This window comes from Danio rerio, chromosome 3 (assembly GCF_052040795.2).
Source record: "Danio rerio strain M-AB ecotype USA chromosome 3, GRCz13ab, whole genome shotgun sequence".
Taxonomy (NCBI): domain Eukaryota; kingdom Metazoa; phylum Chordata; class Actinopteri; order Cypriniformes; family Danionidae; genus Danio; species Danio rerio.
Genome location: NC_141023.1, coordinates 19,210,001 through 19,333,768, shown reverse-complemented (window position 1 = coordinate 19,333,768; position 123,768 = coordinate 19,210,001). Strand labels below are relative to the sequence as shown.

At 35.5% G+C, this 123,768-nt stretch overlaps 1 protein-coding gene across 1 annotated transcript; it reads right to left on the bottom strand.

The window, feature by feature from the left end:
• Positions 1-32,531: 32,531 nt before the first annotated feature.
• On the bottom strand, positions 32,532-118,254 carry mrc2 (mannose receptor, C-type 2). Its single transcript, XM_087244207.1, has 28 exons — positions 117,992-118,254; positions 93,136-93,558; positions 81,261-81,434; positions 78,908-79,072; positions 78,626-78,739; positions 76,024-76,167; positions 73,809-74,000; positions 72,931-73,085; positions 70,055-70,159; positions 62,896-63,011; positions 62,645-62,793; positions 60,232-60,449; positions 58,410-58,552; positions 58,116-58,203; positions 56,349-56,511; positions 56,053-56,216; positions 53,641-53,809; positions 51,669-51,811; positions 50,622-50,736; positions 50,256-50,413; positions 50,031-50,139; positions 46,158-46,396; positions 42,918-43,083; positions 42,036-42,185; positions 39,972-40,091; positions 39,706-39,885; positions 37,095-37,121; positions 32,532-36,964 (listed from the first exon to the last, which is right to left on the bottom strand). Exons 1-28 carry the CDS (start codon positions 118,101-118,103, stop codon positions 36,744-36,746), a joined length of 4,422 nt encoding a protein of 1,473 aa, XP_087100333.1. The 5' UTR covers positions 118,104-118,254; the 3' UTR covers positions 32,532-36,743.
• Positions 118,255-123,768: the final 5,514 nt, after the last annotated feature.

The following is a 123,768-nucleotide window of genomic DNA, read 5'->3' as shown; positions in this document are numbered from 1 at the left end:
AGTATTGGGAAACATCCATACATTCATTCACACACTCATACACTACGACCAATTTAGTTTATTCAATTCACCTATAGCGCATGTCTTTGGACTATGAGGGAAACTGGAGGAAACCCATGCCAACATGAAAAGAACATGCAAACTTCACAAAGAAATGCCAATTGGCTGACCCGGGACTCAAACCAGCGAACTTCTTGCTGTGCGGCGACAGTGCTAACCACTGAGCCACCCCTGTTTCAGCTACTTCCAGAAATATATTCGGACAAGAAATGATTTAATAACTGGGGATGTACTGATGGGGAACGTGTCAGATGATGTGAATGACGCCAATCAAAACCCCCATGGCTAACTTCTGAAGTGGTTCAGTGAGCAGTAATTTGATTTCTTATCTGGCTAATATAATTATCTGCCCAAATATTTACTCATGTTGTTCCAAACCTCCTCACTGGCCACTTTATTAGGTACACCTTACTAGTACCGGGTTAGACCCCCTTTTGCTTTCAGAACTGCCTTAATCCTTCATGGCATAGATTCAACAATCACGCAGTTGCTGCAGATTTGTCATCTGCACATCCATGATGCAAATCTCCCATTCCACCACATCCCAAAGATGCTCTATTGGATTGAGTTCTGGTGACTGTGGAGGCCGTTTGAGTACAGTCGGAGATGATTCCCGCTTCATGAATTATGCTGCTTGAAGTAGCCATCAGAAGATGGGTACACTGTGGTCATGAAAACTGCTTGATAATAGACACTTTATACTCTATTTTTAAACAAAATTAATTTTGTGTGAACTACCAATTTCAGCTATACTGAATTTTCATTGTGCCAAAACACTATTTTGATCACAGCTAGCGGTATGTTAGCTCTGTGGTTAGCACTGTCGCCTCACAGCAAGAAGGTTGCTGGTTTGAGTGCCGGCTGGGCCAGTTGGCATTTCTGTATGGAATTTACATGTCGTCCCCCATGTTCACCTTAGTTTCCTCCAGGTGCTCCGGTTTACCCCACAATCCAAAGAGTGAACTGGGTAAACTAAATTTCCTGTAGTGTATGAACGTGTGTGTGTGAACGTGAGAGTGTATGGGTGTTTCCCAGTACTGGTTTGCGGCTCAAAGGACATCCGCTGTGTAAAACATATGCTGGAATAGTTGATGGTTCATTTCCCTGTGACTACAACTGAAAAATAAGGGACCAAGTTGAAGAAAAGATGAATGAATGAATGATTATGACTATGGTCCAGTATTTCAGCAATTTTTCAAACATGTAATAAGATAATAACATCAATGTTTATGTGCAGTTAAAAGGTTTTGAATTAATGAGAATTTTAAAAATGACATAATGTTAAGATTTTCATATTCAAAAGATCTTCGTACATGGATTACTCAATTAGCTGGATATGGTTATTGAAGATTTGACACGATCCAGATTTGTGTCAGTTTTCAGAACACATCCAAAAGTTGTTGACATAGCAACAGTTCTGGTAGCTTAAACCTGTTTGGGAGCAGGCTTTTTTCATATAAACAGGATTAGATCGGGTCTTTTCAAATTAAGGAAAATACTGAAAGTAGATACCAAATTCTGATATTACAGTAGTAGTTATATACACTTGGGAAAATAGAAATAAAAAAATACAAATTTAAAAAATATGTAAAAGTTGCAAGTTTAAAGTTTAAAAAAGTATACAAATAAAACTTATGCAAACTTCACTTCGAAACAAAAGTAGAAAGACTGTCATGGGGTGGTTCTCCCCAAGGGGTTCAAAGAGAACATATATTAATATGGAATTTTTGGATAGAAACATGTACTTTTTTAAGGTACCGACTCAGCTTTAGTACAATTTGTGTATGATAATAGACGTCCAATATTCAACAGTTTTTTTTTTTAAAGGAATAATGTTTTATGCAGTCGTGCATGTTTTTTGACGGCTAATATGACAGTGATTTGATGCTTCACAAAAGTTGCAGATGCCTTTACTAATATCAAAATGTTTTTTGATGAAAAATTTATTTAAACAGCCAGTTATTCCTTACGCAGATTACGACACTTAAATAGGCCAAGGCTACTATAATAAAGAAAATCTGCTCTGAGTGTAAAACTAAATCAATTGCTAAATACTCTCGACACATGAAATTGTAAAGCCTGCAGCCCACAGCAAAGGTGGAAAGGTGTTGCGTATCATATTTAACAAACTGTTTACTATGAATTTGATGTAATTTTGCTCACATGGATGAGTGAACATTAATCAGATGATGTCATTATGCTGCTGTGCTGTCAGCCATTTGTTGCATTGCTGATCATGGATTTGAGGATCGATAGATCAGTCCTTCACAACACACGCAGCAATCTCAGATCAGTTCATCCAGACATTTTAATCTGATTTTGAAGAACCAAAATAGCCAGAGATCAGTCAAGATTAAAATATCCAGGATCTGTCAAATCATCTTACATCATTTGAGCAAGCAAGGAAGAACGGAACCCTGATCAAAATGTGTCATTGTTTTAACAAAAACCATATCACCACATAATTGTTTTCAGCATTGATTCACTTTTTCTCATTCTAATGTATTTTGATATATATTTGAAGTTGATCAAAACCATTAATCAAACATATTAAACAACAACAATTCTGGTCTAACTTTGATCAGCTTTCATGATCCATTTCAAACGTCGACTATTGTACGCAGTAAAAAATGAAGCCTGGGTGAACAAGACTTTAAAATGCATTTGAACTGCTTTTAAACTCTCACAATGCCTCGATGCGTAGATTTCCCTTCTAAGTTCACAAAATGTAATCAAAAACAAACAACTGTTCCTAGTGGGCTTTACAAAAGTACACGGTAACAATTATAATTTAGCTTCAAAGTCATTTCACTCGTATTTAAAGTGTAAATGCCAGGAGAATGGGGAGTACTGTGTGCTTTATATGTCTCTTCCAATTTAGAATAAAACCATAATCCAACCTCAAAGAGAAGCAACTCAAGAAATCCGGCTTTGTGCAGCATTACAACGTTGTGGATGCAGCAAACAGTGGTTATTTCTGTATGCAAATTCTCAGAGAGCCAGTTAGATGCACGAAAGAGGAAAAAACCCACTAGGGCTTCATATCAGAAATATGCAGTCATTGCCAAGGCAACTGTGTACAGCCCTTTGTGACATCACAACAGAGCCGAGCATGAGGGGAATGCTGTTGCTGTGGTTTCTGAAGAAGTCCATCCATCTGAACAAACAGGGAAATATATTTAAACTGGTGTTCACACACACACACACACACACACACACACACACACACACACACACACACACACACACACACACACACACACACACACACACACACACACACACACACACACACACACACACACACACACACACACACACTGCTCATCAAAGCACAAATGAAGGACGTGCTCCAACTAATCCTGTTTGAGTTCAAATCGTATTGGGTGTTAAGCTGCATGTTTGTATGTTCTTTTTTATTGGATACTGCATATAAGCACGTTCACATACTGACTCATACTGTCACAAACACACAAACACACACACACAAACACACAGAACACACCTACAAGCATGACCACAGAATCACACCCTAAAACACGTCATGCCCTCACACAGACACGTTCATGCAAACAGACACACAAAATACATGCATGCACACACACTGTGCACACACACACACACCAAAAACACACATACAGTAAGTGCACCATGGCGCGCACACACACAACACACACACACGCAGATACACATTTTAAACACAAACACACACACATAGATACACATAAACAGGAGCACACTCATACAAAAACACATGTACACACACACAGGCACAAACTACATGCATATATGCACAAATACACACACACAGACTTGCATACAGATACACACTCTAAACAGAAAATCAAACACATGCACACACATGTGCATGTGCACACACAACCACACACACACTACACATACTGTATGCACCCACAAGCTCACACAGACAGACACACACACTGCACATACTGAACCCAGACACTAAACCCAAAAACACACTACACAAAAATGCATAGACACAAATTTCAAACAAAGCACACACACACAAACACACACACACACACACACACACACACACACACACACACACACACACACACACACACACACACAGACACAATCTAAACACAAAAAACACTGTCATGCCTGCACACAAACACACCCTACACATACACACAAGTGCACACAGACAGACACTCACACAAACTAAACAAGCACATGCATACAGACAAACTTGAAACACAAAAACGCACGCAGATTTACGCACACACACTACATGCACACACACAGATACACACTCATTGCACATATTGAACACACACAAACATAAAAGCACAAAAAGCTCTCTAAACGCTCTATAAACACAAAACACACATGTATGCAGACACACATATATAAACATGCACACAGACATACATACATTCTAAGAAACACAAACATGCAAACACAAGTGCACACAGACAGACTCTCACACACTAAACATGTAGATACAGTCACACATTCTATCTCTCATGCACACAGACACAGACACAGACACACACACACACACACACACACACACACACACACACACACACACACACACACACACACACACACACACACACACACACAGATGCACGCACGCACGCATACACACACACACAAAGATGTGGATTGATGAGCTTCTGACAGCAGCAGGTACGAGTCTGCCAGCAACAGTCATGACCAGCCGAGCCCTGCAGCTCAGACCGAGTGTAAGAGGATTAGTGTGTGTGAGTGTGTGTGTTTCTGACAGTTACTCATCATGTGCTTTCTGAATATTCAAAGACAAATTCTTCCCTTCAAAGTCCTAACCACTGTTTTAACTCTGGAATGTCAAATTGTTCATTTGCCATGCAGGCAAGGCAGATATGACAAAGAGAAAGGAAACACAAAAATAATTCACTGACAAAAGGACGGTCGAGTATGTCTCTAGTGTGTTTATGAGACAAGGCTCCATTTTTTAACTAAATAAAAGACCTAAAATTAACTATCGGGTCAACTTTTAATCAGTAATTTGTTTCCTGGATGCCTCAGTGAACCAAATATGTACACTTATCGGCCACTTTATTAGGTACACCTGTTTAACTGCACGTTAACGCAAATTTTTAATCAGCCAATCACATGGCTGCAACTCAATGCATTTAGGCATGTAGACATGGTCAAGATGATCTGCTGCAGTTCAAAGCGAGCTTCAGAATGGGAAAGAAAGGTGATTTAAGTGACTTTGAATGGTTTTTACTGGCAGACGGGCTGGTCTGTGTATTTCAGAAACTGATGATCTACTGGGATTTTCACGGACAACCATCTTTAGGGTTTACAGAGAATATCAGAGAAAGAGCAAATATCCAGTGAGTGGCAGTTCTGTGGGCGTAAGTGACTTGTTTATACCAGAGGTCAGAGAAGAATGGCCAGACTGGTTCCAGCTAAAAGAAAGGAAACAGTAACTCAAATAACCACCATTACAACCGATGTATGCAGAAGAGCATCTCTGAACGCACACCGCGTCCAACCTTGAGGCAGATGGGCTACAGCAGCAGAAGACCACACCGAGTGCCACTCCTGTCAATTAAGAACAGGAAACTGAGGCCCCGTTTACACTAGTGCGTTTTAGTTTTAAAACGGCGTTTTAGAATGAAAACGATCCGCGTCCACACTAGCGTTTTACCCAGCGTTTCTGAACTGCTCTCCGTCTACACCAAAACGCTGAAAACGCACTTCACGTGACCACACACACACTCTCGGGCAAGCACTGCAGCCCATCTACCCAGACTTTTATAATGGCCATTATCGATGATTAAAACTGATATTCAGCAAAAGAGAGGGTATGTTTTGTATTTTCACTGAAAATGAAAGGAGGCAGTTGTTATCGGCTCCGTTTTGTTATAAATATCCACACAGTGAAGATGACGCTCATATATGCAGCACAACGCCTCAACATTTCTGCTGTCTGTTAAGTTGCTAATATTAAAATGAAAATAGGTAGTCTGTTTTCCATATCAAACTGAGAAGAAGAGACTGCAGCCTTGATCAAACTTGCGAAGTCTGAACTTACAAGGAGAGGATGCAGGACTGAACTGTGTGTGTAGGCTACTTAATATTGAGGAAAAGCCTCAATCAGAGAGGCGAATGTCTGCAGCCCTGCCTCCGTTTTCAGATATCTCCGTTTTCCATCATCCACACTGAGACGGAGCAGCAGCGTTTCAGAATGAAAACGGCCTCTCCAGCGTTTTCGAAACGCTCCGTTTTCGGCGCTCGAGAACTCCGGCTAAACTAAAACGCATTAGTGTAAACGGGGCCTGAGGCTACAATTCGCACAGGCTCACCAAAATTGGACAATAAAAGATTGGAATAACGTTTCCTGGTCTGAGGAGTCTCGATTTCTGCTGCGACATTTGGATGGTTGGGTCAGAATATGTCATCAACAACATGAAAGCATGGATCCATCCTGCCTTGTATCAACAGTTGAGGCTGCTGATGGTGGTGGTGTAACACTGTGGGATATTTTCTTGGCACACTTTGGGTCCATTAGCACCAATTTAGAGTCGTGTCAACACCACAGCAACACCACAGCATAGTATTGTTGCTGACCATTTCCTTTCTCTTTATGACCACAGTGTACCCATTTTAAAGCCAAATCATCTCAGACTGGTTTCTAGAACGAGTTCACTGTACTCAAAAAAGTGTGTCTCAAGAGTGTTTATAAATGTATTCATCATTTGGTTACAAATGTGTACCAGAATAAATTGAGCAACTGGGGTCACATCCAGTCTTAAATAAATGTTACCAACAATAAATAAATGCAGATAGGTTAGTTAGAAGATAGCTATCAGAGAACAGCTAGCTCAGTCAAGAACCTATATGATACAAAAAACGAGTGTTTACCGATCTTTTTGAATGGCAAAATGCCCTTTTTTCTGTGGGTAACCAACTGAACAGACAGCAGGAGTGAATAGCATTTACATTAGTATTCTGGTCTCATGATCTCTTTGCAATTGAGAGTTCACAGGTGTTACTACAGGCAAAACAAACACAAAGCTAAATATGAAATCCTCTGAGACAAACGTTTCCGTTGGTCTGTCGTGCTCTGATTGCTTATGAACGCGTGTACGTGCATTTGTAATTCTGTACATGACAACACCAAATCACCTTAACCATTGTTGTAAAAACAACAGTTACACAGAGTTGTCCTACGACTGACAAAAATCAGTCATGCAATTCAGATAAGCCATTCAGAACGAGGTAAAATAATTAATAACTTGCAAACAAGAATACACTGTTCAATACCAACTTGTTAACATTGAGAATGTTTTTAATAAATTACCAATGCCATTGTGCTCCGCCAGCGGAAATACTCTCAAACAATTCAAGAATCTTCGAACAAGTCCTGTTTTTACATTGAATGAATCAAAGTGGGGATAAATGAATCGGTTGAGCGAATGATTGAATTCGCTTGGACTCATTACTTAAATGCTCACCACTCATCTTCTACTGTAAGAAAGAATTGTGATCACCTCGATTTGGTGTCTTACTTGAAATAACATTATCATTGTGAAATGTAAATTCAGCTTGAAACAAGATATATTGGTGACTGATCAGGACTGGCAACAAAGATTTCAGTTTTCTGCATGATTTTGGGTGGTTTGCCTGCCTGGTCAAACTGTTAGCCAGCTGGTCAGGCATAAAGACCAGCTGGCTACCATCTAAACACCAGCTTGTGCCTAACTCCCCCCTATAAAAACAGCAAAACAGACAATCGCACCACTGTAGGCTGGTCTGAGCTGCTTTTTTCAGCAGAGATTGTGCGTGTTGTTCACTCGTGACAGATTTTGTGACTGATGTTGTCAGCACAGTCTGCTTGCGCTTTGGTTGACTGACACATAAACACAGATCTTGCAGAACTCTTGCTGGCCAGATTGAGCTTCATTGACACTAAGTGAGTTTCGAGGCGCACTTTGCTCTCTGCGTGTGTCCAAAAAAACCACACACACAAACACACTCTGGGAGTAAGTAAATACTGATGAAACACTTGCTTTGGTGTTGCCTAGGAAACTTTTCTTCTGTAGTAGTGTGTGTGTGTGTGTGTGTGTGTGTGTGTGTGTGTGTGTGTGTGTGTGTGTGTGTGTGTGTGTGTGTGTGTGTGTGTGTGGCTTGACATTGGAGTTCAAACGCTGAATGATGGATGAGAATGTTGATGCATTTTCCAGAGGTATTTTGCTGCTTCTGCTTTTTAAATATGCAAAGGTTTATTGGTGTCGTCCAGGCAAGAGGCCAAACCTGGTGTAGAAGGAGACAAAACAAAAGGAAAAAGCGAGAGAAGGAGAGAGAGAGAGAGAGAGAGAGAAAGTGACTTTAACTTTTAGGTATTGGTTTCGGAAGAGGGGGGGGGCGTTGTTTTCAAATATGTGCCTGTAGTTTTTGATTGTGAACAGCGGAACAAAATTGACCCATAAGGCAACCATTAAACCCTAACCCTAGCCAACAAAAATAATGTCAAGAATCTTGGTGTGATTCTGGAGTCAGATATGAGTAGCCATGTCAAAGCCGCAAGTAAATCAGCATACTATCATCTCAAAAACATTTCAAGAATTAGATGCTTTGTTTCCAGTGAAGTCTTAGAGAAACTTGTTCATGTTTTTATCAGCAGTAGGTTAGATTACTGTAACGGACCTTCTGACTGGCCTTCCCAAAAAGACATCCAGTTGCTGCTCATCCAGAACCAGAAAATCAGAGCACATCACACATGTCTTTGCACTGGCTCTCAGTTATATTCAGATTAGATTTTAAAGTATAATTACTTGTCTATAAATCACTAAATGGCCTAGGACCTCAGTACATTACAGATATGCTTACTGAATACAAACCCAACAAATCACTCAGATCTTTAGGACCATATAAAAATCTAGAAATTCCAAGAGTTCAGTCAAAGCAGGGTGAATCAGCCTTCAGTCACTTTGCTTTACTGAATGAGCACATGTGCTAAGTCCGATAGATCCCACTATTATGTCTTTCTTTTCTTTTTCCTTCTTTTATAACCTATTTTGAGACATTTTAATCTGTTTTTAATCATTGCTATTTTTTTTCCTAATATTTGTTTTTTTTATTCTTGTTTATGTAAAGCACTTTGAATCGCCACAGTGTATAAAATGTATTACAGTAGATAAATAAACTTGCCTGGCCTTGCCTTTATAAAAATATGTAAATAGAATTATTTTTTCTAAAGTTGGGGTCATTTTTAGAAAAAGACATCAAACTTCAAAGACTTTGTCATTTAGTTTTTTTTTTTATGCTGTTAAGTAGTTCACAGGTAATTTTTGACCCATAAGTCAACAGGAGGGTTAATAAATCAATAATAATAAAAGAACTATATGTTTATGTTTAAACAATTAAAACATGTTTATTGTACATATCACTGTCAATTTTACATTGTCCTGTTTTTTTTGGGAGTATGCTGTTGTATTTTGAACTGTCGTTGTATTTGCACTGTCTGTATGTTGCACTGTCTGTATTTTGCACTGTCATTTTTATTTGCACTGTCTGGAGCCAGCACCTAAGCTTTTCACTCATCATAGCTCACATGCTGCTGATGATGTGACAATAAAAGTAATTTGATTTGATCAGAAATATATCTATAATTTATCATACAAATAAAAAACTTTTAAACCTCAAAAAATGTAACACAAATTTACCATACCTTAAAAAAAATGACTTAATATAATTTATGTGCCGGCGCGGTGTCGCAGCAGGTAGTGCTGTGGGCTCACAGAAAGAAGGTCGTGGGTTCCAGCCCAGGCCGGGTGAGTTAGCACGTTTGTGTGGAGTTTGCATGTTCACTTAGTGTTCGTATGGGTTTTCTCCAGGTGCTCTGGTTTCCCCCACAGTAGATAAATTGGATTAACTAAATTGTCTGTAGTCTATGTGTGTACTGTATGTCCTGGTCCTCCAGGTTGGGGGTTGAGCACTGGACTATGGAACAACCTCGTAAAAATGAAACGTTTTGAAACACCAACAAGGTGCAGCTAACTATCAACTTAGATATAAACAGCCCTGGGAGTAAGTGTGTTATCATTTATGAGATTATAATGCTCAAACTGCATCAATAATCTCTTCTTCATAAAGCCTCTAATCATCAAACTAACATTCACATGTCCCCTTTCCTACAATTCCTCTTTTTTTCTAGTACACTAAATAGGTAGCGTTGCTTCACCAAACAAAAACAAAAAAAGTCATTAAACCATTGTAGATGTGCAGGAGTTGAAAAATAAAATGGGAGCTCCACAGGGTCAATATGGGCCGGGCTACTATAGCCAAACCTTTGGTCACTCGTGCCAATGCCAAACATTGGTTTCAGCAGTGATAATCTTGTGTATCAGGATGACAATGCACCAATACACACAGCAGAACTGGTAACAAAGTGGTTTGATGAACATGAAAGTAACGTTGAACATCTTCCATGGCCTGCACAGTCACCAGAACTAAATATAATTGAGCCACTTTGGGCTGTTTTGGAGGAGCAAGACAGAAAACGTTTCCATCAGCATCACACAGTAGCTTAATCACTGTTCTGCTAGATAGAAGAAAGGCTCAAAATACCTCTGGAGACTGTGCAGGACTTGTCTTTGTCATTCCCAAAATGAATTGATGATGTATTGGCCACAAAAGAAGGCCCTACACCATACTAAAACCAGGCATTTCCGTTCCATTGTTCAACCCATATTATGTTGAGTATTTTGGACTATGAATCAACAATTCTTGATAAAGCTTTCTCTAAAAGCTGAAAAATCTTTCTAATAGATTTCAAACATTCTATCGGACACAAAATTTGCTCCAACCATGGATATAAAAAATAGATAAGACACTGTTTCAGAAACCTGACATTCAGGAGTGCTTCCTGTCTGTGCGAGAGAGCGAGAGAAGAAAACAAAGTCTTTGATAAGTGACACGCACACTTGACCTGCGCAAACACTGTCAACATGCACAAACATTCACAAGCAAATATTTAGACGTCCTCTTTCTCTCTCTCTCAGCCGTAAGCGGATTGGTTCACAGATGCTGTGTGTGTCTGTCTCTGTGGCGCGAGCGGTTAAAGGTGAAGGCTCAGTGAGATTCTTTCTGCTCTGTCACCAGTCTGTCTGACTCCTGAGCCCACTCAGAGTCAGGGTTAAATGTTGCTTCATTTTGTTTGTTTGTCAGACAAAACTCAAGAGGTTTATAATACCTGGGGGACGTAATGTATATATCTCAAAGGCAGCTGCTCTGACTGCTGCGAATATATCATCTTTGCCATCTGCGTTTGGTTCTGGATTGCTTTTTTTTGCCAATCAAGCCAAGCCATATGTCATGTGACTAATTACTGTTGTGAAAATACAGACTGGCAAAGCATGGAGACTTGTACTGGGTTCCAAAAGGAATAAATCTGTGTCCGAAGTGCACTTATAAGTAGGAAAAAAATCACAGTTGCCAATGATGAAGGGTCATTTCAAAGCTAAGTGGCAAAAACTGGCGACTAAAGGGCCCTTTACACATACAAGTGATGAATACTTTTTGCTCTGAGATGTAATTGTGGCTGCTTCTTTTGTCATGCAGAAGTATGTTCCAAGAAACATACATTTTCTGGTCTCATCCACCCTTTGAAACTCTTACTTTGGAGAGTATATGAGGAATTAGCGCACAGTGATAGGCCCTTCAGTATAAAACACAGCCATATGCTGGGTTCCACACAATTCCTTCCTGCTCTCCAACACAATTCATTCACAAGTCAATTTACAAATGTAGGTGGATTAAACCAAACAAAGGCTCATTCGGAAAACATAGCCCTATTTACAGTTCTGGAGATCGTGAAATATAAAGCCAGAACTACATATGGCTGCATTTTATTTTTAAAACGAATGCTACTGTGTTGTATGATGCCGTTCCTCTTTGTGCTTACCAGCTGACTGCTTACCTTCATATGGGCGGCTTTCTTGCTGTTGCCAGTTTGTCCAGTGGCTCGCCATGTACATCAGCAGACTTGAGATGCTGACAAGGATGGCAGGGTTAGAGTCCAGTAAAGAATGGTTCCAGAAAGGAGGGAAGACAAAAACAAAAGGCAAAAGATAAAACAGACAAGTAAATAACGGTGAGAATTAAGTAAATCTGAAAATGTGGTCAAAATCAGGGGTGTATTCTTTTTATGGATTGCTTTTCGAAGCACTGTCACTATGAGTTTTATTCCAGGGGTGTTCTAGATTGTACTAAAAATCTGAGGATCAAGCAAAGGGGGTAAAATTACAGTTTTTGTTTTTAAATTACAAAATGGGAGATGGGTCTGTAATACGGGAGACTCCCGGGAAAACCAGGAGTGTTGGCAGGTATGGTTTAGCGAAGGGGATAGGTGGGGATATTGGTTGGTCAGTCAGTCGACAGCGATCTTTGGTGGATTTACGTGAGAACAGGAGGCAAGTGGCTCTCACAAGAGAAATTTAAGATGTCAAAAGCAAACACAGTGACTGCTGGTGGATTTGCGAAAACAAAAACTTAAAAAAACATAGCTGTATACCTAGAAATGCAACCCAGGCTCTTTCTGAAAACGTAGTCCCGTGGACGTTTCGGGAGACTGCGAAATAAGTCCCAGGAGGTACAAATGGCTGCATTTAATTTTTTTAAGCGAACGCTATGGGGCGGTATGAGGCTGTCCCTTTCGCGCTTACCGGCTGACCGCTTACGTCTGTGTGGAGGGCTTTCCTGCTGCAACCAGTTTGTCCAGTCAGCTCATCGTGTACATCAGCAGACTTGAGATGCAGAGAGGACTTGTCCACGATGACCAGATACAAGTCCGGGGAAGAGCGGTTCCAGAAATCAGGTAAGACAAAAACACAATTCAAAAAATAAAGTGAACGAGTTCATGACAGGGTGAGAATGTGGTGAAATCCAAAAACGTGGTAAAAAATCAGACGAGGGCTTTTCTTTTTCTGGACAGCTTTTGTAAATTGTTGGTTGGGTTTAGAGAAGTAAGTGGGTGGGCGGGTCAATCGGTAAAATTGATTGAATTTAGGGAAGGAGGAGGGTGGTTCAGCCGATTGGTCAGTCGCACAGTCAATCATTCTGCTAGTCAGACAGCAGCCTCTGGTGGGTTTACGCGAGAACAGCGCGGGTGTGAACGGCACTTATGAGAGACATTTGAGATACGAAAAAGCGCACACAGCGGCCTCTCGTGGACAAAAACTCCAAGAATACGTACCTTTTGGGACGTATTTCCCGGTCTCTAGAAACATCTATGGGACTACGTTTTCAGAATGAGCATGGGTTTGATTGAACATGAAACAATTAAGTTGGCCTCCAAAAAACTCAAGAATGGTGTTGTTTTAGCTCATTTTAAATAAGTAGTTTAAACAAGCAGCAAAAATCTTATGAGTGTAGAAAAATACACATATGCAGGTTCACAGTGATGTCAATGAAGAATCATTTTGGGAAGAACTTTTTTTTTGGTCACACTTTAATGTACAATTGACACTTTATTAACAAACCATTAACTAAGACTTTTGGCTCAATAAACTATTAATTAGCTGCTTACTAATATTTAGAAAGGTTGTGGTTGGGTATTTGGTAGGATAAGAAAAGTAAAATAAGATCATGCTTTGATCATAAGTGCTAATAAACAGTTATTATCTTAATCAGAGTTGTATCATTTTTTTTGTAATCATTTTTAGGGAAAGCAGTAATGTAACAAATTCAACTTTGAATTTGTGTAATTTGATTACAGTTACTGAAGTCTATGCAATTGTGCTACTTCCGTTACAAAAATTAGAAGAAAAAAAAACATCTTTTAAATCATATTTTCAGCTGCAACATCAGTTAATTAGCATTCGCTTTTTAACTGCTGGGGAACGCAAGCTGAAATGGCTGCTGATGAGAGTGGTTGCTTTTTCAAGTGGAAATACAGACAGTATTTCCTTGAGTATAATTTTTTTTTTTATGAAACACAGTCTATGTCCAGCCTCTAAAGAACTTTCGACTGCTTTAAACTTGACCAGCAACTTGTTCAAGCACTTGAACAGAAAGCATACAAGACAATACTCGTCAACACGGTGGTCCAACTCAGCCTAAACAGACTAAATTGATTTTTTGTGCAGAATCGGGAGTGAATGTGTCTTCTGAATGCGAAGAGAAGCGTACATCCTTATAGGGTCATTGACAAATAGCGACTTTTGCGTGCGTAAGTTTGTTATTTCCAATCGAGACGCACAGCTTATTTTGCACTTGCATCTTCTAGATGCACCAATTGAAATCCGCAAGTCACCTGACAAGAACTGACCAAATCATGATGACGAATGGAGACTCGTGGAGCTGTAAATGCAGTAAATGAGTATAAATGAAAATATAAGATTTCACAAGCCCTCCATTATTTCCATTGGTAAAATAACATATACATACACTGTAGTAGTACACCATATAATTCAATATTTATAATTATAATTATCAATTGATGTGGTTTTTCAATTGGCGACTGGTGGGTTTTGAAACAGAGACGCACTAAATTGTGACAAAATTGTAGTTGTATTATGATGATGTATGATCATTTATGATTAGTATGATCCTCTAAAGAAAATGACACAAAGCAAGACAATATAATTTTCCTCACCATTACATGAATCCATCTATTTTGTTGTGTGTAATGCCATCTGCCATTTAAAGTGCCATTTACTAAAACGATTCCCTTATGACACTTTGGATTATTTATTTTTCAAGAGTAACTGTTTCTTCAAGGCTGTAAAAGATGTTGGTGCTTCCTGTTTTGGCTACAAGAAAATATTTTAAATTCATAATGAATATAATATCTATGAAACAAAGGTCAAAATATCCAAAACTGCTAACAAATCAATACATAATTCGTCATATTAGCAATAAAGTCTGACCACGCATCATATGTCTTCCTTCTTTAGCACAAATCAGATTAAAGGGCACCTATGATGAACATCAACGTTTGTAAGCTGTTTGGACTGAACTGTGTGTATGTATAGTGTGTCCACTGTCATACTGCAGTGATATAAAACAGCAAGTCTCTTTTTTTTAAGTTTTCTGACATTAAAATAGGACACAAATCCCAGTTTTGAGGCCCACTGCATTGTGACGTTTGTGTGTAGTTTTTCCTGCCCACCAATTTGATTGACAGGCGCCATGTTTTTATAATAACATACACATGTCCACAGAACATTTTTTTTTAACTGTGATAAAAAGTATTTCAAACCATCGGTAGGCATGCTCTCGATGCAGGTGATGGTTAGTATCTGTTGAATTAAAAAAATGAGCAAAATACATGTTCCAAATGAGACCATTTTATATGCAGTAAACAAAGTATATTCTGTAATAAACAGTCTGTTATAATATAAAATGTGACTTACTGTGCAAATGAACACTGGGTTAGGGGTTTTGCTTCCACCTGACTGGATTTAATAAATTATTTTAGCTTGGTTCAAAATACATTTAATTGACTTAAAATGAATTAAAACATATACATTAAAATCAACAGCTAAATTAAATAGTTTTAAATGAAGAAAATGTAATTATTAAAATTTTAAAATTTATTTAATAGAGGCCTTAATCACTTTTTTCAGTACACTATAATCACCACAGCCACATCGTTTCATTGATTATGCATATATGTGTGTGTGTGTGTGTGTGTGTGTGCGTACTGCAAATGGCATTTGTGTGACTCATCATTTCAGAAAGGCTTGAATAAACTCCACCCCAAATACATCAGATAAACTTGAGCTGTATTTCAGCTTCATCTGAGTCTGCCTCTATCACTGACTGCTGTTTATTTGACGTAACGCATGGTGGAAAGCAAACTTGCATGTCGGAAAGGTCAGTGGGGAAGCAGCTCATTTGCATTTAAAGCCACAGCCAGGCTACAAAAACCGCTACAATGTATTCAGACACCAAAATAGGCAGATTCTGGAGCCTATATTACATTATCTGATGGGTATTTTGAGCTGATACTTTACAGACACCAAAGGCTTATCTTACATCTTGTAAAAAATACACTGATAAATACGCTTTTTAAAAGGTGTAATTTGATTAAAAAGCTTCCATTCATTTTCTATTAGCATTGTCTATTTCTTCAAACACTGTAGGCAATGCAAAACACATCCTCCCTCCCTCAACACATTACAGCAAAAAAATGACTGCGCACATTGTTGACTATATAATTATTGGGGGCTGATGCTAATGTTAGTACTAATTAACATTTTGCATTTAATTACTGCTGCCGTGCGCTTTTGCTGACATGTCAGGAACAGTTCATACAGAAGCAAAAAAAAATAAATAAAAAATACATATATAAAAGCAGGGATGTTCAGTATTTGTGATACATGTATCTTAAATCAATTGTAATCGATTGTTTTGGTTCAATTTGGAATTTCCCCAACCAGTGCAGGGCCCAGGGGACCAGAGTAAGTGCTCCAACTTGGCCAACCCTGGTCCCAAATACAAATTTTAAATACAAAATAGTATTTTTTAAATTGTTCTGAGTTTATGAAAATGGGTTTATATTTCGTAATAAAGTAGTTTAGTGTCTTATATTTTTAAAATACTGTAAAATACTTTGAAAGGAATCTAGATAATGACATAATAATGCAGCCTCAAACTGATGCTTTGTCGGTTTTGTCTAGGCTTGGGATCAAAACAGAACATTGATAAAGAAGGTGGTCAATGATTGGAGTATGGATGGAAATTATGCAACAGACATAAAGAAAATAAGAGATAAACGGCAACAATAGTTGACAATCATTGAAAAGAGTAAACTAAGACAGTAGTATATAATGCCAGTATAGTGTACAATTCAGCATCAGCACCTTTGCTTAAGAAATTAGATGGAATAAAATATCAGTCATTAAGAACAGGATCAGGAGCTTTCAGAACAAAAGCTTTCAGTCTTAATGCTACAGGTGGAAATGCAGAGGATGCTTAGAAATATAATAGACTGTGTACTGGTGTTCACAAAGAGGGCAAACTGAGACTCTTCCAGTTAAAGAAGAACTGGACAAATCTTAGGAGAATGAGTAAACTGCACAAATAATAGTAGTTTTGGATGGATTGCTGATGTAGATGCCAAGAAAATAAGACAAAGATTAGAGATTATAGTAGTTTTCATGTTTTACATTAAGTAAATTGCATAAAAGTAAATTTATTTAAAAAAAATTACATATATACATATAAAAAACAAAAAAATTAAATAGCCTCTTCATATATCACCCTTTTAAAATATACACGTAACACTATTAGATGGTGGCAATTTAACCAAATGGAAACACAATGAAGAGATCTAGTACTATATTCCAACTCTTTATCTGCATTACATCCTTTTTACAGATATTAATCATCTCCAAGACACTTTCTGTATGAAATTAGTACAAAATTTATTCTAAAATGAAAGAATGAATACCTCCTCTTGTACAGGAGTAAGGTGAGTAAGATGCCAGAGAAGCTGTATTAAACTTGCCCAGAGAAACGCTGTTGCTGTCAAACATTGTTTACTTTACTAAATCAGTTAAACAGTGAAGAGATTGATCCAATAGACCTATTGAAGGTTTGTGAAGACCCATGCTCCCTTCTAAAAGTATTTTGCAGTATTTTCAAAATATTGATACAATTGATACACGTAAAACTGAGGTTTTTGGTATTTTATTTTAAAATACATTACAATGTATTTTGCCCGTTATGGGTAAAAGAGCCTTTTAGGAAAAAGTACAAAAAGGAAACATTTATAAATATATATATATTTTTTTTTCCTGGAAAGCTAACCAGTTGATAATTATCATGATCTATGTAACAAAAAGATATTTTTGATCATTGCTGTTGTTAGAACTATTATGTATTAACTATTTAATTATATTTGATATTTATTTTCTTATGTATACCATAGTCTTATCAATAATGGTAAAGTATAATATGAATAATAATATTAATTATATTAATATTAATTATATTAATATTTAATATAGTAATTTAACAAATTATTAATGTAATAATATAAATCATAATTATATAATGAGTTATATATTGTACAATAAATAATTATTTATTTGAAAATTATATAATTCTAAAAAAAAAAAAAAAAAAAATTGAACAAATTAAACTAAAAATGCTGCTGCTGAATGAGGAGATTTCCCCCAAAAAATTGTATAGGAATTTGAGTGCACAATATAAAAGCACAATGGACCAATAACACATAATTAAAAACAACACATAACAAACTTAAACACTAATAATAATATTACCAACAGCTTAATGTTAAGTTGATTCGGGTGAAAGTGTTTGTATGCAAGACTGCGGCAGGTTGAATGTATTTTGGCAGGCTGCCCCGCCCATCTTGGCTCTCGGCCAATTAGATTCCCCCTGCTAGGTGATTGACGCAGCAGGAGCAAACACAGTCTCACATCGACTGACACCTGCTGCTTTACAATATGCCATCCTGTTCCTCTGAGAGCACATGAAAAACAACACTCATTCACACATCAGACCTTCCTCTCATTTTATGTTCACTCCACACTGTTTTCTCACCTCTCTCCACCACGCACACACAGACACACACATTTGCCCATAAACCACACCGTGTGGTGAAACACCAGGGAAATTAAAGCAAATCAGTCAGCCTTCACACCTAGGCTCCAACGCAACCTAAATCATCACCCGTATCACCGTCTTTCTAAACAGATTCTCCTAACCTGCACACGCTATCAGATTTAGCCTCTAATTCAATCACTGAGCCTCATTTGTGTTTGCCGTAGATTACACCCTTGAGACAAACAGCAGGGCTTCGGGCTTCAGGCTTGAGTTGACAAGCACAACTGCAGCTGCTGTAATACAAATGTACGTTTATCTGCCTTGGCTGGAGGAAAAAAACATGATATCAGCGTGAGAAAAGCTGAACAGCTCATTTTCTCTTTTTCCTCCCCTCAGTCGTCTTTGCGGATACTCAGGAGAAGATGTGCTCAGTGAAATGCAGTGGTCTGGTAAGAAAGCTTATGTTGCCAGAGCAAAGAATCTATAGCTTTACTCTTTACTCATACACTTGACTTCTCACGCTGTGATGTATAAGCTGAATAAATAATATTTCTATTGTATGCTTTGCTAGGATGGAAATTATTTGGCTTCTATTTAAAAATCTAAATCTGACCATCAAAATATCGAGAAAATTGCCTGTAAAGTATTTAGCAAAGCATATTACTAATCAAAAATTGGGCTAAAAAGGAAATGTTCAAAATAAATTTATAGAACGTGATCTTTTCTTCCCAGCGAGCACCAAAGGTCTTCTGTAAAATCTGGTACCATAATGTCCAGTTAGAAATCAAAGTTTTCCACATTTCCAAATCCAAGATGAACCGAAACAGAAATTCATCTGCCTGTTCCCTGTATCATTCTAGACAATTCTGGTAGTCTGTAATGGTGCATAGTGCAATGAATGGGTGCACTTTGTCTGCAATGATATTCAGACACCTGTCAGGGATTGTTTAGATTATGATAACATTACTCATTGTGTCTAAAGAAAACATTGCCCATAGCAAAAAACCACTGCCGTGGACTTGTATCTTCCATCTAGATAAAATAGCCACAGTTGGTAATCACTCTATCTGCTTAAGGCCATTAACATGCTGCACTAAAAAATCAAGGCACTTTCTTTCAATCATCCACAGTCAAATTTTGAAGATCTTGGGCTCATTTCATGCATTATTGGCAATGGTGTACAGTTCTCCCATCTGGGTAATAATACACCCTATATTTATATACTATATACATTTCTGAAGATTGTGAATTATTAAGCTAGAAGTACGTATGGCTGCATTTCATTTTTTAAATGAATGCTATAGGGTGATATGACGCTGTCTCTTACCAGCGCTTACCAGCTGACCGCTTATCTCCGTATGGACGTTTTTTCCGGCTGTTACCAGTTTGTCCAGTTAGCTTGCCATGTACGTCGGTGGACTTGAGAGGCAGAGAGGTGATTACCACAATGACGGGGTTCGAGTTCAGTGAAGAACGGTTCCAGTAGGCAGGTAAGACAAAAACGGAACCCAAAAATTTAACAAACAAGTGAATAACAGGGTGAGAATGTGGTAAAAATCAGTCGAGGGCTATTCTTTTTCTGAATTGCTTTTTAAATTTGTTGGTTGGGTTTAGCGAAGTGGGTGGGCGGGTCAGTCTGGGCTTTTTAAAATACTTTCGGTTGGGTTTAGGGAAGTCAGTCAATCGTTTAATCGGTCAGTCAGACAGTCAGTTAGTTGACAGCTGTCTCTGGTGGATTTACAAGAGAACAACAGGCACAAATGGCACTTACAAGTGAAAATTGAAATCTCAAAAAGCGTACACAGCGGGTTCTCCTGGATTTGTGAAAACAAAAACTGCAAAAAATGTATGTTTGTATTTGACACTCTCCAGAAATGTATATAATGGTACATTTTCAGAATGAGCCTGGTTGTAATATACACAGACTTTTACACAGTCTGTGATGAATTGTGTGCTGTGACACTTTGTCCTGGTCACCACTGTTGTAACTGCCTAGGGCTCCAGTCTGCTCAATAATGGGGGTCCGGAATCATGTAGGTCTCAAGAGCTCCCCCTGATAAAAGGAGGAAAAGGAGGAGCTGGGGTGGAAGTGGGGACTTTCAAAATAAAGATAAGGCAGTAAGGCGAAATCTGTGTATTTATTGTAGGCTTGGATCAATCTGATTGGATTATTGCTGATTACAGATGAGTGACCTGCCGTGCTCAATCATATTACGTGCTCCTCTTAAAATGAGTTTGTAAAACTTTACAAAGAAATGACTTTAACAACTTATTCAGCATAACATTATGGCAGCGACAGAGGAATCTACACTGCCCTAACAGTCATAACTCATTCTAGTCTCCTAAAAGGGCTTATTGCCCACAAAAGACAAATGCACAAGAGAACAGGACAATGCATTGAATCTTAATGGCGCTTACATTTCAAAACTGTTGCTGTACTTGTTCACTAGTTTAGCACAAAATAGAGTAAAGATCACCTCTGCAAGTTTCTCAATATTTAAGAGAATTTGGATCAGAAGAGGTTGTTTCAGCACAAACTCAGCACTGGAGTAAGTGTTATGACATCTAGCCAACTCAGGCTACAAAAATAAACTAAATTTGATTATAATAGACTAATACCAATAATTAGGGTGAAAATTATACATAGACGATGGGGGTCAAGTTTTTTGGTTAAATTTAGAAATATGCCTCAGTGAACCAAATATATTTATTTAATTAAATTATATCTAATTTATTAAACAAACTTGTTATTATGTTTTCAGTGTTTTGAGGGAAATTGAGTGGTTCTCAATGACAACTTCCATGTGCGAGCCTTCCATGTGCATCTAGTTTTACAGACATCTACAAATGCCTTTTTAAAACATGTAATGAAACATGTTTTGTGAACACTTACACCGTCTGTTGGTGCTCTAGATTTGCCAGTGTGTTAAGAAATAGAGTCCCTCTGCAATGGAGTCCACGGCTGTTCAAAAGCTATTATCGTGATACCTTGTTGTGTGGTTAATCAGAGCTATGTTAGCTATAGCCATGAGGTATGATTATGCTAGCACATAAGCTAACTTAACAGTATAAAAGAAAAATGCTCAATTTCATCACCAATGCATGTCTTTAATTATGCATAAGTATATGTAAGGGTCAATATAACACATATAAATGCCATTTTAATAGTGAAATTAAATAGTCATGCTTTACATTGTACAAATTATGAACGTGATTGCATATATTGTACTTTATAATTAGACACTACAAACTATACTTATTACAACTCCAGTACCACAAAAGGATCACTCGAGGTCCTATATGCGGACCCAATTTCTCAAGACACCGGTTTCAAATCAATAAACAAATATTTTTGGCACAAAAATGGTATGAACCATTATACGGGTGGTCAAATGTATATTGAAGTTATTCATTCATTCATTTTCTTTTCGGCTTTGTCCCTTTATTACTATGGGGTCGCCACAGACCCAACCCCATATACATCTTGTTTTGATGTCCTTCAGGATGATCAAGCGTTAATTAGAGGGGGTCGGAACCCCCCAACCCCCCACCCCCCCACCCTGCTAGTAATAAGGATACCTAAAACAATGAACGAGTTTGGTGAGAGAAAGAGGCAAATGCTGATTAAGCCCTCTCTCTGTCTCTCAGCACAAGTCTCTATTTACACTCATGAGCCCTCAGCTGGGCTGTTGTTCACCACTCCACTAGATTAATTCTATTCACTTCTGTTCAACTGTTTTCTCTGATTACCCACCATTCACTATCCAGCTCTTTTCGATTGTGTGTGATGCATTTTCTGCATGTAATCATATCTTTATAGACTACTGAGCTTACTTGAGCACACCCCCTACTCCCCCTGCTCCCCCCCCACACACACACACCTTAAAAAAGGGAAATTAACATCATCTTTCCAACTTATATTCACATTTCCTCATTGTTTGTGGTAAATGAATTAACCTCTGACACTGTGACTGTAAAACACCCACATACACACAGTACTGCTTCACAAACAACCATCAGACATGTATCTTCAACTAAACTGACAGAACATCAGTAATGAGATGTTTCTAAATGCAGAGAGAAAAGTTCAAAAGGGTGACACCAGAACAACCCTTTTCTAAAAAGATTGGTTTTGTATCTTAATGTAAAAACATATTAATAAAATAAAGAACCATTTTCTATTGGAAAGAACATACCTTAATGCCAAATTATTCATTCATTCATTTTCTTGTCGGCTTAGTCCCTTTATTAATCCAGGGTCGCCACAGCGGAATGAACCGCCAACTTATCCAGCAAGTTTTTACACAGCGTATGCCCTTCCAGCCGCAACCCATCTCTGGGAAACATCCACACACTCATTCACACACACACTAATACACTACGGACAATTTAGCCTACCCAATTCACCTGTACCGCATGTCTTTGGACTGTGAGGGAAACTGGAGCACCCGGAGGAAACCCACGCGAAGGCAGGGAGAACATGCAAACTCCTCACAGAAACACCAACTGAGCCGAGGTTTGAACCAGCGACCTTCTTGCTGTGAAGCGACAGCACTACCTACTGCGCCACTGCCTCGTCTAAATGCCAAATTACCAATTCCAAATAAGAATATGGTAACTAGATACTTTAATATAGCAACATGAGTAGCAGTGCCACATTTACACAGGGCATCAGCGTCAATGCTTCTCATTCACTTTAAATGGATGACGAACTGAATTGTAAGTCCATCTGCGCTGCTTCACCAGTGTTGCTCGCTGAGGAAGTTGGGAATTTCTCAACTTTTCAAGTGCAAGCGGAAGTGTCAGCCAATCAGATCACTTTATGCAAATACTCTAGCTCAGACAGTAGCCAATTGTGGACTAATTTCATTAGCTGGCGCTGCTATAATGATGTGTCAGCCCCAACTTCAGACACGCTCTCCATCAAGTATTGATGTTGAAGCCCTGTGTAAATGCAGTGGTGGGAGGCTTGCGTTGCCTTAGTGTTCCACTAGTGATGTAATACAGCCGTATCGCACTGCTACTCGTGTGATATTGCGTTTATACAACAGTTCGAGAGCATAATCATGTGTTTAACATATAAAATCAAACATAGAGAGTGTCAAAAACCCTTTGGTAAGAGGAATTACTTTCTTCTGCTGTTCAATCACATCTGCAGCTGACGGTCAGAACAGCAGAGACCATTGCTAATTTACTAACGGCACTCTAAAGCTTTGAAAAATCCTCTAGCCTAAAATATGAAATATTGATTAAACAGGATTGTGCTGACTTTTTAAGATTATAAGGCTGAAGGGCATGAAATGCCATCAGTCTACAAAGATTTCCAGTATTTCTGTTGCAATCAGGATAGCAAAATAATTAACCCCGAAAAAGCCAAACCAACGCAAACACTACCAGATTACTATGGTATAAATACAGCACTACAACATAGAAAAAGAGAGAGATTGACTTAAAATGACACTTACCTGTTTTATAATGATTGACTAGCTGTAGTTTGAAACCTACAGTTTTATCCTCTAAGGAATTATTATGTGGTCTCTGTCGCCACCTGATGGCGGAACATCAACTGTCTTTGCTTTGCTCCCTGTGACAGGCTGATGATGGCCGCCGATGCGCTGAATCTCTGAAATTAGAAATATTTAAAACAGGCACTATCCTTTAAATAAACTACAATCTAAACAACTACATTCTTGCCTAAACAAATACTGTATATTATGTCAGCCAACAGCTGCAATATTTGTTAAACTGTCGAGTGAGTTGTTTAGTACCAGCATTTTTCTCAAGCTCCTGTGAGAATGTTCAGTAATTTCACTTTTATGGCAAAGAATAGTTTCCTTTTATTCACTTTAAAGTGAAATAACTAAACATAAGCACAAGAGGCTGTGAACAAATGCTCATTCGAGAAGAAAATGTAATTGCATTCTTTGGTTTTTGCATCTGAACTCTTCATTTTGACAACAAATAGTTGTAGCTTGACTCAGAAAAACATAGAAATCATATTATTTGGCAGCTCTTCTGATATTTCAAGGCCTCAGAGCCTTACAGTTGTTAAAATGCACACAATGCAGGACATGCTATTGCACAACTACCATTAGTTTTGCAATTTGCACCCAAAAATGAGTATGAAAATACATGTAAGTGCAGGATTTAATCCACCCAGAGCAAATGAGCTGCCCTGACTTATCTCCCAATTAGACTTCCCCTTTCTTTACTGGAATATTAAAGAACATTTTAGCTGAATCTGCAGTTTTTGGCTATTAGTGCCACTCGTCAGTTCATATGCGAGTTGCTTAGGACTGTGTGCAGATTGTGTAGCATAATTAAGCTAATACTGTTGTAAACAATGCTCAGTTCTTTTTCTGAATGTATTTGTATCCGTCACTGTTAAATGACATTTTATAAAACATGAAGGACCACAGATTCAGCTAAAAACGTACTACTATAAAAAAAAAAAAAAAAATGTGAAGAATAATTTTAAGTGTAACATCACATAATTTCTTATGCCCAAACTCTGATGCAAAAACAAACAACACTAATACAAAAATAAATAAATCATGATCAAACCCTTTATATCAATATCCATATCTGGCCAGATAGTCATCTTCTAGTATTAAAATATTGTATCAAGATACCAAGAGCATGGAGAAGGCATTTATAACGTTTGAATTTAGTTTACATGTGCAATATAAATAAATAGTGCTCATAAATGTCTATTGAAGCAAACTTAATCATCAACTAAAATGAGTAATGATGCCTGACACAGAAACAGTATTTTTACACGTCGCCACTCAACAAGTGGATTCAACCATGCTTGCTACACCGATTAGCCAAACAGTCATTGTTGCATGTGAAATGACGCACTATATGCACTTATGCTCTTTCAATTGTCTAGCGAATGATTTTATAAGCTTATTTTGTCATTCATCACCAGAGTCTAAAAGCCCCATAATTAAACCATAGACAGTTGAGTGCATGAAATATCAAATATCCATGCTTTGTGTATTTTGTCAGTTATATTAGTGCTTTTGTGCACTTTTTCTTTTCTGAATTGTCAACGTGAACACACTACACTAAAAACATCCACGAATTAGCAGTATTTTGTGATTCCTGTATTAATTTTTCCGCGTTTATTCATGCTTTTGAATTGCATTATGGCACCCTGACCTTCTTCCAACAACTTTTAGCTTTGAAAAATGGGAAAAGGGACTTTTTAAAGTGATATATTGTCTGAGTTGGTGTTGTATATTGTACTACAAAAACCTTGTAACAAACTCCCTGTACACATTCTGTTATTTTACAGATTTATCTCTTCATTTCTTAGATAATCTGTTATGTCAAACTAATAAAATGTTAATAAAAGTCACTTTGTTAAGCTGTAGAGTTGAATTTTCAACATCAAAAGTTGACAGAGCAGAGATTCACATCCCATAATGCAATTCACAACAGTAAATAAACAAAAATACAGAAATACTTTTAACTAACAGATATTTTTACAGTGTACTTGCACTTAAAAACTGCAACTGCTTTTCAGTGGAGCTTCCTTTCACACATTAACTGAACTGAATGAGTTTTAATCTAACTAGAACTACACCAGCATCCTACCACTATTCTGATTTCTGTCTGAAAATGTTCCATAATCTGAAATATCACTTAGGATTTTTATTCTTTTAATCTACATTGTAAGAGTGCTATAGGAGTAAAGATGTCTAGACTCGACTTAAATAGAACAAAGCTGTTTAAAATGGTAGGTTTTAAACCATTGCTGCCAGTTCTTGCTAGTCAAGAACTACTTTAGGGTAGTTCTTGCTATTTTTTTCAGCGAAGAAAACACCTATGGTATACACTCACCAGCCATTTAGTACCAGCCATATTAGGTACACCTGTCGAACTGCTTGTCAATGCAAATTTCTAATCAGCCAATCACATAGCAGCAACTCAGTGCAGACAGGCATGTAGACATGTCATAAAGCGTGAATCATCTCAGACTGGTTTCTTGAACAAGACAGTGAGTTAGTTCACTGTACTCAAATGGCCTCCACAGTCACTGTTCTCACTCCAATAGAGCATCTTTGAGATGTGGTGGAACGGGAGATTCGCATAATGGATGTGCAGCTGGCAAATCTGCAGCAACTGCGTGATGCTATCATTTCAATATGGACCAAAATCTCTGAGAAATATTTCCAGTACCTTGTTGAATCTATGCCACAAAGGATTAAGGTAGTTTTGAGGGCAAAAGGGGTCCAACATGGAACTAGTAAGGTGTACCTAATAAAGTGGCCGTTGGGTGTATGTTACTTACTAGTAAATTCCATACTGTAATGTGATCCATAAATTGAACAGTCCTATGTTAAAGTGACACTGTATTATAGAAGCGGCTGCATGCACTGGCCAGTGGAAAGCTCACACTGGCATCCAGGTTAATTGGTCCACTGATAAAATGTTACAGGTTCGGGAGCAGCCCTTCTCTCTGCCGGAAATAGTGTGTCCTTGAATATAGCTTGGCTGATATTATTACCACTGCACCCTGGGTATTGTATGAAGATCTGAATGAAAAACATCTGCCAAATGAAACAGAATAAAAGGACGCTCAGCACTTTTTCTGGTAACCTACACACTGCTGAAACAGCCAATTCTGTTTGATTGGTTTCGAGATTTGGGAATATAGTAGACACACACACGCACACACACATACACACATACACACATACACACCATACACACACACACACACACACACACAGGAATACAGTATATATATATATATATATATATATATATATATATATATATATATATATATATATATATATATATATATATATAAAGAGAGAACACATCAAATCAAATCTGAAATGAACTGTCAGTCAAAAATCTGTCTTGCTGTCAAAAAGTCTACTGAATCTACTGATTCATCTAATGCACCAAGATTTTTGAAGGAGATATTTTTCTTATATTCACCAGGGCAGCGTTTGTTTTATTATTTAGGCCTTTTACTGGCTGTATTTCAAGTATAGTACAACAGAAACAGTAATATTGAATAGTATTATTGCAATTTATGTGTAGATTTTTTTTTTTGGTTTTTTTTTTTTCAGGGTTTCAGGGTCAGAATTCAGGGTTGTTTTATGATATAGTCAAATGCTGTATCCCAAAAACTAAAATAATAAAAACAATTTGTCACCTTGGAATTATAAGGTTCTCTCTGTGTTCTGAATGATTTTGAGATATCAAGCTTTAAAGTTTCTGCATTTCATATAATTAACAGTATGTGTGTAACATTTGTTTTTTAAAAAGAATATATCAATACCTCAATTTTGACAAAAATGTCAGATAGAACCTTATAATTCTAAGGTGACCAATTATTCACAAAAGAAACTGCTGATCTACGGAGAGTTTCACGCACAAACATCTTTTGACATAGAAATATTGTCTGGTCTGTGTATTTGTCAGACATTTGATAAACTCTAAACTTCTTGTATACATGGTGCTATTGCGAAAACTGGCCGTTTGTGGCATTCAGCTTTTAATGTTGAGTCATCCTTTTTAAAATCATAAATTTTTTTTTGTAAATTATTTGATCTACGGAGATTGTTGAATTGATTTCTTTGTTTTTATTTATTCATTTATTTAAAGTCTACCAGGAGTGGGATGGCTGGGAGTGGGTTCTGAATTTGCACTTGATTTGTTTTATATTGTTACCGAAAATAATAATAATAATAATAATTACTCGTGACTTTGAACGTGGCATGGTTGTTGATACCAGATGTGCTGGTCTGAGTATTTCAAAAACAGCTGATCTACTGGGATTTTCACGCACAACTATCTCTAGGGTTTACAGAGAATGATCTCAAAAAAGAGAAAATATCCAGTCAAATTAGGTAAAGATTTAGTTTTAAAAACATAATTTAAAAAAAAATTCAATATGTAATTAAGACATAATTAAAACTATTAAAAATTGTTTACACAGTTAAAGTCAGAATTATTAGCCTTAAAGTCTTATTTGCTTTATTTTGGCTAGAATAAAAGCAGTTCTTAATTAAAAAAAAAAAAACATTTTAAGGTAAAAAAATTATGAGTCTCTGTAAGTTATATATTTTTATCAATAGTCTACAGAACAAACCATTGTTATACAATAACTTGCCTAATTACTCTAACCTGCCTATAAGTCAATTAACCTAGTTAAGCCTTTAAATGTCACTAAGCTGTATAGAAGTGTATTGTAAAATATCTAGTCAAATATTATTTACTGTCATCATGGCAAAGATAAAATAAATCAGTTATTTAAACTGAGTTATTAAAACTATTGTTTAGAAATATGTTGAGAAAATCTTCTCTCCGTTAAACAGAAATTAGGGGAAAAATAAACAGGGGGGCTAATAATTTTGATTTTCAACTGTATCATTTTAGTTTTACAAGATGCTCCACATGTTGTTATTATTATTATATTATTATTGTCTTGCATTAAGACAAAATATAGAAAAGGAGATTGAGTGAAATAAGAAAAAACAGCAAAATAAATAATTTAAGAGTAAATTAAAGTACAAACTTCTGGGCCCCATGGCTGAAATTGCTTAGGGCCCCCAAATCACTAAACCCTCCCCTGATTCTACATAAAATAAATGTTTGTTCAGCGTCCTTCTTCGGTTATCATAAATCATGACAAAGTTATTTACCCATTCATTTTTCATGAGAATATTTAAAAGCTAACTCTGCCCCCTAGCGAGAGATACCGTTCATTGCAACTTCTCAAACAGTCATTCAGTGATGTTAAAGAATTCTTGCTGCTTAACTTAAAAACGTAGTTGAAGCCTGATTAGGTTATTAAAATAAGGTAAAGCAACATAAAACTATTTGTTGTCTCGACTTTTTGTCATTTACATTTTCAGAATTATTACTTACTGAAGCAAACACCATTAAACAGCGTTTTACTAGAAGTCACATAGCAAACATATTCTTTATTCATTTTTTAAAAGCAAATCCATAAAACAAAATATTCAAAACAAACAAAAAAATGAACATTTTCATTGTCTTCACAGGGACTGAATATGAATTTTTTTTTCCTTCTATCATTCAGTCAAAAAGTTCCCATAATCTGATCTGCTGTGGGCTTAATTCATTCTGAACCACTCACACAAACTCTTTCACAAACGTTGAGAATGATCATGTGCAATGTGTGTCTCATCATCACTATCATGCGTGTGTGGTCACATATTCTAATGATTGTATGGTCAAATGTGAGAAACAACTGTCTCATGTTGCAAATTCATGCAATAGTATCTGGATGAAGACTTAGATTTGCAAACTGTAACGGCATATCTCAAAGATGCAATGTCAGACACAATGCACTCAATGGAGGGTTAGGGGTAAGCATTAGAAGCATTGCATTAAGCTCAGAGTCTGCATCCAGATCCTGCCTACTACATGTGGCAACAAGCTTCACTTGCTCCCTATAACCTTATGGTCATATCAGTCCTAATTATGACATTAAAGGCCACTTTTATATAAAATTATTGCTGAATACTAAGCCAAAAAAAGAGATATTTTAACAGTGAGTAAGAAAATTTACCTAATAGTCCATAAGTGCTGAAATGGTGCTACCTTACTAAAAAACGAACAAAATAGCAAGTAATACTGTACATGGAAGCACTGGTTACGAATTATTAGTAGTGATCGCTACTGTTTTTCCCCTCCTCTTAGGGTTATATATCCAAATACACCTTTAAGAGGGCTATATGTAATGTATTCATCTTTTTTTAGTTCTTGATTTGTAGACAGCTTTCATTAAACTAAAAAAACACTACTACTACTATAAGGCTACTAGATTTCTAGCCTGATCTCAAGAGAAAACTTAACTATTTTAGAATTTGTCAGTGTAGTGGCTGATTCATTCCTATGATTGTAAAGTTCAGTCTAACGAAAAGGTTCGATTTTAAAAAGGAGGCGTGGCACTTAACCCCGCCTCTGAACCCAACCATCATTGGGGGATGAGCAAACAGTACAAAATTGCTTTTTGATTAGAAACTACGGCTGTATAAAATATTGAAATTATTGAAATATCGCAGTTGTGCAATATATCAACGCAATCTCACGGCAATTCAATCTCAATGGCAGACATTCAAAGACGCTTTTGCATTTAATCGCTCATTTATCACAAAAAAAACTGTGATATATAAATATTCAACCTGATCTCACGAATAAAAGTATTTTGTGTTTGTCAGTTTAGTGGCTAATTCGTATGATTTAATTTGTACAATTTAGTAGGATTTTCTCATCACCCAATGACAGTTAGGGTTAGGGGTGGGGTTGGATGCCACACCTCCTTTGACATTTTCGTAAGACTGAACTCGCACGAATTCGTACAAATTAGCCACTAAACTGACAAACGTAAAATACTTTTCTTCGTGAGATCAGGTTGAATATTTATATATCACAGTTTTTTGTGATAAATGAGCGATTGAATGCAAAAGCGTCTTTGAATGTCTGCCATTAGCACACACTTTGAAGTACATCTCAGCACTTCAGTTAATTTAGTGGATATGTCAATATACACATCTCTGAAACCAAGCAGAGTGCACATGCGGCCATGCTTGTCCAAAAACCTGTACCGATTTTAGTATTAATACTGAAATGTGACCAAGCAGGCAGGCCACGTTAAAGAGACAGTTCACCCAAAAATTTAACTTGTCATAATTTACTTGCTCCAAACCTGTTTGTCTCTTTCTTCTATTGAAAACAAAAGAAGATATTTTGAAGACAGCTGAAAAACTGTAACCATTGACTTCCATAGTATTTGTTTTTGCTACTATGGATATCAACGGTTACAGGTTTTCAGCTTTCTTCAAAATAACCCCAACAGTAGAAAGTAAAGGTTTATAACCACTTGAGGGTGAGTAAATAGTGAGCACATTTTCATTTTGGAGCACATTTTCATTTTGGGGCGAACTATCATTTTAAGAAAATATTAACTTGACTGTGATAGTTATCGATTTTTTTTGTTTGTTTGATACAACCAAACAAAACTAAATGAAGTTGATATAATTTTACAATTTGGAGCAATATTGATACGATACTGTACAGTATGTATTTTATTTACATTGTTAAGATACCTTTTTTGTTTTATGCTAGAGTAAAATATGGCTGTTTACATTCAGAAATTGTAGTGACGCTTGGCTATATCATTTGAAACTGATATGTATTGAGATATATATATATATATATATATATATATATATATATATATATATATATATATATATATATATATATATATATAATTAAGCATACTATCGCAAGTTTCTTTAATATCGCACAGCCCTAATAGAACTCAGTATAGTATAAATGCTGACAATGGCATCGAGTATAACGTTTACTAGATGCCTAAGTATAAAGTTCTGCTGTTCTGTAGTTCCCTTAAACAGCCACCAGTGTCACTAATAACAAAGATGAATTAATTTTACATAAAGCCCCATTAAAGCCAACCCGATAATGATAAGATCTCATCTGCTGAGCTTATCTGAGTAAGCAACCACATAGCAATGTGTTAAAAAAAAAGCTTTACCAACCACATAAAATTGTCGAGATCAGCAAGAATCACTTATTTCCTTAAAGAGATCGTTCACTCAAAAATGAAATTTCTATCATCATTTACTCACCCTGTACTTGTTCCAAAACCGTGTGAATGCCTTTCTTCTGTTAAACGCTGGAAAAAATTTAACCATTGACTTTCTTACCTAGATATGTACACTAGATATCTATACAAACCCTGAGCATGCGTCAATACCGCCGCCATATTTGTACAGTGCTCCCAGGACAAAAGTCAATCAACCGCACTAGTCAAGACGAAAGCCAGTCTGAAGATGCTAAACTTTTGTGCTGTGTATGGGTGTAGTAACGAGAAAACAAAGCATAAAGGCAGAACATTTTATAGGTAAAATTTCGTTTTTTTTTTTTTTAGGTTTTTTTATATATGTTTGTGCTAAACAAGTAATGCTATTGATGCTAATAATCACTTAATGCATTGACCATAAGGCAAAGTAGCACCAAATTCGCACTAAATACTAAGTAACTCAAGGGTGCGTGATAACATAACAGTTCCTGTGCCTTAATGTGCATACTTGCCACCCTAAATTATTGAATATTAGATAGATCAGAAAGGTGGGTGTTCACATTGAGACGCAATATATCAATTAGGTTTGGGCGATGTCGACCAATTTGGCATTGTACAATGTCTAATGTGAACCATTGCAATGGACGATGGCATCATCCTCATAGGCAGCGGTGAATGAATTATTTTTGAATAATTCATAACAAATTAATTAAGTTACACACAGATTACCAACTGTCAATCACTTTTTTATGGGACTCTGGCATGAATAGGCAGTGATCTGTACCGTTATAATGGCATCCACAAACTTGGTTGGTAAAAAAGGTGCACAACCAACAGGAACCAATCAACAGTATCTGAGGTTTTCGCTAAAACTACTAAGTACAAGCGTGAAAGTGAAAGATTGAAGCAGTGTACTGACGCTGTGACATGCTACCTGATAGATTCAAAAGACCAAAGAGTCGTTAGATAGAGGCAAGATTAATTAAATATCAAGTTTACAACTGTAGTAAGACGCGATCCAGCGGTACATTCTTGATAAACTGTTCGACGTGCACTGCTCACTGCTACCCTGTACTAAAATGGCGGCTCTATTGACACATTCCTTCTAATAGACAACAATAGCATAGGCGACATCTAATGTAAATATCTGTGGACTTTCATAATATTTGTAGGATGGAAATCAGTGGTCACGTTTTCACTTTTCTTAAAAACCTTATTTTTTTCAATCCAACAGAAGAAAGACACTCATTAGGCTTTAAACCACTAGAGGTAGAGTAAATAGGGAGTCCGTTTTTACTTTTGGGTGAACTATCTCTTTAAGCAAGTCTACATATATATAAAAAGATGCATTGTTAATCACGTTCATTGTCCTGAAATAAACAAACAAACAAACAAACTGCATATTGTTCTGTAAGCAATAAAAGTAAATGTAATGAAAAGCGAATGCAACTGCAACACTATGTACCCATTTGTAACAATATTTCGACTTGATGTCTTTGGCAAATTCTTCACAGCACTAAACGCGCTCTTAAATAAGCTATTTGAGCAAACATCCAGCAGGGAGCAGTAACGTAATTCCCCATTCCCTCGCCAGCACTTCCAGTAACTCCCGCTCACCTAAAGCCTCCTTCTCCAACTGTCTCTCTGTCTTCTCTTTCCATCCAAACCTTCTCCTTTCTATCTCTCTCTCTCTCTCTCTCTCTCTCTCTCTCTCTCTCTCCTGTGTTCTGATTGGTTCCAGATCTTCTCCTCTCGCTGACTCGACATTCCTCAGCAGGCCACAGCACCGATTCACCTCCAGGCCTCGCCAAGAGCCAAAGGGGGGTGGGGGTAGGGGGACAGGCAAAAGCTGAAAACTGACAGGAATGAGAGAGAAAGAAGAGATACAAGAAGCTAGTTTAAGTTTCAGTCAATGTACTATTTGGATTCAGCTTTGGGATGAGCTCATCATCACAGCGCTGAGATCAAGCAAACGGTTTACGGTGAGGTCAGACGTCCTGTTGGGCAGCGTGTGATTAAAGAGAGAGAGAGAGAGACACTGGCTCGTTCTCATGCACTTTCATCTATTTTAGTCCACAGCTCTGTTTTCTTCCACATCACTGAACTTCAAACACACGTAATTTGATCTGTAATTATTATGATTATCATTTTCCGATGAATTCATGATGGACCTGAAATTTTGACCCACAAAACGTCACATTCAGCTGCACGAATAAAAAAAAAAGCATAAAAAAATACACAACAAAGAACTTTAAAAAGTCACAGTCTAAAGAAATACTGCCTTGGTGGTACCTTGTGATTGTGCGCCCTCATAGATTGGAGGTTCAAGTCAATTCCCTACTGAAAAAAACAGCTTAAAGTAGCCTAAGATGATTGGCTGGTTTTAGCTGGTCGACCAGCCTGGTTTTAGAGGGGTTTGGGCCATTTTCAGGCAAGTTTTCAGCCATTTTTAGTCTGGTCTTAGCTGGTCAGAACCAAAACCAGCTTGACCAGCCTGATTTAAGCTGGAAATAGCTGGTTTTAGCTAGGCTCGCAGTCTGGCTAGGATGGTCAAGCTGGTTTTAGCCGGTCATCTCCCAGCCTGACCAGCTGGGACCAGGCTGGAATTGGCTGGAAACCAGAATGGAATGGCCAAAACCCCTCTAAAACCAGGCTGGTTGACCAGCCAAGCAGCCTAGGCTGGTTTAAGCGTTTTTTTTGTTTTTTGTTTTTTCTCAGCAGAGTTGGTTCGTCTGAAATCTGTACCTTCTAAGTAGGTGCTACAATTAACTTAATGACTGGAAAAAAATGTAGTTTCATATAGTATGCTTCAGGAGGTACTAAATCTGCCATTTTGTCATTACCAAATTTGCAAATTCTCTCCAGTAGCCTCATGAGATTCTGAAGTGTTTAAAGGTGCAGTAGGTGATTGTTTTCAGAAACAATTTTTGTTGTGCTGGTTGAAAGTCTCTTCACATTTCAATAGTAATGATTAAAGTAAATTATCTATATGTATTTATATATTCTGGGTAAGGACTAAAACTCAAAAAATGTTCGTCTAATTAAATAATGTCGGGCCATGAATTCCCATAATTCCAACAAGCAGCCCAAACTGTCAACAAAGTAGATTTGTACATCTGTGCATCCTTTTTCACGCAGATTTGCCGTTGGCGTGTGCATGCGCACCACACGTTAATTTGCACACGAAACACAGCAGTAAAATCAAATTCTGAATCAAAACTTCTTCAAATCCTGAATCTAGGTTGGAGTCACTTTTGCAAGTTGGAGGAAAGACGACACTAGGGCTGAAGTATTTCTTTTAGACAGGTAATGTTCTGTTTTAAAACTACTTTATTCACGCAAAGATGATGTAGATTGTGTTGTATTATGAATGGTTATATACACAGAAGTGTTGTTCAGCCACTGAAATCTTCTTGTGAATGATTGACGTGACTATTTTTAGTTTCATAAAAGACCTTTTACAGCATCGATAATTTAGATTTTTATTTAGTTTAACAACAACACATAAGTAAATAGCGCTATTTTGCCTAGCCTGCTTTACTGAGCTGAAGTTAGTTTTATATTCACATTGGTTCATTTTTGCACAATGACGACCTTTGAAGCGCTCCCTTCATTGTTTACCATGCTACTCAGAATATTCACTCTGAAATAGCATGTAGGTATGGCTTAGTAATGGGTGTAATTCCTGCACACCGCCAGCCGACCACTAAGCATACAGTAGTTGCTTTAGGACAAAGTGTGAGAGAGTGAGACCAGCTAACCTGGCATGCATGAAATATTGCACATTATGACAAGTTTTGCATGCTAAATTACATAGGCGAAAACGTGCTAGTTATAATAGTTTATTGTTCGGAATAGTAAATAATAAAGAACTTTAAAGTTTCTTAACTGGCGAATGACATGATCTAGTGTGTTGTCTGCTGTCATATTTAAGGTGCACGTATTCGTGGTTTCAGGAGGTGTGGTTTGGACAGCAAGCATGGGACTGTGTTTCAAAGATATTATGCTAACCGGTAAGCATTTTGACCGATCACCTACTGCACCTTTAAGGAATGTATATATGGGTCATCATTTGGGTCTTCTGTTTTTTAAATAACATGAATTGGGATGCAGTACTCGGCTCACATACAGTTTTTTAGCATACTATATAACAGGGAAGAATGCAGGGTTTTTTGTTGTAAATTTTGTTCCCTTTGGCACTAAATAGGATTATTACGACATGAAAATATACACATAGGAACAGTATTCTCATAGCCAGATAATGACAAGCAAAAAAAAAAAAAGAAAAGGAAATCCACACCAGCCAATCCAAGCAGCTCCTCTGAGATTTGATTGGTTGACAGGTCTAGATTGATGCACTTTGATAAAAAAAAAGCCTCTGTTGATTTTGGTTGATAAACTGCTGCGTTCTACACAGCTCTCGATGTCTCTCACAAAAACGAAATCCCTTTTTTCCCTCTTAAACGTAAATTTCCTCAAGTTGTTTGCTGCCGCAGCAGATTTGTTTTCCTAGGTGTTTCAAGCACATCCATCATTATTCACCCTGTTCGTTTAACTCCATGTCTGAAACGAGAATGTTTTTTTCGGCTTCTTCAGAGGGGGTGGAGTTAGTGCGGCTGTACCGAGCACTCTCAAAGGCACCTGTGGAGCCGAAGCTCCGCCTACGATACAGGTACACCCCGCCCACTACCAGAGCCATCAGAACAAGCACCGCCACCAGGACCTGAATCAACACGTGCAGATGGTCTACTTCAGCTGCAAGACAGAGAGGAAAAGAAAAGAAATAGTCAAATTAAAAATGACAAGCAACTTATTATTCTTGAAAAATATTTTGTCAACATGTTTTAGGTGAATTAAGATAGATTTAAATATGATTATGACTTACAGCTATTCACAGGCTCTGCTGTGGGTCCTATTGAAAATGGAGAAAAAGGAAAAATTGGGTTGAAAAATATGAATTATGTTGGCATTTTTGGAATTTTAAAGGTTATTACCTAATTGTCTCTAAGGTCAATGTATAACATTATTCTAATTTTGTTTTGCATTTCTTGTAATAATACTGTCACTTATTTAAAAATATATCATATTGACCTTATTTTTTAACGTGAAAGTTCGCTCTTTTTTTATGATTGTTTTAGAACTTCCGATTTAGTTGCCTATGTGAGAAATTACTTGGAATAATAAACAGAATGCGGTCAAACTTGCTCTACAAACAAGTGTATTCATGACTATACAGACAAAATTGAATAAAATAATAAGAAAATATCAGTTTGCAATATCAAGCAGGTGAATGAGACCAGAAGTCTCAACACAAAAAGATTCAAATGGCTGTGCCTGCTCGCACACAGCGAATAAAGTGAATACAGTACATAAATATCATTTTGACATTATATATATTTTGACATTATTTAGTACATTACATTGTATACTGTGCATTTAACTATGTTTATAATTAGAAATTACACTATAAACAACGTTAAGTTATAATGTGAACATTTTGCAAAGATGCTTTGGAACAATTAGTATTGTAAAAAAGCACTTTACAATAAACAAACAAAAAAAACTTGAATTAAAAAATACTATTATGAAATGCAAATAAAAATATACAATAAAGCAATTATTAGTGCTGGGAAAAGATTAATTGCATTCAAAATAAAAGTTTGTTATGACATAACACACAGTGCTCATATATAAGCATATATAAGTACACCCCTCACAAATGTCACAAAAGTACACCCCTCACAAATGTCACAAATGTCACAAAAGTACACCCCTCACAAATGTATCTTTTAAATTCATATTTGTAATAGGAGGCTAAACAATATTATATTTGTGCTAAATATTAGACATTAAAATTATATTCTAATGTCTAATATTCATCAAATTATTCAGTACGGAAGCCAAATCTGGAGCTTTTCTAACAAAATAACCTACGATAACCTCCAAAAACTAGCACACCCAAATTTATATGTAATAGAAAAATATTAAGTACAAATTTAAAGATGATTTTTTTTTGCAATATTTTGCTTGAGTTTAATAGTATTATTTTTCAATTACTAAATATGTTTGGTGATTAAAATATTATTTCAAAAAGACTATCTGTTAAATAAATTGGTTTTGTTCAAATGCACCAAAAAACGTTGCATATATTCACTGACAAATTGATAAACATATTCATTTTCAAAATGGGGTGTACTCAATTATGCATAACACTGTATGTGTGTGTATTATATATATTTATATAAAAATTATCTAGTCAAATATTATTTACTGTCATCATGGCAAAGATAAAATAAATCAGTTATTATGGATGAGTTATTAAAACTATCATATTTGGAAGAGTGTTGAAAAAATCTTTTCTTGGTAAACAGAAATATAAACAGAGGAGCTATATATACATATTTATTATGTGATATATTATATATTTATTTATTCTAAGTTATACACATACATAAAAAGCAAACCTATACAACACTCTATAGACATTTTGTATTTATATTTCATTTGTACCATATACACATATGTTTCATATCTAAATAAAAATAAACACTGACTCAAATATATGTGTGCATCTGTGTATTTATATATACATAATAAATATACACAGAACACACTTAAATTATGTCAAAACAAAACTTTTTTTTTGCTTTGGATGTGACTAATCATGATTAATTTTTGCCCAACACAAGTAATATTTAATATATATTTAATGTAATTTATTCTTTAGATGACAAAGCTACATTTGACATTGTTTTCAAGACTCTCTAAATAAAAGTTTAAGAATAGCATTTAACCATAACCAAAAATGACACTTTCTTACCATTTATTTTATAAATGCATCAATATCATACATTTTTATGAATTAGTTTTATGATTTCTACACACTACAATCAAAACTTTCAAAAGGTCAATTAAAGTTAATTTAATAATCAGTGGGGTTTATGCACAGCTAGTGTTTTTCAGCCACCGATAAACGTCCGATTTAAGGTTTGTGTGAATGTTTTTAAACTCATATGGGTCCATTTACAGCATCGATTTTGTAATGTTATTACAGTATAATCAGTTTAATGGACCTAATCATTCATTTAGTTGTTCAAGCATAAAATGAGATGAAAGACCATTTAAACGCAAGTGCTGTCAGGGGCAAAAAAACTCCATTAAAAATACTAGGGTAAAATAATTTTCCATATTTTAAAGACATGACATGGAGCAACGGAATTGAATGCTTTGCTTCATGTCTGGTTTGAGACCCACTCAATCAGGCAGCGAAGATCCTTGGTTTATAAAGAAACTGGATCTTAAACGTGGCGATTTTGTAATGGCATGACAATGGACTGAAGGTGCTTGAGCTGGCTGACAAAAAAATATATATATGTATAAATTAAAAGGCCTTGTGCATACACCCCATTGACCAAATTATTTGGTGAAACTTTTACCCAATTTATATTTGCAGATAAACCAAGTTTCCATATACTGTATCTATGTGGCAACAATACCTCGTGGCCGTTTGCAGATGACTCCATGAGTGCGGTTTTTGCAGGATTCAGGCCTCCAGAGGCCCGTGTTGCTCTTCACCCAGAAGCAGCTGTTAGCAGATAGCATGCTCAGATTAGCATCCTGCTGCTCCCAGTTACTATAATCCACAATTTCACCGCTGGACCACTCCAGACTGCCTTCTGTACAATCAAACGCACACACAGAGCTCTATAGATAAGGCTGCGGATTAATGAAGGAAACATGTGTTTTTCATTAAACCACTTGCCTTTAGAGTTAAAGATCATTCCTAGCCAAGCGCCGTGAGCCTGATGTTGAAAACTCTGCATGTGCTCCCATACAAACCCATTCTCGTTTTCATCCAATATTGACAACAGTTTAGCACCAACTGTGTTAGAAAAAAAACATGATTATTAAAGTAATTATACACTGTAAAACCCAACAGTTTACTTTATCAAAGGAAATGAGTGTAGTTAACTCAAAATTGACTGAATGTTAATTCTACTCATTTGAAAAGAGCTTTGAACTCAGTGTTGAAGGTTGCGAGTTAATTAAATACCTCATTACTTTAATTTTAATGCAGTAAGTTCACAGTACTCATATAGATTTTTTTTTTTTTAACTCAAATGGTTTTTAGCAATCGGTTTCCTTAAACGGGTTTAGTTGCCTTAACTTATTGGGTTTTATAGTACTCAGTTGGTTGGGTGCTCAAACTGTGCTCAAAATGCTTAATTTACTGAAATGGATTAAGTTTATAGTACTCATTAGTATTAGTTTTTGAACTTAAATGGTTTGTTGCAATCGGTTTACTCAAACGGTTTAAGTTACCTTAACTTTTTGGGTTTTACAGTGTATGTAATATGGGAACCTGGACCACAAAACTTTTTATAGCCATTACAGAATTATCAGAATTTTGCTTTTGTGCCAAAAATTGTCTGTATGTTAAGTAAATGTTCTTTGAAGATATTTTGTACACGTCCTATTCTAAATATATCAAAATGCAATATTTGCTTATTAATGTGCACTGCTAAGCACTTAATCTAGACTATTTTAAAGGTGATTTACTCAGAATTTGGAAAAAATATATTATTATTATTATTAATTTTATTATTATAAAGATATTAAAATATTTGTAATATTTGTAAATAAATAGTTTCAGCCAGATATTTTTCCATTTTAACAAAGTATACTACACTGGAATGCTTAAAGGCTGATTTATACTCGACGTGAAATTGCAATTGCAGTGGAAAAGAAAGTTTTTGTTAAAAAGTTTAGAAAAACTTGAGGGATAAGTTTGTTAATACCAAAAGAAGGCCATGGCAAAAAAAAGGCCATGGCAAAAATGGAGACCCATGTTGCTTTAATACACAATCAAAGAGTATGTTTTTCCATCATTCATAAGTTGTACACTGATGTATATATTACAATTTTGAATTTACAACATTTGAATAGTGACAAAACTTAAATGAAGTCACAAATTATTTCTTAGATAACTGGAAAGGAATAGTTGAACCTATCGTCTGTTTACAATATACTGATGCCCTGTTTTAAGGCTTTATTGGTGATAATGGTCAAGAATGTTGGACCATTATTGCCTTTGTAGCATAAAAGAATGACAGAAACTAGCCAGACAACAATGTGTGAATTGGGGAGTGGGCTAAATCTAAAAAAAAAAATCTGTTTTTTTCCAGCTTAATCATTCACACTACACGCAAATCGCAGCAGCAAAGCAACAAGCGAGCATTAATTTGAATAGAAAGTGAGTGACCTCCGGCGAACTCTGTCAATGCAGGTGACAGCGACTATTGGTGACCAGGTGGGCATGTCGAGCGATGCGACAAAGTCGAGATTTCTTCAACTTCATGCAAATGAAGAGCGACTTTCTTGAGCGACAGCCAATAGGAACACCAGTAGAGCTCACGTGATCCTCTCTTAGCTCGCTTAGAGGTTGGTTGTATTCTTGATGTATATTTCTACACATCCCTGCGTTTAAAGTTGGGTGCCACCCAGAGCGGCAAGCAGCTTCAAAGTCACTGTTAGTCTGAATGAGGCACAAATCAGCCTTTAGTTATGCAGCTTTCATTTGATGTACAAATTCCAATAAAAAAAAGACACTTATGACTTTTTTCGTGGTCTGAGGTCACATATGTTCCTGTAATCTTTCCTGTAATTACTGTGCATTGTTATTGTTAATACTATTATTGTTTTATTACTTTTATTGTTATTTTATTCCATTTTAGAATGTGTGTTTGGGTTTTGCTTAGCACTTTGGTCGATGCCGAACTGAACTTAACTCACTGTGTGTTTTTAAGTTCCAGATTGTGGACGTTACCTTTGCTACACATGCGAATGGCCTCCTGCTTGAACTGTAGTTCGTGTAGGATGAAGGAGTAGCAGTGATTTCTGAAAGGAATCCAGGACCAGTTACCAACAGGCTGTGGGCAAACACCAGGATACATCCATCGATGCTCTTTTGTCGTCTCTGATGCAGACACAGAGCAAATCCAAAGGCTATTAGAAAACTACAAGCTATACTAAGTGCAGAAATTAGACTAACAAGAGTAAAAACTGTCAAAGGCTATGCCTCGAATGAAATACTAGCACACAGTATATTATACATCAGTAAAGCTAGCTTAAACTATAACTGAAAAAATCTGAAATTTAAATAAAAGCTAAAATAGCAACTAAATAAAATAAGTTTAACTGGTAAAATTTCTAAAATTTATATAAAAATTATAGGTGGGCATAGATATTTTTTAATCTAGATTAATCTTGAAATTAATCAATTATCTTATTCTGAAAAGAGTATAAATTAGAGGATAGAGTTTACTAATTAGATTATAAATGACAATATATTTATTTGAGATTTGTCAGAACCTTTATATCATAAAACTACTAGCATTTAATTTAAATCAATTTCAAAACCAGTAAATGCACAGACACTTTAAACTTCAGATTTAAACATACTTGATTATGAGGTTTAAAAATATATATTATCAAGAAAATTAATTAACAAAATTAACTAAATAATAATCACATTTAACTCAACATTACACTTTAGTTCAGCAATTTCACACATTCAGAACCAATTACATTACTTCCATTCTTATACATTTGGAAATCCTGTGCACAAGCAAAATTAGCATACTGTCCACAACACATTTGCTGCAAGCTACAAAAAAAACTAGTGTGGAAGCATGTACCATGTTCTTACCAGTGTTCATTTCACAAATGGCTGCATTTAATTTTGAATTGCAAGCAGCCACAGTCCACTGGCCCTCAGTGATCATGTGACCACAACCGTACATCTGATTGGGCTCTCCGTCCCGCCAGTCACTGAATGTGATCTCCTCTTCACCCAACCACGAGTAGCTCCGCCCCTGGAAAACAAGAAGTCAATTCAAGTTTATTTGTACATTATTTGTATTATTATTTGTTTATTTGAGTGTTTTCACATTGCGTCAATGAGGGGTATTCCAGAAAACAGCAGGCTGTGACATAACCACATTAGTTTGAGGATATGTAAACGGATAACCTCATCGTTCAGGTAATTTTCAGTGTATGTAACAAGCTATAGCAACTTATGCTCTGAACTTAACCTGCTCTAAAGTTTAGAGAATCACTGAACTGTAGTATATAAATGCATTTCCTAATATATCTTGCCAAGTTATGGATAAAGTACATCCAGGAGGTTGTTACTGCCTTTGATTAAAGGCAGTGTTACAATGCTGTGTTTGTCTTTTCTCATCTGTTTTTTTTTTTTTTTTTTTTCTGTTTTGCTTAGAACACATCTAATTGGCCACTTCCAGCTTACTTGTTCCTGATTGGCCTACAGTGTTTTAAAAAGCCATGACACTACTTTCTATGCAGTCATCTTGTTTTTGATCACTTGCTTTGTGTTTGTTGAAACGTTTGTATGTGGTATAGTGCAGAGTCTTAGGATTTGTTAAGACTGGGAATTTTGAGATTTGTGAGTACTCAGATTCTGTTGAGATTTGAGTGTAGTTTTTGTTTTAGTGTTTGTTTTGTTTTTGATACTTTGTTCCACTGGTTTGTTTGACCTTTGTTGCCTGCTGACATTGATTTAGGATTTTTCTTCAAATATGGTTGCCTGTTTTTGTAAATAGTTTGTAAATAATGTATATACTGTATATTGGTATAGTAAGGAGTTTGACGCCATTTTCTTTGTAAAACCTTTTGTCCTCTGTTTTTGTGTTAGGTAATTAGGGTAGTGAATTTGTACTTTCTTTTCTTTTATCTTTGATCAGGTAAGTTAGAGATTTAACAAAGGAATTTGTGTTTGTTATTTTGGCCTTGTCAGCTACCGAATTCAAATCCCAATAAATCTTTGAATTCATTTTTGTTGTCTTGTCTTTCATGTTGTGCACCATCCCTAGACGGTGCGTAACAGGCAGATAGGGCTTATAACCAGCCTGATGCAAAGCCTACAAACAGTCAAAAATGCAAAGCTGACAGAAATGAAGCTGATTGGATAAGGCATATACTAACCAATTATGTATTTACAAGATGGCGCCAAACAGTAAAAAACTGTTTAAAAATGCAGCGTGCTGGACAAGTAACCAAGTAATGATAACCTTGGATAAAAATATCACTGTTTCATGGTATTGTGATTACTGCTCTAAAATATATTCTTTTTAAATGTCTGGGTAAAAAACTCTAACTTTTTTTCCCTTGAACACAACATATTTTATTTAAAGAAACTTTTTAAATATTTTGGAGCAGTAAACGTGTCAGGCTAAATTATTCTAATCAAACATTGACTTCTGATGCATCTTGGATATCTTTTCAGCTGTCCTAAAAAACTTAAAACAAAACATAAAACCACGGTTGTTACATCCTGTGTTCCTTGTGTGTTTGTTTTTGTCAGGTGACCTTTCCCCATGTGCTCCTTTGTTCCAGTTCTTGCCATTTGTAAATGTTCATCACCCTCACCTGTGTTCATCCCTATATGTAATCAGTTGTATCATCCCCTTTGTATTTATACTCCTTGTGTGTCATTCAGTCCTCATCCGGTATTCTTTCAATTGATGTCTGTTTTCATCCCATGTCCTTCCTGTGTTCACCCATGTAAGTGTTTATCAATAAATCTACGTGTTTTATAAACCTGCGATCCTGTGCTTTCCTGTAGTAAACCCAGGCGTTACGGCAGTATACTTTGAAAACGATTATCATCCCATGCCTAGATGTGAGTATACAGTATAGATTTAAATGTTTTCACTGACAATCAATTTGATTTGAAGTGCCTGAGTAAGGCTGTGTTATTTAGCAGTTGTTTTCTTGGAATAACATGCCTTAAAATGTTACAGCTGACCAATCAGAGTCTAGTATTCCAGACAGCCTTGTTATAATTCCCAGTAAAACAATATTATAAAACTATGATTATTTGTAATAGTATTTACTTGTTATTGTGGGCGAGGCAGTGGCGCAGTAGGTAGTGCTGTGGCCTCACAGCAAGAAGGTCGCTGGTTTAACCTCGGCTCAGTTGGCGTTTCTGTGTGGAGTTTGCATGTTCTCCCTGCCTTCGCGTGGGTTTCCTCCGGGTGCTCCGGTTTCCCCCACAGTTCAAAGACATGCGGTACAGGTAAATTGGGTAGGCTAAATTGACCATAGTGTATGAGTGTGGGTGTGAATGTGTGTGGATCTTTCCAAGAGATGGGTTGTGGCTGGAAGGGCATCCGCTGGGTAAAAACTTGCTGGATAAGTTGGCGGTTCATTCCGCTGTGGCGACACCGGATTAATAAAGGGACTAAGCCGACAAGAAAATGAATTTACTTATTGTCATTTTATCTCACAGGGTATATATTTTTTAGTACATTCATTACGTAATAAAAGTGCAATTTAAAGGCTAATCTAGATTATTTATGTCAACAAAGCAAGTTAGGTTAATTAGGCAAGACATTGGACAACCATGTTTTTTTCTGTAGCAAATAAATAAATGAAAAATAATAATCACAATAATTTCTTCAGGGAGTTAATAATACTTATCCGAGCCGTTTTAACGTTTAGGTACAAATATTACATTTTTCCAGCCAAACTAAAAAGAAATAATTGTAATTATGTTAATGTTTATCGGCATACTTCGGATTATTAATAGCAACCTGTACATATATTCATCTATTGTAAATCTATGTTCATAGGTAATACAACCTGTATATAATGTTCATACTACATCCATCTGTAAATATCACCATAGTTTTTCTACAATTGCACTTTATATCTTATACCAATATCCTGCACTTGCTGCAATTTCACGCCTGGCATTTTATTGCCTTGTACTTGTAGATGTGTAAGACAGTAAAGCTGAATCTAATCTAATCTAATCTAATAGCATAAATGTGAAAAATATCCTTGTTAAATTAGGCAGATATTAGAAAAAAAATAAAAATTGAACTGGAGGGCTAAAAAAATTTGTCATGCACACAATGTCACTCACCCCTTCATTGTGTAGAGCAATCCAGGCAGGTTTCCGGAGAGTGCTGAGGAGAAGGGTGAGGTAAGCATTCTGCCGAGGTTCCCGTACAGCAGCCAGTGTCCCGTTGACTGATTCACACACTTGCAGAGCTGAATGCCAATCCAGACGCTTCTGCAGGATCCGGTACTGAACACCATCAAACTCTAAAGGACCATCTAATGATGGGGGAAGACGATCCACGCCAGGTGACAGGGCAGGGTCTGGAAACACATATATGGAGGATATTTAACAAAGTGGCTGAAGATATGTACTCACCAGCCACCTTGCTTAAACCTTCAGAATTGCCTTAATTGTTAGTAGTATAGATGTTAAAGGGTGCTGCAAATCTTAATTTAGGTCCATATAGTAAAAACAGCATTATGTAGTTGCTGGAAATTTGCTCGGCTGACAAGAAAATATCCAGCACACATTTAGACCAGCAGCAGCTTTACCATTGACACAGGATACATTTGTGCTTCATGTTGGTTATGCCAAATTCTGACACAATGACTGTAAAGAATATGGACAACGCAACAGTGCCTTTTCCCATTGAACGCTTTGAAGCAAAACGCTTGACGGGCACAAACTGTTGCAAAACACTGCTAAAATTAGAGCCTGGGTTTGCACAGAAAAAGGGACTACCAGATGGAGCCAGAGGCGGAGCCGAGGAATCAAACTTCCAACCAAACGCTTGTACGTCAAATCAACCACGCCCCCCTGAACTTCTCATTTGACTTCCCATATCTGCACTATAAAAAAGGCTTGCTAATATGCTTTACATTTAAAAACATGCAATCATATACAATTTATAAAAAAAAAAAATGTGTGATGTAAGCCGTTTTCAACAATTTAAGAGAAACAATATATGTTGGACCGCAGAAATAAATGATATTTCATACACTACAGCCTAAGTTAGCTTAGCTACCAGCACAAAAAAAATATTTGTCTTATAACGGGTTGTTGGTATTTATTATCTTCACAGGGGTAGAAATAACACTTGTAAAACATGAACAATAACATATGAACAACACATTCATTTCGAAAATTATTTAACATTTTTAATTAGCAATCAACAGGACTCAAAATATACACATTATAGATAACGATTTACCATGAGGGAAAAATAGTGCATTTAAAAGACAAACGATCTCTAAAGATTAACAGGATATTTCATCCCATCCCTGCACTATATAAAGTAATCCTTGTCAATTTGTACAATATACTTAGCAGTATTAATACATCAACTGATGTCTATATGATATAGGCCTATCAGCTGCTGAATATCGCTTGTATATTCTTTATCATTTTGTGCCTCTGTTTTTACTTGGTTTATTCAATGCCTTAATATCTGGCAAATAGTAATTTATCTTCATTTTAATGTTTATTAGGTGTTTTCAAATAAAAAGCACACATCAAATGGTGTATACAAAGAATATATAACATTTACAGCTCTATTTGTTATTGAAGATTCGGTTTCTAGAACATTCATATTTTATAAGAGCAAATTCAGTAGATTAACTCGACAACATGCCGAAACTCAAAATCTTAAAGACATCCTTTAAATCAAATTCAAATAATGTTACAGGAGATTAATCTGGACATAGGCTAACATTAGTTTTGTCTTCCGAATTATTCTTTTAGACAAATAAAGAGAATTACTGCTAGACAGGGTAGATTGGGTTTTATCTGGCTTTAATATTAGTTTGCTGATACACGCCATGACAGGGAAAATACAGATGATCGCTACCTATCAGCAAACTAATATTAACGCCAGATAAAATCCTCACCTTACCGAATAAACAGTGATCCATCAGATCCTGTATGTCAGAAAGTAGAAATCGAATAATAGCAATTCAATCTCTTTCCAAAGCTCCAACGGTCTGCTTTGAGAAATTGTCAGTCACAACTGTCAATCACTATGACATGCCCCGTTTTTATAGCATTAAATAACTGACTAAAAACACACTGTTTACAAAACTGAAGATCTGCACCTATATCAGCATGATAACTAGTGCCTTAATTGACCAAGACCATCTTTCGGGACATTTTATTGCAAGTGTAGTTATTTATTTAGTTTTTTGTACTCAAGTCTCGTTCATTAACACAGAGGAGGCAGGCTTTATGACTTTTACTGCAGGCAGCGATCTAACGGTCGGGAGCATCACTCAAAAGCAGGTGTGTGGCACACTTGTTCTGACATTACCATCTGAATGGCACAGCACAAATCAAGACTCATCAAATCAGTGAACTTTTTTCTTTATAGGATGAAAATCTGGATATACCTAGGCATAGCTGAATAATCAGAGTTCATAAAATAACTAAATCTACCAATATACATGCTCCAGGCAGCGTTTGATTGGTCACAATGAGATAAAAACAAGGAGAAAAAAATATTGTTGCTAAGTTAATTGAAGCTTGTATTACACTTACTATGGATGTATGTGGGACTCTTATTTTGAAAAAAGGACAAATTTTAAAGAAATGTAAGCAGTTCTATAAAAAAGGCAGCCATGCATGATCTCATCTGTTCTCATCAGCGTGTCAGAATGCAAAATATGATATATACGGATGACAAATTTATTCAGTGCCACCCCTGATTAGACATAAGGTCTGTTTAAATCTACCTTTTAAAAGTTTAACATGTATATTGTGAGATTTGCTTCCAAGGTTTGAAATGGCTTTACAGGCACTGACATGAGCTGCTTATACATATGCACAACCCTTCCAAATATGGTCAAAAGCAACCATATCATATTAGGGACAATTCCCAGTGTTAGAAAATGACCTGTAAAACAATTTCTTGATGATGTTTTGCAATTACCTAAGCCATATACCTTCTGTAGATAACAGAAAATAATTCAACAGATTGTATCAATGCATTCTACTGCACATTTAAGTCCAGTTTTGGTATGCCAGTGCTAAATTTAGCCTTCGTTCGGTGTACTGTGTGTTCAGAGATGCTTCTCTTCAGACACTGATTGTAACAATTAAGTATTTTGAGTTACTTTTCCGTTTGGACGCATTTCTGACATCTACAATTTAAAACCATAACCATAGAGCTGCAATTCACTGTATATTTAGTCTATTTCAATTCCTTTCATGTAAATGAAAGTGATGGTTGTTCACAAAAATCAGAGTAGAACAACTTTTTTTGAAATAGACCTGCTTTTCTGACACTAAAAACAAAGGTCACAGTTATGATCACTTCCCATTTATCTCCTATAATGATGCTCAGTTTTCTTTGTCAAGAAGCCTAAATGGCTCATGCCATGGCTGATTAGATATTTGCCTTAAATGTCCTATGAAGTGCTTTGAAATGTGCATTTTTATTCAATGTTTGACGTAATCTCAACTGAAAACTGAAAAGAGGGCAGGACATAGAGTAGCCCCTCCCCTTAAAAAAATCAGCCAATAGCATTTTGTTTTTATCATAGCTCTGCCAGTGAGAGTGGTTGAGGTCAAGCGCATCAAATGAAAAGGAAATGAGAAGCTTCTTGAAAGGGGCGGGACATGTCAGACACTAGAGAGTGTTTGATTGGTCAAGAATTACTGAGAAACTGAAGTATGAGACGACGTGAAAAAAACGAACGTTGATCAATTTAAGCAGAAGTGACAAACTGCAAGCTTTGTATGTTTCAGTTTCATATTTTTTTAAACACAAAATGTGTCACTGTTTTGGAGCACACTAGCTTATGGATATCCTTAAAGCAAACAGACTGAAACTAACATCTAAAAAATGTAATTTTAATTTTATGGGACCTTTAACTAGCTGTTAATCTGGTGTACCTAATATTGTAGCCCATTATTTTATAAGTGTATTTTGTGTGTGCATGTGGATTTGAGATGTTCCTGTACCTTTATCCTTCATGCAGATGAAGCCATGTTTCTCTGCATCACACCTGCGAGACGCCCACATGCCTGTAATCCGCTGAGGACTACCATGCAGAAGCAAAACACAGTTACCCTAGAGAGACACATACAGATGCATATTTGTGACCATGGATGGATAGTTAGATAGAAAATCGACAGCCATTTTGTAGTCTTTACTAGGACAGACAGACAGACAGAGTAGATAGATACCGGGCTTTTCATTTGTTTGTTGTCCACTGGTTCTCCAGGGGCCCAGTTAGTGTAGCTGAGAAAACCAGGTTCAAACCACTTGAACTGAGCCTGTGATTCTGAAGTGAGTCCGACCCACAAATGAAAACTGCTGTTGGGAAGCAGAGTCACGAGGAACGCTGAAGAAAGAGAGAGTAATAGCGAAAAACAGATTAGCCTGTTTCCATTCACATAAATTACTGCAATACATAACAGACAGACACTTGGGCATGCCAATCCCAATATTGATAGCATTTGTATTAAAATTTTCTATTTTCACTTTTCTGTGTGTGTGTGTGTTTTCATGTAACCTGTTTTCCTTCTATGTGGTGTGTGGGTTTGATTTACCCTGAACTCTGTGGTTTGGCACCGTCACCAGTGTGGCTCTTTGTGTCAGACACGTCTTAGAAGCAGCGTCCCAAGTGCTGCGACTCGACAGCTCCTCTCCAAACACCTTATAGCACTGTTGTTATGAAGGGGAAAACAGAACTCAAGGATTGTTGATATGAGAAAATGCGCAACATGAATGTGGGTCACAAACAAAAATGGGTTTTCAAGCATTAATAATATAATATGTACAGTATATGTAAGTATAATACTGATGATGTATTTTTACCATGATTTACTGAAAACATCCTCACATTTATTTTGAGCATAACGGTAAATCCAATAATATTTTATCAAAGAATCATCTGATGCCACATTAAAAGGTCAGTTCACCCATACATTTACATTCTCTTACTAATTAAATGAGTGTAAAGGGCACAATATTTGTAATATCACTGCAATGACTGTCCTTTTCAGATAACGTTACCAAGCAATCTTATTTTTATTCCCTTCTCCTGCAAAAACAAACCAAGATTAATGTGAACTAATGAGCATTTTTTTGACAATAAAAGTCACAAGCAACATTTCCTTAATGAATATCCCATTTATCGTAGAAAATCTATATGTTGAGCTATGACTGCTAATTAGCCTTCAGATATGTGCAAGATCTGTTGCAGGTTACCCATATATAAATCTGATATATGGCAAAATATAAATAAATGACAAATATGACACACAAGTTCATGTTTGGATTTCAGATATATAAAATAAATGCCATGTATGCAACATATATTGCAAAATATTGCAAAAATTACCATTAATGACCATAGTTTTTCAGCAATTACAAATTTTTTGCATTAACTTCATATAAATTTTTATGAAGAATAAATTATTTACTTCCCATTCGAAAATTTGAAATATGGCCCCTTTTTTGATATTTATATATAAAGTGGCCGGTAAGTGTGTGTGTGTATATATACATAAACTAGGGTTGAACAGTGCAATTTCAATTTCACAAGAGTGTAATTCAGTGTAAAATCAGACAGGTTGTGGAAGGTTATTTTTTACCTTGTGTAAAAAAGGAGTCCAGCCCTGAGGGCAGCCAGCGGGTGTGAGAGGCAGGGAGGGTGTGGGAGGGATTGTGCCGGTCACATTTACTCTCTTACACACATACGGAAGATCCACATGACACCTCTGGTCTGACCAGTCACCTGAGAGAAAAATAAAGCACTGAAAATGAGCTCTTTTTATGACTTTGAGTAATATGTGAGAAGATAAGTGAAACGAAGGGTCACGAAACACCACAACCTATTTTTGACATATTGATCATCATATATGTGTCCCACGCAGCTAAAAAACACTATTAGGACACATATATTTTACTAAAAAGTGAAAATTAATTGTTTGTTCATTGTTTAGAGCAAATTCGTTTTTCTGGTTTAAAAAGAAATTTTGAAGCTGCGTCACGGCAGTTAGATCCTTGTGTGAATTCCAGTGTAGAGACTGCATGTTTGTACTGGCGGGTACAATGTGACGTCTTTGAGCTTTCATCAATAATTCAAGAGATAGACTTGGTTCGAACCAATCAGCGCACTCTATTGAAAATGAGATGCAACTTCATTAATATGCATGATAGCTTTAAAGACTGTCTTTACCTGATACAGTGTTCAGAGAGCAGAGAGACGCCATGTTGTGTTGCCAACCGTAATTAAAACAAGTGGAAGAAGAATTATTTGGAGACATGGGTTGTCAGTGTTGCGTTTATAAATGTGCCACAACGAAGGTTTTGTTTTCAATTCCCCGCTATAAGAGCGCAGCTGGACTCACGTGTGGATTACAGTGGTCTGCTAACACGCGACAAAAAAATGTTTGTAAGGAACATTTTTTACCTGAGATCTGTTTGCATCTGGAAATGGTGAAATCCCGATTTGCTGCTCATCTCTTTTAAAAAAAAGACGCAGTTCCAGTTTGTGTTGATTGTCGTATCTACAGATTTGGTGATCAGTGTTCTTTGTTTATGTTTATTCAGAGGCAAAGTTAGTTAGTATCATCAGCAGTACTCTTTCAGTTTTTAAAAACATACAGTATCTTAGTCAAAATGATTTAATTACTAAGTTTAAAGTACATTAATATCACTACAATATTATGGACTGAAAGGTCTGCTGTAAATGCTGCTCTCCGAAAGTAAATATGTAAACCTTAATTAAACTGTTGGCGTCGTGTAGGATTTTTGCCGCATTTTGTTACAGGATAGTCTACGAACACACAGCTTTCTTACGCTACCTACCAAGTGCATCTAAGTTACAAAGAAACGCAGAGGTTATTTTCTCCCATACGGCATGCCGTATCAAACATTCAATTAAAACAACACTCTTCCAGCAGGAGGGCATGCATGAACTGTAACAGAATAAAAGTGAAAGTGCCCAACTGCAGTTAAAGTCGACAAATTAAGAATTTGGCAAATAATTTGGTTACTGCTGTCCATGTAAAGTCGTCCTATAGTCACTGTCTTTCTCTTCTACATCTGAGTGTTGTTTTGCCTCTGTGAAAATCAGAGCGTGCTAAAACTAAAAATCCTCTTTTCATGCAAGTCCTTCCCTCTTTCACCACCTGACACTCCCACAAAAAACAAAGCTGGACTCACCCACTTTCCTGACTTTTTTTCAAACTAGAGATGTAAAAACACCCAGCTGAGATGTGGGGGGGGGGGGGGGTGGTTCATGGCCCTTTAAAGGCTTAACTAAGTTAGTTGGGTGAAGTGGACAAGAATGGTTTTTTCAACAGTGAGTTGAATTTAAAAAAGAAAAATCTTAAGGTGGTTATTGACATTGACCCTAAAAATGAAACTGCATTAATTTCAGCTTAACTTAAAATACATCACATTTTCTCCTGAATTATTATATGAGAAGAAATACTGTGAAAATCTCTTTCCTTTGTTAAACATCATTTGAGAAGTATTTGAAAAAGAGTGGATTAAAACATTGAACAGGAGGGCTAATAATTTTGTCTTTATCTGTAAGTGTGTTAAAAGGGGTCAAACCTTTTGAGGCAGAGATTTGGACACATTTTGTCTCTTTGCTGATTGGTCGAGGCTGTCCTGGCCCCCAAGACACATAGTTGAGCACTGAATGATCAGACCACCGGAATCTCCCATCGTTCTTAAATGTGTGTAACCCGACCCACCACAGGTCATTTTCTTGACGGGACATCTAAACAGAAAAAAAAACACCATTCCTAATCAGTATTTTAAATACATTTCATATACAGCCAAGAAGTTACTGTAAAATAAAATAAATGCTCCACAAAAAAAAAAAAATATTCACACCAAAAATGAAATAATTTTCTGTTTCGTATCTGATTCTTATATCGATATTACATTCAAACTTCTTTGAAACATAAAAAGGACACTTTTCGGACCCATGCTTTTAGTGATCGAATCACAATAGATCATGCATATATGCATTTAGAGGCATCTTTTATGACCATCTTTGTTTACTTTCGTGTCATTCTTTCATGCCCAAGATAACTAGTAAATCCGCTAATTTTCTAAAAAATTTTATTTCCACCTGGGGACATTCATCCCGAGGCCCCCAGTGATTATGCAGCGCCACTGATGCAATCCAAGACCTGTGAAGAAATTATGCCAAGGTATCCATAATCTTGGACCAGGCCGTATCCTAGTCTGATGCTGTGGTGGTCCTGGAAGAATGGAGTGCATGAGACTGATTCCTGAAAGACCACAGTGACAAACGAGTCCCCGCATTGATCCTATAGGCCAGCCTAATCACCCGCTGGTGACCTACTCACACCTGCAGCTTCTCCATGATGGACATCCAGCTTCTCCGGCGCCTAGACTGCAGCTCTGCACAGAAAGTTTGGCTAGAGGACAAATGGTCATGCTCAACAGAGCCTGGTTTCTCTTGAGGTTTTTATTTTTCGCTTCACTTCGTCAATTGGTGAAGTTTTTTCCTCGCTACAGTCACCACTTGCTTGCTTGGTTTGGGACTTGTAGAGCTGCGTATCTATGAATTTACTCCTCAGTGTTTGGACTTTCTGCAGTAAAATTTAAACCACACTGAACTGAACGAAACTGAACTTCAACTTTAAAATTTGGACTTTACTGCAACTTGTATGTAAAGCTTCTTTGACACAATCTAGACTTAAAAAGCGCTATATAAATAAACATGAATTAAATTGAATAGTGAATAAAGTATCTGCTTACACTGTTTTGCTATTTCTGAGCAGAATTTTGTCAAATAAAATCTGCAGATTTATGCGGAATAATTTTAAATGTACAGTAACTAAAAATTATCACATAAAAATAAAAAATACTACATTTATTTAAGGTTTACAATGCAAATCCAATTACAACCACGTGTTTGACAAACAAAGAAAGTCTCCCAAAAAATATATCTACTAATAGACAAAAACTATTAAATTTACAAACTGTACTGTAATGAAATTATCTAAACATTGCATATTATTCAATAAAATTACTGAAATAAAAATATAAAAACCAGCTAAATATATATTCACACACATTTCCATAGGTCGATAAATAAATAGACTTAATGATGAAAATTCTGCAGATTTTAGCAGCCAAAGATTTCATGTGGGTTTTAAAATAAGAAAAAAAATTATGTGTTGTTGAAATAACAAAGACAAAGCTGACAGCGTCCTCACTTTTTGGACCTGTTTGGAAATTTGATGTCAATCACACTCAAAAAATGACTTTTGCTGTTTGTTCAAAATACTTCTTTAAAATAAATTAAAACAACACAATTATTGAGTTTTTTTTTTTTGGGATGACTTAATTATTTTATGTTCAATCCACTTACATTTGTAAAAAATTTAACTTCATTTTGTCTTGTTGCCCCAACACAAATTGTCAGAAAAGTCAGAATTATTGGCCCCCCTGAATATTCTAATCATCCCCTGTTTATTTTTTCCCCCAATTTTGGTTTAACAGAGAGATTTCTTCAACACAATTCTAAATATAATAGTTTTAATAACTCTTTTAATAACTGATTTATTTAATCTTCATGATGACAATAAATAATATTTGACTAGATGTTTTCAAGACATTTCTATACAGCTTAAAGTGACATTAAAAGGCTTAACTAGATTAATTAGGTTAACTAGGCAGGTTAGAGTAATTAGGCAAGTTATTGTATAATGATGTTTGTTCTGTAGACTATCGAAGAAAAAATTGCTTAAAGGAGCAAATAATTTTGACCTTAAAATTACTTTTAAAACTGTTTTTATTCTAGCTTAAATTAAACAAATAAGACTTTCACCAGAAGAAAAATATTATCAGACATACTGTGAAAATTTCCTTGCTCTGTTAAACATCATGCGGGAAATATAAAAAAAGAAATACAAAGGGGGGCTAATTGTTCTGGCTTCAACTGTATATTTATGGACTGTGTGCGAGTCTGCTATGTGCACATACCTTGCGTAAAGTGCTAACCAAAAATTGATTCTCCTTTGGGCTGTGCATGGAGACCAGAGAGGCCTCGAACCAGGAGCAGATCCTCTGAGCCTGGTCCCACGTGGAGCGATGCTCAAACATTTTATACTGAGCCTCTTCAAAGTCAACCCACTCTAAACCAGTGTCTGCACACAAAACAAATATCTAACAGTCACAACTGCTTACATTGTAAATCATATTCAGTTCACATATAACTTCAGTTATGTTATATTTCTTAAGGGGTGGGGCTTTATGGATTAATATGCGCTGTAATGGACCTTCGTGGCTCTCAGGTTCCTCTTCTACTTTCCCTTTGGGTATTTTGCAGATCCAGTCTAGCTCAGATTCACAGTGGGACACCAGCCAGTTAGTGTCGGCCATGTTAGCAGCTCCGCACTCAGCAGACCCATAATTCCCCCGTCCAAAGTTCTGATAGGTCACCTAACAGGAAGAAAATATACATATTTTAGAATCCTTAAGAACAAGCTACTCTGGGGGCACCATGGTAGAGTAATAGTAGCACATATTGATACCACTTCAATATTTGACACAGCAGCAAATTCAAATGGCATTATGTACCAAAGTTCAGTGGGGCTTCAGAATTTTCACTGCAATCACCTTTAAAAATGACTAAAAACTAGGATTGTTTTGATTTATTCCTTGTTTTTTTTATTTTGTTTAAATTAAGTTATTTATTTTGACATCGTTATTTATCTGACATGCTCATCATCTGATGGTTACTATTGCTGTGGCCACTGAGATAGCTGCCTGTTTCTCTTCATTTTATATGTTTGGTGATTGTTTGTTCTGTTCTCATGTGTTGATGGATGAGATGTTAAGGGTGTGTGTATGTTCCACAGATAAGGAAGAAAAACAGCATTCATCCTTAGGCCTGATTATCTTTTATTCTTTTCCTGTTTATAATAAAAAAAAAAATAAATAAATAAATAAATAAATAAATAAATAAATAAATATTCACTGTAAAAATGCTGTGGCACACAATTTATTTTCGTGGGGACAACATGAAGAAATTATGCTAGCTTATTAGTTTTTACAAATTCAAGTGTATTGAACATAAAACAATTACATTTTCCTAAAAAAACTGTATGGATTGTGTTTGTACAACTTGTTTTAAATAAGTTGTTTAAACAAACAACAAACAATATTTTTGGTCTTGGTATAACCTAGATAGGAATAAGGAAGGCTCTCTTTTTTTGTGTGATTTCAAGACCTGCATGAATCATGATTTTTTTACTCTATTTTTTTATAATGAATATTTATTTTACAGGTTATAAAAAAGTTGCAATTGTTCAGATATGTACGGAATATGAGTGTTTTTTTATGATTAAACAAGAAATAAATAATAAATAAATAAACAAACAAATAAATAAATAAAATATATATTTTTTAAAAATCTTATCAAATAAATCATAAATGATTGGACAAAATATTTTTTAATAATTGGATATAAAGAATCAGAACCCTGAAGAATAAAAGCTTAATTTAATTGTAGGAATTTTGAAACTTTTTATTTGTACTTATTTGTAATTCAAAAAAACACTTCACAATAAGGTTTTATTAGTTAATGTTAGTTAACATATACCATAAACATAATAATGTAAAAAACATAACTTAATAAAGAACAATATGTATGGCATAATTGTTTGGGATATATTAATCCTGACTTAACCTTTACTAATGCATTATTAAAATCCAAAATTGTGCTCGTTAACATTAGTTATTACACTGTAAGTTAACAAGAACTAACAATGATGACTGTATTTTCATTAACTAACATTAACAAAGCTGAATAGAAACTTTAATAAACAATTTTTTCATTGTTTGGTCATGTTAGTAAATCCATTTACTAATTCATCAAGTATATTTGTATAGTGCTTTTCACAATAATTAGTTTCAAAGCAGCTTTACAACCAACAAAGCTACTTGCAAAGAGTTACATTGAAACTTGTGTATGATGTAGGAGGAGTGAATAAAATACAATGAAAAAATATAGAATAAAAGTCACAGTATCTTAAAACACCTACAGCTGATCCGTCACTCCATGTCCAACTGTCACTATTGCGGCGAGAGATTCCGATCCACAGCCAGTGCTGCTCATGTTCCTCCGCCTCCCTGTCCACACAGCCAATCAGAACGCAGAACTGTTAGGTGCTACTGTACCTTGAACAGGCAATTCACACATGATGCAAACACAACAAAAACAATATTCTAGGGAGTGTAAAAAAGGTCAATAAAAAAAAAAACAGACAGTGGTGTGAGATTTATATATTGCAAACACAGTGGATTTTAGACCTGCACCCTTCATCTCACACACGTACCCAAAGGCCTCGTGGAGGATCTGGAAGACGAAGGCCTCCTCCTCCGGTGTGCTGAAACTGGCCAGCTGAGCTCCGTGTTTCTGGCAAAACTTGTGTGCTTGAATCCACGTCAGCCTCTTTTCCAGTGCACCTGCATGAAAAACCTACAAACACACAACAACAGCTTTGTAGACCAACTTCAGAATTGGTTGATCTTTGAAATGAACATTGACCTTTACAGGGTATTAAACTGAAATCTACAGCAGAATGATAGGAAGAGGAATTTGGTGGAATTGAGATGATCTGTAAGATTTGTTGTTATCCTCACTATTTGTTAAACCATTAATTTGGCATTTTTTTATCACTTGTTTTCCTAAAACAGAATTAATTATGTCTAAACTGTATGTGTATATGTCTAACATCATGAAAATCTAAAGTTGTGCTAGATAATTAGTTCATGTACTGTGAATTACCATGAACTAACAATGAACAACATTATTTTCATTAACTGATGTTAACAAACATAACAAAAGTATAGTTTATTGTTTGTTCATGTTAAATACAATAACACATAACTACATGTTCTGTATTGTAAAGTGTTACCCTTTAACATGAATAATTAATCAGAAAGGTATAAACTGCTAATCTTATTCTAAAATAAATGGTTATTATTTTTTATAAATAATTCCAACAGAAGAAATACAAATAAAAAAAATCATAATCAGTACTGTTTTAAATAACACTTCTTTTGAAATGTGAGAATTTTGACAAATAATGGGGGAAAATTAAGTGAAAATGCTCACATAGCTACAGTGTGCTCACATAGCTACTCTTTAATCTACAAGTTAATCAAAAATACTTATTTCCCCAGATGCAGACATTTGCTGATGACTTCATTTTAGTAAAATAGCCATTTCTAACTGTATATTAAAGCCATAATTACAAATTTGACAAACCAGTACTTGGGTATTTAAAAAAAAAAACTGCTTCGTATTTAACATAACTGAATACATTTGCAGAGATGTGAGATAATTATTTATTTTATATTTTTTATTTTATATGATATTTCATAACAATTAAAATTTAATCACAAATTAAATGAGCATGTTCTTTATTTAAATTCAAAATGTGAATGCAGTGGGGAAATGCTGGGTTGCTTTAACCAATTCTTGGGTTAAATATGGACAAACTAAATCTTTGAGATAATTTTTTAACATGTATTTTAATACAAAATGAAACAACAACATGGGGTCATTTTAGAAAAAGTCAACAAACTTCAAGATAAATGTTTTCTTAAAATCTTTCAACTGTTATGATTTTGCCTATATAGTTCTTGTTTTAGTTACTTTGCTTCATGAAGGTGAAATGAGTTTGAAAATTACAAAATCTTTCTGTGAAATACATTTTAATGTCTTTAATTTCAGTGATGGTTGACGCGGTGGCTCAGTGCAGTTTCTGTGTGGAGTTTGCCTGTTCTCCCCATTTGCACGGGTTTCCTTCGGATGCTCCGGTTTACCCAACAGTCCAAAGACATGCACTATAGGTGAATTTGATCAACTAAATTGGCCTTATTGTGTTTGTGTGTGAATGAGTGTATATGGATGTTTCCCAGTACTGGATTGCATCTGGAAGTGCATCCGCTGTGTAAATAAAATATTATAAATATATAACTATATATAAATATAATTAAATAAATATGTAAACATATACTGTATAAATTGGCGGTTCATTCCGCAGTGGTGACCCCTGATGAATAAAGAGACTAACCTGAAGAAAAAAAAAACGAATTAATAATTTCAGTGAAGTTTTCAGTTTCAGTCAAATGAGGGTGACCCACACCCACCTTGTAGCAGTGCCTGAACGAGTTGCTGCTTTTCCACCCTGAAGGACATGATCCGGTCAGGGAGGGTGTAGGCACAGGCGCAGGAGGACTGGGAATGGAAGATGAGCCCTGATTCTGTTTGCAGATGTATTTGGAGCGAATGCTGGCACAGTCCTTCACCTCCCACAGGCCCATAGCCTGACCCGCCACCATCACCACACAGCCACCCTTTACCTGCGCTGCACATCACCATTAGCACATCACCGTTAGCATTTCTATCACATATCATTTAATTGATTACATATTACATCATTACAAGTGTATTTAAATTGATTTTCTAATGACTTAATCTGAAAAGTAACTTTGTTGCTCAATAAGCAATGTAATTGCTTTAATGAATGCTAAAAATCAATAGAAATTAAAACGTAATTCTTTAAATCCGAGTCAAACAGGATCTTTTAGATTTGTTTTAAAAAGCTTAGCTCTTAAATGTAAACAATACATATGTATTAAAACTTAAAATAATGATTGCTTTTTTAAAATGCATTTATACATTAAACATTTATATTTCATTGTTTCCTAAACATTTTTAGTAGTTGGACAAATAAAACCTTTACTTGAAATGTAATTAATATGCAAAAAATCTGAATAATATGAATTATAATGACTGTAAAATTACAATTATTTGTCTTTTCTGAATTGCATGTTATACTGTTATGAACTAATCTTTAAACATATTGTCACCTTGGAAGTATAAGGTTTTATCTGCATTCTGAATGATTTTGAGATATTTGACTTCAAAGTTTTTGCAGTCCATATGTCAAACAATTTGTGTGTAACAGTTCTCTTTTTATATACAGTAACATGACAGAGACCCTAAACGTACTCTACATGTAAATTATCAAAGTTCTCTTACATTTGCAGATAGAACCTTCTAGTTCTGAATAGCCATTTTCCACTTGAAATTATAAGGTTCTATCTGGCGGATCAATAATTAAAGCATTACTTTTCAAGAAATACAATCAAAAATATATAATTTGGTGTTGTAACAACATGTTGATGCTTGAGAAAGTTCAATTTTTGCTTTCTATAACATTTATTTCATGTTTTAGGATGAATATATTTTATTGTTTAAATGAATCATACAAGGCTGGGCTAAGTATTTTGTCCAGTGCAGATGTTCATTTTATCTAATTAATATGTAAATTTTTATTACATTTTATGCTTTATATGAATTATTGAATTATATTTATTGAATTATATGCCCATGAATTCAATTAAGTTTTTGTCCTTTAAGCCTTAATATCAAATTTAAAGACTTTAAAATAAAACAGACAATGAGCAAATGAATTTAATAAACACTGAAAAATGTTTCACTGACTATATATATACACACAAATAAAAATATTTCACATTTAATATATGACTTTTTAATAACAATGTACAATGTAAAATTAAACATTTCATCTTAATGTCAAAAAATGCTTCTTAATCATTACATTTACAAACATCTTTTCATTTTCAGGTTTCTTCTCAATTTTGTGTGGTGCAGCATTATTTAGTATATTTTGTGTGATTTTGTCTTTCTGGTTTTTCCTGCTGTCAATGGAGCACTCCGGCGAAATGACAAAGAAATCTGATCCTGATTGGTCCTTGTTCGTGCAATAAAAAAATGCTAATTGGCTCACAAAAAGAACCTTATAGAGCCAAGCTAGAATTCAGTTTTGTAAAAAAAACGTTTTTGTTTTCTTAAAATGCAAACAACTTATTAAAAAGCATCACATCATGTAAATAAGTAGTCATTTAATAAGAATATGTGAATAACTCAATTTTGACAAAAATGTCAGATAGAACCTTATAATTCTAAGGTGATGATATTCTAAGGTGATGTTTTTCTCAAGCATATGTGGTTGCCTTTATAGTGTTCTTTAGTTTATAAAAATTAACATTTTCACCAAATATAAATTATTATACTTCTCTGAATTGATTTATATACAACTGGTGCATTTATTTACAGTATTAAAGGCAAGTATATTACAAGTAATTTTATGTAAATTACCTAAAAATGAAAATAAGGAATGTACCCTCAAAACATAATTTTTTGCTGCTAGTTTAAACAACTTACTTAAAATAAGCGGAAACATCACAATTCTTGAGTTTTTTTGGGGAAAACAAAACATGCTCAGTTCACTTAAATTTGTAAAACACATTTAAGTTAACTTAATCGGTCTGTGTTGGGACAACATGAAGGAACTGTGCGGAACCCAGTATTTTGTACAGTGTCGTTTAATTACAGAAACTAGTTACTTTGTAACTAAGTACATCCAACATTTAATGAGATTCTGTCATAATGTGTGTTCTAAATACATAATGAAGTATTTTGTTACTCCCCAAACTTGGATATCTTGTCCTCAATATGACTGTGTGTTTGTACCTGGCTGGTCTCTGTTCCAGTTGGTGTATGTGAGCTCATCTCCGGTTATCCAGCCAAATGTGCCGGAGCTGTTTTCGTTATTAAGGCCAAGCCAAAACTGATCATCAGTTCGTCCAAACACCAGACTGCTCACAAACGCCTGCTCAAACCTGGATACACACACAGCATAGACTTCATTATTCCTTCATTTCAGGAACAACTGTTGAATCGTGATTATGTACACTGCATATTGTTATGCTGTCATTCAATACCTGTTATTAATTATGGCGAGAGTGGCATTGTTGCTAATGCACATTTCTTTTGCATCTTTAAAAGTTAGGGATTCCTCTCCAACTTTGAAACAGGAGGGACTGTGCCATTTCCATCCCTGCGGAAATTCAACAGAGCGAGTTGTAAAAAATGCTTCATTGTGTTTTATGGATAAATAGGTCACACCGGGTTTAAAGTGCTTTTGTCAGCTGCTAGTCAGAAGTTATAGAAGCTCATATTTCATGCAGTTTTGAAATCATACAGAAGAGTTGCCGGTCAATTGTGTATGTTGCAAAATCTGTGGAATCACTTTATTTTGATGGTCTCTTTAATGCATTTCATTGAATTTAAGTTACATTGCATCTACATGCCAACTAATTCTTATTAGATTACAAGTAGACTGTTAGGTTGGGGTTAGGGTTAGAGCAAGTTGACATGTACTTGCAAAGTTTTTTATAGTCAGTTAAATGTTTGCTGAAGGAGCAGTATCAGCAGATATTAAGCAGACAGTCTTCTAATACTTAAATGAGAATTAATTGGCATGTAGTTGCAATGCAAGTTTTAGTCAATAAAATGTGCAATAGGGACCATCAAATAAAGCATTACTAAATAAGTGTATTGTTCTGTCTTACACAGGACATGACAATTCATATACAGCTGAAGTGGCATATGATGCAGTACTTTACAAGACGAATAGTTGAAACATTGTTAACATTGTTTAAACTAAGATTTTTTGCATTCACTCTCAGACATAAAGGTATGAGATCACAAAACTTTTTTTTTAGTCACAAAATACATTGAATGAGTCAAAATGATTACACAGCAGATGCCCTTCCAGCCACAACCCAGTACTAGGAAACACCCATACACTTTCAAATTCACACACCCACACTCATACACTACGGCCAATTTAGTTAATCCAACTGACTTACAGTGCATGTCTTTGGACTGTAGGGGAAACGAGCACTGGGAGGAAACCCATGCAAACATAAGAAGTACATGCAAACTCTATACAGAAACGGCAACAAAACATTTGAATATTAAGAAAAGATGATGTTCCATGAATATATTTAGCGAATTTCCCACTGTAAATATGTTAAAACTCAATTTTTTTTTTAATAATGCATTGCTAAGTACTTAATTAGGACAACCTTTTCTATTAATGTTATTGTTTTGAACCTCCAGATTTTCAGATAGCTTCAGTTATCTGTGGTTCAGATATCCACACATCAATGCAATATTCAGCTTACATGTGATGTATAATATCTATTTTAAAATATAAAAAAGCTTTTTGAGGTCATAGGGTCACATAAACAAACCAAAAATAGTTAAAAAATGTACCTCTTGAAACTCTGAGGTAAAAATATAGACATTTTAGGTACAAACGTGTGATGTCTAGTCGCATTTTAATGCTTAATTAATGAATAAATAGTAAAATAGCTTATAGAGAGTTCATAGAGTGATTATGACTGCACTTAAAAATAAGACCAAAAAAAAAAAAACTGAAGTTATTACTTATTTTTTTTACTATTATGTATTTTCCATTGCGTTATGGGGTCACATCCACCTTCAACCAGAAGTTGCAGAAGCTCATATTTCATGCAGTTCTCACACTTCACTTCAGTTCTGAGGTCTGAAGAAACTGTCTGATGAGTTTTTTTTTTCCTGCATTCATACTCGTAAAGTATGTCACTGCAGCTCTTCTTCCTAAGACGAATAGTTAGAACTTTTCAAAATGCACCTGGAGACTTTTTTCCCAGTCATATATTTTGTCATGAGGACTTTCTTAAAAATGCAGTGTAAAAAACTCATCTCATTCTCATGAACCCAATATGATTAGGAAAAATCATTCAAATATTAGGAAAATATGATGTCCATCAATATATTTTGTAAACTTCCAATTGTTAATATGTCCAACTCATCTTTAAACTTATCTTGTCTTGATCTGATCACAGCCCTGATGTCCAACAGCATAAACCAGTCAGTACTAGCAAGGAATTCTGTGTTAGGCTGGTTCTGTAAGGAGGTGAATCTGACCTATGGCAAAATGCATTCACTAAAAAAATAGCAGGACAAAACATGCAGAATCACACACATAGTATGCACACACTGCCGTTTTAAGGAATGCACCTAAATTACACGTCAGCACTTGGCCAGAGTCGGTAACTTGACCTGTCTGCCGGCTGTCTGCCGGCTGTCTGCTCTGCTGTGGTGTGCTGTTCCAGACACATGCACTTCCTCACTGTCTCACATTTAGCAGATCATCACAAAAATGAACATTACATTCTAATAACAATAGATTTTCATCCGCATAAAGTGTCTGTTAATGTCTTATGAAATGACTGTACATTGTCAACTTTTTAAATTTGTCGAAGAAAGACCGACATGAGAAAAGAAGGCAAGAGATTATTATTGTTAAAAAAAAAAAAATAAAAATAATAATAATAATAATAATAATAAGTAATTATAACAATAATAATAATAATAGGGGCATCACGGTGGCGCAGTGGGTAGCACAATCATCGCCTCACAGCAAGAAGGTCACTAGTTCGAGCCTCGGCTGGGTCAGATGGCATTCCTGTTTGGAGTTTGCATATTCTCCCCGTGTTTGCATGGGTTTCCTCCAGGTGCTCCGGTTTCCCCCCCAAGACCAAAGACATGCGGTACAGGTGAATTGGGTAAGCTAAATTGTCTGTATGTGTGTGTGAATAAGTGTATGGACGTTTCTCAGTGATGGGTTGCAGCTGGAAGGGCATCCGCTGCGTAAAACATTGCTGGTTAAGTTGGCGGTTCATTCCGCTGTGGCGATCTCAGATTAATAAAGCGATTACACCGAAAATAAATTAATGAATGAATGCATAATAATAATAATAAATCTGACCATTCATCATCAACTGCTTATGAATAATAAATGCAAACATTGTTGCAAAAATGTGGGTGATTTTTAAACTGTATTTTCTTGTTTTCTGCAAAGATGCATTCATTTTTTTAAGAAAATAAAGTGACCCTGGAGCACAAAAATGTCTTATGTTGCACAGGAATATTTTTTGGGGAAAAAAAAAAAAACATTGCATGGGTCAAAATTATTGCTGATGATTCATGCTCAAAAAAATGTAAAATTAAGTAAAGATCATCTTCCATAAAGACATTTAGTAAATGACCTATACTATAAATATTTAAAAAGTAATATGCATTGCTAAGATCTTAATTTAGACAACTTTAAACACAACTTTCTCAATGTTTCGATTTTTGGGGTTTTTAAACAGTTGTTTCTCAGCCAAACGTTGTCCTATCCAAACAAACCATACATCAAGGGAAATTGATATGGTGTGCAAACTGTTCATCAATTTCCAAACATGTACACTTATGACTGGTTTTGTGATGCAGGGTCACATATTGTGAATATAAACAGTTACACATACAAATTCAAATTGGACTTCTTCACTATTTGTGCTACAAGTATGAATTACTCATTGCTTACTTATTTTGCAAATAATAGCAACCGCCCAGCATTACAGCGTAGCAACATACAACCCAAAAAGCAACAGTACACTCTGATCTTACACTCATAAGAACCATTTGGGGAAAGAGCATAAGTAAATTTAGTCAAACAGTCTGATTTAAAGCTTTAGGGTGTCCACGTGTAGCTTCTGCACTCTGACCTGTGTTTTGGCATTCAGGGTCACAGCTCGTCTTTAACAGATGTCTATTACCAGGGTCACAGCACGGTAACTGCACTATATTGATTCATATTGACAGACGTGAATGACAAAGGTGTAAGTGATAAAGCTTAAATTATAAGTACAGTGAATGAGATGTGAATTTAAGGAAGTATTTAACTTAATATTACCTTAAAGGCTCCCACTGTACATTTTTTTCTTTTATTATTGGTAATTTCAGTAATTAAAATAAATAAATTTTGAGCCTGTCCCTATGTTCTGGTCTACTCTGTTCATTCATTTAGTTTTCTTTTTGGCTTAGTTCCTTTATTAATCTGTGGTCGCCACAGCGGAATGAACTGCCAACTTATCCAGCATTTGTTTTACGCAGCGGATGCTTTTCCAGCTGCAACCAATCACTAGGAAAAACCCATACATTCTTATTCAAACACATACACTACAGACAATTTAGCTTACCCAATTTACCTACCTACCACATGTCTTGTGGGGGAAACCAGAGCACCCAGAGAAAATCCATGCGAACGCAGGGAGAACATGCAAACTCCACACAGAAATGCCAACTGACTCAGACGAGGCTTGAACCAGTGACCTTCTTGCTGTGAGGCGAGAGTGCTGCCCACTGCGCCACCTAACTCTGTTCCATCATTTATAAAAAGTAATATAACAATATTTGAAGCACTGATAGAAAAAGCATGTGACTTGCTTCAAGAGATGTCACTCCCTCTGGCTTCCACACAATTCCTTCATGCTGTCACGTTGGAGGATTGCGTTTTTTACTAACGTGTGACTACTCTGTTAATAAGCTACCAGTTATATTGTCCAATTTTTATCAACAAGCTCTTAAAGCGTGGAAGTTCTGTTACATGCACAATTTCTCGCCCCATAAAGTAATTTTGTGGAATAATTCTCATATTACTGTTAACCGGAAATCTCTCTACCCGCAAAATTTGACAGGTAAAGATATTTTTTTGCTTATCTGATATTTTGGACCAATCAGAAAATTTACTTTCTTACAAAAATTTTATGGAAAGATGGATATTCCCTATTAAATTTAAAGAATATAACTTTGTAACAAAAGTCATTCCCTCTGGTTTACTAATGCTAATGAGAAGTCATATGTCTTCATATAGTACTAGTAGAAATGATTTTGCACTTTACTTAAATGGGGTAGACTTTTGTAGTAAAAATGTACACACAAAGTTATTAGATTAATATTTTTTAAAAACAGAGCCTTAAAACCTAGATGAAAATTCTTTTGGAATGTTTAGTTTGAAGATATTGTGTGGAAAAAGGCTTGGTTGCATCCTTTTTGTTTTTGCATAGGTAATAAATACAGGGAACTACACTAAAATTTTTTACACATCATATGTTAGCAATTACACATCAACTAAATTATTGCAGATGGACGGATTCATCTTTTTTATGAATGTGAACATTCAAAAAAAATTTGGGAAGATCTATCATTGTATGTCCAAAAAAAAAAAAAAAAAAAAAAGGTTTTAGTTGTAATTTGACCAACAAAGATGTTATTTTTTTATTTTGTTTCAAACTATTTATCCATAGAATTTATATTGAATCTATTGATTTTGCTTGGTAAATTTCATGTTCATAAATGCAGATTAAATAACACTAAACCTTGTTTAAAGGTAGCTATTAGATTTTCAATTGTATATAGAATCACTCCAATATATATAGCTAAATTTTTAAAATACAATAATAGTGGCAAAGGAGCTGAAGTTAATTGACTAGTAATCATGCTGTCAATTGGTTAGGTTAAAATAATATCATTATAAAGATCTCTATATTGAATTGTTTTTTTTTTTTTATTAAATTAATGTAATTTACTTTTAAGTTTATTTTATGTTATTAGTTACATTTGTATTTTTTGGATGTCATGTTTAAATTGTATATTTGCTGTTGTTTAAAAAAATAAAAAATAAATCCTTCATGCTGTTACAACAGATCAATTATACTCAAATTTATTTTTTTGTTTTTGCTCGTTAAACTGCTCATTTAAAATGATTTGAAACAACACAACACAACTCTTGAGATTTCATTGGGACAACTTAATGTTTTATGTTCAATCTACATAAATTTGTTAAAAGTGTTAAATTAACTTAATAAATTTGTGTTGAGACAACATGAAGGAGTTGTGTGGAACCCTGCATTGTTTACAGTGTAAGTTAACTTAAATGTTTTTTACAAATCTAAGAGGATTGAACATAAAACAATTAAGTTGTCCCAAAAAACCCTTAATAAATGTGTTGTTTCAACTCATTTTTAATGAGCAGTTTTAAATAAGCAGCAAAAGTCAATTTTTGTGTACAAAATATTTATGATTCACAGTAGATTATTCCCCAGACAAGGGTTGCATCTGGAAGGGCATCCGCTGCGTAAAACATATGCTGTATATGTTGACGGTTCATTCTGCTGTGGCGACCCTAGATTAATAAAGGGACTAAGCCGAAAAGAAAATTAATTTGGACCAAATGAAACATGACTGAAATTTAAATACAGCCATTCAGAAGCACAGAATAGTGCACTTACTGCACTCCAATGAAATGATTTACTTGCACTAAGTCACAGTTCTGAAGTTCAATTTAAAACGGTTTATTTTATTTTTTATTTAGTTTTTTTTATAAGATCTGAAGTGAACTATCTGCTGCTGCTTTCTGTAGTATGCCAATAAATGGCATGTAAAATAGCATTCAAACTCACATTTTTAGCATTATTGGTTGGAACAACATCTATCGCATGTCGTTGCATTTTTAGAACATAAATTAAATCAGCCTTTACGCTCAATAGTCAGGCACACTTCTGTTGGTGTTGTCAATCTGCCAACCTGCGCTTGTGTGTGTTTTGAATCAGTAGTGCAATACCTACTTCAACCACTGGGTGTCAAATTACATACTGCATCTTTAATAATGGATTGAGTTTACTGAAGACTACTCATTTGTTGTATATCATTTCAGTGTAAGCAAAAGGAACAGAAAATGCTTGAATGAAATGTACCCACAATTCCTTAATGTATAAAAAACACAGTATCATTTAAATTTAAGAAAAAATTTCAGCCAACGTATGCACATTTTGCATTTGTTAGTATAACTCGGCCCGTGACCTCACATTTTTGTCCTCGCTAGCAGTTCTGAGTTATGAGTACTAGCATATGTGAGTCAGACTTCTCTGTTTACTGTACGCTTGTGTCAGGTCGGGCTCTGCTGACCACATCTGGTGTTTTAACAGCATGACACAGCAGCGGCTCTGAATGGACTCTTTATGCACAGAGAAAGAGAGCGACAGAAAGTACGGAGGAGAAGAAATGCAGCTAAACAGAAGTAACAAACACAAGACAGCAGGGGCTGCACAGAACAAAACAAGAAGGCATAATTAGAGGATTGAAATGAATTAAAAGACAGGGAAGACTGAGAGGCGGAAGGAAAAAAAAAAAAGGCAACCAAAGTGAAAGCCTGGAATGATTTACCCGTTTGCAGCCGTGGTCTTGTATCCGGTCGTCAGCTTTCTGGGCCGGTTTCTTACAGATGGAGGGCAGAGAGTAATTACATGGGCTATCGTTCCAGCGGCCCTCCTACAAACACACATACACACACTGTATAATGAGGGGTTATCGCTATGAAGCTGCTATAAATTTAGCCTTTTAGGTTGCACTGTCTTAATTACGAGTATAAAATAAAAAGGATTCATATCCATTAGCATCAGTCTGACAGAAATGAGGTATGCTGCAAAACATCCTATGAGTGAATTCCCACAGAAATCTCCAGAGAAGAACCAAAATAATACTTTTGATTTCATTTAGGTTTTTTTCTGCATTAGTTGCTTTACAGTTAAGCTCATTCTGAAACGTTTGAGGTGGATTTTATAGTATTTCATGTTCATGGAAAAAAGTCACTGACACTAAATCAAGGCTGCTTTCAATTTCTTAAAAAACTGTAATTAAGTGAAATATCACCACTATTTAAAATAACTGTTTTATGTTTTGGAGTTTAAAAGGTAGTTTACTCGGGTCTTGACAACATTTTGCATCATTCCTTCAGTGTTACATGAGTCATTATAAATTATTCTAATATGAAAAAATCATGGACCCTGGACCACAAAATTATGGTCATTAGGGTTAAGTTCTTTTTTTGTTGTTGTTGAGATTTTAACAGATTTGTGTGTGTTGAGCATCCGTTAAGAAAATGTTAGCACCAGCCAGCTTTAATTGTGGGGAAAACTGGATAATTTTGAGCTTTTGTCAGCTACTTTTAGCTTCCGGGGTTAAAATGATTTTTGGGCTGGGATCAAAATCGGTGACGAAGTGCAAAACTGCAAGTGAAGTGATGACGCGCCGGTTTCTCATTTTTATTCATAGCGGAGTTTTCTTATCCTTTGAGAAGAGCCGGCTTCTTAATTATTCATGACTGTGCATGCTTTACGAAGGCAAAACAGACCTGCCAGTGCCAAGATGTGAGACCCTATGTTGATGACTGGGTGAGACCGCATCCACGGACCCACGCACACAGTATTTATCTGGTCATGAAAGGTTGTATGTGTTTGTATCCATGATACACGGATCATGTTTGATGCATGTTTTTTTCCTGCAATTCTGTTAGGGCCGATACAGAAAAGTTGTATGTGTGCAGCAAGCATTTTTGTCGGGAGAGCAGTGCGAGAATTGGAGAATGGCGGACTTTTGTCTTTTATCAGTTCATTCACATTTAGACACATCGCCGTGCTGCTGTGTTCGCCTAAATCCTCCAGATTACCAGCAGGGCTAATGGTTGAAATAGATTAGAGACCAGCTGCATTGAGTCTGCATTCAGACCCGGGGATTGAGGGAGAAGTCCTCATTTATAGTGTTTATATGAACACGATTATCTTTATAATGATATAAATTGTGGTTATGTGTATATGAAATAATGAATAACAAATGTTGCAGGGTATTAAATTACTGTTTATTTCTTTGCGTTTTAACTTTATAATCTATAAAATCATGCGTGTCCTCATGGTTTGTGTCCCATTTTGTGAGCCGACTGACAACATTTGTTTGCTCCCCTCCTTCTCCACTGCTTTGCGGGCCACACCCACTCCTGCCTCTGGTCACTGAGCTTCACGCCCACTATGATGCTTTTTTTTCTGTGGTAGACTTAAGCCGAAAGTGGGCCCTTTAAATAATTTTTATAATATTTAATATATTAATAACATTAATAAATAATAATAAGTAAGCTTTACATTGAGGTTTGGTCTGTTATTGTAATATTTCATCTATTTAAATTATATTACATTACTTTACATTACATTACATTACATTACATTACATTACATTACATTACATAACAATATATTATATTATATTATATTATATTATATTATATTATATTATATTATATTATATTATATTATATTATATTATATTATATTATATTATGTTATTTCATGCCATGTATTTATGACCCAGGACAACAAAACCAGTCTGGAAAAAATAAATAAGAATAAATAAGGACAATATTTAAAGATACTAATGTAATGTAATGTGTAATTATATAGTGCATTTATTGTGTAAGGCCATACACCAAAAGCGCTTCACAATCATGATACACCACTACCAGTGTGCAGCATCCACTTGGATGATACAACGGCAGCCACAGGACAACAGTCAGTGATAGAGACAATCTGGTGGATGGGGACGATTGGCAGGCCATGATGGTTAATGGCCGATGGAGGGAATTTGGCCAGGACACCGGGGTTACACCTCTACTCTTTACTCTTTTGATTTTTAATGACCACAGAGAGTCAGGACCTCGGTTCAACATCTCATCCGAAAGACGGCGCCCACTGACAGAATAGTGTCCCCTTCACTTTACTGGGGCGTTAGGACTCACACCGACCGCAAGTTGAGCGCCCCCTACTGGCCTATCTAACACCACTTCCAACAGCAACCTAGTTTTCCCATGTGGTCTCCCATCCAGCTACTTACCAGCCTCAGCCCTGCTTAGCTTCAAGAAATCAGTCTTCGGCTGCAGGGTGATATGGTTGTGGCTACTATTATAGTTGTATAGTATTATAATATTACAATATTCTAAGTAATATACTGTTATAATATTATATAGTATATACTATACTGCTATTTGAATATGCAAGTGCGAAATATTGAGAAAATCACCTCTAAAGTTGTACAAATGAAATGGTTAGCAATGAATATTACTGGTAAAAAATAACATGAATAGATCTTCACTAAATATTCTAAATATTCTTGACTCATACCGTGCATTTTTGGCTATATTGTGCCACAAATACAACTAATTTTGTATATGACTATAAGAATATTAGTGGTTAAGGGTCACATTTAAAAATACTCACAGGGCCCCAGATGGTGACACAGTCCTCATTAACCTCTCGAAAATTGTTGGGTTCAAACGGGTGCCAGTAAGTGAAGATGACTGGAGTGCGATCCGTCCATTCAAAGTTCATCTGCATTGCTGTATCATGAAGACCAATCCACAACTCTTCTATATCTAAGACACACAGAGACAAAGAGAGGCTGAACATTGTGCACAATTAAACCAATTACAGTTGTTAAAATTATGAGCCCTCCTGTAATTTTTTTTTCTTTTTTTAAATATTTCCGAAATGATGTTTAACAGAGGAAATTTCAGTGTGTCTGATAATATTTTTTCTTCTGGAGAAAGTCTTGTTTGTTTTATTTTGGCTACAATAAAAGCAGCTTTTCAAGGTCAAGGTCAATATTATTAGCCCCCTTAAGCAATGATTGTCTACTGAACAAACTATTGTTGTACAATGACTTCTCTACTTACTAACTTGTCTAATTAACTTAATTTATCTAGTTAAGCTTTTAAATTGTGCTCACTTTAAGCTGAATACTAGTGTCTTGAAAAATTACGAAAATATGCAAATCAACACACAGTGATTCAGCATATACATTTAATAATGGCATCATGGCAAAGATAAAAGAAATCAGTTATTAGAAATTAGTTAATATGTAAATAAATTATTATTTAGTTATTACGCTGTTGATTAAACATAAAAGCATAAAAAATATATATAAATCAATTTGGTAAAAAAAAAAGAAAATACCAGACCTTTATAATATAAACACCTTAATACTGAAAAAAGAGATTATATATTAAATTTCTTGCTTTCACTTAAAGACTCAAAATGGATAATTAAATGTCTGTGTTATCTGTATATTGGTCAATGTGAATGTGAATTGTGTATACCTTTCTTCATATGTTTCGTGATGTACTCGAGCTCTGGCAGGGTGTGTATGCTAACAAGATTAGCCTCCATCTTCTGACATGTTCTGTCAGCTGATCTCCAGTCCAGTTTGTCTGAGTTCAGCCAATAGCAGCCCGTCTGGAAGTTCTGCCAGCCCACGTCACACTGGTAATGGCCATCATCTGCCCACGAGTCTGTTTCACAAACAGAGACACACTCAGGAGATATTCAATTCAAAAGTAGTGACGAACGATCTTGATTTTTATGTCTGAAAATTCAGGCAATTTTGTAATCAGAAAAACTTTGATGATCTCTTTTTTCAATTTCTTTTTGAGGTTGTTGTTTTTCTAGTTAAATAAGGCTGTATCATTTCACTGTATGAAGGAAAAACAAGGATTGGACTTTTACAGTGCAAAAAAGTTTTTCTTCATGTTTTGTCTTGTTTTTAGTAACAATTTCTGCAAATTATTAAGCTGGATTTATACTTTGCCTGGCGCTGCATCTTCATTAATATCATTCAATATGTTTAAAATAATTGTTTTTATTATTTTTATAAATTATTTTTATGATTTAATGATTATAAAGATTTTTATAACCATTCAAGATTTCTTTTTTAAATCAAACTTTGATGCATCACTTGCTTTCGTTCATATCTCAGACAGTTTACTCTAAAAATAAACACAAACAAAACACAAGTTACTACAAATATATATTTTTTATTATGGCAAGAATAAAAGCAAATAAAAGTACATTTACTAAAAATTACAGATGTTTTTTAGATTTAGCCCGCTCCACAATCCACACATCTGGCTAGTTTCTGTCCTATGCTTACTGTATGCTAAAAAGGCAATAATGGTCTTACATTCCTGACCATTATCACCAATAAAGTCCAGAAAAACAGGGCATCAGTATACTGTAAAGCGATAGCTTCAAATATTTCTTTTCATTTATAAAAGAAATAATGTTCCTTAATTATAGTTTTGTAACTATTATATTGTTTTAAATCCAAAACTGTAACTATACATCAGTGTTAAGCCTATGAATGGTGGAAAAACATATATCTGTAATTGTGTACCTGGGTCTCCACTTTTGCCATGGACTCTATTGGCTTTAACAAATTCATCACTTAGATTTTTCCAAACCTTCAACACAAAAGATTTCCTCCTTTCCCACAGCTGTTGCAATTTCTAGCCAATAATTATTGATCATCAGGTTATCTCTATGATTAAAGATCATAAAGATGTCTGTACAGTCATACTGTTTCAGACTAAAATCTCTTTAAAGTGGTTCATACTCAACTCAAAATCTGTTGCGGCGCCCCGGACACTGTTTGCTTGAGTCTCAAAAAAAAAAAATCATGCGCTCCACAATTAAACCAATTATTATATGGGGATGATTAGGAGGTCATGATAGACAGAGGCCAGTGGGCAAATTAGGCCAGGATACCAGGGTAATGACCACATATATTACCATCAGCATATTGACAAATTGTCTTAAAAAAATTTCCACTAGCCAAAGTGGCAAGTGGTTAGCAGCTATTTAACCTGTCATTGCTGAAATCTACCCACATATGGGGGGTTGGTGGGTGTTAATGTCAAGCCCTGCTAGGAACTATAATCTTTTCATTTAGAAAACAAAGAAAGCATTTGTAATTTTATAGAAATTTTAAAAATGTTATTTTTCTGGTGTAATAGTCAAAGAACTTTGCTGCAGAAACATGGATGCAACAAGAGCAGTAATACTACACAGCTTCAGAATCTCTTGAAAGTCATCAGCTAAGTAACAAGAAACAGCATTGTGCACTATTATTAACACACTTTTGAGATTTTTAGATGCTAATGGTCTAATCTGATTCAATGATTTATGCTTAGCTAAGCTAAAAGTGCTCCCACCAGACCCAGAGATCGGCTGAAAACCACCCTAGGGAAATTTTAAAATGAGCCTATTTCCAATAAACTGGAGTGTTCAATTAAGGTGGCTCAGCAGAATTTAAATTTAAGATTATTTTGCACTTAAAACAAACATTCCATGTTGGCTGAATATACTAAAACTGAATGGCAGGGCCATACAAGGTTTACCTCTAAAATAATGTAAGCCATATTTAAGGATTTTAAGGATTGTATGCAGTGGTAACTCTACTCTGTATGTTTATATTGTATGTGCTCCACAAGCCATAAATGTGCACGCACACACGCTTGCACGCACGCACATACATACCTGTGGTGAAGGGGTCGAGTGTGGCGTTAGGTCGTTTCTTGCAAATGTAAGGCAGAGCCACTGAACAGTCTCTGTTGTGCCAGCGGCCCTGAGCATCAGTGCTGATCACACCACAGTTTTCTTCCTCGTCATAACTTGGCATTTCTATAACACAAGCACAACCCCAAGATAAAAATACATCCTTGCTAACATTGATGCAAATGAGCTCTTATATAATGAGTAAAATGCAAACTGCTAAAAACTGCCAAGCAAGCAGATAATTGTGAAAAGAAAAGAAAAGAAAAGAAAAGAGAAAATATTGTTAGAAGTTGTTCAGTATTATAAAATATACAAAAAATATACAGTCTCCTATACACAGTACAACTGGATACAGTCAACTGGTTTGTCACTTGGTCACTGGTAAGGACCAAAAAAAAAAAAAGACTGATGGAAAGATTTGACACATATTATACATATTGCTAACCACTGAGCCGACATGTTGCCTTGCCGGAACAAAAATGACATATTACTAGTGCACATCTTACATTACATTAAATAATAAAATAATAATAATTGCTAAATATAATTGTAATAAAACGACTCTTAAAAACCTTCTAGTATTGTTGTATGTTTGGTCCCTAATAAACATTTAATTTAATATCAACATTGAAATTAGCTGAGCTGCTTAATATTTTGGTGAAAACATTAATACATATTATAACACTTCATTTGGAAAAAAAGAGAAAGCATTTATAATTTTATAAATGTTTTATGAATGTCTCTTATCAATTCCATTTGAGCATAAATTATTTTGAAAAGAAAAATAGTGAAATTTTTTAATGGCAGTATAAATAAATAAATTAATTAATTAATAAATAAATAGTTTAGGTGGGCATAGTTTTTTTTAATCTCGATTAATCTCACTGTAATCTTGGAAGTAATGTAGATTAATTTAGATTAACATGGCTCATTTAAATCCTGCTGAAGGCATTTAGAATATGTGTGCTACCCAAATAATGACTAAAAGTAATTCTTTGAGAACGGGTTTCTCAAGCTTGGTGGCGCTTTAGACCAGGGGCTCATCTCCTGTTTCCAAAATGCATCACAAACTGCTTGAGAAACTGTTCTTGCGAAAGTTTTTTTCTTTCCATTTGGCATCCTTTAATAAATTCCATAACACTCTCACCAGTCATCACTCCTTATTTGTGTTTAATACCCCAGTTTGTCACGGGTGAATAAATGAAATGTTCATGAGTGACTGTAACCTGCTGAACTGCAGTTAAAGTCACCCAAAATTACAGAAAACTCTTACATTAAAACACTTCACTTAAACACCTTACTTATATTATTGTCTATTAAGGCAAATAACTAGATTACAGATGTCCATGTAAACGTAGTCTGTAGTGTTTTTGAAGTAAGTAAAAGATCCAGAAGGGCATCCTGCTGATTTGATTCAGTAGGGCATTTTTTTGTCAGACGGCTCACCGGTCAGATATACATCTGCGCTTAAATATCAAGGTGAAAGTCATCATAGCTTGCGTAGAATAGACCCAGCTCCCAACCCAACTTTGAGAATAGATAAACGGCAATTTTTTTTTTATCTTCCGATAAAAGTCTCGTGTTAACGCAGCACGTTAACGCCGATAACAGCCCACCACCAATAAACAAAAATAAAATAAATAAATAACTTAGGAAAAAAAAGGAATTATGAAGCTCTACAAGTGACTTGAAACTACCATAGCTATACAATTAAATGTATAGCTATGGTAGTTAAATTAAAGTCCATTAAAGTTTATAAAATTGCAAACATTTCCAAACAACTAATTTCTAAAGGTATAGTTAACACCAAAATGAAAATTTTAGCTCAAAATATCAATTATTTACTTTATATCGAAAGATATTTTGAAGAAAGCTGAAAAATGTTATCCATTGTCTAACACGGTAGGACAAACCAATACTATAGTAGTTAATGGTTACAGGTTTCCAGCATTCTTTCGTGTTAAAAAAAACTGTATAAAGGTTTAAAACAAATGAAGGGTGTTCAATGATGACAGAATTTTAGGTCACACTTTATTTTGATGGTTCATAAGTTGAATTTAAATTACATTGCATCTACATGCCAACTAAGTCTCATTAGATTATAGACTGTTAGGTTGGGGTTAGGGTTAGTGTAAGTTAATATGTACTTGCAAAGTTTTTTATAGTCAGTTAAATGTCTGTTTAAGGAGCAGTATCAAGAGATATTAAGCAGACAGTCTACTAATACTCAAATGGATCATCAAAATAAAGTGTTACCAAATTGTATTTTTTTTATTTTTATTAAACTATCCCTTTAATGTGCTGTTTCAGTGAGAAGATGCTTGCTGCAGTGCCACGTGGGTGGAGCTCACCTCTAATGAGGGGGAGCTTGAGCTCCAGCTACTCCTCCTATAATCTGTTTTAATGTGTACACCTACCCCAACCCTAACTCCAACCCCGAGTGACATTACTTGTAGAAGAAGTGCAGCAAGGAGCAGCTGGAGCTCAGCGCTGCCCATGTTACTCTGCAGTGAGTACCACTTGGTTTCGGTCTCTGTGTGGGTGTGGTTAAATGTAGGTGTGTCTTTAAATAGCATGGCCCCACCTGCTTCCCAGTTTAGGTATTTAAGAGGGGCGGAGTCAGCCCACTGCCAGCCACCATTCAGATCCAGATCATTCAAACCCATCCACAGGGTGGCACTGTATCCGATGAGCAAACCTACACACAAGCACGCACACACCCACATTATAAACAAATTCCTCAGAGCTTTAAACAAAAGGAGAGCAGCAATTTAATGGCTTTTACCAGAACACTTTTCTGATCCCATCCCAAACCAAACCATTATGGTAATGAGCGTAATCATGTTTATTTCCCTCTGTCTCTCACCATTGACATAGATTTGTTCCTCTACTTTGGTGATGCTGAGCAGATCTGCTCCCTGCTGTTGGCAGCTGGTCCGCGCTTCACTCCAAGACAGTGTAGCCTGAAAGTTAAACTGGTAACAGTTATCCATCAAAGAGTTTATGTCCCAAAACGTCTCACAGTCAGCACCTTTAGGGAAAGAGAGAGATGCATTTTAGTGAGCAGGAAAAGCATTCATTTATTAATTTATGTTTTAATGCCATATCAGCTAGGCATGGGGCAATAACCTATGGTTTTAAGGTTTACCACTGTTTGGAAGTCACTGTTTTAAAACTGCTAAAAAGGCACCGTTTCTGTGGTATACATGTTTTTTTTTTTTTTTATACAAATATTGTCAAACATTATTTAATCTATTTTTAGGGCAACTGTTTCTCCAGCAGCAAATGACCATCTATACTAAAAGGGTACAGGTCAGCCCAACAAACATTTGAAAAACTATTTACTTATGCACCTACATCCAAGCATGCTATGGATCTGAACAATGGCTTACATTATATTTAAAGAAAAGAAAGATATCGCAAGATCACTTTTCGGTTTGAAAAGAAATCTGTTCTAATGACGGTAGCAGAAGTCAATGATTTGTTTTATTTATGTAGCTCGACATGTTTGTTGTTTTAAAATATTTCGTAAGATCAAATACATCGTGTCTAATTGGAAAAGAATGTTTTTATACTGAGATTTAAAAAAAACATATTTTAAAGCAGTAATCACAGCACTGTGATACCATGAAACCATGATATTTTATCCAAGGTTATCATCCTGTCAGAATCGTATATTATATATATTCATGGTAACATTGGTAAAAAAAAAATCAATACATAATTTACAAATATAACAGTTTCTTAAAAAAAAAACAAGCATCATACTAAAAACCTACAGATGACATCAATACTGATGAAAGGTCAAATAAGCAGTGGTGAAAAGTACAACAATATTTTGATGTCCAATAATGACGTTGATATTTGGTTGATTTTAAGTTGTGTTAGAACGTGACCAAAATCCAACGTCGAGCCAACTTTTTAAACCAACGTCATATTGACGTCAAATACTGACATTTATTCATCAGGTATGGCAACCAAAATCCTGATAGACGTCATAGTGGTAACGTCCACACAACGTCAAGCTGTAACATCATTAGACGTTGATATTTGGTTGATTTTAGGTTGGACATTGGACAATGGAGTCGGCCTGGCGTTGAGTTCTGATGTCAACTCGATTTTTTTTATTTCCAAACAAATAGCAACATCCTTGTGACGTTAGGGTACAACGTCAATCTGACGTCATGTTGATGTCTTGTGTCTGCTGGGCTTTTATGGCCACTTCAGTCATCATACAGTAAACATCCATTACCTTCTCATCAGTGACATGCATCTAAACAGTCTCTGAGTCAATGTGTGCAAAGATTTTCTTGGACACTTTTAATGCTTCCAAACAGTTTGCAGCAATTATAAATTGTACATGTCTTGATGCAGTTCATCATGAAGTGTTTTACCTTCTATAATTTTTTTATTGGACAGAAATCACAGGACTGATTTTTCTAATGGGTGAGGCAGGTCGCTGGGTCGCTGGTTCAAGCCTCGGCTCAGTTGGCATTTCTGTGTGGAGTTTGCATGTTCTCCCTGCGATCGCGTGGGTTTCCTCCGGGTGCTCCGGTTTCCCCCACAGTCCAAAGACATGCGGAACAGGTGAACTGGGTAAGCTAAATTGTCTGTAGTGTATGAGTGTGTGTATGAATGAGTGTGTGGATGTTTCCCAGAGATGTGTTGCGGCTGGAAGGGCATCCGCTGCGTAAAAAACTTGCTGGGTAGGTTGGCGGTTCATTCCGCTGTGGCGACCCCAGATTGATAAAGGGACTAAGCCGACAAGAAAATGAATGAATGAATAAATGAATGAATGAATGAATTAATGATTTTTGTAATCCCAATAAAACACGAAAATATAAAATAGTGACTGTAGGTTGAAGGAAAAAAGTGGAGTAAAATTGCCAATACTGAACTAAAAATATACTCAAGGGAAAGTAAAAGTACACATTTATAAAACTTCTTTGTAAATCCCAGAGAAAAAAACCTACTCAATTACAGTAATTTGAGCATTTGTAATTAGTAACTTTACACCACTGCATATAAGATCTTTCAATTTAATCAGTAATAAATACTGTAAAATTCTCCTAAGAGACACTTTTTTTTTTTTGACTTTTCAAATATGCACACTATGCCGTACAGTAGTCTGGCATTCCAGCTGCCAGACTCAAACAGTACAGGAATGTCCTGAATTTGACAGATCAGGTCTGTGAATGACGTAAACAGGATTGACTCACTCTTTATTGGGCAGAAGCCCCAGCGCTGGTCCTTTCCATAATCGTGGGTCGTGGCACACCAGTGAAAACCATCTTCTCTGCCCACACTGGTGCAGCTGTGGAACCACTGACCGTTGTATAGGAAGGGGAAATAACATGGGCTGGCGTGAGAGTTTCCTCGGATGGTGTAGATTTCTGTGATGAAGAGCAAGCTTGTTTTAGTAAAGGAAAACTGAAACTACGACTATTACTATTACTACTATTACAATCACTGTTTTGTTAAACTGAAATGTGATAATAGAAAAAAATCCCAATAAATGATAAACTAAATGTAAAAAACAAGTCACTGAAAAACTTATTGAAAATAAATAATAATTAGCAAAAATAAATAATTATTTTACAAATTTATACAGTATAAGGACTAATGTTGTTGTGGAAAATCTGACCTACCTACAGCCGAACACATTAATCAAGCACATGCTTATATACAAACTTATATTAAATATATAATTTGATTAAACAAAAAATGTGTACTATCTTTAAAAAAATAAAAAATACGTACACTAGGCGTGTTTAATTAAATATACAGTATGATCTTTAATATGAAGAAGCTTTATTTTTCTTTTTTGTTACATTTGTATTGTTTGGGATTCAGTGTTTGAACTAGGTATTGCACTCCTGGATCAAAACAAACTCAAGTACCGGTTGCCAGATTGAGGACAGGAGCAAGTGATTTAAACCATCTTCTAAATAACAGCAATGGCACCGGATAGAAGGAATATTTGGAATATTATAGTTTTTTTCCTAACCAACAACTCAAATTGATTCATTAGAAACGGCATCTATTTCTCACAGGTGAACAACAGAAAACTGACAATAATCACCTCAGGTACACCTCATGTGCTTTATTCAGTGTTAAATGTTAACAATGTGAGTTTAAACGCAATTTTTACATGACATTTAATGCCATATAGTGAAAGCAACCTGCTCACCTATCGTTTACGTTCATTATATTTATATAATTTGCTAATTAATAAACTCATGTGGAACTCTGAATATGCATCTCATTCAAGTAGCAACCTCCCCCTCTCCCTCGTAAAGCAAATACGGAAGTAACTGAAACAGCAAATTCCGCTAGTCCTGGCTCCATAATAGAGCACATTTCTGTTGACCCCATTGTTAACTTTACAACAGGAAAAAAAGGTGTTTATAGCCTGATGCAAAGAATGATTTTGGTTCATAGAGTGAATATTACTCTTCATGACAACTGCAAGGCGGGTGAATTTTTTATAAGTCATCTGCTTCATTTATATTAAGTTATATAAGGTCTGCATGATTAAGGCCGTGGCCACTTGAGTGACAGCTAGGTCTGGCTGATCATCGTCACTTCACCTCAGCTGATTCTGGCTAATTAGCTGCTGAACTTATCATATGCATCTTATTTTTGTTTTGTTTTACGTGACTTTACACAGTCAATTGTCTTTTAGATTTATTTCTTACAATTATCAGATAAACCTCCAAGCCTCCATTTCCAAGGTGAGAGAAATTATATACTTAAATACCATATATAAATGTAATTGTTTTATTTAAGATTATTTATTTTTTATGATTTTCTTTAGAACTTGAATGCACTCCAGAATCTGAAATGTTGAGAGAACACTAAACTTTACGGTAACACTTCAGAGTAATGGTTTTTTGGTTATTTTTAATTTTTAACATTAGCTAAAATTGAATAATTGTACAGCATTTATTAATCATAGTTTAATATTTAATAATGCATTATTAAAATCCAATGTTGTGCTTGTTAATATCAGTTAATGCACCATGAGGTAACATGAACTAACACAAATTATTGTTATTTAACTTAAATAACATTAACTAAAGCTAAAAAAAAAGTTTCCCAGAGATGGGTTGCAGCTGGAAGGGCATGTAAAACATGTGCTGGATAAGTTGACCGTTCATTCCGCTGTGGCGACACAAGATTGATAAAGGGACTAAGCCAAAAAGAAAATGAATGAATGAATAACATTAAGAAAGATAATTAAATACTGAAAAAAATGTATTACTTTTGTTTGTTCATGTTAGTAAAAACATTAACTAATGGATTATTTCTTTAAAGTGTTGCCGTCTTTGCTTTGGTCAACACTGGTCATGTTAAATCTGCTAAATTAGAATTACTAAAACTAAAGCTGAAACTAAAAAGAAATTTGTTCACAAGATAAGAAACTAACAAAAGCATTAATGAAATGAACTAAAGCTAAACTGAAATGTACAGCAAAACTATATTAGCTTTAATGGAGAACCAGAGACACATATGAACCAGAAGGCACTCAGAAAGAGTGAGATAGATAACAGTAAATATCTCCTGAATGTGAGGTAAGCGTACGGCTGATGAATATGTGTAAGTGTAGAAAAGGAGAGGTAATGTTTTTTATCATTAAGAACACAGCATTTGCCATCTAAAGCTTTTATCATCAATTATTTGATCATAAATAGTTATCCCAGAAGCAACTTGCTGCTGTTTAAAAATGTAGCCTAAAGTCATGGGTGAAAAGCTCTTCTTACTTGGTCAGACCATGTGGCGGGACATAACTGGGTTAAAATAGGTTCTAAAACCACTACAATTGTGCACTGTAATGCTACTCGAGCAAAAGCATGGTTATAGTCCATGAAGACAAACACAAGTTTTCAATGACACAGCAACCAAGACAAAGACAAAGAGAATACAGACAGATTTAGAATGACAGACAGACAAACAGACAGACTGACACATAGATAAACAGATGGACAGACAGACAGATATATAGACACATTGACAAAAAGACATATAGATAAACAGACACACAAACAGATGGACGGACGAATGAACGAACGGACAGACAGACAGACAGACAGACAGACAGACAGACAGACAGACAGACAGACAGAGATATGCGGATAGACATAAGATAGACAGAAAGACATAAAAATATAAAGACAGACTGACAGACAGATACAGAGGGGAAAATAAGTATTGAACATTAGCCATTTTTATCAGAAAACATATTTCTAAAGGTGCCATTGACTTGAAATGAAATGTGAAAAATGAAGTGATGTGTAATAAAAGTAAACAACACAGAGAAATGTATTGAACACATGAAGGAAGGGAGGTGTAGAAAGACAGTGAAAGCCCAGACAGCAGCTGAAATCTTTCAGTATTTCTTTAGCAACCCTCTGCCCCTCTTCATTGTAACTGAATATTATCTGCTTCAGTCCAACATCTATATTATCTGGATGATGAAGATGAAACCAGAGTGGACACTTTAGCAAGACAGTGATCCAAACAAAGCCAAGCATACTCTCAAATGCTTTCAGAGAAGAAAAATGAAGCTGTGGAATGGTTCAGCCAATCACCTTAAATCCAACAGAAAATACAAATTAAAGATCAGATTTGATAGACGAGACCCACAGCACCATCAAGATATTTACACTCTATTGACGTCTGTGGAAAACCCACATCTGAGCAGTGCATGTGACTTCATTCTCCATATGAGAGGCGTCTTTAAGCAGCCATCACCAAAAAAAAAAACAAAAAACAAAAAAAATGCCTGTTTTATAAAGTATTAAATATGTTTCAGTGGTTCAGCACTTTCTCCTTGGGACGGACCATCCCAAGGAGAAAGTGCTGAACCACTGAAACATATTTACGGACGGACGGACGGACGGACGGACGGACGGACGGACGGACGGACGGACGGACGGACGGACGGACGGACGGACGGACGGACGGACGGACGGACGGACGGACGGACAGGTAGATAGATAGATAGATAGATAGATAGATAGATAGATAGATAGATAGATAGATAGATAGATAGATAGATAGATAGATAGATAGATAGATAGATAGATAGATAGATAGATAGATAGATAGATAGACAGATAGATGGATAGATAGATAGAGAGATAGAATTTGCTATTTAAAGTCATCCTTCAGCTCAGTATTCTCAATAGTGTGCATCACACATTTTAAATGAAAGGAATACAGCGTATGCTAACTGTATATATAACTATATATATTTATTAACTGTTTATATAAACATCCATTTACTTAACAGCTAATTGCAATTTTACAGGATTTAGAGGGAGTTTTCGAAATTATGATAATTCAATGACAAAAAATTACAGTGGTTTACCTTGAAACAAGTAATTGTGATAGATAGATAGCCAGACAGACGGACAGGATTTAAAAATGTTATACTTAATAGTCAGTTCATGTGGTTGTAAAACTTCCGTTCTCTTCCTGAACTCTGGTTCCCTCCCTCTCTCTTTGCATTCTCACACTTTCTTCCTCTCGGTTGCTCCGCTGCTGGAATGCAGCTGTTACTATAGAAACTCCTGGGCATTCTGTCTGACTGTACAGATTAACTCTCATTTAACAAAGAGAAATCGAGAGCAGAGAGAGAGAGAGAGAGAGAGAGAGAGAGAGGGAGAGAGCGGTAGACGTGTGAAGGCAAAGGAAGTGTGAGAGTTGCACCAAAACCAAAAGAGAAATAACTATATACTGTAAGAAAAATGAAGCCCAATTGAAAGTAAAGAGAGAGAGAGTATAGTTGAGCTATAGTTCTGCCGCTGCTGCAGTTCTGAGATGTGGAAAAGTAGGACACACTCAATAAAAACACACGTTCACTTCCAAAAACTTCACTCTCAGTTGAACTTCCAGAGCTTACGCCATTTCATTCTTGTATGCGAGAACACAGACACACACATGCACACGCAGCTATCTTTATGGGCACTTCCCATTGATGTAATGCTTGTTCTAGTGTACAAATTGTATATTCTATCCCCTTACCCTAATCTAAACCCTAAACCCAATCCTCACAGCAAACTATCTGCATGTTAACATTTTCAAAATACTCCATCATGTGTGATTTATGAACTGGTTCTTCATGGAGACCAAAATTAATCAGAAAATGGTCATTTTCTTATCGTTATACTTATTGGGTGGACAACTAATGCCCACAAAGTGAGGAATACAAGGAATATCCACAGACATATTTCAGAAGCAGGTGTCTGTCAAAAGCTTGCCAACAACACTCAAACTTTGAAACAGAAGTGAGAGGATAGAGAGCAAACAATATGTGGTGGAGTGTCTGCTTCTGAAAGAGTCTATCTGTGTCTGTTTCTTGTCTTTGTGTAGTATTATTGTCATTGTGTGGCACCCAGTGTTTCAAAAATCATCACATTGAGTTCAGACAGCAACCTCCCAACAGGGCTGAAGCATCCTTTGTGTAGTGGATGCACAGTGGCAGAATAATGAAGGAAACACACGGGGCATGACAAATGTCACAAGATTTGAAAGTGAAGTGCTGATATACAGTGGCGGAGAGAAGTATTGAACTCGTCATGTTTTTTCCTGGGAATAATATTTCTAAAGGAGCTGTTTACTTGAGACTGGACCAGATTTTGGTAAAAACCCAAACAATACAAACACGAAATTAAAACAAAACAAAAATAATCTAAAAAAAATTAGTTATGTGTAATAACCGTAGGATGACACACGGAGAAAGTACTGAACCACTGAAACGCATTTAATACTTTATATAAAAGGCCTTTTTGGTGATGGCAACATAAGACACCTCTCATTTGCAGAATGAAGTCATGTAATTTGCTCATGAGTTTTTCACAGACTTCCACAGAGTGTAAAAATCTTTATGGTATTGTGGGTCGCATCTATCAAATCTAGGCATGGGCCAGTATAAGATTCTGACGGTATGATAACCTTAGATAAAAATATCACCGTTTTTATCACGGTTTTACAAATTGTGATTACTGATTTAAAATAGGTTATTTTCCCCCCTTGAACACAATATATTTTAGTTAAAAAAAAACATTTTAAATATTTTGGCTTTTGTTATTTTAAACAAGTCAGGACAAACAATTGAAATAAATCACTAACTATCTTTATTAGTTTTTAAAAAATGTAGATCGTGTTTCCTGAATTTCCCGAATTGTGGGCTGACCAGTAGCTTTTGATTTGGAGGGTGCTTTTGCTGTAGATACTGTTGCACCAAAAAAACCTAATGAAATACTCATTAAAAAACACACAACAACAACAACAAAAATACATATTCCTTAGGAATGGTATAAAAGAAAATGTGTGTGGTTTCAAAACCTTGACTTTTCCAAACTTCTGTAAACTTTGAAACCAGTTATTGTCTCATTCCTAATCAAATCTGATTTTTAATTTGTATTTTCTATTGGATTCAAGTCAGGCGATTGGCTAGGCCATTCTACAGCTTCATTCTCTTTCACTGAAAGCATTTGAGAGTTTCCTTGACTATATTTTGGATTATTGTCTAGCTGACATGTCCATCCTTGTTTCATCTTAATCATCTGTAGATGTTGGACTGAAGCAGCTGATATTAATTTACAATGATGAAAGGCAGAGGGTTGCTGAAGAATTTCTGAGAGATTTCAGCTGCTCTCTGGGCTTTCACTGCCTTTCTATAGCTCCCTTTCTTCATGTGTTCAATACTTTTCCCTGTGTTATTTCTTTTTATCACTCATAACTTCATTTGTAAACAAATTAGATTATAATTTTTTTTGCATATATGGATTTCTTTGGTTGTTTCTAACATTCGGTGAAAAATTCAAGTTAGCAGCACCTTGGTGCAGAATGGTGGCATGTTCAATTTTTTTTCCCTCACTGTAAATAAGAATCTGTTCTGGATTCCCAATTCTAGTGGAGAATTCCTGTTAAGATAAAGTAAACATCAATCAAAACATTGCACGTCAAACTGACCTAAAATGATACAAGAAAACTCAAATATTTATTTTCATTACAGATTTTAAACAAAGACCTGTCAGTTTTAAAAATATGAATCATTTTTTAACTAAATATTTGGCTTGTGATGCTCTAAACACATTTCTTAGAGAGAAAGCACATGTGAAGCAGCTAAAGCACAGTTTGATTACTATGGGGTAATGAGCAAACAGTGATTTCAGGTCTAAATTAGTCACTAAGAGACAGATTGTCGGATGGGATTCAGACTGTGAGACGACTGGGCCTCAGCACTGTATACAAACACGAGCCAGACTTTTTAATTGGCTCCTTTCTGGTGAGCAGCCAATCAGGACAAATTTAGACTGGCCCTTGGCAAAATGGAGAAAATCCTAGTCTAAATATCACTGAGGTCTAAAAGACATGTGGCCTCGTTTAAATGTCCTTTCCTCTGTCCGGACTACTTTCATTATTAGGCCCTTTATTTCTGTTTAAACCAGCACCTTCTCATTTTTTGTTTCGCATCTCTTGTATAACAGCACATGTTGTTGTTGTTTTTTTGTTCAAATCATGCTTAATCATGGGTTGTGAATTAATGATTCTTAATTGAACTTTAGAAGCAGGATTACCACAGCTTTTTACTCATTAGTTACAAACCAGAATGTTATGGTTATATGGTTAGATTCACATGCTTAGGACAGTCAAATAAACACTGCATTGTGTGTAACATTCAGCATTCGAGGGAAATGTTTAAATGATGATGGAAAACATGAGTAACACTTTATTTTGATGGTCCATTTGAGTATTAGTAGACTGTCTGCATAATATCTGCTGATACTGCTCTTTTAACAGACATTTAACTGACTATAAGAAACTTTGGAAGTACATATCCACATACACTAACCCTAACCCCAATCTAACAGTCTATTTATAATCTAATGAGAATTAGTTGGCATGTAGATGCAACGTAAAAAACGGACCATCAAAATAAAGTGTGACAAAACCATGTTAATGGTGCAATGAGACTGTTCCGTTCTTACTTTCTTTTTGAAAAACTGCTTGGTTTTGCTTTCATGTTTGGAAGCTCCACCTACAATGCAATATCGTTAGTCAAAAATCCACTGTTTAAACGTCTGAGCAGTGAAGTTGCCTGCAGCTGACAAATTTCTGGTCCTGTGTTTTTTGATACAATTAATGATGCTATTATTTAGACCAAGAGTGTCCAAACTCGATCCTGGAGGGCCGATGTTCTGCAGAATTTAGCTTCAACTTGCCAAAAGACACCTGCAATGATGTTTCTAAAAAGCCTAGTAAGAGCTTGATTAGCTAGCCCAGGTGTGTTTGGTTAGGGTTGGAGCTAAACTATCCAAGACAGCGGCCCTCCAGGACTGAGTTTGGGCATCCCTGATCTAGAAAGAGTTGACTTGACTGTTGCATCTTGCCAGGTTATTACTTTTTCTACGAGACGAGCCATTCTTCTCAAATGGAAACAGGTCACTCCTCCATCCCATGACATGTGGATCCGATAAGTCTTAAGCTGGATAAAACCAAAGTCCCTTTTAAGGCAAGTAATTTCACTCGGTGGCTACTGGAAAGTATAAATATGGACTTAAAGGGAACTTATTTACTTTTTTATTTGTAAACTTATATATTTTTTTATTTTTTCAGAGGATATGTTAGTTTTTAATTAATACATTTATTTTAGTTTTATTTTATTTTGAGGGGATAGTGGGATCATGAGAAAACTAAGACGGTCAGTACTTTTTCTTATTCAGTTTTATATACTACTATGTATGGTTTTGTAAAACACCAAAAAAATAAAAAAATAAAAAAAATAAATAAATAAAAGTCTGAGCATGGTGTTATTATTGTTATTATTATTATTATTATTATTATTATTATTATTATTATTATTAATTTGTCAACAAGTAATGCTTTTATTCACAAAATTTTGATCAACTAAATTCACAGTGACGGTGAAGATATTTATTTGTTCTCAATAGTTTTAATTAATACATTTTTAAATAAAAGCTCATTTGAATTCAAAGAATTTTTTTTTTTAAATAACAATAATCATATACGTTTATATCGCATCGAATTAGCCTGTTTTAATGGATTCTGGAGGATCATGTAATGCTGAAGAATAAAGTATAGATGAAAATCTACTTTTACAAAACAGTAATAAATAACATGTAAAAGGAGAGTTTACCAAAAAAATTTAAATTCTATTATCATTTACATATTTGAGTTTCTTTCCTCTGTTCACTACAAAAGAAGATATTTTGAAGTATGTTGGAAACTTGTAACTTTCGACTTTCATAGTGTTTGTTTTTCCTACTATAGAAGTCAGTGGTTACCGGGTTTTCAAATTCTTTAGAATATCTTCTATGTCTTGTTTTTTTGTTTTCTTCTTTTAAAAGAAAATTCACAAAAGGATTGGAACCACATGAGGGTGAGTACATTTTCATTTTTTGCTGAACTATACATAGAATATATAAAAATAGGACATTGTTATTTAGTAAATTGATGTTTCCCAATATTAGTTATTTTTCTTTACACAATTGCAGCATTATAAGAAGATAATAGACCAATCACAAACTATTCACCTTATTCTCCGCATAAGAGTAGGCGCAGACATGTTCATCTTTTTGGCAAGAGACTTCCAGTCTCATTCACTTCCATTCATTTTTAGAAGTAAAAAACCGCTTGTTATACGGCTTGATGTTGCAAACTGATATTTTCTTATTGCATTAATCTACTTTGTCCGCTTTGTCATGCAAACACTTGTTTGTAGAGAAATTCACAAGTTCACACTCACAGATATTTGACTTAATAAAATATGAGTATTTGGCGTGCTGTCCAGAGAGAGGGCACTGAGCTCGGGAAGACACCCTAACTTGTGTTAATCCCCTTATCAGGATAGAGAGATATAGGGTCCGAGTGTAGTGTCTAGCCCAGCTTCAGAATGCTCCCTCCTCAGATTTAAATAGGTATCGGGTTTAATAGTGTGGAGTTGGGGTGGTGGATGGATGCTGAAGTCGAGAGAAAACAGAGGTATGATGTGTTTGACTATTCATAGTCTTTTTAAGGTCTTGAGCTTATTGGATAAAAGATTGGTTGTCTGTGATGAACTAGCCTTGTCAAAGATTGATTGTGCTCCTCCTGAAATTTGTTTATTAAACATCATGTAGTTTGACCGTTTTCCGCTGTTTATCGTTCCTAGTCATTTCTCAAATAGGCAACTGAATCAGAAGTTCTAAAACAAATCGCAAAACTGAGCACACTTCCACATTGAATAAAATATGCTTTAATATGTTAACATTTTAAATTAATATGACTGCGACACCTAAACTGGCACACGGTCACTTTAGCTCTCAAAAGACAACTTAATTAGACAACGTTTCAACCTGCAAGCTCTTCATCAGGTCACACAATCTGGGTGTTATTCTGGATGGTGGCTTTAGCTTTGACAAACAAAAATGCAGTGGTAAAATCCTGCTTCTTTTAGCTTCGACTTGAAAAACTGTCAAAATATCTAGAAAAAGTTTTGAAAAAATAATCCATAAACAGACCACTAGATTGTACTATTGTAACTCATTATACTTTGGGATTCTTTGGGATATACTTTGGGATCAGAAAACCTTATCTCGGTTTCAATTAGTTTAAAAGGCTGCTGCAAGGCTACTTTAACAGGTACCAAGGAACATGAGCACATTACACCAGTTTTACGCTCTTTGCACTGGCTGCCTATGCACTATAGAGTCACTTTTAAAATGCTTCACTGGGTTTTTAAATCCCTAAATGGCCTGGCACCTTCTTATCTGTCAGACATGTTAATTGAGCATCAGCCTGGTCGGTCTCTTCGGTCATCTAACCAGAGACTGTTATGTATCCTGAAGTCTAGGTTGAAATGCAGAGGTGACTGTGCCTTTGCAGTAGCTGGTCCTAGGTTGTGGAATGATCTGTCCCTCTGTATCAGATCTGTTTCGTCCCTGTCTGTTTTTAAATCTAGGTTGAAAACTTACCTCTTTGATTTGGCATTTTATCAGTGAACATTGTATGTTTTTAGCTATAATTTTATAACTTTATAAATATATTTGTTTTTTCTCTGTTTTGATTTGTACTGTGCAGCACGTTGGTCAACCTCTGGTTGTGTTAAATAATGCTATATTAGCATTATAACAAATTAGCTCAGTGGTTAAGAATAGTTATTATCAGCTGAGGATCATCTCCAGACTCAAATCCATTCTTTCCTTTCAAGATCTGGAAAAGGTCATACATGCTTTTATCACGTCCCGCCTAGACTATTGCAATTCTTTATATGTTGGTCTCCCCCAATCCTCATTGGCACGGTTGCAGTTGGCTCAAAATGCGGCAGCTAGACTTTTAACAGGCACCAAAAAACATGCTCATATCTCACCAATTTTAGCATCCCTTCATTGGCTTCCTGTTAATTTTAGAATTCAGTTCAAGATTTTACTTATTGTTTTTAAAGCACTGAATGGGCAAGCACCTTCTTATATATCAGAGCTTTTTAACTTACAGTCAACTCTTCGGTCTCTTAGGTCCTCAAATAAAATTTTGCTTCAAATTCCTCGGTCACGACTTAAATTGAAAAGGGAAAGAGCCTTTGCAGTCGCTGCTCCTCGTTTGTGGAACCAGCTACCACCGGATATTACAAGTGCTTCTTCTCTCTCTATTTTTACGTCCAGACTTAAGACACATTTTTATTCTATTGCATTCTCAGGCTTTTAATCTTTATTGTGGTTGTTGCTGTAATACTTTTATTCCTATTATTACTTTTATTGTTATCTTTTACTCTTTTAGAGTGTGTGCTATGGTTTTGTTCAGCACTTTGGTCAGTGCCAAACTGGAGTAAATGTGCTTTAAAAATAAACTTTACTTACTTACTATATGAAAAAAATTGACATTGACATTGACATTGATGCAGGAAACACAAGAGAACCCCAAATATAGTCAAACTCTAGCCATCACACCTGCAAACAATGATCACCCAATAAAAGATTTTCTTAGACGCGCACACACTGAAGTCTTTTTACACTTTAGAGTGGACAATGTTAGACAGATTATGATAACGTAACTGTGATAAAGGCAAAAATTTAAAGTGCTGACCTCGGTATGACTTGGCACATAGGTCTTGATTGTCATAGACTCTCCAGAGAAGCTTCTTGGATGGTGGTCTTGCAGTTGTTGACACATTACCACTGTTGAGGAGTAATTTAGGAGAGGCCAAGTGCGTTTCAAGCGTCTCCAAGAACTTGCTGCAGCTCCAGGTCCAGCGCACCCGTGGAGGCTCGTAGTCGCAGCGAAACACACCGAGCGGTGACCTGTCACCAAATGTGCTGACGTTGCCCACAGTGATGCCCAGGCAGAGGGATGAGCCGATGTTGAAGAGCCGACTCCTGGTCACCCATTTCCATAGCTGGGCTTCACCCTTACAGGATGACGACAGGTGAAGCACGTGGTCTCGGACCCCCAAACAGCCCTGTGCACCCTCGTGGAAAAACGCAAATGTGTCTGATCCATCTGTATGTGCTGAAAAAAAGAGAGAGAGTTAATAATATAATTTCAATATTAATAATTTCAATAATAGAAATTACAATATTAAAAACAAAGATGTTTTATACAATAGTACAAAGAAAATCTGATAACTCAGAAAATGTAATTATGAACTGATCACTAAGGAGAGAGTGTTGAATAAATAACTTGATTCTTTAATATTCCTTTGGCTGAGTACCTTTAATAATCAAGGGTCGCCACAGTGGAATGAACCGCCAACTTATCCAGCATATGTTTTATGCAGCGAATGCCCTTCCAGATGCAACCCAACACTGGGAAACACCCATACACTCTCGTTCACACACATACACTACAGATAATTTAGCTTAATTAATTCTCCCAAAGTTCATGTCTTTGGATTGTAGGGGAAACCAGAGCACATGGAAAAAACCCACTGGAAGAACATGAAAACTCCACACAGAAATGCCAACTGACATAGCCAGGGCTCGAGACAGTGACCTTCTTGCTGTGAGGTGACAGTGCTACCCACTGAGCCACCGTGTCGCCCGAGTAAGTAAAAAAAACTATTTGTTTTTTTGTATTGCACCTGTCAATTTTGAGATTTAAGTGGTGTTTTTAGGTGTTTTTTGTATGTAATGCAAAGAAAACATCCAAAATACCTTTGGGATTGCTTCTTTTGTTGACATTGTTGATCATTTGCTGATTTTATTCATGCAGTTTTATTAAAATCAGCTTTCTGAAGGTTTTTTTCTTTAAGTAATTTGTTCATAGGTTTGTCTGACTTCATACATTTTATTTTATAAAACAGCTAAAAATGTACTTTTTACTCTGGCGTTTTGCAGAATAAAAAAACAAATCTGAAGTGATAAAAAGAAATACAAAAATAAAACCCCTAAAATTGTAATGAGACTTCATCAACTTATTGTCTCAAAAACTAAAGAGATGCTTATTGATTTTCACTGTAGCTCTATTTTTATTGCTACTATATGAAACAAAATCAGTTCCAAAAATATTGAAATAAAAAGCCTGTTGAATAACACTAACTGGAAAAAATAATACATGGAATATATTGCATTTTAGTGACTTGAATTACAGAGGTTTGTAATTTTAGGTCCTGAAATGTAGCATAGCTGTTTATTTGAGCTGTGAATATTTCAATTTAAAAGACTGCTACTAGTATAAACAGTTTTGCTGTTGAGACAGTGAGTGAGTATAAATTCCTGGGCACCATCCTGGATGATAAACTGAACTTTGAGGCCAACACAAATTTTATTTGTAGAAAGGCGAATCAACAATTGTTCTATTTGAGAAATTTGAAAAGATTTAATGGGGATAGGCCTTCTTTTATTGAGTCTCTTTTAACTTTTGCAGTAATATGCTATGCTAATTTGAAAGTGACAAGTAAAAACAGACTTACAAAATTCATCACCTATCTCAAATCTTAACAACACTGGGCATGTGTATGAGGTAAGAGTCATACAGAGGGCTATGTCCATTTTAGCAGATGACAACCATTTGTTCTAAGTTTTGTCTCCTGCCATCAGGCAGAAGGTTTACTTATTTCAGATGGGCTATATAGGTCCAAAAGATATTTGCCTTCATTTGTTCCAACTGCAACTGAGTTAAAAACAAGCTTTAAGTTGAATTTGCTCTTTTTTTAGGAATATTTTACATGATCAAGATTACTTATATTGTTTACTGTTATTTATGTTTGTTTGGGTGCTGATGGGCTATTGCTGTCAACCAAATACCCTCAGGGACAATAAGGACATTCCAATCCAATATAATCCAATCATCAATTAACTTCATCCTATATTTTTGTGCTAAAAATACAACATGAATTAAAAACTTTCATTAGCAATTTCCACTTAAACATACAATTCAAAAACGTTTGTGATTCATAAAAAAAATCAATCAACTAAGAAAGTATGGTGAGAACAATTAAAATCCTATTGTCTTGCCTTTGATGCCAAGCACAGACATTCAGACTGTTTTAATGATTTTACCCCCCATTAAACTGAAAGACGGATCCAATTTCCATCAAACCTTTAATGTCATGTGACCAAAACTGTTTTTGCCTGACAGCTATTATCCTAGTATATTATTACAGCAGTAAGAAAAGCAAAAGCCCACTGATTCTCTTTTACCCACTCACATGTTTAACAAAAACAAGTCGTTCACTGCCAATGCAAGCAAAGCACAAATCCTGCACAAACACTCCAACAGAATGTTTCTATCACGGGCGTTGAATTTGCTTTTAAAAGGCTGATTTAATTACAGGTGAAAAGTAATTGTCTGAGAGAAAAATTGGCCGTTTCTGATTATATTCAATGTGTGTGTGTGTGTGTGGCTTCTGTGCAAGCTTTGCTTCTGGAACACATCACAATGTCTGACTGCAAATAGATAGTAATTTACAAAAACAAAGCAAAACAAATCAAAAAACTAAATCCCAACAGACACTGCCCTGAAAGAATGCAGACATTGGCAACATTCCTCTTTTGTATGAGCGTACACAAACAAGAGGTGGTAAACTTCATTATAACCATAAAACAATATAATCATTCATTCATTTATTTTTCTTCAGCTTAGTCCCTTATTTATCAGGGGTCACCAGTGAAATTAAGCGCCAACTATTCCAGCACATACGTAGTGGATGCCCTTCCAGCCGTAACCAACTACTTGAAAACACCCAAACACACTCTCATTCACAAACACGCTCATACACAACGGCCAATTTAGTTTATTCAATTCACCTATAGCGCATGTCTTTGGATTGAGGGGGAAACCAGAGCACCCAGAGGATAACCACGCCAACATGGGGAGAACATGCAAACTCCACACAGAAATGCCAACTGAGCCAGCCGGGCCTCGAGCCAGGTCTTGCTGTGAGTGCTAACCATTGAGCAGCCTCACCATTATTATAATCATAGGAATTAATTGAAATATTTCAAGAAATGAAATGATTCATCAATTATGAAGAAACGGATGTGGTTCTTTGATGAATAGAAAATGCAGAACAACATTTATTTGAAAGAATTAGAAATCATATATTCTAAAAACAGAAATCAAGATTAGAAATGTATTTACTACCATCTTTCATTAACTGATTTTACTCTTGCTGAATAAAAGCATTCATTTCTTTTTAAAAGAACATTTAAGTTAAAATCATAGCAGCAGTAAATATATTCATTGCAAAATCAACAGCACTTACAAACAAAAAAACAAACTAACTAAAACAAACAAAAAAAACAATACCATTAGAATACAAAGATTTAAACTAAATCCAAAATATAATTTGTCTATCACTTATCAAAGTGTGTTTTTAACATTAAATTATTACATTATATACTGTAATGCTAGAGTAACAAAAAAATTATGCATGAAAACTGATGATATTTACACACTGTACTGAATTATTGTACTGTACTGAATTAAGGAATTATTTTATCACTGTAAAAAAACACTTCAGCAACAAACAAAAAAAATCTATAATGAAGCTAAGATAAGATTTTTTTTTAAGTAAAGCCCTGATCACATTGTGAGATTTCAGCCACGATTTAGTCATCCGAGACAAATTTGGAAAATCCTAAAAGGTTCCTGGAATCCAAGGCTAAAATTGATGATCTTTGATCGTGGATTTAATGTGTTCACGGACAGCTGCTTATTGCCTGTAGCAATCAGATTTTTCCTCCGATGAAGTTCTGGCAGTGTCAGAAGATTTCAGAAACTTTGTGACAACAGCTTTGATGAGTCCAAGAACAAATAGGAGCACCGAATTTTATGACGCAATCCATGAGACAATTCAAATGACAGCGGGGAAATGTCAAAACAGATTTTTCTTCTTGGTTTTATTATTGAGACATGTATTGAGCAAAATTGCCGCAACAGATTGTTTACGTTTGCTGTGAGGAATCATTTCAGAACGCGACAGTGAAAGTGCCACGGGTGGATGACGTCAAACTCCGGGGAAAAACTGTTTAGCGCGTCTCAATTGTCACTCAGTCTGACTTTATGACAGCAGAGATCTTAAGGTGTGACATGGGAGCCATGTTCATGCAGTCTGACATGCTACAATCATGGATTACAATAAAAAATATATAATTATAATTAATTATAATTAAAAAATAATTATTTTAAAAAGTTAATTATTTTACTTGCAAATTTTGACTTGATCTTCTTGTATGGTGCCAGATAAGTCTCAAAAATTATTACAAAATAAAATTCATTTACAATTCACATTTACAAAATTTCATTCATAAAATTCAAAACACAATGTGCGAATTTACAAGTAAAAATCATAATAATTTTCCTAAATGAATTTACAAACTGTTTTTTCAATATACGCATTGTGTTTTGAATTTACAAATTGGATTTGTGCCTTTACGAATAGGATTTGGGTATTTATGAATTGTTTTGAATTTACTAATTGGATTTGTGTATTTACGAATTGTGTTTTGAATTGACAAATTAAATATTGTAAATGTAAATCTCTGTGGAGTTTGCATGTTCTCCCTTTGTTCCCGTGGGTTCCTCTGGGTGCTCGGGTTTCCCCCTAGTCCAAAGGCATGTGGTATAGGTGAATTAGGTAATCAAAATTTACTGTAGTGTTTGTGTGTGAATGAGAGTGTATGGATGTTTCCTAGTGATGACATAAAACATTTGCTGGATAAGTTGGCAGTTCATTCCGCTGTGGCGACCCCAGATTAATAAAGGGACTAGGCCGAAAAGAAAAGAATGAATGAATAAATTGTGTATGAATTTTATTTTGTAAATGCATTCGTTTTGAGACTGATCTGGATCCATATTCTTGAAGTTAAGACAGCAACAGATTACAATTTATGAACAAGTTGTTTAGATGAAAATTAAATCAATGCATTTTAACTGTTTTGGAAGCTTTCAAGTGATTTACAAATACATGTTTTGCATTATCCTGTGAACTGTCATCGAGTTCAAGCTGATGTTTCGAAATATTTGTTTAGGCTTAGGACCGTTGGTTATTTTCTTAGATTTTTGAGAAGGAACTTCCTATCTGTGTCTCATTAGATGAAGCTACTGTACCGCATACTCGCATGACAAAAATAATAAACACAAAAACCGTCAGACCTGACTTCTGCACGGTTTGTTCAGCAACCGAATGAGAAGAGCTGAATTTAATGCAGAGGAGCCAAACCCAAGAGCCAGTCTGAGTTTTTTTTTATACCTTCATTCTGCTTTTCTGTGTCTTTATCTGTCTCTCTCTCTCGTTCACCCTCTCATTGCTGCAGGGGGGAATGCAAGGTTACAACCGCAACATCAGAGAGAACCAAAATCAGAGCAAGAGAAAAGAGCCTGAAGAAAAACCCGAAAGAAACACAGCTGTGTTTCCAAACAGAGCACTTCTAAAGCTGGGAAAGGGAAATGGGATCAATCCGAAAACAAACAGGACCTCCTCTACTTTGAAAACAAAAGACAGACTAGGAGACTTCTGAACATCATCATGCCATACTCCAACATCCATTTACATAAGCAAACAGGCTGCAGACATTTACAAAGTTTTTTTTTTTTTTTTTTTGCAGAATATGTTTATTGCAAGTGATAGTTCACCCTAAAATAAATTTTTTTTGAGTTTCTCTCCTCTATGAAAAATTTGAAATATAGCTAAAGCCATTAACCATTAATTGACATTCTCAGAATTCCCTGCATAACACTTTATTTTGTTTGTGTTGACATTACTCTATTTGGTAACCCTTTATAATAGCTACACACTCTCAGAGATGAGCAAAAATACTATGAAATTTGTTTTAAATTAAAATACCAAATACCTGTTTTGCATGTATCAAATAAACTACAAATTACAGCAGCCACAACCATTATCAAACTAAAACACTGTATTTTGTATTTTAAAAATACTACAAAATACTTTTACCATGGAGCATGACATTTCTTCACAAACCTTCTATCAATAGGCATAATCGATCAGTCCCCTCACCATTATACTGACTTAGTGAGTTCATTTCTTCATTTACTTATCGGCTTAGTCCTTATATTAATCAGGGGTCACCACAGCGGAATGAACTGCCTATTTATTCAGCATAGGTTTTACATAGTGGATGTCCTTTCAGCTACAACTCAGTACTAGGAAACACCCTATACACTCTTATTTACACACATACAACACTAGGGACAATTGAGCCTCCCCAATTCACCTAAAGCATATGTCTTTGGATTGTGGGGGAAACCGGATCACCCGGAGGAAACCAACAAGAACATGTAAACTCCACACAGAAATGCCAACTGAAGCTCGAACCAGCGACACTTCTTGCTGTGATGCGACAGCACTTTCCACTGCACCGCCCCAGAAAGTATATATTTTGAACAATTTTAGAAACTTGTAGCTACTAGCCAGGTTTACATGCTAACAAGAAATCAATCTTACATCAGGTTGTTAGAGCAGCTGGCTGTAGTATTGGTAACCTAGTAACCAACAGTAAACAAGATGTAATGTGAAGGGAACGCTGGCAAGGAAGTGCGGATGCAAATGCAGCATTTATATAGCAGAGTAGTCATATAGGCAGTGATCATAACTGGTGCAAAACAGTCTAATAAGGGTTATCAAAACAGTCTAATAAGGGTCAAGTCGTAGTCAAGCAGGCAAAAGGTAGAAAGAACAAGGCAAGGCTCAGAACATATAAGACCAGACAGGATAATACTCGGACATGAAAACATTACAATATCGCAAGACTCAGCCTGAGGTGTGTGTGCGTGCAGCTTAAATAGTCTTTATTATCAGTCTTTGATGATCTTTGACAATCTGTAGTAGCTAGACCACTGGTGATCCTAACACAATACAAGTAAATGAAGGCATATTGTGAGTGTAATGTTTGCTAGAGTTTATTTGACAAATAATTCATTAGTTTATTTGACAAATTTCAAGTGTAAAAATTTATTAGGCCCTTTGTGTATTTTTCCCCAATTTCTATTTATTTTTTCAACACAATTTTAAACATACCAGTTTTAATAACTCATTTCTAATAACCAATTTATTTTATATTTGCCATGATGACAGTAAATAATGTTTACTAGATATTTTTCAAGATACTAGTATTCACCTTAAAGTGCAATTTAAGTTAGGGTAATTAGTAGGTCCACACGGAATCTGCGTGCGCAGAATTTCGCAGATTTTTAGCCCATCATAGATCCTGTTTATTTACTTGTGTAAATGTGTGTAAACTTATATTTATTCAGTTTTTAAATTAATTTCAGTATAATTATGGACTAATATAAAAATGTTCATATTATTTATTAACAATACAGTTTTTAAAGTCATATTTTCCGTCCTTTAGTGGATAAATTATATAAGAGACTTGCTTTGTTTACCAAATAATGTGGATCTTATTGGATTTGTATTGTTTATATTAAATAAAAGTTATAAAGGTATAAATATTTACTTCATGTTTTAAGTTTTTAATTATAATACTACCAAAATCATTTCGCATAAATCCACAGATTTTTAGCAAAATTCTCCACAGAAATAGCAAAGACTGCAGATTCTGTTTGACCCTAGATATTAGGCATGCAATTAGATAAAAAGGATTTGTTCTATAGACAATGGAAAATACATATAGCTTAAAAGGGGCTAATAATATTGACCTTAAAATGATTTTAAAATAAATGAAAACTGCTTTTATTTTAGCAAAAATAAAACAAATAAGACTTTCTCCAGAAGAAAAAAATTTATCAGACATACTGTGAAAATTTCCTTGCTCTGTTAATCATTGTTTGGGAAATATTTAAAGAAGAAAAATGGCTAATGATTGTGACTTTAACTGCATATTTGGAAACACTTGAGTGCGAGTAAATTTAATTTTTGGGGGGTAAACGTTATCTTTAAATGCACACAGTTGCACCAAAAATTTGCAAAGGCCTAAGGAAAAACCTCAAGCTTTGAACTCGTGAGATGTGAAATGACAAGAGTTAAAAATGCGAACAATCCAACTAGGACAATTCTTTCCGTGAGGCCCAGATTCCACGTATTAATGACATGCAATCCGTGACAAACCAGGATTAGTCTCTCGGTCTTCCTGCAAGAGTTTTGGGGGTGAAATCATGTGATCCGAGTGAGGGATACGATTGGTGGAGGTGAGACCCTGGGGACACATGATTTCAGGAGGAAGAATGAACAGACATCAAAGCCTCGGATTTTGACAGATGAAGGGCAAAGCAGAGTCAGACGCCGGTTGCTTCAGCATCACCTTAATGCTTCATAATGAATCAGGCTTTACTGAGATGACTAGCTGTGGGCCAATGAATGAACAAGGAAATGATGAAGGACAATTTTATGATGCAATTTAAGAATATTATCACACTCTTTGATCGCACATTTTTTTAGTTCTTCGTTTAGTTCTTGAGGAATACATTTCAGGTTTTGTCTCAAATGTAACAGACTAAGTAAGTACATAAATAGGCACAGTGGCTAGCACTGTCGCCTCACAGCAAGAAAGTCACTGGTTCGAGCCCCGGCTGGGCCTGTTGGCATTTCTGTGTGGAGTTTTATGTTCTCTTTGTGTTTGTGTGGGTTTCCTCCAGGTGCTCCGGTTTCCCCTACAAGTCCAAAGACACGTGCTATAGGTAAATTGGGTAAGCTAAATTGTCCATAGTGTTTGTGTGAATGTATTGGTCCTCAAAGGTTAGAGGTTGAGCGTTGGGCTAACAACACATCTAAAAAAATGTTAAAATAAAATAAAATAGCTGTTACTAAATACAAACATGGTGTGGCTAAATATCAACTTCGATATAAATGGCTCTGGGAGTAAGTAAGTAAGTAAATTAACTAATTAATTAATTACTTCATAAAGAATGACAGTAACACTCTAAATGTATATAAAAAAAGAATGATAATAGTTATTTACAAACAAAACATCATAGATCAGATTTGATTATTAACAAATAATATATTAATAAATAAAAAAGGTAACATTTTATTAGTACTTTGATTAGTATATCTTTAACAGTATATAGTGCTTAATGGATCAATGATAACAGTTAATAACAGTGAATAATAATAACTTAACTCTAAATTACAAATTATTACAACATTAACTACAAACAGAAGAAATGTTTATTTGTGTTAATAAATTTGTACATTCAAAAATATTTTAGCTGCTCGTTCAACATACTTGCTTAAAACTAGCCTTTGCTTTTCCCAATTCGCATACTTTACTATGCCTTAAAAGTATGTACTTTTTTCATTCATTTTTTTTTTTACTTAGTCCCTTTATTAATCAGGGGTCGCCACACCGGAATGAACCGCCAAATTATCCAACAAATGTCTATACGCAGCAGATACTGTTCCAGCTGCAACCCAACACTGGGAAACATCCACACACACACTCATTCACATATATACTAATTTAGCTTGCACAATTCACCTGTACCGCATGTCTTTGGACTGTGGGGGAAACCAGAGCACCTGGAGGAAACCAACGCAAACACGGGGAGAACATGCAAACTCCTACTGACCTTTTTTATTGAACATGCACTTGAAAGCTTGATTAAATATTTCAACAAAGAAAGACGAAAAAAGAGGACAATGAAGAAGACTATGAAGAAATACTATGCAGGCTAAGAAGACTATGAAGTCTAAGAAGACTATGAAGGCTAAAAGGAAGACTATGTAAAAGACTACAAAGATTAAGAAGGCTACAAAGATTAAGAAGACTACAAAGATTACGAAGAAGACTACAGACTATGAAGAAGACTATGAAGGAGACAAGAAAGACTAAGAAGACTACAAAGATTAAGAAGACTGTAAAGACTATGAAGCAGACTATGAAGAAGACTACAAAGACTATGAAGAAGACTACAAAGATTAAGAAGACTGCAATGACTACGAAGAAGACTATGAAGAAGACTACAAAGACTACGAAAAAGACTATGAAGACAACGAAGACTAAGAAGAAGACTACAAAGATTAGGAAGACTGCAAAGACTACGAAGAAGACTATGAAGAAGACTACAAAGACCATAAAGAACACTACAAAGGTTATAAAGAAGACTACAAAGACTACAGAGAGGACTACAAAGACTAAAAAGACTATGAAGAAGACTACAAAGATTAAGAAGACTGCAAAGACTACGAAGAAGACTATGAAGAAGACTATGAAGAAGACTACAAAGGCTAAGAAGAAGACTACAAAGATTAAGAAGACGACTACAAAGATTAAGAAGACGACTACAAAGATTAAGAAGACTGCAAAGACTACGAAGAAGACTATGAAGAAGACTACAAAGACTACGAAAAAGACTATGAAGACAACGAAGACTAAGAAGAAGACTACAAAGATTAGGAACACTGCAAAGACTAAGAAGAAGACTATGAAGAAGACTACAAAGACTAAGAAGAAGACTACAAAGACCATAAAGAACACTACAAAGGTTATAAAGAAGACTACAAAGACTACAGAGAGGACTACAAAGACTAAAAAGACTATGAAGAAGACTACAAAGATTAAGAAGACTGCAAAGAAGACTATGAAGAAGACTACGAAGAAGACTATGAAGAAGACTACAAAGATTAAGAAGACTGCAAAGACTACGAAGAAGACTAAAAAGACTATGAAGAAGACAACAAAGATTAAGAAGACTACAAAGACTACGAAAAAGACAGTTAAGAAGACTACAAAGACAAAGAAGAAAACAATGAAGTAGACTACAAAGACTATGAAGAAGACTACAAAGATTAAGAAGACTAAGAAGAAGACCACAAAGACTATGAAAAAGACTGCCAAGAGGAAGACTACTAAGAAAGAGGACTATGATGAAGACTATACAAAAAGACTACAAAGACTATAAAGACTTTGAAAACTACAAAGACTATGAAGAAGACTACGAAGAACACTACAAATTACAAGTAGGACTGAAGAAAAAAAGAAGACTATGTAGGAGACTGCACAGAAGACCGTGAAGAGGACTATGAACAAGAACACTACAAAAAAGAAGACTATAAAGAAAATTTAATGAATGCTATAAAAAAGACTATGAAGAAAATATGAAGAATGCTACAAAAAAGAAGACTATGAAGATAAAAACTATGAAGAAAAAGACAACTACGAGGAAACTATGAAGTACAAAGAATAGAAAAAAAGAATTATGAAGAAGACTACAAAACAACTATGAAAAAATCACTATGAAGACTATGAAGAAGACTACACAGAAGTCTGCGCAGAAATCTACAAAAAGAGACTATTAAGGAAAAGTCTACTGCGGAGAAAACGGTTACAAAATAACTATGAAGCCTATGAAAAAGTCTACAAAAACGACTACAAAGACGAAAAGACTACAAAAAAGAAAACGACTACAACGACTACAAAGAAGAAAAGACTACAAACACGACTACGAAGAAGAAAAGACTACTACGAGGAAAACAACTACAAAGACTATAAAGAAGAAAAGACTACTACGAAAAAAACGACTACAAAGGAACTATGAAGACTATGAAAAAGAGAACCACGAAAAGGCTATGAATAAAACTACAAAAACACCTAAGAAGACTACGGAGACTACAATGAAGATGATGACAACACTGAAGACTGCACAAAAGAAGACTACAAAGAAAAAGATGGCTACAAAAAAGAAAACTATGAATAACAATAAGAATGTTCTAGCTTCTCTAACTCAGTCAAGAAAAAGTATAATTTAATGGAAGAAGCATTGAGTAATGCAACAACTACGTTTTCAACTACTACTACTACAAATAATAATAATATTAATAATAATAATAATAATTCATTCATTTCTTTTTTGGCTTAGTCCCTTTATTAATCAGGGGTCACCACAGCAGAATGAATCATACACTTATCCAGCATATGTTTTACACAGCGGATGCACACAGCTGCAACCCAACCCTGAGAAACACCCACACACTCTTACACACACTATGGCCAATTTTAGCTTTTTCAATTTACCTATACCGCATGTCTTTGGACTGTGGGGGAAACCGAAGCACCCGGAAGAAATCCACACGAAAACGGGGAGAACAAGCATAATAATAGACATTCACTACAGCATATTCATAGCAAAGAAAGCTCTAATAGCCAAGAGCTCTCACTGTTGTGCACTTGAGAAAAGCATGTTACTTTAAACAAGGTTCCCACAGAGGAATCAATCACTGCTTTAAACAAAAGAGTCCCCTAAATACCAGCTTACTTCCAGAACTATTGCATAACACACAACACAAAAAATACCCATGACAGCTGGCACAGGATGTCACATGATTAGTAATTAATGCACACACAGAGCATACGGAGACAAATAAAACAGATAATTCCAGACGGTGGTGATAAAGCATCTGTAAATCAGCATGGGTGTGTGTGTGATCAAAGAGTCTATCTGAAGCTTGTCAGACAGTTATTGAGGAGGCTGACAGCTTACAGGAAGAAACTGGTTGTGGGTTTGGCATGAAAGCTCCTTAACCACCACCTTCCAGATGGTGGAGATGCGAATATAACATGGCACGGATGATGCTTGTTTTTGCGATCACTGGTTGCATAATATACTGATGATGACATCGATATAACTAGCGTGGGCGCAATTTGTCTCTTCGTCGCAGACTGTGAAGCGTTTGAAATGAATTGTTTTCTCAGGGCTCAAAGTGGGATCTGAAACCATTATACCAACAGACAGGAGAGATTGCTAAATGAGAAATAATTGACAATAGGCGTTAAATTATTATAAAAATATTCAATTATTCATTAGATTGAAGTGAACTGTTTTACTTGCACAACAGTAGCCATAATATTGAGATGTAATCATTCGGGTTTTGGTTCTTGAATAGCTCTTACATGAAGTATTGTTTTTTTCATATACTTCATATAAGAGTTATTCAAGAACCAAAGCCATCTCATCACAACTGACAACTTGTTTCTGGTTGAGTGTATTTTTATTAGTAATAAAGCTAATTTAGTCAAAATTATTAGTGCAAAACTGTTATTAAATATTTAAATTTCAATATTTATAAATATTGTTTAACAGAGCTAGGTTTTTTTTTTTTTTTTCAAAGAATTTCCAATCACAGTTTTTTCTTGTGGAGAACGTATTGTTTACATTAAATAAAAAAAAAACACAAACAAATAAAAAAAATGTAAAAAAAAACTGCTAAGGGTCAATGTTATTAGGCCATTGTAGAGAAAATGTTATTTTAAAATAAATAAACAAATAAATAAATACATAAAACAATAAATAAATAAATTATGAATATTATTTTATTATTATTTAAATAAAATTATAATTTTTTTTTTTTTACTTTTACTTTTTGTTTTGTTTTTTCCTTTGATTGGCTACAAAACAAACCATCATTGTCCTAATTAACCCAACTTGCCTGGTGAACCTAATTGACCTAATTAATTAAGCCTTTAAATTGAACTTTAAACAAAATACTAGCATTTTATAAAATAACTAGTGAAATATTATGCACTAAATACTGCGTATTAGCAATAATATATCCCTGTAAATATAATTGCTGTGTAAAGAAATATTTAGTATTAAATATACCTAGAAACTGTAGTCAAGGGGATGTTTAAGTATATTTTTGCGATTTCACAAAAAATGAAGGCTGAAGCATGCATTTTCAATGAGCCTGTGTTGATTAAAAAAAACTACTTTTTTGTAATACATTAGTTCATTTATGCTTTTCATTTGTATTAATAGAATTTTTTATTCAGATGTTAAAAAGTTTTTTTTTATCTGCATTTTTCGTAGGTTGCAATTATGCATCACCTAAACTGATCACATGCATTACACCCCTGATCTCAAGGAAATATGACTATTTCACGTTTTATCAGGTTTGTGGCTATTTTATACGAATTTGTGCAAGTTCATCAGTCAACATAAAATGTACGATTTTAAAAAGGAGGCGTGGCACCCAACCCAACGGTCATTGGGGGATGAGCAAATCATACTCAACTGTACAAATGAGATCACACAAATTCATATGAATTAGAACCAAAAAGTTATGAATTGCCATGAGACTGTGTTTGGATTACAGAACAAACAACAATAATGAGCTTCCAGTACAACGGTTCATTTACAGACTTATTTATATAAATCACAGTGCTCAGCATAAATGAGTTCACCCCACACAGATCTCTCTTTTAAATTTATATTTTCTAAAGGATGCTTTACAATAATATATATTAATACATAATAATAATAATAATAATAATAATAACAATAATAATAATAATTATATATAATTATATATATATATATATATATACACACACACACACACACACACACACACACACACACACACACACACACACACACACACACACACACACACACACACACACACACACACACACACACACACACATATACATATATACATATAAATGTATGTATATATAGTGTAAATCATAACTATCAGCCCTTCTGTTTAATGGAGAGAAGACTTTAACATATTTCTAAACTCTAAACTTAATAGTTTTAGTAACTTATCTCCAAAAACTGATTTATTTTATCCTTGCCATGATTAAAGTAAACAATATTTTACCAGACACTTTTCAAGACACTTTTATACAGCTTAAAGTGACATTCAAAGGCTTAACTGGGTTAATTAGGTTAACTAGGCAGGTAAGGCAAGTTATTGAATAACGATGGTTTGTTCTGTAGACTATTGAAAAATATATAGCTTAAAGGGGCTAATAATTTTGACCTTAAAATGGTGTTTAAAAACTTAAAAACTGCTTTTATTCTAGCCTAAATAAAGCAAATAACAATATTATCAGACATACTGTAAGAGTCCTTACTCTGTTGAACATCATTTGGGAAATATTTAAAAACGGGAAAAAATTAAAAGGGGGACTAATAATTCTGACTTCAACTGTACATTAGATTAGTCAGGACTAAAGCCAAAATTGGAAATAATCTAACAAAAAACAACTTTAGATCAGTCCAAAACTTAGACCTTAGACTGAGAAATTTAAATTTAAATAAACAGGAAAGAAAAAACAAACAAATCAAGACTAATTTAAAAAATATGTAAAACACAGGGAGAACATGCAAACCTCACACAGAAACGGCAACTGACCCAGCCGGGGCTCGAACCAGCGACCTTCTTGCTGTGAGGCGACAGCACTACATACTGCGCCACTGCGTTGCCTGTTGAAATTTTGTAGTTTGTAATTTTTTTTTCTATAACTTGTTAAAATTTATTATCTTTCTTTTCCTAAAGATGTTGTTACAATTTCTCAATGTTAATTTAGGAACTGAAGTAACATTTATAGTGACAATTTTGTGTAGTATGGGAGAAAAATACCATGCATCAACCAAAATACTGACAAAAAGAGAATAATTATATATACAAAAATCAAAGATAAACAGAAAATTGTAATAATAAAGAAGAATGATATAGATTACAATAAAAACAAATAACCACAAAAGGTAAACTACATTCAATTTATACCAACAAAATAATCCAAAAACAATAAACCCCTCAGGGGAAGAGGACAAAAGTGGTGCTCAAAAAAAAAAAGAAAATATATAACCAAAAATCAAACTAACTTATGAACGTAACAGATGTGAGTTGACCAAACTCTCATTTAAATTAATATAATGGTTTAGTATGATTTTTTTGTTTAAATGCCACCAACATTTTCTGTTTATATTCACTGAGTAATACAAATATTTTTTAAAAGGGGGTGTACTCATTTACGCTGAGCACTGTAGTATTATACACTACAGTGTTTCAAACTGTAAATGCAGAGACAGAATCAGAGTCCCATTATCCAATCTGAAACTGTAAAAACACCTGTGAGTCACAAAATACAAAACATTTAATTGAATGCTTATTTTTAGCATCGATTTTTCAGATCAACTTGGTAAAACTGCAAGAATTTAGCATACTCCCATCCACAGCAGCATATGTTAGCTTCTGAATATGCCATGAAAAACAAAAACACACGTACACAAAAGGACACCAGAAAATGGTAAAAAGCAAAGAAACGGCTCTCAGTGGAGGACTGAAGTCTGTTTAAGGGAGTATGAGCTTAGTCATGCGGTGGTATATGGTTTTCCTGAACCCTGATTCTAAGCTTCCAAAGCTAAACGTTTATTATTATGACAGATGTATTTTTGTTTCTCCCTTCCCCGTTTTTGGAGGAGGGTAATAAGAGAGAGATGCAGTCAGGGGGGAGGAAGGTAACGGGCCAGCTGGGAGGCAGGAGAGAGCGAGCAAAAGTAAGGGTGCAGAAAGAGGTCAGGGTTTTGTATAGACGATCCTTTTATTCTGTAAACACAGAGATTGACCAACACACAGGAAATTCCGCCCGGTGTTTGTTTCTCTGCTTCTCTGCTCCCGTTATACTGAAACCTTCACCTAGTTAGAGCTACGGCCTGAGATCTTACCATGCGCAAAACTAAAAGCATGCCCTGTAAAGAAATATCTGTTAATTAATAGTTTCCGTATTTTGATTCACAAGGGTTTTCCGTTTATTTGCGGTTGTGAATTGCATTATGGGATGTTGAGCTCTGCTGTTGATGTTTGATGTTGAAAATTCAACTCTACAGTTTAACAAAGTAACTTTTATTGACGTTTTAGTAGTTTGAAATATATTGTACAATACCTGATAAAGTGTGGCCTATCCAAGTTTTAGGAACAACAAATAATAACTTGACTTCTAGTTGATCATTTGGTATCAGAAGTGGCTCATAAGAAAGGCAGCGGCCTCTATTATGCTTATTTGACCAGAATAAAATATGATCATGCCTTGATTTTTAATTATTTAATTAGGACAGTAATTTGTAATCAGTAATTTGCTTAGACCAAAGTCTTGTCACTTAACAGAAATAATGTACAGTATAGAATATAAAGTCATGGTGCAGTGGAAACAGAATGAGTATTGTGTATGACTCAGTGAGTTTGAATGACTGCATCCATACATCTCTGTAACGACTTCAATAACTTATTATTAAAGTCTTCTGGAATGGCAAAAAAAGTGTTCTTGCAGGACTTCCAGAGGTTTTCAAGACTTATTGGATTTATCTTCAATGCCTCCTCCATCTTACCCCCGACATGCTCAATAACATTCAAGTCTGTTGACTGGGCTGGCCAATCCTGGAGCACCTTGACCTTTTTTGCTTTCAGAATCTTTGATGTGGAAGCTGAAGTTTGTGAAGTAGCGCTATTCTGCTGAAGAATTTGTCCTCTATTGTGGTTTGTAATGTAATGTGCAGAATTGATGTCTTGATACCTCAGGCTGCTGATGTTATCATCCACTCTGCAGATCTCTTGCACACACCCCCATACTGGATGTAACCACAAACCATGATTTTTCCTTCACCAAACACGACTGATTTCTGTGAACCTTGAGTCCATACAGGTTTCAATAGGTCTTCTGCAGTATTGTGATGATTGGGATGCAGCTCAACAAATGATTCATGTGAAATATCCACTTTCTGTCAGTTTTCCAAATGATCATCTAGAAGTCAAGATATAATTTGTTGTTCTTACAACTGGGATCCACAACAAGTTTTTGTCAGGTAGTGTAGAAGAAATGATATAAAGAGAAATAAGTCTGTAAAATAACAGAAAATGTCCTGGCAGTATATTGCAAGGGTTTTCTATTGTAATATACAACACCAACCCAGACAATATATGACTTTATTAAAAGTGTTAATAAAATGACTTTTTATTTAAAAAAAAAAAAAGGGGGGGGGGGGTCACAAAATACAAAGATGTGAATGAATCAATCAATAAATTAGCAAACATGATAAATAATCTAATTTTTTTTTATTTTAATGTAAAAGCTCTGAAATATATTATAATATATATTATGTATAGAGCTGAAGTCTGAAGTAAGAATTATTAGCCCCCCCTGCTTTATAAGCCCCTGTTTATTTCTGTTTAACACATTTCTGAACATAATAGTCTTAATAACTTATTTCTAATAACTGATTTATTTTTCTTTGCCATGAAGACAGTAAATAATATTTGACTAGATATTTTTCAAGACACTTCTATACAACTTAAAGTGACATTTAAAGGCTTATCAAGGTTAATTAGGTTAGCTAGGCGAAGAGGGGTAATAATTCTGACTTCAACTGTATATTAATTTAAAAGCTGATGAGGCTAAAATGTAACTGAACCATTCTATTTATTTACTATAAATAAGTTTTGCCAACCCTGTCAAAATAACATCAAAATTAACATCAAGACGTCAGAAAATAAGTCAAGATGCAAACCCATGTGGTCAAAACTGTGACATCCACACTTTGATGCCCTTGTAACCACCAAAATTAGGACAAAATAGGTTTTATTAATCTGAAAGCTTTGCATTACAAATTTACACTAGAATTTGGATCGCTACAATGCATGTAAAAAACTTTAATGTCAAATAGACATCAAATTGACGTCTAACATTGGCTTAAAAAAATGTCAAAGAATCGATTACAGGACAGTACTGCAAGTTATTTTGATGTGCTTTTTGACACAAATGTTAGATGTCAATTTGATGTCATTTTGACATCAAGGTAGTCACATCGATTAGTCTTATTGATTTTTTTAAGTGTTTTTTACTATTTTGTTTTGACATCAAGGTGCCCCGCTGGGTAGGGTTTAAAATTGAAAATGAAATGAAATTGAAATGCCCAAAATTTCTAAACAATGCCCAAATATACATAGCAAAAACGATTAAACTATCATCATCATTATTATTATAAACTGCAAAGTATTATTAATAATAATAATATTAAATAATTTTTCACTATGACATTGTCTATCTTTTTATCAATGTCTATCAATATTTTAAATAATAAATGAATAAAGAACAAGTTTCTAATTCAGTCGCTCACAAACAAAATTAATTATCTTAAGCATCTAATAGTCATTAAATGAGGCTAAATTGTAACTAAACTACTTTACTTCTTTTCTATATAATCTACAAAGAGCCTTACCAAAAATTTGCAATTTAAAAATATTTACATTTTTTTAATAAATAATAAAAAAAAGCTTTAATTTCTGTCAGAAAATCCTACAACATATGACTCAAACTGGATTTCTGAAGGACCATAATCAAACACAGCTGATCCACCTAATCTAGGTGTTCAAGACTACCAGAGACTATTAAGAAGGTGTGAGTTGGAGGTGGTAGAAGATAAACTATGCAGAGATGTGGCCCTCCAGGAATTGAGTTTGAGACCACTGTCCCACAATGAAGGGCAATATTCTAAATACTGGTAAATGCCTGATAAAAGTCACTATTGAAAGCACAATCATTCATATATATATATATATATATATATATATATGATGCCCTTGTAACCACCAAAATTAGGACAAAATAGGTTTTATTAATCTGAAAGCTTTGCATTACAAATTTACACTAGAATTTGGATCGCTACAATGCATGTAAAAAACTTTAATGTCAAATAGACATCAAATTGACGTCTAACATTGGCTTAAAAAAATGTCAAAGAATCGATTACAGGACAGTACTGCAAGTTATTTTGATGTGCTTTTTGACACAAATGTTAGATGTCAATTTGATCATTGTCATTTTGACATCAAGGTAGTCACATCGATTAGTCTTATTGATTTTTTTAAGTGTTTTTTTCTATTTTGTTTTGACATCAAGGTGCCCCGCTGGGTAGGGTTTAAAATTGAAAATGAAATGAAATTGAAATGCCCAAAATTTCTAAACAATGCCCAAATATACATAGCAAAAACGATTAAACTATCATCATCATTATTATTATAAACTGCAAAGTATTATTAATAATAATAATATTAAATAATTTTTCACTATGACATTGTCTATCTTTTTATCAATGTCTATCAATATTTTAAATAATAAATGAATAAAGAACAAGTTTCTAATTCAGTCGCTCACAAACAAAATTAATTATCTTAAGCATCTAATAGTCATTAAATGAGGCTAAATTGTAACTAAACTACTTTACTTCTTTTCTATATAATCTACAAAGAGCCTTACCAAAAATTTGCAATTTAAAAATATTTACATTTTTTTAATAAATAATAAAAAAAAGCTTTAATTTCTGTCAGAAAATCCTACAACATATGACTCAAACTGGATTTCTGAAGGACCATAATCAAACACAGGTGATCCACCTAATCTAGGTGTTCAAGACTACCAGAGACTATTAAGAAGGTGTGAGTTGGAGGTGGTAGAAGATAAACTATGCAGAGATGTGGCCCTCCAGGAATTGAGTTTGAGACTACTGTCCCACAATGAAGGGCAATATTCTAAATACTGGTAAATGCCTGATAAAAGTCACTATTGAAAGCACAATCATTCATATATATATATATATATATATATATATATATATATATATATATATATATATATATATATATATATATATATATATATATATATATATATATATAAACTGCAACTGGATTTAAAATTAAGTATTTCATTTTAAATATTACATAATAAATAGATGGAATTAACAGCTTTTAGTCATTAAAACTCTTAAACTAAAAATAATTTTACCAAAAAAAAAAATTTAAATCAATTCAACAGGTTATGCTAGTGTCAAAGCTAGATGTGACATGTGTCAAAAAGCACTATATTTGAAAATGAGAAGAAAAGGAAAATCATTGATTCAAAATTAATAATCTGATTTCCATCAGCCTGCAACTGCAGCAGGGTCTTCGGTGACGTATGTTTAGCTTGTCTAACAACCCGGCTCTGTTCTTCCTAACCCTTTTTTCCTTTTTAATAGGTCTGTGACAGTTGCTGACACAGAGGTGCAAAAACCTCTCCTGTCTCTGCCGGACTGTGAAGTTGAGAGAAGCACTAAAAACTATACAAGACCACCGAGAGACGCAGACAGTCCTCAGCTGCAGCTCACTATTGTGTAACGGGATATTTAGGGCACATCTGTTTCCAGAGGGAATCAAGCGCTTGAGAACACAGGTTAACTGAGCAGTGAGAAATCAAGAACATGCTTCTGCAAACAAACACAATGATTGTCCCTTCAATGGTAAAATTGTCCTTACAGTCTGTAAAACCTAAAAGCAATGTTTAATGGTGTTGCTGCAGCTGACAAAATCCTGAGCAATCCCCTTTTAAGTGAGTGAATCGTTTCTTGCAGTCGCTGACTCATTCCGAGACTTGCCTTTTCAAAGCAAGTGTTTTTCTGCTTTTTAGTGAGAAAATAGCATTCAAGTGTGGACTAGCAAGAAGCACACAACACCGAACAAGTCAAATGCTGCACTGAAGCTGAAATTAAAGGGATAGATCACCGGGAAAAAAATCTATTTTTGACTTTCTTCTTTGAACTACTTCTGGCAGCCATTGATTTCAATGTATTTATTTTAAAAAAAGCTTATTTTAAAAGACTTGAAACCACTAAAGGGTGAGTAAAGGAGTATTTTTGTTAAGGACTGTCAAATCACTTTGTCAGATTACACGAACTGTTGCATATTTTTTTAAATAACTGCTTATCCAATGAAAGGCTATACTCCTTAAATACCATACCTTTTCTAATTTATTTACCAATATATTATAAATTATTGCATCAAATGCCTGCTTTAAATCTATAAAAATTCAAACTACCTTCTCTTTTTTATCTATCTTATTAGTAATGTTCTCAATAGTTTTTGTTAATGCCAGAGATGTAAATCTATTTTTCCTGAAACCATATTGCTCGTCAGAAGGTTATGCGTTTCTATGAAATTATTAAGCCTTTCAACAAAGAGTTTTTCCAAATTAAAAAACAAAAACAAAACTGAGATAGCAAAGAAACTGGTCTATAATTTGTAAAGTAGTGTTTATCTCCAGATTTATAAAGTGGAATTATCTTTGCGATTTTCATTTTATTTGGAAATTTACCAGATTGGAAAGATCCATTACAAATATAGGTGGAAAAGAAAAAGAAGAGCTGTTTTGATATTTCTTCGCAGAGCTATAATTGTTTGAGATGGAGTAAACAGACCAGGAATTCCAAGAAACCAAAACTTCCTGCAAAAGATAGATGTAAAAATACATCTTACATCATGTGTCAAAAATAAAAAGGCAGATTAGCCAAGAAGTTGTCGAGAACTCAAATTCGACAGCCGCCTGAACCGAGTTTAATTTAAATTAAATTAAATTTGAAATATATTAATCTACTTAATAAGACATCTGTTAACCCCCTGATGGTAAATGGTTTTTACAATGGAGTTTTTGTGTTTTTGGAAGCTTAAAAAAAAGGCCGCTATGCAACACCATTAACCGCATGAAAGAGTCAAGATCAGGGGCGGAGCATTGGGGTGGCTTCAGCAATGAATGATTTATCAGAGGCCCTGAATCATTTGGATTTGTTAAGTTTTACCAAAACACATTATGCAGAAATATTTCAATGAGTTCAATATTGCTTTCCCACAGGATTGATAACACAATATCAGCTGGGCTTTCTTGATCTCTTGCTTATTTGAGAGATTTCAACGAACACAGCTCCACGGCCGCAAGCGCTTTCTCTCCTCTCCTTAAAACAAGCTTACGTCACACACCGTGGTCCTGCATAGCCATGCCTCCTGTCAATCACTCAACGCAGCACTCGTGTCACCGCCACAAAAATGCACTTTTTTTTTTTTATCAAAGTAAGCTTGTTGAATATTGTGAGGAGAACGTTGGGTTACTGTTTGTAAATAACTGCACATGCAACAAAATCTGGCTACCTTTTTTTGATTCATTTAAGATTTACCTCAGATTTTTGTAGTTGCCTGCGATTTGACATAACACAGACTGGCATTTGACATGGCACAGACTGTTCTGATTAGCTGTAAGTTTAGATGTATTAATTCACGTTTATTTATGTGAAAGTGGAGTCTGACAACAATAAATATTCTTATCAGGAATACAACCACCTTTTCCAACCATGCTGACTCTGCCGAGATGTTAGTTAGTTAGTTAGTTAGTTAAAGTTTATATAGCACATTTTTTACAGCACAACATTGCCCAAAGTGCTGAACACAATCAATAATAGTTCAAATAAAACCTACATCACATACACAACAATTAAGGCAAACCCCTCAACATTAAAAAGGCTCAAATGCTAAAGAGCAAAGATGGAGTTTCAGAAGCTTTTTAAAAAAACAGATATAGTTGGAGCGTGTATGATGCGGGGTGGAAGCTCGTTCCAGAGTTTTGGGGCGATAACAGCAAAAGCCAGATCCCCACTTCGCTTACACCGGGACCTTGGTACCGAAAGAATAAACTCAGAAGAAATTAGTGCCCTACCAGGACTATACTCATGTAGGAGGTCTGATAAAAAGGGTGGTGCCAGATCATTTAAGGATTTAAAAACAAAAACTAATAGTTTAAAATCAATCCGTGACCTAACAGGCAGCCAGCCCAGAGAGGAAAGAACTGGGGATATGTGCTCATACTTGTTGTCAGAAGTCTCGCAGTCGCATTTTGTACTAATTGCAATCTATTCAGGGCATTTCGACTAATACCCACATACAGAGAGTTGCAATAGTCAAGTCTTCCCAAAATAAAAGCATTGATCACCTTCTCAAGGTCATTAAAAGAGAGAAACGACTTTACTTTTGCCACAAGTCATAAATGAAAAATAACTGGATTTAACAACTGAATTTACTTGTGTGATTAATTTCAGATCACTATCGAAATGAAACCCAAGTTTCTCAGGTTTTTGATACATTGATAGCTCACCAAAACATAAATGCAGAGGGTTAGGATTGCCAAACCTGTAACTAAAATATTAGGTCTGCTAGCTACTGTTATTTTATGCTGGGTACTAGGTAGGCTACTTCTTTTTTTAATTCAAATACTGTCCAGAAACGTTGTATATTATGGCTTAAATAAACAGGGTAAAATGGGGGTGTAGTGACCAAGTACATTTGGGCTAAGCCTTTAAAGTTTATAATGGTCAAGACAATATTTAAACTACTCTGATTGCATTCATCTAAAAGAAGAAAGGCATATACTAAAAGGATGGCTTGAGAGCGAGTGAATTATGGGGCAATTTTCCGTTTTTTATTCTTTTATCACTTTAAACAAACTTGCCATCGACTGACAAATAATTTATAAAAGAACACCTGTTTTGTCGCCACCTACCGGCATAACTACCCAACCCACAAAAAAAGGTCCTCTGAAAAACAAATGACAGAAGAAATCTCTAAGTGAATCGACTCATACGATCCGAGTCGCAGAAGTTGAATCAATCTCCCCACCACCAGCTCTCGCCCTCCCCTCCCCCGTTCCCTCTTCCTCTTCCCACATCTGGTTCCACTCAGAGTTTGGACTTTCGTGGCATTCCTTCACATCAGAGCAGCCGGAGCCAACAAAACACAACAGCACCCCAATATACAGCCAAGTCTCACTTCATTACCATTACTTTTTAAATCACAAAACACCTCATAAGCATGGCAAGTGACGGAGCAGTCGGGGGGAAAAACAAGAAAAAGTGATAACGAAGGGTAAATGTTTCCTACCTGAGTGCACGGCGCTCCGCTCCAGGCTCAAAACTAGAAATAAATATAAAGTGCATCTGCAAACGCTGATCCACGCGCGACTCCAGCGGCGCTCCCGGTGCTGATGATGCATGCCCGCGGAAAGGTGGAGGTTGTGGGGAGGAAAAGCGGCTGTTTTCCCCTATCCCGGTGAAGGAGAGGCTGGGCTGCTGGAGGACAGACGGGCTCTTTGAGGGTGTCCGTGTGTCGCTGTGTGCGTTGACTGTGATGAGCTCGCGCTGAATGAGCGGAGCAGACCGTTCACTTTCACTGCACACACCAACACACACACACAACGCTCGCTCACACACACACACTCTCTCTCTCACACACACACATACATACACACACGTCCCAGGAAAGTGAAGTGGAGGAAGGTGGAGAAAGAAGTTTGAATGACTAGTCGACACCCCGGGTTAAGTGTCCACAGGGCTGAGAATTCTACAGAAGTTTGAAACACCTCAGTGGGAAAATCAATAGTGTTACTTAATGTTTAGAATTTGCTTACTAGTCTAGTATTACTCAAAATAACAAAAACGAAGCACTTTGAAGCCTCCACATATGAAACCATTAAAATTCTCATTTTTTGTTATGGTTTTAATAACTGTATTGTCCAGTGAGTTTCAAAATAAATCGTTGATTAACATTTTCACAGGTGTTTTTGTACAATTTTATTAAATTGAAACACTTGTGGTCAAACATTAATTAAAGATTACAACTTTGTCAAGGTGCTCAAGACTTTATAAAGGCTATATATCTCTATACAGTGCATACGGAAAGTATTCATAGCGCTTCACTTTTTCCACTTTTTTTATGTTACAGCCTTATTCCAAAATGGATTAAATTCAACTAGATATTAAAGTTTGAGGACAAACTTTATGGTGGCTTGAAAAGCCGAATCTGAAAGTTTGAAGTGGTTGAATTAGCATGTTACTAGCATGATTCTAGCATGAATTAGCATGCTACTAGGATAATTCTAGCATGAATTAGCATGTTAGTAGCATGATTCTTACATGAATTAGCATGTTGTTAGCATGATTCTAGCATGAATTAGCATGTTACTAGCATGATTCTAGCATGAATTAGCATGTTGTTAGCATAAATCTAGCATAAATTAGCATGTTACTAGCATGATTCTAGCATGAATTAGCATGTTGTTAGCATGATTCTAGCATGAATTAGCATTTTACTAGGCGGTTGCTAGGGTGTTTTAAGTGGTTGCTAGGTGGTTGCTAAGGTGGTGCAAGGCAGTTGCTAAGGTGGTCTGACTAGTTGCTAGGTGGTTGCTAGGGTGTTGCTAGACGGTTGCTAGGGTGTTTTGAGTGGTTGCTAGGTGGTTGCTAAGGTGGTGCTAGGCAGTTGCTAAGGTGTTCTGACTAGTTGCTAAGTGGTTACTAAGGTGTTGCAAGGTGGTCGCTAGGGTATTCTGAGTGGTTGCTAGGTGGTTGCTAAGGTGTTGCTAGGCGGTTGCTAGGGTGTTCTGAGTGGTTGCTAAGGTGTTGCTAGGTGGTTGCTAAGGTGTCCTAAGTGGTTGCTAGGTGGTTGCTAGGGTATTCTGAGTGGGTGCTAAGGCGTTGCTAGGTGGTTGCTAGGGTGTCCTGAGTGGTTGCTAGGTGGTTGCTAAGGTGTTGCTAGGTGGTTGCTAGGGTGTCCTGAGTGGTTGCTAGGTGGTTGCTAAGGTGTTGCTAGGCGGTTGCTAGGGTGTTCTGAGTGGTTGCTAGGTGGTTGCTAAGGTGTTGCTAGGTGGTTGCTAAGGTGTCCTGAGTGGTTGCTTGGTGGTTGCTAAGGTGTTGCTAGGCGGTTGCTAAGGTGTTGCTAGGCGGTTGCTAGGGTGTCCTAAGTGGTTGCTAGGTGGTTGCTAAGGTGTTGCTAGGTGGTTGCTAGGGTGTCCTAAGTGGTTGCTAGGTAGTTGCTAAGGTGTTGCTAGGCGGTTGCTAGGGTGTTCTGAGTGGTTGCTAGGTGGTTGCTAAGGTGTTGCTAGGTGGTTGCTAAGGTGTCCTAAGTGGTTGCTAGATGGTTGCTAGGGTGTTCTGAGTGGTTACTAAGGCGTTGCTAGGTGGTTGCTAGGGTGTCTTGAGTGGTTGCTAGGTGGTTGCTAAGGTGTTGCTAGGTGGTTGCTAGGGTGTCCTGAGTGGTTGCTAGGTGGTTGCTAAGGCATTGCTAGGCAGTTGCTAGGGTGTTGTGAGTGGTTGCTAGGTGGTTGCTAAGGTGTTGCTAGGCGGTTGCTAAGGTGTCCCAAGTGGTTGCTAGGTGGTTGCTAAGGTGTTGCTAGGTGGTTGCTAAGGTATTCTGAGTGGTTGCTAAGGCGTTGCTAGGCGGTTGCTAGGGTGTCCTGAGTGGTCGCTAGGCCCTTACTAAGGCATTACTAGGCCGTTGCTAGGTGGTTGCTAGGCGGTTGCTAGGGTAATTTGGGTGGTTGCTAGGCAGTTGCTAGGGTACCCTGGTTGGTTACTAGGCAAGCCTCACATACATGATTGATAAAACATTTATACTTAGTAAGCATTTCTAGCAAGTTACAGTACTGGGCTAGTCAATATTAGCATGTAGCTAGTCACTGCTAGCATGTGTAGCATATAGGAAGTTCCGTTTGCTAGCATGAGTCAAACGAGCCAATCTCCAAGTCTCTACGATGTTCTGATGCTGAGATATAGCTGTTGATGAATGGTTGCTAGGGTACTCTGTTTTGTTGCTATGGGCGAGGTTACAGAGTGAACTTGAATGTGGTTGGTTGTCTTAGTCGAATGAACCAACCCCCATGTCTCTATGACACTGCTATGCAAAGATATGCATCTTGGCCTATTTTAATGGAAGTCTATGGAATCAATTTGGGGGCGTGGCTTGTGAGCTTTATTATCATATTGAGATGCTCATTGGTTGTCTGAGTCAGATGAGCCATCCCCCAAGTCAATAGGACACTGCTATGCAAAGATATGCATGTAGGCCAGTTATTAACATGAGTCTAGTTTGAATTAGCATGTTACTAGCATGATTCTAGTACAAATTAGCATGTCATTAGCATGTTTCCAGTATGAGTTAGCATGTCATTAGCATGATTAGCATATGAGTAGCATGTTGCTAGCATGATTGGCATGTCATTAGCATGTTAGAATTATAAGCATTTGATAGCACAGCTAATTACATTCTATAGGACAGTTGCTAGGGTGCAGTATGTGGTAGTTAGGGGTGTGGCTAGAAAGTTAAAAGGCCATCAGTGATTGGCTGCTGGCTAGACTGAGTTAAATGAGCTCAGCCATTAGTCTCTATGACAGTCTGATGCAGAGTTATGAGCTCACAAAGTTTGATCCCATGTTAAGTCAATGAGAGTCTTTTGTAATGGAAGTCTACGGGACAGTTGCTAGGGTGCAGTATGTGGTAGTTAGGGGTGTGGCTAGAAAGTTAAAAGCTCATCAGTTATTGGCAGTTTGGTAGACTGAGTTAAATGAGCTCAGCCATTAGTCTGTAGGACAGTCTGATGCAGAGTTATGAGCTCACAAAGGTTGACTCAATGTTAAGTCAATGGCAGTCTTTTACAATGGAAGTCTATGGGACAGTTGCTAGGGTGCCAAAAGTGGTTGCTAGGGAGTGGCTAGTAAGTTTAAAGGTCATCAGTTATTGGCTGCTGGCTAGACTGAGTTAAATGAGCCCAGTTAGAAGTCTGTAGGACAGTCTGATGCAGAGTTATGAGGTGACAAAGTTTGACCCAATGTTAAGTCAATGGGAATTTTGGGAATTTTCCGGGTCGTTTTTCGGAAAACCGAAAGTCGGATCAGTCGGAAAAGATATAGCAACCCGAGTCAGACCAGTTTGAAGGTTTGACGAAAGTTTGAGGTATGAAGCTTGAAAGGGTTAGGAGGAGATAGACTTTAAAATTAGTCTCAGAAGAAAGAAGAAGAAGAAGAAGAAGCAGAATAATAACTAGATTCTTAAAGTTTGAGAACAAACTTTGAGGCTGGCTTGTGAAAGCCTGACGGTAATAGTTTATTTAAACAGTTTTAAAAAGTATGAAAAGATAGATAGATAGATAGATAGATAGATAGATAGATAGATAGATAGATAGATAGATAGATAGATAGATAGATAGATAGATAGATAGATAGATAGATAGATGTTGTTAGCATGATTCTAGCATGAATTAGCATAATGTTAGCATGATTCTAGCATAAATTTGCATGTTGTTAGCATGATTCTAGCATGAATTAGCATGTTGTTAGCATGATTCTAGCATGATTTAGCATGTTGTTAGCATGATTCTAGCATGATTTAGCATGTTGTTAGCATAATTCTAGCATGAATTAGCATGTTACTAGCATGATTCTAGTATGAATTAGCATGTTACTAGCATGATTCTAGCATGATATAGCATGTTACTAGCATGATTCTAGCATGAATTAGCATGTACCTAGCATGATTTTAACATGAATTAGCATGTTACTAGCATGATTTTAGCATGAATTAGCACGATTCTAGCATGAATTAGCAGGTTGTTAGCATGATTCTAGCATGAATTAGCATGTTACTAGCATGATTCTAGCATGAATTATCATGTTGTTAGCATGATTCTAGCATGAATTAGTATGTTACTAGCATGATTCTAGCATGAATTAGCATGTTACTGACATGATTCTAGCATAAATTAGCATGTTGTTAGCACGATTCTAGCATGAATTAGCATTTGACTAGCATGATTCTAGCATGAATTAGCGTGTGACTAGCATGATTCTAGCATGAATTAGCATGTTGTTAGCATGATTATAGCATGTATTAGCATGTTACTAGCATGATTCTAGCATGAATTATCATGTTGTTAGCATGATTCTAGCATGAATTAGTATGTTACTAGCATGATTCTAGCATGAATTAGCATGTTACTGACATGATTCTAGCATAAATTAGCATGTTGTTAGCACGATTCTAGCATGAATTAGCATTTGACTAGCATGATTCTAGCATGAATTAGTGTGTGACTAGCATGATTCTAGCATAAATTAGCATGTTGTTAGCATGATTCTAGCATGAATTAGCATTTGACTAGCATGATTCTAGCATGAATTAGCATTTGACTAGCATGATTCTAGCATGAATTAGCATGTTGTTAGCATGATTCTAGCATGAATTAGCATGTGACTGGCATGGTTCTAGCATGAATTAGCATGTGACTAGCATGATTCTAGCATGAATTAGCATGTAACTAGCATGATTCTAGCATGAATTAGCATGTACCTAGCATGATTTTAACATGAATTAGCATGTTACTAGCATGATTTTAGCATGAATTAGCACGATTCTAGCATGAATTAGCATGTTGTTAGCATGATTCTAGTATGAATTAGCATGTTACTAGCATGATTCTAGCATGAATTAGCATATTATTAGCATGATTCTAGCGTGAAATAGCATGTTGTTAGCATGATTCTAGCATGAATTAGCATTTTACTAGCATGATTTTAGCATGAATTAGCATGTTGTTAGCATGAATAAGCATGTTACTAGCATGATTCTAGCATGAATTAGCACGATTCTAGCATGAATTAACATGTTGTTAGCATGATTCTAGCATGAATTAGCATGTTACTAGCATGATTCTAGCATGATATAGCATGTTGTTAGCATGATTCTAGCATGAATTAGCATTTTACTAGCATGATTTTAGCATGAATTAGCATGTTGTTAGCATGAATAAGCATGTTACTAGCATGATTCTAGCATGAATTAGCACGATTCTAGCATGAATTAACATGTTACTAGCATGATTCTAGCAT

Bases quoted from the DNA above. Each gene is read 5' to 3' on its own strand.
- mrc2 (XM_087244207.1), bottom strand. From the start codon at position 118,103: ATGCATCATCAGCACCGGGAGCGCCGCTGGAGTCGCGCGTGGATCAGC. The intron at 50,414-50,621 runs GTAAATCAAACC...CTCTTTCTTCAG, and splicing joins GCCAAACCACAGAGTTCAGG to CGTTCCTCGTGACTCTGCTT. The intron at 43,084-46,157 runs GTGAGTGACATT...CTTGTTTTCCAG, and splicing joins TTGCTCTACACAATGAAGGG to GGGCGGAGCTACTCGTGGTT.